General features: G+C 44.2%; 1 protein-coding gene, 1 long non-coding RNA gene and 1 pseudogene across 2 annotated transcripts; 2 read left to right on the forward strand and 1 right to left on the reverse strand.

The window, feature by feature from the left end:
* Window positions 1-18447: 18447 nt before the first annotated feature.
* phb (prohibitin) lies at window positions 18448-32500 on the reverse strand. The gene is made up of 6 exons (XM_078529577.1): window positions 32265-32500; window positions 26109-26270; window positions 25615-25757; window positions 24217-24333; window positions 22051-22146; window positions 18448-19340 (listed from the first exon to the last, which is right to left on the reverse strand). The coding sequence occupies exons 1-6, from the start codon at window positions 32350-32352 to the stop codon at window positions 19125-19127; spliced, it is 822 nt and encodes a 273-aa protein (XP_078385703.1). The 5' UTR covers window positions 32353-32500; the 3' UTR covers window positions 18448-19124.
* A 2134-nt stretch (window positions 32501-34634) lies between these two features.
* LOC144668104 (U6 spliceosomal RNA) lies at window positions 34635-34735 on the forward strand (annotated as a pseudogene).
* A 14329-nt stretch (window positions 34736-49064) lies between these two features.
* LOC144667734 (uncharacterized) lies at window positions 49065-97556 on the forward strand. Its single transcript, XR_013573358.1, has 3 exons — window positions 49065-49203; window positions 95192-95347; window positions 96472-97556. It is a non-coding gene; the product is annotated as an uncharacterized LOC144667734 (long non-coding RNA).
* The last annotated feature ends 46623 nt before the right edge of the window (window positions 97557-144179 follow it).

Here is a 144179-nt window from a genome sequence, read left to right on the forward strand (position 1 = left end):
AGGGCACATATGTAAGAACCAGTTTCCACCTGTAGAGGAGGGAGCTGTGTGGAAGGGAAGAGTAGTCTGCACTTTTGTTATACTGGGTTTTGTGAATAAATCTATGTTGAAGACAGACTGGCTCCAGCTTCTTCCTTTGCCAGATGGATGTTCACCGTATTGACACACAGCGTCTCATGGGTGCCCAGTTTTAAGCCGCTAGATCTGCGCTGAATCTGTTGGTACCAACTTCTCCCTTCATCCACCACGTTCTTCCCCCCTCTCCCACCCACAACCTGCTCCCTGCCCAAGTCATCAGTCTTGACTTCCAAAGTGCCACAATTGGGGCTTCACCCCAATTCCTGACATACATGCGAAGCATCGCTTCCAGCTCCTCACCCTGCCCTCCCCTCTCCCCTCAATACTGCTCCTGCCTGAGACTTGCTGCTACTTAAAGTCATTCTAAATGCTATGTGCTGGAGGCAAATTCTCATGAACACTACAAAAGTAGACAGCAGCAGAAATAGTTTCAAATAGCAGCATCACTTGGATAGATGAGAGGGGCTCAGTCTGCCCTGATTGTCCTCTGGGAAAGTGGGCCAGGCCTCAAATGTCCAGACTGTTGACATGTGTGTTGTCATCCCTGTATCCGACAGTGAAACTTTTCACCGTAATGCGATATTCAAATACAATTGCAAATTCAAATACAAATTAGGAAATTAGGAGTAAGGCAGGAGGTCACATGAAAAATTCTCACCCAATGGATAATTAACCTGTGTAAAAAGTAACCAGGAAATATCTGGAGGGAATCAAGATAGAATGCGAGATCGAGAAGGGATTAAAGATATGGTTCAAAAGCTGATTGAGTGTGGTGTTCTGTCAAAGGAGGGCAGGCTTTTGGATTTAGTGTGCTTTCCTTTTCCATGAATGGTGGTCAACAATTAAACAACTAACTGGAGGAGGAAGCTCCATTATTATCCCTATCCTCAATGATGGGGGAGCCCAGCACCTCAATGCAAAAGGCAAAGCTGAAGCATTGACAACTGGTTTCAGCCAGAAGTGCTGGAGGTCCCCAACACCACAGATGCCAGTCTTCAGCTAATTTGATTCACTTCACATGATATCAAGAAATGGCCGACGGCACTAGATACTGCAAAAGCTATGGGCCCTGCCAACAACCCAGCTGTAGTACTGAAGACTTGTGCTCCAGAACTTGCTGTGCCTCTAGCCAAGCTGTTCCAATACAGCTACAACACTGGCATCTACCCGGCGATGTGGAAAGTTGCCCAAGTATGTCATGTCCACAAAAAGCAGACAAATCCAATCGGGGCAATGACTGCCCCATCAGTCCACTCTTGATCATCAGCATAGTGATGATAGGTGTCATCGACAGTGCTATCAAGCACCACTTACTTAGCAATAACTGGCTTACTGTACCACTGTTTGGGACCCACCAGGGGGCACTTGGTTCCAGTCCTCATTTCAGCCTTAGTTCAAGCATGGACAAAAGAGCTGAATTTCAGAGGTGAGGTGAGAGTCACTGCTCTTGACATCAAGACAGCATTTGACGAAGGGTGGCATTAAGGAGCCCTAGAAAAACTGGTCAATGGGAATGGGGGAAAGGGGTAGTGGGGGGTTGGGGGAAAAGTTCTCCACTGATTTGTTGTTTATGGTACACACTTTTGCCACTGTACGTCGGTGGATGGAGTGAATGCTTAAGGTGGTGGATTGAGTGCCGGTCAAGCAGGGTGCTTTGTCCTGGATCATGTCAAGCTTCTTGAGTGTTGTTGGAGTTCACTCATCCAGGCAAATGGAGAGTATTCCATCACACTCCTGACTTGTGCCTTGTAGGTGGTGGACAGGCTTTGAGGAGTCAGGTGAGTTACTGCTGCAGAATTCCCAGCAGCAGACCTGCCCTTGTATCCACAGTATTTATATGGCTGGTGGGGTGTAAGGAAGGGGTAGCGCCTCTCACAGGCAGGCTTGCTGCACTCTTTGGAGTGGCTCATCCTATATTGGTCCTCACCTCCACCCAGCTATCACCTGTGGCCCCAAGTAGCTGTTAACATGTGACAGTAGCCACACTCCAGCAAACCACTTCAACTGGTGGGCCAAACCAAGTGAAGGTAGCCGTTGGGTCTCCAATCCTCGGCAATTTAGGGATTCGTCCACCATGGCATGCAAAGATTGATTTCAGTGGACTGGGCGGATGAGACCACTCTAAGGTCCAACAACCCTGACGGTGGGTCAGCACTGTGTTGTCAAACGAGTAGAGCTCAACAAGACACGGAAGACGTCTGAGTCACCCACTGCAACCGAATCTATCTCCAGTCATCTAGACTTATCTTGCCATTTGACCAAGACATGTCAGGACGAGAGAGGGAGGCTGGTGATGGCCAATTCCCCCTCACTAATACCCAATTCATGCACAGGTCCTGTTCATCGTCTTTCTATAATCTATCATCCATCATCCAGCTGCCACAAGTCCTGTGGCAATGGGCGAATGACATAGCAGCAGACGTAGATTCACTGGGACCTGTAGCCGTGAACCTGCACACAGGTATCTCACACCACAGGGTTGCTTTTCACTGCAAGGAAGCAGGAGTGAAACTCAGCGCTGCCCTGAGTGATTGAGCAGGCCTTTTCAGGACCACACTGCTCACCCCCCTAGCATGGGGAAGGGGCTAGAAAAGGTGCCCTAAACATTGTTTGCTTCACCTTCCTGGCCTGCAGGCTGCAGCTGACAGGGATCCCATCAACGCGGTCATGAGTCAATCCCAAAAAAGAAATAAAGGTGACACTGGTCACCATTTGCACAGGGAATGTGTGCACCCTCATGGATAATGCCACAGCCGAAAGACCTGAGAGAAGAACTGTTCTTGCCGGTAGAGAGCTGGCTAGGTACAATGTCCAGATCATTGCCCTCAGCAAGGCTCCTCTATTTGAGGAGGGTCAGCTCAAGTAAATTGGTGCAGGATCACATTCTTTTGGAGTTGCCATGGAAAAGAAGAACAGCGTGAAACTGGCATAGGCTTTGCTGTCATGAACCATCTTATCAGACTCGCCTTCAGTGTGTATACCCTATCATGACCAACCCTGATGAAGTCAAGGATAAATGCTATGATGGCCTCCACTCCATTATTGCTACTGTGCCAAAGTCTGACAAACTAATCATTCTTGGTGACTTCAACGCAAGTGTTGGTGCAGATCACCAGGCAAGGGCAGGAGTCATTGGAAAAAAATTGGCTTGGCAGTTGTAACAACAATGCTCTCTTGTTGAAGAAATGTGCTGAGCATGAGCTCTTAATCACCAAAATAGGCTTCTGCCTTCCTATTCGCAACAGACGTCTTGGATGCACTCCCATTCTAATCATTGGTATCTAATCAACTATATCATCACCAGGCAGAGGGACAGGCAGGATGTACATGTAACAAAAGCCATGTGCAGCACTGGCTGCTGGACTGACCAATGTCTTATCATTTCAAAGCTAAACATCAGGGTCTATCCTCCTAGGTGCCCCCAAGGCATGAAGGACAAGAAGCAACTCAATGTCTCAAGACTCAAACAGGTAGCTATGAAGGAATCTCCTTCAGAAGAACTCGAGTCACCTGTGTCCAGTGAAAATGGACATGTACTGCATTGAAAATAACTGGGCAACCTTCAGGGATATAGTGTTCTCCACTGCTCTAGAAGTGTTGATGTAGGGCCAATGAGGTAATCCAGAAACTGCTGGAGGAGAAAAATCGCCTCTACAGGGTTTACCTCAATGACAAGTCATCACTATCCAAGCACGTTGCCAACCAACACATCCACAGGACTGTCCACTGTAAGCTCAGAGAGATGCAAGACACTTGGCTAAAAAAGAAAACAGACAAACTTCAGTCTCATGTAGACCACAAAGACTGGAAGAGATTCTATGAGTAGGCCATTTGGCCCCTTAAGCCTGCTCCACCACTCAATAAGATCATAGCTGATCTGATTGTGGCCTCAACTCCACATTTCACCTATCCTCGATAACCTTTGATTCCTTTGTTAGTCAAGAATCTATTTACCTCAACCTTAAAAATATCAATTGACCCTGCCTCTACTGCTCTCTGGGGAAGAAGATTTCCAAAGATTCACGACCCTCTGAGAGAAAAAATTTCTTCTCATCTCTGTCTTCAATGAGAGACCCCTTATTTTTAAACTGTGTCCCTAAATCCAGTCTCTCCCACAAGGGGAAACGTCTTTTCAGCATACACCCTGTCAAGTCCCCGCAGGATCTTATATGTTTCAATAAGATCACCTAGCTTCAATCTTCTAAACTCCAATAGATACAGGCTGTCCAACCTTTCCTTGTAAGATAACCCCCACCCCTCCCCCGACCTCATCCCAGGTGTCAGTCAAGTGAAGCTTCTTTGAACTGCTTCTAATGCATTAATACCCTTTCTTAAATAAGGAGACCAAATCTGTACATAGTAATCTAGATGTAGTCTCACCAATTCCCTGTTCAACTGTAGCAAAACATCCCTACTTTTATATTCCATTTCCCTTGCAATAAATGACAACATTGCATTTGCTTTCCTAGTCACTTGCTGTATCTGCATGCTAACTTTTCCTGATTCATGTGCCAGGACACCCAGATCCCTCTGTACCTCAGAGTTCTGAAATCTCTCTCTATTTAAATAATATGCTGCTTTTCATTCTTCCTGTCAAAGTGGACAAGTTCACATTTTCCCACACTCCATCTGCCATTTTTTTCCCCACTAATGTAACCTATCTATATCAGTTTGCAGACTCCTTATTTCCTCTTCACAACCTACTTTCCTACCTATCTTTGTGTCATCAGCAAATTTAGCAACCATGCATTAGGTCCCTTCTTCCAAGCCATTAATATAAATTGTAAATAGCTGAGGCCCCTGCACCGATCCATATGGTACTCCACTTGTCATATCTTGCCAACTTGAAAATTACCCATTTATGCCTACTCTCGATTTCCTGTTAGCTAACCACTCCTCTATCTATGCTAATATTTTATCCCCTACACCATGAATTCTTATTTGGCATAGTAATCTTTGATGTGGCACCTTGTGAAATGCCTTCTGGAAATCTAAGCACAGCACATTCACAGGTTCCCCTTTATCCATGTTGCTTGTTACTTCCTCAAAGAACTACAATAAATTAGTCAAACATAATTTCCCTTTCAGAAAGCCATGTTGACTCGGCTTAATTACATTGAGATTTCCTAAGTGCTCTGCTATAACCCCCTGAATAATAGATTCCAGCAATTTCCTTACGATAGATATTAAGTTAACTGGTCTGTAATTTCTTGCTTTCTGTCCTCCTCCTTCCTTGAATAGAGGAATCACATTTGCTATTTTCCAATTTGATGGGATCTTTCCAGAAACTTGGGAATTTTAGAAAATTAAAACCAATGCGTCTACTATCTCAGCAGCCACTTCTTTTAAGACCCTAGGATGAAGTCCATCAGGACCTGGGGAATTGTTAGCTTTTAGTTCTAATAAATTTTTCAGTATCCTTTCCCTGGTGATTGTAATTGTTTTAAGTTTCTCCCTCTCTTTCACCCCCTGATTCACAATTATTTCTGGGATGTTATTTGTATCCTTTACAGTGAAGACAGATGCAAAATACCTGTTCAACTCATACAATTTCCTTATTTTCCATTATTAATTCCTCAGTGTCACTCTCTAGAGGGCCACCACTCACTTTACTTACTCTTTTCCTTTTTAAATACCTGTAGATACTCTTACTATCTGTTTTTATATTTCTAGTTAGCTTTCTCTTCTACTCTAATTTCTCCCTCCTTATTAATCTTGTAGTCATTTTTTGTTGTTCTTTATATTCTGACCAATCCATTCATATTTGTGGAATTATACACTTTTACTTTCAATTTGATACTATCTTTAACTTCTTTAGTTAGCTGTGGATGGTGTGTCCTTTTCTTAGAGTCTTTATTTCGTACTGGAATGTATCTTTTCTGAGTGTTCTGAAATATCACCTTAAATGTCTGCCGCTGCATCTCTACTGACATATCCCTTAACCTAATCTCCTAGTTCACTTTAGCCAGCTCTGTCTCCATCCCCCCATAATTGCCATTATTTAAATTTAAAACACTGGTCTTAGTTCCATTCCTCTCTCCCTCAAACTGAATGCGAAATTCATTCATATTACGATGAATGCCACATGCTTTCAGATACAAAGCCTTTAGTTCTGTCTTTTTACTATTTTTGTAACCTCTAGCCTTATCTGTTGGTGTACTCTTAAGGTTGTACTCTCTGTTCTTCTCTACCATGTTCTGATGATCAGTTCCCTTATTCCTAACTTGCTCTCTTGCCTTGTATCTTCTATTTAATTTATCACATCTCTCCAAACCCGATCCCTTGCCCTCCACTATTTAGTTTAAAGCCCTCTCTACCATCCTAGTTATATGACTCATCAGAACACTTGCCCCAGCACGGTTCAGGTGAAGACTGTCCCAACATTACATCTTCCCACTTTCCCCAGTACTGGTGCCAGTGCCCTGTGAATCAAGGCCTATTTCTCCCACACCAATCTTTCAGCCCTGTATTTAACTCTCTAGTCTGATTTACCCTATGCTAATTTGCTTGTGGCTCAGGTAGTAGTCCAGAGATTATTACCTTTGAACTCCTGCTTTTTAATTTAGCCCCTAGCTGCTCACACTCCCTCAGCAGAACTCCTTTCCTAGTTCTACCTATGTCGTTGGTGCCTAAGTGGACCACAGCCACTGGATCCTCCTCCTCCCGTTGCAAGTTCCTCTCCAGCCCAGAGTAGATTTCCTGAACCCTAGCATCGGGCATCTGGACTCCCACTCCTGGATGGAGAGAACTGTGTCTGTCCCCAACTACCACTATATTCCTATTAATTCTCCCCGCTTGAATGGCTTCCTGTACCATGGTGCCATGGTCAGTTTACTCATCCACTCTGCTTTCATCCATACAAGCTGCAAGAACCTCAAACCTGTTGGACAATTGCAAAGGCTGAGGCTCCTACGCTTTTACATTCTGGGTCCCCATACCTGCCTCACTCACAGTCACACCCTCCCGTCCCTGACCACTGACCAAATCAGAAGTCCCTATCCTAAGGGGTGTGACTGACTCCCGGTATAAAGTGTCCAGGTAATATTCCCCCTCTCTGATGCAGCAGTATCTGCAGCTTGGCTCCAACTCAATGACTTTGAATCAAAGCTCGTCAAGCCACAGACGTGCTTGTCTTGGGTCATCCCGGCATCCAGGAACTACCACACTCCACAGTTGCAACACATCACCTGACCTGCCATCTTAATTATGTGTTAATTAAATTATTTTTAATTAATCTGTAATTAATAAACACTGCTACTCTCAATAACCTTTATTACTCCTAGTTAACATTACTATAACTAATTAAAACCTTACAATTACTAATAAATTACATGAGTTATGAAGATAAATGAGCAAAATATTCACCAGACAATCACGTTTTCCTATAATGTCACACTTTGATTTTCTCTGGATGCGGCTGCTCCACTCTAGAGCCACAGACTGGATTGGATTGGTTGGCTCTTCTAGGTGGTGATTATTGCCTCCAGGTCCCCTTTTCGCCCACTCAAATACATTACATCTACTGGTTCCCCTTTACCTACCCTGTTTGTTACATCCTCAAAGAACTCTAATAAATTTTTCAAATATGATTTCCCTTTTACAAAACCATGTTGACCCTGCCTGATTGTATTATGATTTTCTAAATGTGCTACTACCTCCTTAATAATGGTCCCAATGACAGATGTTAGACAAGCTGGCCTCAATTTTTTGTATTCTGTCTCCCTCCTTTCTTCAATAGTGGTGTTACATATGTGGTTTTCCAATCTGCTGTGATCTTTCCAGGTTGTAGGGAATTTTGGAAGATTACAAGCAATGCGTCCACTATCTGTGCAGGCATTTCCTTTAGAACCCTAGAGTACAGGCCATCAGGTCTAGTGCACTTGTTTCCCTTTAGTGCCATTAGTTTTCCTGGTACTCTTTCTCTCGTGATTGTTTTAAGATCCTTTCTCCCTTTTGCCCCCTGCTTTTCTACTATTCTTGGGATGCTTTCAGTGTCTTCTACTGTGAAGACGGATACAATATACTTCTTTAAAACCTCTGCCATTTCCTTGTTTCCCATTATTAATTCCCCCCTCTCACCCTCTAAGGGACCACCGCTCACTGTTGCTCCAATGTAGCATGGACCTGTTCTCCAATGCATACGACAACTTCAGCCTTACGATCAGCACAAAGAAAACTGAAGTAAGGTACCAGCCTGATCCAGGAAAGCCACATCTCGAGCCCAAGGTTTCAGTCCATGACTAGTACTTGTTAGTAGTGGATAAGTTCACTTATCTCAGCAGCAGACTCTCTCAAGATGTCTATATTGACAACAAGACACATGCAAGAATTGCTAAAACAAGACAAAAACAGAATTACCTGGAAAAACTCAGCAGGTCTGGCAGCATCGGCGGAGAAGAAAAGAGTTGACATTTCGAGTCCTCATGACCCTTCGAAACGTCAACTCTTTTCTTCTCCGCCGATGCTGCCAGACATGCTGAGTTTTTCCAGGTAATTCTGTTTTTGTTTTGGATTTCCAGCATCCGCAGTAGTTTTTTGTTTTTTGCTAAAACAAGTGTAGCCTTCAGCTACGGACTTTGAACATTAGTCTGGGAATGAAGAAGAAAAAGTTTGCCTGCCAAATCTATGGAGCAATACTCCTGCCCACTTTGCTTTACGCAAATGTAACACCAGTATTCAAGAAAGGAGGGAGACAGAATGCAGGAAATTGAGGCCTGTTTGTCTAACATCTGTCATTGGGAAAATGCTAGAGTCCATTATTAAGGAGATAGCAGCAGGACATTTAGAAAATCATAATACAATCAAGCAGAGTCAACATGGTTTTGTGAAAGGGAAATTGTATTTGAAAAGTTTATTAGATTCTTTGAGGATGTAACAAGCAGGGTAGGTAAAACAAAACCAATGTGCGCGTGTACCGATGTCATGCCAAGAAGCTCAACCACTTTCACTTGAGCTGCCTTCAGAAGCTTCTGAAGATCAGATGGCAAGACAAAATACCAGACACTGAGGTGTTCACCTGAGCTGCCATACCAAGCATCCACACCATACTGAGACAGTCACAACTGGGCTGGGTTGGTCAAGAAGCCAGGATGGCTGGCACTTGCTTACCAAAGCAAATCTTCAATGGACAGCTTTCATAGCGATCAAAGGAAGCACTACAAGGACACTCTGAAGGCCTCAGTTAGAAGTTCTGATACTGACTTTGAGTCCTGGGAGAAGCTCGTTCAGGATTGCTGCTCCTGGCGTAACCAAATGAAAAATAGCGCAGGCTCAATCAAAAGCAAGAACATATTAGAGGCAGAGAGAAAGCGCAAGGGAGAGGTGGCGTTAAATCTTTCCTTGCTGTTAAGTCATTCTTTTAAAACAAAGGAAAATCAATTTAACATTTTAATTTCTGCAACAGATTATTTACTGCTACTGGAAGAATGGTTCAAAACGTAAAGGAAAATAATTAATTGACAGGTGGTAAACACAGAATCATTATTCGATAAAATAAAACAAATATCCTCCTTTTAACACAAAGCAGGCAGTGCCCATATTCCTGTAGAATTCAAAGTGCTGTAAAACACACCAAATAAAATGTCTGAAATCAACTTGCTCTAGAGCCATGGCCCAGACCCCACTAGAAAATAAATATTGCGCATTTCCCTTTCAGGTTTTCACGTACTTGTGTTTTTTGTTTCCTCCAGTAGCAACGAAGGAATGTTACGTACACCTACAGCTTGTGGTGCGAAGTCTGTGTAACAACTTACTTATGTGTTTTCATTGACTTGTGGTCAGGGCCTTTCCTGAGTTAGCTTTTTGGAGGCTTTAACAGCTGTTAAAGCTGTTGTCAGCTTTTGCTGGTTTTCTCAGGTGGCATGGTCCTGACATCTCTGATCTGACATCTACTCATCTCTGACCCATGGCGTATCCTCTGCACAACTGTATTGGCTTGATGCACTGTTGTCATTCTGTGTGTGATCAATTAAACTTTATACCTGTTGAATGCCCTAAATAATTGTGGCTGTGTGAACCTGAATGGAGGATAAATAGGGAAGAAAAGCAAAACGGCACAGAAGCTGAAAATCAGAATCAGAAAATGCTGGCAACACTTGGCCAGTCCGGGGATGCTGCGTCTGACTTTGATGACTGGGCTCTGTGTCAAATCGAATTATTGAAAGAAAGGCTGTCAAATAAATGGACGTTGTGGAAACTTTTCTTCATTCCACATTGAGGAAGGACAGAATACTCTGCAGCAACAAAACCATGACTCCCGCGTGGGTCTTATCCATAAAGCGAATTAACTTGGTATTACATTGATCCTCATTCAAATTCACATTGCAAATATACCTGTATAATTTTTCCTTTAGGAATCTCCCAACAGAAATACTGAGAAACTCTAGATGAAGGCCCACTGTACATGACACCACTAAATTTGAATGGAAATAGAGGAGAGGATGAAATCGACCAAGGTGTCAGGAACTAAAGACTGAAGAAATTCCATGGTTTCGAGGCCCTAGGGAAAAATGAGTTGGAGGGTGATGAGCTTCCCAGTATCCGGCTTGAGAGAGGATATTGAACACCCACTCTCTGTAGCATTGACGGTAGATAGAAATTCTATTGAGTATCACATGGTTTAGGTCACAAAATGTCAGTCTGTTGATGAATTTGATGAAGGTATTTTATCACTGGATCAAAAAGAAACATTTTTAAAGGATGGTTGTCTTTGGTCTTGTATTATTGAAGTGATTTGCAACTTGGAGAGATAAGTCCTTAAGATTTGCAAAACATGCACATCTATATCTTCTGTCTTGTGGCAAAGTGCTGCCCTCTCTACCTTGATGAAAAAAAACAAACTTCCTTTCACCAGCTTTCAGCATTTGCTTGTGCAGGAAGTGGCTACACAGAATTGGAAAATTCTGCGTAGGTACTCAGCTTGAGTTACGATAAGGGCTTTTTATTGGTTTCAACACTTACAAACCACAACATTCGAGTGGAAAAGCAAAGTGATACCCAAATACAAACCATATTATAGATCATAAAGGAAATTTAAAGCATTAGAAAATCACCCTGTCTTTCACAGACCTGCATTTTACTGTTAGTGGTTCTCAATGTGGGGTAGAGAATCCTTGATGGGAGCGATGGAAAACAGAGTTCATTACTGAGCAATGATAATGCACAAATAATGGTCAATGCAATATCTAATAGAGGCTGGCTATGTTGATTCACTGGTCTCCCCTTCACAAGCATTCCTGGAACTGTTTCTGAATATCTTATTAAATAAATAATGAAATCAGATGATTTTGTGGAAAAATGTGTTGTGCTCAGTTGTACACAGTTGTACAGATAATGAAGATCCACAGTCTGATCCTCAGACCATGTTGAGTTAATGATACTGGCAAGGGACATCTCTGTGGGGAGCTACAGTTAATCTCAGCACCCCCAGGTTAGGGAAAGGAACTAATCCCGCTCTTTATTGCCATTCAGTGATCTCTGCAGGAACAGGGTTATGTTATGGGTTGTGTGTGGTGTGTGCGTATTGATATTACAATATTGAGCTCAGCTGTAGTTGAATAGTCTCCTGAAGCTTGAGCCTACATTTTCCAATTGGCATTATTTTAAAGCCAGCATTAACACTATTGAAGAAGGGGAGATGAGGAAAGAAACTGGATCCAACGTCATTATTATTATTATTATAATGCAAAGTACTTTGGGTCTGAAACTCTGGGAGTCCTATTGCATTGGCAGATGTTCAGGGAAGCTGCATAGACTCCGACACTATTACAAGTTGCAGGGTAAACAATATGGTAGAGGTGACCTGCTGATGCCTGCAAGGGGACTTCAGCTGTCATTCCACCCAATCCCCTCATTAAGGTGGAGCTGGTTCATCGTTGCTCTGTCTAATATTGTCTTGAGGCCCTTCTAGATTAAAGAGAAAAAGGGCAGTTAGAAGTCATGGGTTTCAAAAGTAATCACTCTGCTTCTCCAGGTTAAGATTTTGAGTTTTGCTGGGGCTCCAGCTCTCATCTAGAGTGAGTGTCATTGAAGTCTAATGAGAATTCCTGAGGTAGCTTGGGGTCAATCTCCAACAAGCCCCTTGATTTAAAGGATTAAGTGGAAAATTTGCACATATCTGACCCCACTACCTCACACCTGACCATGTTGCACATCATTTTTTTGTCCGCTTGCAGATCTGTCTCACTTACACCTTGATCCAGGTATTTGGGCTCATTGTAGTCCATTATGTCAGATATAATGCCCTGGATTTTGTGGTCAGCAGTGAAGCAACAGCATTTGTCACTGACCTCGAAGAAAGCTGCTTACAAAGGTCTAGCGAAGTCTGCAGCATAGGTTTCACCTTTTCCTACGTTAATTTAAATCTAGTGTGAAGTTAAGGAAATCAGGATTAGGTTTCCAGCGAAATTGAGTCAACTAGCCAGGTAAGTGGCCAATCACATGGAAGAATTCTCACAGGCAACAAACCAAGAAGTAAAATACACTGATCATTCTTCACTTTTTGTAAATTTTACTGAGAGCAAAATGAATGCTGGGGCATCGGTATAGGAGTTTTGGGAGACAATGGCATAGTGGTATTGTTGCTGGACTAATAATCCAGAGGCCCAAGGTAATGCTCTGGGGACCCGGCCATGGCAAATAGTGGAATTTGAATTCAATAAAAATCTGTAATTAAAAGTCTAATGACCAGGTGGACCACCCGGCATCAACCTAGGCACCGGAAATGACATTGGCAAACTCAGCCCTGTCGACCTTGCAAAGTCCTCCTTACTAACATCTGGGGGCTAGTGCCAAAATTGGGAGAGCTGTCTCTCAGTTCCTTCAATAGCACCTTCCAAACCTACGACCGCTACCATCTAGAAGGGCAAGGGCAGAACACCACCATCTGGAAGTTCCCCTCCAAGTCACTCACCATCCTGACTTGGAAATATATCGCCGTTCCTTCACTGTCGCTGGATCAAAATCCTGGAACTCCCTTCCTAACAGCACTGTTGGTGTACCAACACCACACAGACTGCAGTGTTTCAAGAAGGCAGCTCACCACCACCTTCTCAAGGGCAACCAGGGATGGGCAATAAATGAAGCCCAAATCCCGTGAATGAATAAAAAAAAAATAATGTACACATATATACATAAAGTATAAAAAAAGTGATTCAGAACAACACACAAGGCATGCAAGTAAACTCACTTGCACAATTGAGGCATTCTTGTATAATAAAAACAGAAAATGCCGGAAAAGCTCAGCAGGTGGAGAGAGAAAGAGTTAACGTTTTGAGTCTGTATGACTCTTCTTCAGAGCTAAGGGAAGTAGAACTGTTTAAGGGGGATGGAGCAGGTGAAGCTGGATAGAAGGGAGCTAAGGAGAGATTGACAAAGATGAAACAAGATGAAGGGATTGTAGATGGTAGAGGTAAGGGTGAAAGAAGGTGCTGAGAGTGGGATAAAGGTAAGAAAGCAGAATGTGTGAATAGCAGAACAAGGGTCAGCACCCTGTGAAAGAACAGTGAACAAGTAACAGATGGCCCTTTTGGGGTGGGAGGAGGGGGCGGTGGTTGGGGATAAAAAATAGAAAAATGGATAAAAAAGGGGATAAAACACTGAGTAAAAATAAAAATAAGTAAATAAAAAAAATAAATTTTAAAAAAGGGATTAAAAAGGGGTGAAGATAGAGGAGAGAGTTCATGGTCTGAAGTTGTTGAACTCAATGTTAAGTCCAAAAGGCTGTAAAGTGCCTAATCAGAAGATGAGGTGCTATTCCTCCAGTTTGCATTGAGCTTCACTGGAACATTGCAGCAGGCCAAGGACGGACATGTGGGCATGAGAGCAGGGTGGTGTGTTGAAATGGCAAGTGACAGGAAGGTCTGGGTCATGTTCCTCAAAACGGTCACCCAGTCTGCGTTTGGTCTTTCCAATGTAGAACAGACTGCATTGGGGGCAGCAAATGCAATAGACCAAATTGAAAGAGGTGCAAGTGAAGTATTACTTCACCTAAAAGGAATGCTTAGGCCCTTGGAAGGTGACATGGAGGTGGTAAAGGGGCAGGTGTTGCACCTTTTGTGATTGCATGGGAAGGTGCCATGGGAAGGTGATGAGGTGTTTGGGGTGATGGAAGAGTGGACCAGGGTATCCCAGATGGAACAGTCCCTAGGGAATGCTGACAGTGGTTGTGAGGGGAAGATGTGTTTGGTGGTGGCATCATGCTGGAGTTGGCGGAATTGGCAGAGGATGATGGAGAGGACAGGGAAGACCCTATCATGGTACTGGGAGGGAGGGGAAGGTGTGAGGGCAGAGGTGTGGGAGATGGGTTGGACACGGCTGAGGGCCCTATCACAGTGGGTGGGAAACCCCAGTTAAGGAAGAGGGAAGACATGTCAGAAGCGTTGTTTTGGAAGGTGGCATCATCAGGACAGATATGACAAAGGCGAAGGAACTGAGAGAATGCGATGGAGCCCTTACAAGAAGCAGGGTGTGAGGAGCTGTAGTCGAAATAGCTGTGGGAGTCGGTGGGCTTGTAATGAATATTGGTGGACAGTCTATCACCAGAAATGGAGACAGAAGTCAAGGAAGGGAAGGGAAGTATCAGAGATGAACCATGTGAAGGTGATAGAGGGGTGGAAATTGGAAGCCAGATTGATAAAGTTTTCCAGGTCCAGACGAGAGCATGCAACTGCACCGATAGTCATCGATGTACCGAGAAAGAGAGTTGTGGGAGGCAGCCTGAGTAGGACTGGAACAAGGAATGTTCCACATAGCCTACAAAGAGACAGGCATAACTGGAGCCCGTGCATGTACCCATAGCCACACCTTTTATTTGGAGGAAGTGAGACAAGTTTAAGGGGAAATTGTTCAGTGAGAGAGCAAGTTCAGCCAGATGGAGAGTGGTGGTACATGGGGATTTTTCGGGCCCCTGTTCAAGGAAGAAGCGGAGGTCCCTCAGGCCATCCTGGTAGGGGATGGAGGTGTAGAGGGATTGGACGTCCATGGTGAAGAGGCAGCGGTTAGGGCCAGGGAAGTGGAAATTTTTGATATGACGTAGGGCATCAGAGGAATCGTGGATGTAGGGGGAAGAAACTAGACAAGGGGAGAGAGAATTGGAGTCAGGATAGGAAGAAATAGAGTTCCATGGGGCAGGAACAGGCTGACACGATCAGTCTACCAGGATACTCCTGTCTGTGAATTTTGGAAACGAGGTAGAAGCGGGCTGTCCAGGTTTGGGAGTCTATGAGGTTGTGAGCTGTCGAGGGAAGATCTCCAGAGATGAGGTCAGTGACAGTCCTGGAAACAATGGCTTGCGGTGGGTTATGGTCCAGGGGGAGGTAGGGGGTATTCTTGTCTTTGGATTGGCATGTACTTGGGACTGCAATTCAATGGCAATGCTGGTGTTATTATTCAAGATGGATGGCAATTGAGTCCAGTACTTCACCTCAAAAGTGCCATTGAGGCTTATAGAAATGAACAGGAGTGTTTCCCACAATCTTGTCATCTTCTCCTCTTACTAAATGTTGAAAAATCTATTTGCTCTTCTGTTTGTTATTTGGAGTTCATGAAGTTTCAGGTGATTCTCAAAATACCCAAGTATCATTTGGTACCTGCACGAGTACAATGTCCAAAATGACAGGAGGAGCATTAAACACTGGGACACACTTCTGATGGTTGACGTCCCTGCACTGTATAGCCATTTTTGGGTGATCCTTCAAAGTGGGGGGGGGCACTCTACTGTTGATACTTTTGCTTTTAAGTCGATGGAAGGTGTTGGCATCAGCTGGCTGGAGTTACAGTCACCTAGGAGTCAGTTTCAGAGTATTGCTGATCAACACCTCTTTTGAAGTAAAGGGGCCCCACTTCAGAAGTGGAGCTAATGCAGTCACTTAAGCAACAGTCAAGATCTGGGACACTCTGGTCACCTGGCCAGTGCCAATGCTAAGCCAGGCATCAAAGGTAAAAGGTTGGGCCAAAATTTGTCACTGATTCAGGCAGCCCCTATGAAATATGGCTCAACTGCTTCATATGTAAAAGGAATGGATTTACAAATATTCTCCACTATCTCTGTCTAACTTATGATTGTCTCTGTTTGAGCAAGTTCAAGATGCATCTGCGCTTAAATGGATCCTGCTTCAGCATCTTAATAGTTAGGAGTTACCTTCCAGCAGATGAGTCGGTCATTTGATCCCCTTGTGCTTCGTCCGGTGGACAAGTTATACAACGATAGATGGTGAAGAGTTACTGCCAAAGATCCAGGGTATTGGATGGCACAGCAATCAGACAGAGAGGTAAGCCACAAATCAAAACAACAGAGCAAACCATTGTCTGCTAAAAATTCTCTTAAAACCGTTAAAATACTGTAGATCATCATTCACTGTTTGGTAATCAAACGAATGAGGAATGTACATTTTCAGGTTCGGATATAAAGATTAATTCCCCGCAGTGGAACTAAAAGCAAGCATCCAGGGGAAGATCACATCATGGGTGCAAATAGGAATCCCAATGGAATGACATTCCTCATCAAAAATTGTGATTTTTCTTTGTTGTTATTGATCTAGAATTTGAAATCTGGCAAGCCATCAAAACTGTTTCTTTCAAAAGTACAATTAAGTAGTTCTGCCCAATTAGAGCAATGGTCTTAAAAAAAAAAGGCACCAATCGTGCTCCAGGCCAAAGTCTCCGCACAAGCAACACACGAGGTGCGCTGAACTGACTTCCACTCCTTTGCTTATTTTCATCTGGTCAGAAGTCTAAAGTCAAAGCTAAGCGGTGGGGGGTGAGGGAAATGGCTCTTCAGACTCTCTTCTGGCATAACTATAACAGTGAGCATTCAAATAATACATTCAAGTACCACAGAATGACAGTTGAGCTATTTTTCAGCTAAGAACCTTTAGTGCCACTGTGTGGCTAGACAAAAGTACTGCGCCGAATAGTTTTGACATAATTCAGTGGACTCCCAGAACTTGTAACTTATCCCATGCCTTCTTTTTCTACACAAATTACTAATATTCTTCAAGCAATTCCAGCACACTTTTTGGCGATGGTTGATGCAGTCAGTGCTCAGTTCTCGACTCTACATTTAAACACATTCTGCATCCATTCCAGGCCCCCTCACAATTAGAGAGAGCAGGGCAGACAACATTTTTTTCACTATCTGGGGCCATCATCGTCCAATTATTTGAAATATTGATTAAGTTTAAATCCAACTGGATATGCTTTTATGAAACCATTAGGTTTATAAGTGGTTAATAAAGCATACTGGATCCTGGGTTTTGTAAACAGGAGCATAGAGTACAAAAAGAAATGAAGTTATGATAAACTTTACAAAACACTGGTTTGGCCCCAATTGGAGTTACATCCAGTTCTGGGCACCAGAATTTAGAAATGACGTGAGGGCATTAGAGAGGTTGCAGTAAAGATTCATGAAATGGTTCCAGGGATAAGGAACTTCAGTTACGTGGATACATTGGAGAAACTGGGTCTGTTCTCTTGGGAGGAGAAGAGAAGATAAGAGATTTGATAGTGTTTAAAATCATGAGGGTTCTGGATTGAGTATACAGAGAGAAACTGTTCCTGTTGGCGGAAGGATAGAGAACCAGAGGGCACCGATTTAAGGTGATTGGTAAAAGCAATGGCGATGAGGAAAAACTTTTTTTTTAAATGCACCAAGTGGTTAGGATCTGGAAAGCACTGAAAATGTGGCAGAGGCAGATTCAATTGTGGCTTTCAAAGGGGAATTTGATAGTTACTTGAAGAAAATATTTTGCAGGGCAAAAGGGGAGTGGGACTCGGTGGGTTGCACATGCAGAGGGCCAGCAAGGGCACAACGGGCTGAATGGCCTCCTTCCGTGCTGTAAAAATTCTATTAGGATACACAAATAAAACTTAATTGTCTAAGGTACCACTGATTAAAAGAAACAGCAGCGAATAAAAACACAGCCTTGCAGAGCATGAAACAAGCAATTCCTGGAATAAAACTGATCTTCTGCTCAGACTATTTCAGACTACGTCTTCCCTAAACATTTTGCGGTGGTTATGGGTGGGGGGGTGACGGGGGACAACAATATATTTTGATGTTTCAGCACACACACTAGCCAATCCCCTTGGACAATAAGGCTTTCAGGACTTCAATAATGCTATCTCAAACCAGCTACTAGGATGCACAAGAGTATACTGGGGACGTTGTCCGATTCCTTCCTGCTGGGGAATAACGCTGTGTCTGCTCGACAATCCCACCCCTCCCTGGCAGTAATGCAAGCAGAATTAAACTCATCTCATCACAGTGACATTACACATTTTACAACATCATAGAAATGCTAACTTGCATAGCTGGCACCAACAGAAACATCGGCTGCAGCTCAAATTGAATGACTACAACATAAAATCATGTCAATGGCATCAGTGCATTTATTTTGAGTTAAAAAGAAATCAACTTTCTTGTGCATCCATTACAAGTCATTAAATACACCTTTATACACTGGCTATGCAAAATACAGAATAGATACAGAAACATAATAAGGTTCTGGAGCATTCTGCAATTTTGTATTGAAGGAGCAGTCATTACAATACTGTTGCACTTGCACTGATTTTAATCCCAGATCTCTAGCACTACACTATGCTTTAATCACAAAATGCATATCTTAATACTGCATACTGTAAATTATATTACTCAAATTCAGCAATCTGTTCCACATTTTGTTGGAATGCAGAAGCTTTCGGTAATTAAAAAAAAAAATGAATTATCATCATCGATAGTTGGTTGTTTGTAAGCCATTTATTTTCAGATTTTTTTATATCAAGGATGATTACTGCAGCAGAGACAGTATAAACTACATCAATCACAAATGGCTTGAAAAGCCAACCCCAGCACACAGAAAAGACAATGCAAAGAAAATCAAATGTAGAACCAATTATTGACTGACTTTTTTTTTAAACATCATTATTTCTAATCCTTATCGGCCAATGCGATTTTCAGTGTCAAAGGTTGTAATGAGAGAACGGACATGTGTATATAAAAAACGATTTAGCCAATCTGGACAGACGACACATCGTGACAAAGTTCTTTGTTAATGTGGGGGCAGCTGGAGTAGTGTCGACTGACCAGATGGCAAATAGGTTACATTGCGGGATCTTGCGAGTTGGAAAGCAATGTCTTCTGCTGCTTCTAGTTTTCTCAGTTCAATCAGGCCATCCCCAACCTTTGACAGAGAGTTAGCAATCAGCTCTGCAGCTTTGGAGTCTCCTTCGGCAGTAATGACCGCTGCTTTTTTCTGTTGCTCGGCCTATTGAATAAATGTTGCAAGTAATTACAGAGAATTTACAGTATGGACAGGCATTCGGATCAACTGGTCCACGCACATGTTCATGCTCCGCACAAGCCTTTACCCACCTTGCTTCATCTCATTATTAGTGTACCCTTCCAGTCCTTTCTCCCATATGTATTTTTCTAGCTTCCCCTTAAAGGCATCCACCCTATTTATTTCAACTAGTCCACGCGTTAGAGAATTTCACATTCAAACCACTCTCTGGGTAAAGAGCTTTCTCCTGAATTATTTTATTAAAACTCAATAGCAAATAAATTACTTAATTTAAAACCTTACTTCCTAACAAGCTCTTAGCTTAAAAAATAACTTGCATTTAGACTTCTCCATTTACTATTAGTGGAATTCACTATTTCAGCTATGTTGTTTAGTGGACTTTAATAATCACTGAATAAAGATATCCCAAAACGGCGTACTAATGGTTCTGCTGGTGAGTGCATGATACTGAATTTTCAAGCCAGGAAGATACTCATGTTCAATCCCTAGTTGCTCTGAACTACACATGGGCTGAGGAACAGGAGGAAAGCTTCAGCTTGGGAGGAGTAAGGCAACAAGAGGGCTAGGATGCCCACTCCTGAACTGTGAATATGAACAGTGAGCACAGTGAACTTGCATCCACTTCCCCACTGCTATCACTCACCACCAAAGCACACCCGGAACTATACTGCAGCACAAGTTACTGCTTTCAGGAAAGAGAGGGATAAGATTGGGAATACAAGAAAAAAAAAGATTGAAGGGCCTGAAATGCCACTGTACTTTTAAGTGTAAATAATTTCAGGGTATATTCGCTTGTGCATTTGCATAGAAATATTAATTTTCAAAGCAATTCCAAATCCAAAATAATAGGAACTTGGCTTTTAGAAGTAAACTGGGTTGGCACTCATTCAATGGACTGGAGTTTTATGAATGACTTCTTTCCATGTAGCAATGGCAAAACCAAAGACATCTGTTCGGCTCCTCAAAAAAAATCTTGAGCTTAGCCCTCGATTCATCTTTCTGGTCACTTGCTGAAACTTGAGCCAGTACAAAATCAGTGTTTTCCCTGACCTCTATCTTAGTTTTAAAGCCCTATAACTGCCCATTATCAATTCAATTTTGGCTCTTTCCCACCTCCTGCACTGATAAAAACTTCAGGTTAACTACTGCAATCATCTAACAGTCTCCTCCAAGCCCTACTATATAGCTTGTATCCTATAATAATTCTCAATCACCATCTTGAAAGGCCTCTACTGTGACCAGTTACACCCATTTTAAAAATTCTCATTGCTCATTTACAAACCCTTACATGGTATTTTTCGTTCTACCTCCTGCAAACTCTACTCTACTATATGGCCCTCTTCCCTTTACCAGTGGTGGCTGAAGTTTCAGTAATTAGAGCCCTGCAGTATGGAATGTTCCATTTCTTTCTCACATCTCTACTGTAAAGCTCATACCCTGGCGAGGCCTTAAAGGCCTCTCCTAACTGCTCTCTACTCTGCTCAGAGTCTTTCCTCAACTTCACATGTAGAAACAGTGCTGAGAACCTTCCATAAAGATGACTTAATACATGCTATTTCCATTGGTGTACTATTAACAAGAGGATTTTCAGTCTGATCTTTCGCTCCTGGCTTTGGGAAGAGATTTTAAACATCAAAGCATGGTCTCAGCCATTTGTACAGATGGCTGTTTTAAAAACATCACCATGACATTACCTGAAGAGGAGCAGGGCTATCTGAGCTCTTGGTTAACATTCATTCCTTAACCAACACCAGCAAAATAGGTTAACTGATCTTTTAGCACACTTGCTGTTTGAGGTCATGCTTTGCAAAGGTTAGCCCCCAAATTTTTCTAACAACAGTGGACTTGCTCTGGGCTGTCCTCAGGACCAGGAAAGGTACTAAATAAGTGCAGGTTTGTTTGTTCTTTCAAATTTCTTATAATTACAGTAACTTATTCCTGGGATGAAGGGCTTATCTTATGGTGGAAGGCTGAACCCATTGTGGAGTTTAGAAGAGCGAGAGGTGATCTTATTCAAACATAAAAGATCCTGAGGGGACTTGATGGGGTGGATACCGGGAAGATGTTTCCTCTTGTGTGAGGGGCTAGAACTAGGGGACACAGTTTAAGAATAAGAGGTCTCCCTCCTAGGATGGAGATGAGAATTTTTTCTCTCAAGAGGGGCGTTGGGATGCGGAATTCTCTTCCGCAGAAAGCTGTGGAGGATAGAACACGGAATTTATTCAAAGCCAAGTTAGACAGGTTTTTTATAGAAAAATGAGTCAAGGGTTATGGGGGGCAGACAGGAATGTGAGGTTGAGGTTACAATCAGATCAGCCATGATCTTATTGAAAGGCGGAGCAAGTTTGATGGGCCAAAAGGTCTACTTCTGCTCCTAAGTTCTACGTTCCTAATTTAAAAGTGATCAACTCATTTCTATCCAACGTAAATGGCGAAACATTACTTTAAATGCAATAGAGTTAGCCGATGGTCTAGACAAACTACTATAAGTGGGGTACAGTGAATTAGTATAACAAATTCACCAACTGATTTGAGGGAGTGACGGCATATGTTGCGTGCTGATATGAATACTAAACAGTGTAAAATTCTAGAAAAATTCAGGCCACTTGTTACTTTTTCTGCCTGGCATTCAAGTATATAACTTACTGCAATTAATAAGATGGGGAGTACATACCTTTTCTACAATAAATCTGGCCCGCTCAGCTTCCTGTTGTGCAACCTGCTTGAGCTCTACAGCTTCTGTGAACTCTTTGCCAAAGGTCAAATGAGTCTGGAAAGAAAAAGATACATTTCTTAAGTGAATAATGCAGCTACTCAAATATATATCAATGGGCTGGGACATTAAGTTCCATGTTTAAAATACATGGTTGCTGTAATTTAAGAAGTTGATCAATGAGCAGGGAGGCAGGATTTGTTTTCTCCATACTGCAATTTCAAGTCGATAAGTTCTTGCAAGTTCACTGTCTCAACTGCTAACTAGATGCTCATTTCGTTAAATTCACTGGAGCACAAACTCACTGGAGCAGAGTCTAGAGAGACATATAGACTAGACAAAACCCAACTTACTATCAGATTCGTGTCCTTTGGCAGATAGGATCTCTGTACTTGAGGAGCTCGAGGGAAATGGAAAGGCACGAGGGAAACATTGAAAATAAATTACTTTCCAACTCTCAGACAATTAGATCCCATAGTCTGTAAATGCACAATCAGTACACTGTCCAGGACCATCTCTTACAGCTTTCTCCCCATAGCTCTCAATAAGACAAATTACAACGTTTAAATCAGAATCTACATAGCATTTCAATCAACCAAATTCAACTCCCACCAGTTCTCCCAGGCAAGTCTACAGTGTTGTTCTCAATCATATCATACTGATTTTCAGAGAACCATTGCATTTATAAGTCCAAGGTAGAACTGTGCATCACCATACATATCCCAACATTGAATGTAGATGATTCAACCAATACATCCATGTTCTTTTTGAATGCTGTTAATTTTCAAAATAAAATCACTGCTGCGGTGCTTTTAAATATAACTTGCCAATCATTAGTTACTGTACATGGTTAAAGGACGATGGCGATATAAACTGGCAAGTCTCATTGGTCAGTTATTCCATGATCATCATATACTTTTTAAAAACTTTACAGCAATCTCACTGGCTGGTTGAATATGCTGTGTTTGATTGTGCTGTGTTTGACGAGATTCTGTAGCCAACTGTAACAGAAGCCAGCTAAATGTGTGATCTATGGATTTCAGTTCACAGGGGAACAACCTGCACAAATGCTTACACTGAAAACTCAATAGCTATTGCCTATACTGCTCAATTATCTTTAATTAATTTGTGACTCTTATTGCTCATTGCTTTGCCAGGCTGTATCTTTTGAAGTAATTCATAGCCTATAATCCATTTTGTTCTCCATCTCAACTAATGAAATTCTAGTAGCTATTTTCTCAGCATGTATTTTCTATATGCATATGGCTAGATTCAGGATTATACTATTGTAAAGTAAGCTACACGTAAGAACTCAGATGAAGAGTCACTGCCAGATTACTGATTTCTGATGGACGAAGTAAGAGCACTCACCTTTGTGTATCAGCTTGGTTCGGCTGCTAGCACTTTCATCCCAAGTTAGAAAATTGAGAGTTCAAATCTTGTTCTAGGGTTTGGGTACAATTAAGCTGAAAGTGAACTGGGAAAATCCTCTCCTGGTTGGGGATTTAGGAACAATGGGTTGGCAATGTAAAAATTTAACAACAGAGCAAGGAGAGAGGTTAGAAAAAATGTCTTTTTAAAAAGGCTGTAGGATTACGGAATACATTCTCACAGGGAATGGTTGAGGGAACAGCCATTTTTTAAGTGATCTTTTAAGGGAAAATTGGATAAATATACGAAGTACAGGAAGATACAGGGCTGTGAGGAGAGCATGGAGTAGGATTAACATTGGGCTGCTTTAGTAAAAGAGCAGCAAGCCACAATAGGGCAAATAGCCTCCTGCATTGTAAACTTCTATTGTTCTACAACACTCTACTGCAGCAGTGTTGGAACTGACATCTTTCAGAAGACATTAAATAGAAGCTGTTTCTGACTGTTCAGATGGAAGTAAAAGATCTATTAGCACCAGAGTTCTTCCAGTACCGTAAGCAACATTTCTTCTTCTGCTAATGCCACCAAAACCTGATTCAGCGGGGAAAATCATAAGTTTTCTTTATTTTGCCAACAACTCTGAATAAAATTATGTCAAAGAATATTGATTTTTCTAGTCGAACTACAGGAGAACAGCAGATAACCCTAAACATAAAAGGCAGGGAAAAAAGAAAATAGAAATTTGAACATCATTACCAGTGACACATCATCCAGGATGAGTCCGAAAGTGGAAGCTCTCTCAGTCAGATCCTCGCTAACCTGTCTGGACACCAGCTCTCTCTGCGTGATCAGTTCACCAGCATCAAATCGGGCCTAGAAAGTTTCCAATTTTGAATTAATTTGACAATTCAATTCTTTCAATATAAGAAAAAGAATCAGAGGCAATCATCATAATTTGTACTTCAAATTAACACTCGTGTTTGCGAAAATGTGAAATCCACTGACATTGAATAGGGGCAATTTAAGTCACATTTGTAGAAATCCAGGCATAAACAATGCAAGAGGGTGGCCTGAAGATAAATTATAATAATTCAATTTTGAAATATTGCAATTCAAAGTCATCAGCACACCCAAGACACACAGATGTAAAACTTTATTAGCTGATCAAGAATCATCTCTGCACTTCAAGAAACTGCCTACACGTAGATATAAAGTATGGATAACATAACCTTGTATTTTGCAGTAAGTTGGAGTGTCAAGTACCCATTGTACTGCTAGGATTTTTGTATCTAAAAAAACAATTAACAGATTTAAAAATTTACAGTGAGAAGAAAACCAAGGGTAGATGCTAATGTTCCAGGTGACACCATTACTGAACAAAATAAAACTCTAGACTTGGGCGGTGCACAATTATGAAACTGTGCCTGATCCTCCTCTACAAATCAGTGAGTCTCAAGTCGCAACCCTTGTTCATCCACTTGAAAAAAACAACGAACCTCCTAAGTCATTTATCATACAAGTTTATTGGGTGTTAACTTTTCTAAATGTTATATCTACTTTGGGCACAAAATTGCCTGAACTCCCAGCTTATAAAGTGGTCCACAAATTCACCATATTAACCACTGGCCCCCCTCTTCTCTGCAGAACCTTCTCAAAAGTCTTATCCTCACTGATTCTGTACCATTAAAGGTTTGTAGCAATCTTACCAACTCTTGCTATTTAAACAAATATGATGAGCTTCATTTGGAGTCTAATGTCCTTTAGGGAAGGAAATCTGCTCTCCTTACCTGGTCTGGCCTACACGTGACTCCAGACCCACAGCAATGTGGTTGACACTTAAATGCCCTCTGAACAAGCGCAATTAGGGAATGGTAATAAATGCTGGGCTAGCCAGCGATGTCCACATCCCAGGAACGAATAAAAAAAAAGAAAATCCTATGTTTGAACCTTGTGCAGGTAGGCGAGGTAAGTAGAAAACCTGCTGCATGGCCGGATAAATAGCTAAGAAGGGGTAGGCTCACTTGGTTAATGGTGAAAAATTCACATCATATGCAGATTAGACTGGAGAGCGCTGGCCAATGTAGTAAACATTTAAATGCACTTAGTTCTAGTATTTATCCCTATTACTCTCCTGCAAAACTGGATGACACTTACAACGACAGACTTCAGGACTTCTGTGGTGATGGATGGCAGTACTCTCTCGTCATAATCTTCACCAATGGTGGTATAAATCCTAGGTAGCTGGTCTGACACTGGCCTGAAGAGGATACGCAGTGTAATGTTTACATTCTGTAAATCTGGAACATGGAAAAACGATGAAGTCAAGTATCTCAGATTCTTAGACAAAGTTTCAGTGGGCACTCTATCAAAAGGCATTAACTTAAGTAGCTTCTCTTGGTGGATAGCGTTTACAAGTTTATTCATTTTTGTGCACCACTGCCAGCATCCATTATTTCCCATTAGATATGGAGAGCTGTGATTACCCATCATGGTAAGGAAATTATATTGGACCTATGATCCAGCAAAATCAACAGATTGACCACATCCTACTAATTCAATTGCAGATCTTCAGAGAATATCACTATTTAGAAAACTTTTGAGTATCAGTGGACAGTTTTTATTACAACCAAATCAGTTTTTTAACTCACCTTTACTACCTGTGATAACTGGAACGTTGCGTGGCCGCGATCGGCAGTCAAAAATAATTGGTCTCTGTACCCATGGAATAAGAAAGTGTGTGCCTTCTCCACTAACTGCAGTTTGAACACCGCGAAATCGATCAAAAATCACTGCTCTGTGTCCAGCATCAACTAGGGAAATAAAGTTAGATGTCAACAAATCAGCATTATATATGGAACGAAGGTTAACCAGTTTGGACATTATACGGCACTTAATGATGAGGCAATGAAATGCTTCTTAAACAGAAAGTTTACGCACAAAAGAATGGAAAACAAGTGACCATTTGAGATTACTTTGAAAGCAACTTTCCAATCTCTGTCAAGGGCAATTCCATACCTCATCACTTTCCACTAATCACCCTCGCTTCCCCTGTTCCTTAAAGGAGGCCAATGTTTTACTTTCTTTTGTTCATGGGTTGTGGGCATTTCCTGAAAGGTCAGCATTTATTGCCCATCCCTGGATGCCTCAGAGGATGGTGAGCCACTTTCTTCAAACGATACAGTCCGTGTGGTGTAGCTACACCTGCTTATGTAGGCAAGGAGTTCCAGGATTTAGATCCTGTGACAATGAAGGAACAGCATTATGGTTCCAAGTCAGGATTGTGTGTGATTGGAGGGGGAACTTTCAGGCCATGGTGTTCCAATATATCTGCTGGCCCTTGTCTTTCTAGCTGGCAGAGGTTGGGAGTTTGAAAGGTGCTGTCAAAAGCAGCTTTGGTGAGTTGCTGCAGTGCGTCTTGTAGATGGCAAACACTGCAACCATGGTATGCCAGTGATGGAGGGAGCGAATGTTTAAGGTGCCAAACAAGTGGGCTGCTTTAGCCTGGATGGCATCAAGCTCAAGTGCTGTTGGAGCTGCAGACATCCAGGCAAGTGGGCAGTATTCTATTACATTCCCAATGTGTGCCTTATGGATGGTGGAAAGGCTTTGAGAAGTTAGAATACCCAGCCTCTGACCTACTCTTGTAGCCACAATATTTATGTACATAAGATAAGTGTAAATTTTTGGTGCAGAAATAAATATAGAAATTATAGAGTGCCATTTTCAAAGCGACAGCTATTTTTAAACGTTGCAGATTATAAAAAATTAAACGCTCACCATCACACCAGTTATTTATTCGAAAAACCCTTGAAACCATGTGCAGTTTTAATTCAGCATTAATGAATCTTTCAGTGGATTGGAGTTCACTTTGTTGCCTCAGCCAAGGTAACAGGCATATACCCCTTTCCCTACAATTATGCAAGTCAGTCCTCCCCACTGGCATTCCAGTAATAGCATTACCATATTAGAATAGATAGTAGCATGAGCTGCATTTTGAAGGGGGTCAACTTGTTGAGAACAGAAAGGTATTTTGTGCTTCCAGCATAGAGCACCACAGCATGGGAGCACATACTGCAACACTGGAGGCAAAAGAACATGCCCAGTATGCATCCTGCCCAATTTTCCATCTATTTAAATAAATGGGCAGAAGAACAATCCAGTGGGCTACCCCTCCTTCCAGATCCTACGTTGTAGTATGTACTCCCCACTAGAAGCACAAAACCAGAAAACTGCCTGTAGAATTCGCAGAGCTGACAGCAGTCTGAGGGTCAAGAGGTCATTTTAAAGAAATAAATACTCTAAATATACGTGAAAATAAAATGACTTTTTAATCTTGGAAAGCAAACACACATTTTATTTTACTCTCTGACAATCCCTCCATGCCATTAGCACCTATGGCAGAGAAGGCAAGTGGCTAGCCACTAGGCCTCTAGTTCAGATGGTTTCTAAGAAATGCAGTGTCCCAGCAATGATTTTTCTTATTTTTATTTTGTGGGGATTCCCTTGGCCTCAGTTACCTCCCTAACACTGTGTATCAGGGGTTAGGACCTCAATGGCAGGGTGAAGGAAAAACAAAATCTGCATCTTGTTTGTGACAAAACTCCACTACGTTGCACAACTGCACCCCTATAAATGGACAAGTACTATTAAAAATAAACTTGGAACGAGTTTAGCTCCAGTTCAAGAGTTGGTCATTAACCAATCTTTAGGTTTACACTAGGAGAAAACTGACCTTTTCAGCTCTAAAGCCTGAGTCAACAGCAGGTTATGCATCATTGGAAAACTGCAACACTGGCTGAAAAAGACATGTGCATTGCTGCAGCTTTAGCATGAGAACGCAACACACACCTACTAGTGAACAAATACAAGACAGTTTTGCATCAGGAAGCACAGCTTAAGTTGATCCTGTAAAAAACTGGGCGAAGAACACAAGCAAGTAGCTGTCATGTATTTTACAATAGCTTTTCCTGGGCATGAAGTTATAATGACACAATGTGTCCTTGAATTCACCCATATGTATCCAGTTCACTGGAGATGCTAGAGTTAATGATGTTTACATGCTTAAAGGGGAAAGAAAAATTGGGGAGAGTATTCTGTTGTTCAACTGAGATAACATTTCTTCTTATATTTTTTCCAAATTTTTGCAGACAGTTGTGGATTCAAGTCTCGCTCCAGGATTGGCGCACAAAAATCTAGGCTTTAGGAGGTGCTGTCTTTTGGTTATGGCAATGTTAAACTAAGGCCCCATCTGCCCTCTTCAGTGGACGTAAAAGATCTCATGGCACTACTTCCAAGAAAAGGAGAGTTATCCCCAGTATCTTGGCCAATATCGATCCCTCAATCAACATCACTAAAATAGATTAGCTGGTCATTATCACAATGCTGTAGACAAATTGGCTGCTGCATTTCCTACATTACAAAAGTGACTATACTTCCAACTGTTTTACTCAGAACTCGGTGGCGACTCCCAGGAAGACAGCGGAAATGCTTTAGCGACGTCCTTAAAGTATCTCTGAAGCAATCAAACATCCCCCGTTGACCCACGGGAATCTTTGGGCTTGTGACTGACCAAAATGGAGAAGGTTCATTTAGGGAGACCCTGAACACATTTGTCGGCAGCATGCTGAGGTGGAGTCGAGGCATCGGAGAGAGCGCACAAACCTCCAAACACCTCATCTCCTTGGCTCTCCTGCATGTGGAGGAGTCTGCAGGTCGCCCATTGGGTGTATCCGCCAACTCAGAACCCACTGAGCCAGAGTGAAACCAAGTCATCCTTGATCCTGAAATAAGTTGGAGTTGGCCAATGATCAGAGGCGGGTTTTCCTTGGGGAGTACAGCCACCATATTAAAAAGCACATCATGCAGTACAAAAGCAGCATGAAGTAAGTACACAGTTGCTCTCCTTATAGCAGAGAAAGTTAAGAATAGATCCAATAGAGTTTTTCAAAACCAAGAAGGGTATTGATTAGGTAAATAAGAAGAAAATGTTTCTGGTGGCAGAAGATCAGTAACCTGTGAACATAGATATAGGGTTCTTGACAAAAGAATCAGAGCATTGTAGATTTGTCAACCCAGCAGATCTACAATTCTGCTCGTGGACAAGGGGTTGAAACATCAAAGCATAAATGCTGCCACCTGCAGTGATTGCCAATATATGTAATACTAAAAACAAAACAAAAACAGAATTACCTGGAAAAACTCAGCAGGTCTGGCAGCATCGGTGGAGAAGAAAAGAGTCGACGTTTCGGGTCCACATGATCCTTCAACAGAACTGAAGTATAGTTAGGAGAGGGGTGAAATATAAGCTGGTTTAAGGTGGGGGGCGGGGGGAGAGAAGTTGAGGGTGGGGTGGTTGTAGGGACAAGCAAGCAGTGATAGGAGCAGATAATCAAAAGGTGTCACAGACAAAAGGATCAAAGAGGTGTTGAAGGTGGTGATATTATCTAAGAAAAGTGCTAATTAAGAATGGATGGCAGGACACTCAAGGTACAGCTCTAGTGGGGGTGGGGTGGAAAGACTGACAAGGTAATACTAAAGTTCACCACAAGCAATCGGTTTAACATTTTGAGGTGTGCATTTATGCACTTCCAAAAATATGAGCTGAAAAAGCATTTGCTGTTCCTGCCAGAGGTGCAGATTTTTAGAAGGACGATGATGAATGTAATAGAAAGTGAAGAGTGCGTGGTTTTAGGTTGCGGTTTTGTGTTTTGGGAAAATTGAAATTAGGAACTTGTTCCCTAACAGGTGTGGAACAATTTACAGAAACACTTGGTAGAATCTCTTAAAATGTGCAGTCAGGGTATTAAATTCCAGTTCTGGAACTGAGAGTACAGAGAGGATATGGATCAATGTACTCCCCACAAGGTGTGGTGACTGCCTCTGAAGGTGCCTTTTGGTTTCTCCACATTTTCTCTCTCTTCTTCTCCTGTTTTTCCCTTGGTGGATCTTGCAACTTCATACTGTAAATCACAGTAAAACAGCAAATGCTGTAAATACTCAACAGGAGACAGAAAAAGAGCAACACCGGACTTTGATGCCATTGCAAACATGGATGACCAACTGCATTGTTCACATTAAGCCAGGACAGCGTGAAAAAGGTACATTTGGTTTCGTTATTGTATGTAATGCATCATTATGATGCTATAGTTGTCATAATAAAGGTTCATTTGCACAAAAATTTATTTTTATTATAATTGTTCATTCCTTGACCCCAATACAATTTCCATCCTCAGATCTAGTCGAAAGGTTGCCTCCCCCTGTACTACATAAATTCAAGCTGCTGCTGTTTCTGTGTCATCCCTGAGACATCAATAACAGGAGCATTCTGGAGCAGTTCCAAGAATTGCCCAATTCCTGCAGGCTATGCAGCAGGTTGAGAATGTAAATGTCCCTAGCTGTGCTATAATTTTCCCAAAGTCAAGCAGTTTTTTCGTGCTCGAGGCAACTTGTGAAATACAAAATAAGCTTGATAAATCAAATAATGGCTAATGGAATTAATACAGATAAAAGCGCTGTGGAAGGGAAGAAAAAAAATGAATGGCCTCAAAATAGCTGCAGCTAAAAAAAGGGTCTTGTAAGCTCGATCCTCAACATTTCCAAACAATACAGAGCAACATTCAAGAAACCATCACCAGATTTGTATTCTACGACAATCTTTAGACTCATAGCCTGACATATCCCTCATTCCTCCATTATCACTATGCCCTATGCCAGATGACCAATTCTGGTTCAATGTAGAATGTATTAGTTTATGCTGGAAGCAACACCAGGACGACATGAATGCTAAACATGCTGCAGACAGAGCTATGTGATCCCACAATCAACAGATTAGGTCAAAGCTCCGAAGCCCTGCCACATCCAATGGTGGTGGACAATTCGGCAACCAAAAGGAAAACGAGTCTCCATGAACACCCCCATCCTCAATGATGGCAGAGCTGAACATGAGTGCAACCATTTTCAGCCAGAAATGTTTGAGTGGATGATCCTGGACTTCTTCAGACAATCTTCACCATCACAAATGCCAGTCTCCTGTCACATGGACTGCAGTGGTTCCAGAGAACGATCTACCCCCCACGTTCTCAAGAGCAATTAGAGATGGGCAACAAAATGCTGGCCTTTGCCAGCAACACCCACATCCCATGAAAGAATAGAAAGTAGTGTGTCGCATTTACTTTACCTATAACAGCTCTTCCATGGCCTCTCAAATCTCTTACCATGTGTGACTTCAGCTAAATTCAGAAGCAGCTGTGTTACAGGTAACAATGCCCTAAAGATCATTACCTGACATCTGCTGAATTTGCAGCTACCTTTTGCAATCTGCATTGAACTTTTGGCACCGTGTGCTCTCCACACAGTGCAGTGCAGCAGTTCAGAGCATTAGTATGCTTGCTTCAGGTCAAAAGATAGTCAACACAAGCACATTAGTGCAATGAACTTGCAAAAAGGGAAAGTGTTAAATCGCCCTTTGTCTTCATTGCAGGCCCAGTAAAGGACAGGCTTGCAATGTTTGAATCAACCTGCAAACAGCATAATTGTAGAATGGTAACAATGAACGGGGGCGAGGGTTGGGCTCACTCTCCAGAGAGCCTCCAAATTACTTGTCGTGAGTCGGGGAGCAGTTTTGTGCTGTGGGTCCAGGCTTAGGGCCTGGGTTAAAGCTGGACCCGTCCACCCAGAGGCCAGAATCCAGGCCCTCGGCATGAGATAACTGCAGCTTTAGCAATCGGGCCCCCGGCCGGCCGGCTGGCTCTAAGCGCCTTTCCTCCCGGGTCTGCCCTGGTGCCGGGTGAACCCCCGCCGCTCACCGTTAAAAAGCGCCGAGTTGACGACTCCTCCAACGATGGCCAGCCCGAGGCCAACCTTGCCGACGGTTTCCAAGACCTTAGCGGCCATTTCCAACTCCGCGGAGACTCAAGCGATGGGGCTGAGGGGCAAGGACAGGCGGCAGCGGTCACCGGGCGCTCAGGGACACACCGACAGACAAACGCTCAGCCTCCACCTTCAGTCAGGCCGCACGGTCACCTCCAGACCGCTACTGCGCACGCTCACACGCACCAGTAAAACCACATCCCATTGGCTGGCGAGACAGCGATGATGCATCATGGGAGATGAAGTCCTTTGGCCCGGAAGTGGTTGGAACTACAACTCCCAGTCTACCGTGCGCTCCTTGACCAGATCCACGTGGAGTGAGTCTTAGCTCAATGGGGTTTTGTTCCCATTGGGTCATTTTTTGCAGCACTGCATGATTTCTGTTACCCTTTTTAATTTTTGCGTAAAATTATGTGTGCACATTCATATTCTTCTCTCGCCAGGACTCCCGGCTTGCCCACCAACCCTAACGTTGGACAGTCAGGTCCATTAATGGGGTTAAAAGCAAAAAAACTGCGGATGCTGGAAATCCAAAACAAAAACAAAAATACCTGGAAAAACTCAGCAGGTCTGGCAGCATCTGTGGAGAGGAACACAGTTAACGTTTCGAGTCCACATGACTCTTCAACAGAACTAAGGAAAAATAGAAAAGGGGTGAAATATAAGCTGGTTTAAGGGGTGGGGGGGGGTGGGGGGTGGTTGGGACAAGAAAAGCCGGATAGAGGGCCAGTGATGTCCACCTATCACTGGCCCTCTATCCAGCTCTTCTTGTCCCAACCCCCCCCTCCCCCTTAAACCAGCTTATATTTCACCCCTTTTCTATTTTTCCTTAGTTCTGTTGAAGAGTCATACGGACTCGAAATGTTAACTGTGTTCCTCTCCACAGATGCTGCCAGACCTGCTGAGTTTTTCCAGGTATTTTTGTTTTTGCCATTAATGAGGTTAATGACTTTGTCAATGGCCTCAGTAGGCCGTTGACAGATCGGTGGGCGCACAGCTGATTCGGCTGCGCCCCCACTGACCTGAAAATTGAAATGACGCAGGGTGACGGAAGTTCCGCCCGACATCATCCAGCGTCATTTTATGCGTCGGCAAGCGGGCCCCGCCCTCTGTGCTCGCCGACCTAAAGGTCCTGGCCCTGGCTACATTCAGGTTTCTGATTCTGAGGAAAAGTCTCCTGAAACGTTAACTCTGTTTCTTTCTCCTCAGATGCTGCCTGCCCTCCTGGATATTTCCAGCATTTTCTGGTTTTTATTTCAGATTTATGGCATCTGCAGTATTTTTATTTTGTTTTAGTCTCTGAACTACATCCTGTACCGGTATCATTGGAAAGACTTTGGGATGTTTCCCACTTGTCTTTTTTCTGTCTGGTCCCATTAGTCTAATGGATAAGGCATTGGCTTGTGAAGGCAGTGATTGTAGGTTAAATAAACTTCATTCTGTGAAAACCAACTCTTTTTCCTCTTTGCTGAAATACACAGAGAACAAGTTGCCTGGATGAGTGCAGCTCCAACAACACTCAAGAAGCTCCAAAGCATCCAGGACAAAGCAGCCCGCTTAATTGGCACCACATCCACCACTGCAGTGTTGTTTTTGCCATTAATGAGGTTAATGACTTTGTCAATGGCCTCAATAGGCCGTTGACAGATCGGTGGGTGCACTGTGTTTACCTGTGGTGAGTTGCTGCAGTGCATCTTGTAGATGGTATGCACAGTTGCAGCAGAGCATACCATCTACAAGATGCACTGCAGCAACTCACCAAAACTCTTTCAACTGCACCTTCCAAACCCATATTCTCTATCACCTAGAAGTGCAAGGGCAGCAGATGCATGGGAACACCACCACATGCAAGTTCCCCTCCAAGCCACACACCATCATGATCTGGAACTCTATCACTGTTTCTTCACTGTCACTGGGTCAAATTCCTGGAACTCCCTAACAGCACAGTGAGTGTATCTACACACGGACTGCACTGGTTCAAGAAACTGGCTCACCACCACTTTCTCAAGGGAAATTAGAGATGGGCAGTAAATGCTGGCCTAGCCAGCGACGTCCACATCCTGTGAATGAATAAATAAAAAAAGTAGCTCCTGCCCATCCATGCCATGCTGTCATGCAAATCATTGAAAGTTACTGCAAATGCATGTGAGAAACCATGTGTAAAGCAGCTTGCTTTTAGGATATTCCTGCAGTAAGCTTAGCTGTTCAAAGTGCCCATTTAATAATGCAGGGAATTCTGGATTCAGATCACCATCAGTACAACTCAATTGAAGGAGTTAACTTGCGTCCCTGAAATAGATTTTATAATTGCTTTGGCGATACATATACTAAAATTGGAGTGATGTAGAGAAGATTGACATAGCCCTTGCTCAAAGATGAGCAAATTCAGGAAGCAGTCGACATCTTTGCTGAAAGCTACACTGCTCTGAAAATGTCTGATCTCAGAAGCTAAGCAGAGTCAGAGTTGGTTAGTGCTTGGTTGACAGACTGCTTAGGAGTACCAGGAATGGTAGACAGAAGTGTGGATCAGTGGCAGAACATTTGATTGCAGATTGGGAAGATTCTGATTCTATCCAGCTGTTCCCTAACCTGTCAGACAAGCTGATTGAAAGGTGATGAACCACTTGTCCATTGTGGTCTGCATGTGAACAGGTAAAATAAAAAAAAATCCTAAGATGTTTTACCAGTACATTAAGAGCAAGAGAATAACTAAGGAAAAATTAGGGCCAATCAGAGATTTATGGGTTTTGTGGGTTGATGCGGAAGATGTGGGTAGGATTCTCAATGAGTACTTTGTCTTTGTCTTCCCTAAGGAGAGGGATGATGCAGACATTCTAGTTAAAGAGGAGGAGTGTTAAATATTAGATACAATAAGCATAGTGAAAGAGGAAGTACTGGAGGGACTGGCATTCTTGATGGTCAATAAATCACCAGGACCAGATGGATTGAATCCCAGACTGTTGAAGGAAGCCAGGGAGGAAATAGCGGATGCTCTGAGGATCATTTTCCAATCCTCACTAGATACCTGTGAGGTCCCAGAGGATCGGAGGTCTGTGAATGTTGTGCCATTATTTAAAAAGGGTGAAAGGGATAGGCCAGAAAATTATAGGCCGGTCAGTCTGACTTCGGTGGTGGAATGGAATGGAAAATGGTTTCCAGTGGTGTTCCACAGCACTTAGTGTTGCGGCCCTCACTGTTTGTTGTATACATTAATGATTTAGACTTAAATGCGGGAGGCATGATTGGGAAATTTACAGATGACACAAAAAATGTCCGTGTAGTTGATTGTGAAGAGGATAGCTGTCAACCTCAGAATGATATCATTGGTTTGGTTGAGTGGGCGGAGAAGTGGCAAAAGGAATTCAAGCTAGATAAGTGCGAGGTAATGCACTTGGGGAGGGCAAGTGAATACTCAATAAGCGGGAAGTTATTGAGATGGCTAAGGAAGTGAGAGGCCTTGAATTACATGTTCACAGGACATTGAAGGTGGCCGGACAGGTGGCCAAGATGATCAAGAAAGCATATGGAATGATTTCTTTGTTGGGTGAGGTATTGAGTATAAAAGCAGGGATGTAATGACGGAACTGTATAAAATGCTGGTTAGGCCGCAGCTGGAATTTTGTGCACAGTTCTGGTCGCCACATTACAGGAAGGACATAATTGCTCTGGAGAGAGTACAGAGGAGATTTACAAGAATGTTGCCAGGGTGTGAAAATTGCAGCTATGAGGAGAGATTGAATAGGCTGGGGTTGTTTCCCCTAGATCTAAGGAGGCTAAGGGGTGACCTAAAATTGAGGTGTACAAACTTATGAGGGGCTTAGATAGGGTAGGTAGAAAATACTTTTTCCCCTAGCTGAGGGGTCAATTACCAGGGGGCATAGATTTAAGTTGATTGGTAGAAGGATTAGAGGAACATGAGGAAAAGCTTTTTCACCCAGTGGGCGTCTGGAATTCACGGCCTAAGTTGGTGGTTGAGGCTGAAATGCTCAACTCATTTAAAAGGTACCTGGACCTGCACCTGAGCTGCTGTAACCTGAAGGGCTATGGACCAGGTGCTGGAAAGCGGGATTAAAATGACCGACTAGTTTCTTTTTCTCTTTTTGGCCGGCGCAGACACGATGGGCTGAATGGCCTCTTTCTGCACCATAACTTTTCTATGGTTCTATAGTTCCATCCAAATATGTTAATATGAAGTTTGAATGTCTAGTGGTTACAGAACTGGATCAGAAGCCTGCAGACTGTGGCAAGTTGTGAAATTGAAGACAATATATTTGGTACCATAAAAGCTGTACTGACATCTTAACAAACTTGTTCTATATAATGCTGTCAGTGTTCGGAAAACATTAGATTTAGGATGACAAATGATATTTAAATGCACCCTTACAAAGTGGTGTTCAATTTTCAGTGTAAGATTCATAAAAATGTTACATTCCTATATAAAAACTAGCAGATCTTCAGTTGCATTGTTGGCAGGGAATCAAAGGATACACTGTATCAATGGATTATATACAGCCAGAAGCACTGATAAAAGTGAATGATTTATTTGCGTAGAGGGGAAAAGGCCAGCTTGGAGTTTAAGAGAGATGGAGAAAGTAATGAAGTGGATCATGGATTAATGAGCCCTATTTTACTAGGATTGAGGCTATAATGCCACCTACCTTGCAGGTGAAACTATGAGAAAACTCATATGAGGAACATATGAATTAGGAGCAGGAGTAGGCCGTTCGGCCCCTCGAGCCTGCTCCACTATTCAATAAGATCATGGCTGATCTGATTGTGGCCTCAACTCCACATTCCACCTATCCCTGGTTTGACTCCCTTGTTAGTTAAGAATCTACCTACCTCTGCTTTAAAAATATTCAATGACCCCGCCTCCGCCGCTCTCCAGGGAAGAGAGTTCTAAAGACTCACCAGTCTCTGAGAGAAAAAAACCCTTCTTGTCTCCGTCTTGAATGGGAGACCCCTTATTTTTAGACTGTGTCCCCTAGTTCAAGACTCTGCCACAGGGGGAAACATCCCTTCAGCTCCCACCCTGTCAAGTTCCCTCAGGAACTTCTATGTTTCAATAAGATCACCTCTCATTCTTATAAACTCCAATGGACACAGGCCCAGTCTGTCCAACCTTTCCTCATAAGATAACCCCCAATCCCAGGTATCAGTCAAGTGAACCTTCTCTGAACTTCTCCTAATGCATTTATATCCTTTCTTAATTAAGGAGACCAAAACTGTGCACAGTACCCCAGAGGTGGCCTCACCAAAGTCCTGTACAACTGTAGCAAAACAACCCTACTCTTACATTCAATTCCCCTCATAATAAATGACAATATTCCATTCAAATAATACTTCCCTCTTTATAAAATCATGCTGTGCACTCCTGATGCCAGTACAACCACCTTCAATAAAATGGTGCACGGTGCAGGAAATGTGCACGTGCTTCCTATCCACTGTATTATCACTAGCATTGATAAAGCTGACTCCTCTCTCACCCCATGATCCTAATAAATATTAATATGAATGCAAATATTTACAATTGCCGCAAGGTTTCAGTAGATTTATTTGAGACTTGAATTGCTTAAATTGAGAAAAATAGGGTTAATTCTTACCTACAAAATTATAAATGAACAGGCAAGGGGATGATTATGTTTAGGATTAGCAGAAGCATAAAGAACGGAATTTATGAAAAATAAATATTAGCATATGATTCGTCCTTTTATACTTGAAACTTGCTGGGTGCAAAGTGGGTGTAGCATCACTGAAGGCAGCGCTATGGGAGCTGAATGCCCCCATGGGGTATGTACTGAGCCAGCCCAGGCATCCTCTGCATATGCCAGAAGCAGCTGAAGTGTTGCTATTATGATGTCACTCAGCCAGTTGATGCATATTTTGAAAATTTGGACCACGCTGGCCCATTGGACCAATTCGCTTGTCACTCTTCAAAGATCAAGCCTTAAGCTGCATGAGAGGTCCAGCACTAGTGTTACTTAAAGACCCAGGTATCCAAATGGCCAGCAATTTTGAATAGCTTCTGCTGTTGCACACTGTCTGGAAATATTCTGAAGTTTTTTTTGGAGGTGTTGTCGTGAGTTCCTGGATCTGGTAGAGACGGTTGCCGCGTCCTTAGAGGGAGGGCATTTGGTGAGGATTTGATGAACAGTCCATGCAGAGGCTGCAACAGTAGTTGAAGTGTCTTTGGGTCTGCAGACCAACAGGGAGATGGAGCAGAGGCTGCAGAGAGAGCAGGCTCGGCGCGATGCCCTCTGCCAACTTGGAGCTGGACTCCTCCATACACCTTGAAAGTGGCAGGAGACTCTAATGGGCATGCACCCAATATCTCGGTGTGCAGAATCTTCTGTATGCTGCCCCATCGAAGTCCTTACCTGAGTCCTCCGTATTAGAACCTATCTGAGACCTCACCCTCTGATGAGCCGGAAAATATTCTTTACCCTCGCCTGTATTCAGCCCACTTGTGGTTGGTGAATCATCACATGCTGATCCCACCTCTGTACCAGCCTCCAAGGTATTTGCAGTGCAAATATCTGAGCTGCTGGCTGCAAGTGTCTGATCAATTAGATGGGACTTCTTCATTGGTGCTGTGCTGTTACTCTCCTAGGGCTGCTGTGACTTGGCAGGCAGAAGTTCCTTGGTGTCTGAAATCAGAAAATCAAAAGCAGAAGGCTAGGATGATGGAAGAGGGGTGGGGTGGTGAGCAAGAAGTTTATGATCACACCATCTCCAGCTTGCTCATCATGCCAGATCGCAAGATAGCAAGTGAGTTGTGAGTTAAGAAGGGACATAAGGCAGGAATATACCGTTATCCCCAATGTTCCCTTGATGAGCTCTTTGCAGCTGTCTGTATGATGGGGAGAGCCATCTCCTCTGTAGGGATCAAGAGATGCAGGAGCCCATGTTCCCCCGCCAGTTCTGCTCTTCTCCCTTCTAGTGTGTGTCACCATGTCCAGTAAGAGAGAGGGAGAGAGAGGAATGTCAATGATTATGTAGCACTGTGTTTGATGATGTACCTGTCATGGTTGAATAGCCAGGAGTGTGTGGAGGCAGCAAGGCGTTCGTCTGAGGCTGTAAGCATTGGTAGGTGTGTAAGAGGGAAGTGGAGTATCTGGATATTAGATTTGAGTTCCGTGTGCCAGGAAATGTTGATGGGTGAATGAAGGGGATGTGTTGCATTGAGCAGTGTGAGAGGCTGGTGAAGTGATGGCTAGGAGATGTCACATGAAGGTGCATTCATTGATGTTGATTGTCTGCATGAGGCCATTAGAATTCTTGTGACATGCACTTGGGGCCAGACTCCAGTAATTGACCACACTTGCTCCCACTGCCTGCCGCCCCATCTCCACCACCACCCCCCCCCCCCCACCCCCCCACCCCCAACTTTCTGTGGAACCCCCGTGCATCTCTCCTCTTGTCCACCTCCAGCACTAAGGCCGTCAACACTGTATTTGTCACTCTGGAATCCTCTTTCTACCTTGGTGTTCCATTTGCCTTGTTTACAATTGTAGCCAAGCCTCCTGTAATTCAGCGCAGCTTTCCTTTAAGAGGGACAGACTGCCTTTAAGAACAGCGCATTGGCTGCAATACATACTCTTAGCACACACTGCTTGGCTCCCTGCTGGGCATTGAGGCAGCCAGCAGAATGGGTGACACTTAGCCCTATGCAACAATCAGGTAAATAAGATGGCAGCATAAAATTTGGGTGCTGCCTTCTTCCACCTGAATGGGCACAGGTGGGTTGTGAATTGCCATCCCCGCACCCAAAATGTGGAGCTGACCCATTTTTAGCCTGGTATGTTTAAATAGATTGTTAGAATCTTAACCTTATTTTGCAGCCAGCTACCTTGTGTAATTTGAGCTGTAAGCTTTATACAATATGTAATGTGGACAAAACAATTTATTCATTTACTGTTAATGACATATAGCATCCAACCAGAACAAGTGAATACAGTGGGTGTATTTGGAAAAGGTTTTAACATTTTGAAATTCCACTTCATTGCCAGGAGTATATTCTTATCCAGTCTTAGTTTCAGTGGAGTTATTCCTCTGCTGGAATTCTAAGGTGCTGCATCATGGAGCAGGATGGCCTGGATTTGGGCTACTTTTAGCTGGGCAATTATTTGATGATCTTAACAGTGCCACCATTCAGAGGTGCTGAGTGGAAGCCAAGTGATTCTCCATAAGGAGAGCAAATAAATCAGAATGCCACTCACTTGGGATTGCACTTGTACACTTCCTAGTAACCAGCTGTTGGTGGAGCTATAAGAATGGATCTCTGATCTTTTATTTTCACTGAGGAAGGTTTGTGGCAAGAGAAACTTTAGAATGAAAAAAGAGAAGTAAGTCAGGAAAATAAATTACTGAATTAAAACAAATACTTTTTGGACACGTCTGCTTCAATGCACACATATGATGGTTTATTGGTCTCTTTCATAACATCTTCTTGTTTTAGTATTGACAATTCATAGTTAACAACATGTCAATGTTACCCTATTCTTTCTATTAGCCTGTTGTGTAAAATGGAAGACTTGTTGAAAGTAAGACTTCGTATTTAACTGCTTTCCTCCCTTCTTTCCTCAAGTGATTGACCAATGCAGTGGTGTGGTTCATAGGCATGAGCTGCCCAATGGCATCTCAGCCAAGTTCCCATTCTTCATCTGTGATGCTAGACATTGTCAGTGGGTTGTTCAGTGATGAAAGACATCACAATCAGAAATAGAGGGTATCCAAGAGGCTAATAAGAATAATGAACTTAAGATAATTAATATCAACAGCGAAAAAGTATTGGACCGGCTTGAGAGACTAAAATCCACCAAATCCCCAGGACCTGATGGCCTACATCCTAGGGTTCTAAAAGAGATAACTGCAGAGATAGTGGATGCACTGGTGAGAATTTTCCAAAATTCCCTCAATTCTGGAATGGTCCCAGCAGATTGGAAATTAGCAAATGTAACACCACTATTCAAGAAAGAGGGGATAGAGAAAATAGGGAACTTCAGATTAGTTAGCCAGACATCAGTCATCGGGAAAGTGTTTGAATCTATAATTAAGGAAGCCTTAACAATGCATTTAGAAAATCAGAGTTTGATCAGACAAAGTCAACATGGTTTTACAAAAGGGAATTCATGTTTGACAAACTTATTAGAGTTTTTTGAGGATGTAACTAGTAGGGTAGATTAAGGGCAACCAGTAGATGTACACTTGGATTTCCAAAAGGCATTCAATAAGGCATCACACAAAAAGTTAATACACAAGATAAACAATCATGGAGTTAGGGGTAACGTATTAGCATGAATAGAGAATTAGGTAACAGACAGGAAGCAAAGAGTAGGGGTAAATGGGGCATTTTCAAGTTGGTAGGCTTACGACTAGTGGAGTGCTGCAAGGAGCAGTGCTGGGGCCTCAGCTATTTACAATCTTTATTAATGACTTAGATGAAGAGACTGAGAGTAATGTATCTAAATTTGCTGATGGTACAAAGCTAGGTGTGAATGTAAGCTGTGGGGAGAACACAAAGAGGCTGGAAAGGGATATAGACAGGTTAAGTGAGTGGGCAACAAGGTGGCAGATGGAGTATAATGTGGGGAAGTGTAAAGTTATTCACTTTGGTCATTAGAATAGAAAAGCAGAATAGGATGGAAAATAGCATGTTGGCCTTTATTGCAAGGGGATTGGAGTACAGGAATAAAGAAGTCTTGCTACAATTGTACAGGACTTTGGTGAGACCACACTTGGAATGCTGTGTGCAATTTTGGTTCCTATAATTAGGGAAGGAGACTCTTGCATTGGAGACAGTTCAGTGAAGGTTCATTGGATTGGTCCTTGGGATGACAGGGTTTTCCTATGATGAGAGGCTGGGTAATTTGGTCCATATTCTCTGGGGTTTAGAAGAATGTGAGGTCATCTCATTGAAACATACAATATTCTGAAGGGGATTGATAGAGTGGGTACTGGTTGTTTTCCATGGCTGTGGAATCTAAAACACAGGGTCAGAGTCTCAGGATAAGGCGGGTGGAGGTGGTGGGAGTTGGGGGGGTGAGGGGTGTGGGGGTGATCATATAGGACAGAGATGAGGAGAAATTTCTTCACTCAAAGGGCTGTGAGTCTTTGAATATGTCTGCCCCAGAGGGGTTGTGAATGTTCTATTATTGAATATATTTAAGGCTGAGACACAGACTTTTCATCCCTCAGGGAATCAAGGGATGCGGGGAACAGGTGGGAAAATGGAGTTGAAGCTGAAGATCAGCCATGATCGTATTGAACGGGAGAGTAGTTTCAACATGCCATCTGCCTACTCCTGCTCCTCTCTCTTATGTCCTTATGTATGCTCTTATATCCTTACAGCCTAGCCTGAACTTGTCCACAACCAATGTCCACATGTACAGTTCCCACAGCAAGGCTAACTGGCTTATTTGTATTCAGTCCCTGACCAGGGGTGCTGAGGCCAATTGTAGCATCTCTATCATTTCAAGGTCTATGACTTGGATAGCCAGTTTCCAAGTTCTTAAATACATTGAATGGTTAATGCTACATTAGTCAATAGAAGCTACATATTTTAAGACCTTTGATCAACTTAAAGCACTATTCTTCCTTTATTTAGAAATGTATTTTGACTCTAACTAAACCAATAACTGGTGGATGGCCAGATGCCCGTGGCAAATGCCTTTAATGTATTGGGAAAAGTAATGTGAGGATCTCATCTACCAGTCGCTCTCAATATAGAATCAAGCCACAGAAGTCATGTGGTGAACAGTGCCATTGACTGTTGCTTCTGAAACAATGAACTTATGAAAAGACTTGCTACAAGAAGAAGGTCTTGTTCGGGCAAATTCAAAAGGAGTTGTGGTATAAGCATCTTGTTAGATACCCCCAGGGGCAGTCTTTCTCTGATGCCAAATATGTAGACTGCATTTAGAAGTTCTGAAATACCACTTAACCATAGAAATTAACCTGCTGACCTGCCTACAATGGATTTATAACTGAGTGTGTTTGTCTCTTAAAACAGTTCCAGTGTTTTTATACGGTTAGAGACTGAGTCATCTTCCATGGCATTTTCTTGCTTTTTTGTCTGGGTAACAATGCAATTTAATTAACAGTCCAAGGAAGCTATAATAAAAAATGGAAATATTTAAAATATGCTTAGTTTGTGAAATGTGAGGTGCAACTTTGACATGGTTCAGTTTCTAACATATTTGCAGCGATTGTTTTGCAAAAGAGAGCTTCTGAAGACTTCCTTTGCAATAAAAGCATGGACATTGTTAAATTACAATGGAAAATTATATATAGGAATGACAGCACAAAAAAATCTCTGTTAAATGCTACAATTTCTGGAATAAACACATTTCATATATTGTCATCAAATAATGCAATATTGAGCTATGTGGTGATGAGCTGCCTGAGGGCACTCTAAATAGCTATTGGTGGTTGCTGTTTAACCATAGAACCATAGAAAAGATTCAGTGCAGAAAGAGGCCATTCAGCCCATCATGTCTGTGCTGGCCAAAAAGAGAGAAAAGAAGAAACTAGAAACTTTTTAATCACACTTTACAGCATCTGGTCCATAGCCTTGCAGGTTACAGCACTTCCGAAGCAGATCCAAGTAACTTTTAATTGAGTTGAGCATTTCAGCCTCAACCACTAATTTCAGCAGTGAATTCCAGATGCCCACCACCCTCTGGGTGAAAAAGTTTTTCCTCATGTTCCCTTTACTCTTTCTGCCAATCACCTTAAATCTATGCCCCCTGGTAATTGACCCCTCAACTGTCTACCTTATCTAGGCCCCTCATAATTTTCAAATTCAATTAGGTCACTCCCTCAGCCTCCACTGTTCTAAGGAAAACAACCTTAGCCTATTCAATCTTTCTTTATTGTTGAAATTTTCAAGCCTTGGTAACATTCTTGTAAATTTCCTTTGTTTTCTCTCCAGAGCAATGTGGTGAATAGAACTGTACACAAAATTCCAGCTGTGGCCTAACCAGCGTTTTATACAGTTCCATCATTACATCCCTGCTTTTGTATTTTATACCTCGTTCAATAAAGGGAAGCATTCAATATGCTTTCTTTATCACCTGTCCTGCCACTGTCAGGGACTTGTGGACATGCACTGCAAAGCCTCTCACTTCCTCAACCTCTCCCATTTATTGGGCAGAATTTTGCCCTTGATGGGCGGGCGGGCCCGACCGACTTGGCGGCGGGTGGGCAGCCGATCGCTGCCGCAGAAATGGGCCCCGCCGCCATTTTACATAGGCTATGCGCGCCCTGTGCGGGCGGGGGGGGGGATTTCCCCAACTGCGAGAGTGTGCTCATTCGCGCACATCTCCCTGAGGCTAGGTGCTGCCTCAGGGAGATCGCTGAAAGGCAGTGAAAGATTAAAAATAGAAAAATAAAAAAATCATTAAGATGTCCCCCTCATGTGAAAATGTCACACGAGATGGGACATGTTAATGAAATACACAAAAACTTTATTACACATTTTAAATTCCGATATCAAAACTCATCCCGCCACTGGATGAGGTTTGTAAAAAAATCACTTACCCGCCTGCCCGTTGGGCCCGTGCACCGAGCCGAAGTTCGTACGGGCCCCTCAAAATCCTGGTCGATTGGGCCCTTAATGGCCTTAACAAGGCCTTTAATTAATGGCGGGCGCGCGTCCCGCTGCATAGCGCGCCCACTGACCTAATCATCGCGATGCCGCACGCTGATGTTGGGACGCTTGCACGACGTCAGCGCGCGACATTTTAAGTGCTGACGTACGGGCTCCGCCATCCGCACGTCAGCCAGAAGATTCAGCCCATTGAGTATTCCCTGGCTTTGTTTGTCCTCCCTAAATCCATTACCTCATAGTTTTCCAGATTGAGTTCTATTGGTCACTTTTCTGTCCACTCAACCAAACCATTGATAACTTTCTGGAGACAACAGCTATCCTGTTCACTACCAACTACACGGCCAATTTTTGTGTCATCTGCAAATTTCCCAATCATGCCTCCCACATTTAAGTCCAAATCATTAATATATACAAGAAATAGCAAGGGTCCCAACACTGAGCCCTGTGGAACGTCACTGTAAACTGCTTTCCTTTTGCAAAAACATCAATCGTCCCAGATTTGCAGTAAGTGTGATAGCAGGTGGGGAAAAGGATGGTTTACCCACCGGTCGCAATGGTGGCTTTTCACGCTGTATTGTCCCAATCCTGCCACATTAATCATGCATTCTAAGGAAACACACTGTTTTGATGGCGGGCAGGCTCTCAATTGCCCGCCATGCTGTCACTTTGCTGCTTCATCACACCGGGTGCCACAGTTAAAGTGCAGATGCACGGACACCTCTCAGTGCTTCCAGCTCAGGACTGCTTCAGAGAAGATATAGCCTCAAAAGGCAAGAAGACTCCAGCCCCCCAGTTAAATGATGTGCCCTTCGAGCACCTTTTGGACACCGTGGAGGCCCGCCGTGATGTCCTCTACCCTCGCTCTGGCCAGGGGATGGATAGCAACATTACCACTCGGGGGAGGCGGTGGCATAGTGGCATTGTCACTGGGCTGGTTTTCCAGAGACCCGGGGTAGTGTTCTGGGGACCCGGGTTCAAATCCCGCCATGGCAGATGGTGAAATTTGAATTCAATAAAAAAAAAATCATGATGACCATGAAACCATTGCCAATTGTTGTAAAAACCAATCTGGTTCACTAATGTCCTTTAGAGAAGGAAATCTGCTGTCCTTACTTGGCCTACAAGTGACTCCAGACCCACAGCAATGGGCTAGGGCAATTAGGGATGGGCAATAAATGCTGGTCTAGCCAGCGATGCCCACACCCCATGAACAAATAAAGAAAATATAAACTCTGGCTTGGTAGGCAATGGCAGTTGTGGTCAGTGCCAATGCTGCACAGAAGAGGTTGGCCATCTAATGCAGAAAGAGGATGAAGGATCTTATCTGTGCCACCAGGGTAAAGCAACCATCTCATCACTCTAAGCTCAAGCCCATCACGCATTCCCTGGCATCTCACTCACTGCCAGCTCAAGGGACATCACCACTCACTCTCTCATACACCCTCACACCTCCATCTGGCCTCACCTCCCCTTGAGATTGCCTCACTGCCTTGAGGCCACTTGAATGGATCAACTTGCACCCCACACACCCTGGGATACCCCCCTTCCTCAGTACAGCCCTCGCCCTGCACCCTCTTTCCTTGCCTGAGGCCACTTCTGCCCCTTCCCCAAGCAAGCCATAGCCCTGCAGCCATTGAAAAGCCACCCCTGCCTTCTGGCTGGTCTGGTAGGTAGAGAGCAGCCCGTGAGTGCCCCCCCCCCAAACGTGATGTGGCGCTGTCTGTGAAGGCTGGCACTGATGACTGTGAGTGCTGACTGAAGAAAGGTAGGCAAAAAAACCTCAAAGTCCCAAGTGAAGTGCAACTCACCAGGCGCATGTCGCTTGTGTACAGATGTGAAACACGTTGTCACACTGATGTGCTCAGATGGTCCACCGTGGGGAGATGATTCTGGAGATCTGGGCTTATTATAATAATATGCAGACATATTACAATGAGGTTTCCGACGTCCGATGGTGGGAAACGTGGCCCGCTATTGACAGGCAGAGTGGACAATTGCAAACTTGCTTCACGACGTTGTGAAACTGATTTTTGGCCTTCTCGCCATATTGTCTGCTCACGCCTCTGAATATGCCCGGCGCCAACGGGCATGGAAAATTTCACCCTCAGTTTTCTGTTGCTGAGCCAATTTTGGATCCAACTCGCCCCCTTCCCCTGTATTCCATGGGATCTCACTCTCCCGACCAGTCTGCCATGTTGGACCTTGTCAAATGCCTTGCTAAGACCTGGGTAGACAAAGTCCACTGCACTACGCTCATCAATCCTCCTTGTTACTTCCTCAAAAAATTATATTAAGTTAGTAAGCCTGAATTTTTCCCTTGTTGGGCCCGGAAGCAGATGTGTAACGCGCTTCTGCCAGCGATCAGCGTCCAACTGCAATCTTACACTGGCTGGCCAATTAACAGCCAGCCAGCGGGAAACGCGCCCGGAGAAAGGCTCAGCACTGGCGGTGGGGGCAGGAAGAGGGCAGGCGCCGACATCACCACGGGTGCCAGTGAGCGCTTCCCACTGAGCTCCCTGAAGGCAGACAGCTTCCTCAGGGAGCTTCCGAACTCCAAATAGTAAAAGAAAGCACAAAAATGCTGTGAAAAGATGTCCATAGAGCACAATCAAGCACCTGAAAGCGTACCTCACAAGAAAAAGACAGTCCCCAGATATTTCTTTTTATTTTCAGACCCGCCCTTGCATCCAAAGGTTTCATCAAAATGTAAAGCCCACCTGGCTGATTGGCCCATCCACCAGCCGTAAGATTGGAAAAGTCGCCGACGATTGGGCCGTTAATGAGCTTAATTGCCCGCTGAATTGACGGCGGGCGCTCTTCTGACTTTTGCGCGCGCCCGCTGAGTGAAATATCGTGCAAGTGTGGGGTGAGGTCGGGACGCTCGCCTGACGTCTTCTCACGCGATTTCACACCTGTTCGATTTGGGCGTGCACCCGCCCCCGGGACGTAAAATTCTGGCCATGATCTTCCCCTTACACAACTATGCTGACTATCCCCGATCAACCTGGGCCTTTCTCGGTGACAGTTTATCCTGCCTCTCAGAGAATTGATTCCAATAATTTGCCCACAACCGAAGACAGACTTTCTGGCAGCCCTGACAACGACCTCAGTTAGGTAATTAACAGGCCTTATTAGGCCTTTGACAGTTTGGCGGAGCCCGTCGAACTGAAAACCTAAATGACGCGGGGTAACATCGGGATGCCTGCCCAACGTCACCCCGCGTCGTTTTATGGGTTGGCATATGGGTCCCACCCCACACGCCGACCAGGAAATTCTGCCCCATTGAGAACTCTGCCACACCTTCAGCATCAACACACAAGTTACCATGTACATCTCTGATAGGCCCTACCCTTTCCTTAGTTATTCTCTTGCCCTTAATGTACTCGTAAAACGTCTTTGGGGTTTCTTTCTTACTTTCTTGCCCAAAGCAATGAATATAAACAGTAATAAATAAAGTGGGAGTCATGCAACTTATAGGGCTACTTTTTCCTTTGCTTCAAGATACTGATATAAATGCTGAAACATGTTATAAATGTTAATACAAATATTGTGATCCCTTTCTAACATCTAGCATCAACCTCTGTTGCATTCTTTCTGTCCCCAATAATTGTTAGCCCTGTTAAATCATAACTGATCTTACAACTTCCAACTCATTCATTCTCCCAACCTGCGAAACTGCTTTTATCCTGTCATCGTCCCTTCTTCTCAAGAACTACAGGCTTTTAAAACCATGACTTTATTTTGATTCATTGTGTTTTTTTTTTGGTTCTTTTTCCATGTTGCTTTACACTGTGGGCTGTGAACGTTCACCATCATTTCTCAACTAAAAATGCTGTTGCTTTTTTTTGTACTCTTTAACGGGTGATTTAACAAAGGCTGTTCAAACATTTGTTTTATCCAGTGACAGGAAAACATGGCTTTTAAATATTATTAAAGCAAGCTAGTGCAGATACTGGAAAGCCGAAATCAGGACTGAAAATGCTGGAAACACTCAGCAGCTCATGGGCAGCATGTAGTGAGAGGGAGAAACAGAGTTAATGGGCTGAATAATATGGGGGGGGTGGTGGGTTAGGGGTGTGGGGGCTGTAGGGTTAGGGGGGAGGGTGGGGAAGGGGTGATGCGGACAGCTGCCCCATCCCCAAGATCAAAGTCCAATCCAATTGGCCGGCAGCTCTGTCCGTCCTGGCAGTGCCAAGAGTGCATTAGTGGCCACAGCTGGGACTGCAAGAAGATGACAAAGAAGACCCAATGGATTCCTGAAGCTGGTAAGTCCGAGCTTTTGGGAAGAAAGGGTTTCAGCTGGTCAGGGAAGGGGATGGGGGTGGATAGGGAGGTTGGGTTTAAGGCTGCGGGGGTAGGAAGAAAGGGGAGCTCCATCTTAGGAGGGGGCACCCCTCCCCCGATTCAGAAAGGGCAGCCCGTGAAGATCGAGCCCTGCCCCTTCTTCCTGCCCTTTGAAAGTTGTTTTTTAGAAATCGGGCTGCCCACTCCCACACGGCTGCCAACGCCAAACATTTTATGCCGTAGGCAGCATATTATCAGGATCAATTCGCTTAGTAACAAGTCTAACTGACCCATGATTACCTATTTAACTATGGTGGGCGGGCTGCCAATTTCGGCGCCCACCGATGCCCCCCATATTATAGGGGTGAGAGTTTGTGGGTGGGTGGGAATGTGGTGGGGTGGGGACTCGCCCTATTCTACATGTCCCCCCGCCCCCCAAAGTGGAAACACGCCCAGTGGGGGCACATAAAATACACAGCCCAATGTTTTGATCTTTTGTCAGAACTGTTCATAAAGTGACTGTTCTTCTTCAAACATGAGCCTACGTAGTGAATCTTGGCAGGCAGTCCAACCATATCAACATTTGACTGAGAACCTATCAAGCCAAATGTTTTCACATGGATTGTTCCAGTGGCAATCATGTGTGATCAATGTCTCACGAACTCCGAGGTTTTCACAGATATTTTAATTCCAGTGACTGATAAAAGATCACATGGCAAGCTTTCAAGTTTTAAAAATTTTACTATAATAAACAAACTAAAATCAACATTGACTAGCACTATTTTTGTAGGCAACTCATGCTTTAAACTACAGGAAAGATTCCATATGTGACTTTTAATATGGCTGACAATCCCACACCACGGCTATACTTCACTCTGTCCCTAAAGTGGACACTTTATTCTCCCAGAACCAGTCCAAAGCCATTCTCTGCTCCCAATGTCCTATTTACTTTTTCTTTCCCAGTTGGATAACTTCCTAGAAATGACTTACACTGTATGGGTTATCCTGGCGATTCCTCCCTCTAGCCAAAGCTAGGTGAATCTTCCAGCCTTGTTTAAATCCTCACAAACTAAGTCTCTCCAATCTGAGCATGAACTCCCACCCACATTTTGCATGGTGAACAATAGAATCAGTATTTTCTCTGCTTCAGGTGCAGGTTTGACTGTCTCTATCTTTCCACTCTCTCTCTCAGATTTTTTCAAACTGACTTTCGTTTGCAAGTTTTAGGGATATCTTAAGATCATGTAGTCCAATATTACAAGGCTTGCTATGGACGTTTCCCCCCTCAAAAGCCATCTCAATGGCAATGTGCATCACATGGGCTTTGTATCCAGGTAGAAATGTTAATTAGCTATCTTCTAGGCCCCTGGAGACTAACAGTCTACTCAGAATCATCACAGATGCCTTTGCCATTGTCCATGGGTGTGAACATCTTGCATCTCCTGTGCAAGTCTTTTGACTTGCTTTCCTCTTGAACCCATAGCAACCAAGTCACCCAGGCTTGATGTCGAGCAGAATTCAGAGTAGGTCACATGACCCACTTCCACTACTCTATTTTACCTTAAGTTAAAGAGACCGTTACAAAACATAACAATCTTATAATCTTCGTATTTGTAACAAGTGTAAGGATATGGATATGTTCTTACATTATTTTAATACAGAACAAAGACAGAACAGCTAATGTTGCCAGAATTGATTTAAACTGTGTACTTTCAATTTTATTTGCTAATCACAATTACACCAATAATATTGAAAAAAGATGGAGCTTTAAACAATGTAAACAGGATATTGGCCAGGATATGCCCCTACTATAAGCATGTGCAGCAGTCTGTTGGGTGACCTAAGTCATAAAACATCCAACAAAGCTGAATAATGTGTGATTGTTTTAACATGGTATATAGAGCTATTAAAAGCCTTAACTCAGTACAAATGTCGGCTATCTTCAAGATGACATATTGTGAATGGCTTGGACAGGTATTGTTCATGATAACCAGGAAGTTCTTTAGGTGTGAGTGTCTAGATGTAGGATTGTGTGTGCTGCTTTATAGTCCTGTGAATCTGTCACTGAAAAGAAAAAGGATTATCCGGCAATCAGGAATGGGAAAGCTGGCTGATTTTTCTTATCCTTTGCAATGGACTCTTTGGTCAGTTGTAGCTTTCTCGCTAGTATCCAACTGAGATCAAATAACAGCATTGACCAGGGCCTGAATTCGGAACTCAATTAATTATATCATCAAGCCCTGCACTTAATCAACAAGCCTCTTTTAAAAGGTTTTTTTTTGCAGTTACTTTTTTTTTAATGAAAGAAAGATCATGTTAAATATTATTTCCTCCCTAGGTTCTAACCCTGTGCATCACACATTTTTTTTTACCAGTATGGCTAGGTGACCCCACACCAGGCCTCTGTGAATGGCACCTTGTAATTCATGTCCCTGAATGCAACTCTAAAATTAGCTACCAAGAGGGACGCAAGAGCAAGCTGTGATTCCTTTGCTTCTAGGCTGCTGCCATTACTGATCCAATATTACTACTGCTTAACCACTGAAGCAAGCTGCAAAGCATGCCTGAGGAACCATCTGCTGCATTCCCCAGCCACCAGTTTTACATTAACTTAAAAGGACAAAAATTGCAAGCTGGCAAGAAGAAAAAGATGGGCACAGTTTGGGTATCTGCTCGTTTTTTTTGCTATTCTCAAATCAGGCTGGTATTTTTGGCTGTTATAGTAAACTGTGCTATGTGTCTTATATTTATAGCAGTACATCCACTCCTTAGGCTGAATGACGAGCAACAGATAAAATGGGTAGATAGATTAGAAACATCCTCTCAAAATAGTTTTTAGAAGATCTGACTGAAGAAGGAACTACTTCATTTCCACAAAGTTGAAGATTACAAATACCTTTGCGTTTGAAAGAAGTCTTTAGTTACTTGTAGTGGACAAGAACAAATAGTGCCAGAGTGTCAGGGTATGACTGCATTGAGTAATTACGGTTAAATCTGGTGGTAGGCTTTCAAGCTATAATATATAATCTGGGTGTAATGCTACCAGATAAATCTAATTTAAAATAGATTGAGAGACAGTATGTGCAGGGAAACAAGTGCCGCTCGCCGATGTGTAAAATGATGTGCGATGACATTGGGCGGGTGATCTGACGTCACCGCGCGTCACTTAGACTGTTAGTTTGGCGGGCGCGCAGCTGCATCTGTCAAAGGCCTATTAAGGCCATTAACAAAGTAATTAAAGTCGTTAAGAATGCTGCCCGCCCAACCATAATTTTGGCGGGCAGGCGAAGAACCCAGGCGACCTTCACATTTTTCATGAAACCTCAACCACGGGCGGGATGAGGTTTCATGAAGGGCTTATTAATTAAATAAAAATTTTTGGAAAAATTAAGGGACATGTCCCAGCTCATTTGACAGTTTCACATGAGGGTACATGTCCTTAAAAATTTTTTTTCACCTTTATTAAATTTTCCAGAACTTAAACTAATCTCCCTGAGGCACTTCCATGCCTGAGGGAGATTTCTGCATTCTTTCGTACATATGCGTGAAAAAGCGCAGGCCCCAACTCAGAGAATCCCGCCCCCCCCACCAACACAAGCTCCACATAAAATGGCGGCGTGCACCTGATCGGGGGCACCAATCGGGTTCGTGCTCACTCCCACCCGCCCCGCACTACCCCCGTGACAGGGGGGAGGGAAAATTCAGCCCAAGGTTAATTTAAAAAAGATCCCTTCCCTCGTGGATACCTTTTTGCAGTTCAAATGTAATAATGTTTTGAAAAGGAGCCAATTTAACCAGGCTGTCTTAAGTCACAGAAAGAGTGAGTTTATTAGTTATTAAACATGAGGACAATTAATAAAATTGCAACCGACACACACAGATGAGAAATGAGAAATTGAGTCCAAAAATAAAAGCTAAAAAGATATATGAATCAATCCCTTGGCTTGTCTGTGAGGAGTAGATGGTGAAATGTTGCAGCCGTTAAGTTGAGGTGATTCCAGTAGCGCTGACTTTGGCAGTTGAGCAGTTGGTTTTGAGATTCTTGGCTCTTCAGGTTAGCTGAAAGGAGTCGTCCTGTTTTCTTTTCGACTGTAACTTTGCTGACTAGTGACTTGTTTCCAGCAATCAGGGAGAGAAGATTGTTAGCGCAGGGATGCCCAGTTGGTGTTCTTCAGCTGTGACCTTCACAGCACACAGACCCAGGACAGAATACCAGACTAGAACATAGCACTAGGGTTGCAGTTGGCTTTTTAAGACCCCTTTCCTGTGTATTCCTGGAAGGGAAAAACAAACATGTCTTTCACCCAGATCTGTTTTCCTTTCAACTCAGTTCATGTTCGCAGCCTGGGATATAACTCAACAGAAGTTGGTTTTGGCTGAAATGGTAAACATTTTCCAATATCTCCGCAACCACAGGAGATTACAGTTCAGTTTGCATTTAATCTTTTCCTTTGAAGTGCCTCTGTCTGAGTTAAACTGTGTCACACCTTTTAGACGCGACATTCTGTTCTCTCTAAACTAGTTGGACAAGTATTTCACATAGGAGTTTTACAGCAAGCGGTTACCTTACAATCTCAGCCAGCTTTTGCTTGTATGTCCTTTTTTAAAGAAAAACACACGTCTTACTTAAAAGCTCAATATGTCCATAAGTAATTTGGGCATAGGATCCATGGTCATGACAGTCATGCTGAAACAGGCATGGGCCTTGAGGAAGGACAGATGTTAGCAAGGTGCAGTGCAACTGGATTTCATTGCTCACAGGAATGCATGCAGAAAGTTACCGGGCACAATTTGCAGCAGTGTGTTCGGGTGACAAAGATCCTCCAAAGTTGGCAAGTTGGAGGTCTTGAGCTGAAACATCTGTTTGATCCATATTTAGCACAAAACACCAGCCTGGTGAAGGAGTTGTGAAGTGGAGGCTAGGAACTGCTGCCCTGGGATGGCCAAGGGTCTGAGTGCCACTTAAAATGCCTGTTAGAAATCATTAAGGAGGTTGCATGTATTTTGGTGATTAGCGCTTGTGTTAATGCCTTCTCTTGACAGTGATCAGCTCTTTAGGCATAAACAAGGCATTGATGTGGGTTTCAAGTGCTACATTTTTATTTATTTGTGGGATACTGGCATTGCTGGCAAGGCCAGCATTTATTGCCTTTTGCAAATGGTCCTTTAGAAGTTAGTGGTGAAGGGATACTCACTATTTCATGTTCACTTGCTGCTGGAATAGTGAAGAGGGCCTCTGAAACACATCAGGAGACTTTCTGAGACACTTTGAAAAGGCTTCATCAATACTCTAGCAACGGTTATTCCAAAAATTCTCTAAGGACTTCAGCTAAAAAGAGCAACTGCTGTGGTACTAAATGGATGCCCTGTAAGATTCACCAGGAGAAAGGGAATGCTTGGTCATGGGCATCTTGCTAGGGGTCCCCTCTAATTTGGATGAGGAATGGAAGGAAGAGATGAGGCTGGAAGGGGCAACATCAACTGCTGCAGGAGAGAGGGAAAGGAGGGACAGGAGAGTGAGCTGAACTGCTTCCTCCCTGTGAGTACAGGATATCATTCCTCCTCTGGATCTCTTCCACCAGGACCTCCAATACCACACCCGAGAAGCTGTGTGCTCTCTCGCTCAGCCCCTGAGCCATCCTGCAACACGCTGCTGTGTGCCAGTCAGGGAATTCCACACATTCAGTGAGACTGATTGTGAGGAGCCCACCTAAACTGCTCCACGAAAATTGTGTCTAATCAACTCTTGAGTGTTAAACCTGCAGATGTCTGATGCAGTTCCTCCAGCCAAGTTCAAACGATGGTAATAATAGATTAGGGCCAAAATTGTGTGCTAAAACCAGACTTTCAAACAATCTTGTCTTATTAATGCAGGACCCATTTAGCACTTGTTTTCACCCAAGGTCTGGAAAATCTTGCTCTTTGAATGCCACGCCCATCTCTGGTCATTGAGAAAACAAGTAGTGCACTGGAGACAGCCACTGTAGCTCCATGGGGCTGATTCCTCACGTCAGACGTCTGAGACATGAGACATTGGAGAAACTTCGTATTTTCAGATTTAAAAGAATGAGACTGCAAGACGATCTAATCGAAACAGCAACTTGCATTTATATCGCACCTTTGACATAGCAAAACATTCCAAGGTGCTTACCATGAACCTTACAATAAAAACATTTTTGACAATGAGCCACAGAAGGAGATATTAAGCTTGCTCCTTGATACCACGGGCAGAATTTTCCGCTTGTCGGGCGGGCAGGCCTAACCCAATTGCAGGCGGGCGAAGAGCTGATCGCCACCAACGATCAGGGCCACACCGCCATTTTACGTGGGCGGGCCTTAATTGGTGTGACCTCTGCCGGGAAGCGTTTTGTGCTTCCTGTGCGGTCGGGGGGGATTCCCTAAAAGTGAGAGTGCGCTCTTTCGCGCATACGCACGAAAAAATGCACATCTCCCTGAGGCTAAGTGCAGCCTCAGGGAGATCGCCTCGACTTTTAAAAATATTTAACATAGGGAAAAGAAAAATCCCTTACATGTCCCCTCATGTGACAATGTCATATGAGTTGGGACATGTTCATAATTTACAGAACAACTTTATTACAATTTTTAAATCCCTACATGAAACCTCATCCTGCCGGTGGATGAGGTTTCATGTTTTTTCTATTTGCCGCTGGGGCTCCTGGCCTGCTCGGCAACCTTAAGGTTGGACGGGCAGGTTCTTTAATTGGTTAATTGATCCTGTCAATGGCCTCAATTGGCCATTGACAGGTTGGTGGGCCCACAGCTGATTTTGCTGCGCCCCTGCCTTCCTGAAAGTTGAAATGGGGCTGGGTGACCTTGGGGGTTCCGCCCAATGTTATCCCGCCTCATTTTGCGCATTGGCGAGCGAGCCCCCCCCCCCCCACCCCCCCCCCCGCTCGCTGACGGTAAAATTCTGCCCCACACGTCAATCAAATGCTGCCTTGATGTCAAGGACAGTTACTCTCGGCTCACCTCTTATGTTCAGCTCTTTTGACCATGTTTGGACTAAGGCTAAGGCTGTGATGAGGTTAGGAGCTGAGGGGCTGTGGCAGAACCCAAACTGAGCATTGGTCAGCAGGTTATTGCTGAGTAAATGCCATTTCATAGCGCTGTCGACAACCTCTTCCATGACTTTGCTGATGATCGAGAGATGATTGTTGGGGCGGCAATTGGTCAGGTGGGATTATTCCTGGTTTTTGTGGACAGAACATACCTGGGTGATTTTCCACATTGTCAGGTAGATGTCAGTGTTGTAGCTGGACTTGGTTAGGGGCAGAGCTCGTTCTGGAGCACAAATCTTCCATACTGTTGCCGGAATGTTGTCAGCATTCAGATAATAATTAAAAGCAAACATAAAACATAACACAGTGGAAATAACATTCTGTTAAATTTTCTTAACACTAGCAGAAACAACAGATCAAAAATGAACACCATTTCTTTGCTGAATTGTTTTCCAGTATTTTGACCAGAGGTTATTTATTCAAATCACTCACTGATGAGAAGATACTTATCATGGATAATAATGACTTATTTTACAACTGAATGCCAACAACACTTGCAATGGAACCTCCAGGCTTACACACGTGGGGGAGTTGTTGCTATAGAATTGTAGAGCATTGTGTGATTAGCTGAACTGCTAATACAGAAATCAAGTTTAAAAAAAAGCATAGAGAGTAACATGTTAGAACGGCTTTTACAAGGTCCCTGGAAAAGATCAGAAGTTCAAATTGTTTAAACAAGCATGACGTATGAATAAAAATCTCAAGAGTTTTTGAGATTATATCATCAACCACCAATATCAGTGATTTCTAATTAATGTTAGCACGTCCAGTTTTCCTGATAGTAAATCTTTTTTGTTTTAGTTCTAATTTTGGAATCATCTTTTTTGTTTCCGGCCTGTCAACCAATTCTCAACCCATGCCAGTATATACTTTTGGCTATTTTCTCCTTTCCTCTTCTAAATGCCTTAACAGTAGCTGTGGTCGCTTTTACATGTATCTGTTGAGTTTTGTACCTCACCCATCGAGCCATAGCTTTGGCGGTGAATGTTGGCTGGCTGTTCCGCTGTGGCTATGATCCTGATCCCAAGCTTTGCTGGACACCAACGCGTGCAAACTCTTCAGCAGGGGTCACCAACCTTGCAAAAAAAGGACGAGGAAAATACTAAAATTATGGAGATTTCATCAATTCTATTAAAATTAGACTGAAATTCCTTATCAACACAAAATTTTAAATGACGAGTCAAGGCTTAAACTAAAATTAAAATGATTTATGTCACTGAAACGATAAAAATACTTGTGGAACTCACCAGAAATTGAAAAGGCTGAATAAAATGTTAGTTGTCTTCACAGCTTAAGTTTATTATTATTTCCTAACATTTTTTGTATCGTGTGCCATAGGGCAGAACCTCCTGCCTGTCGGGCAGGCCGGTCGGGAGCGGGCGCGGGTGGGTGCAGAGCCAATCGCTGCCCACAACCGGCTGCGCGCCGCCATTTTATATGGGTGGGCCAATTAAGGCTCGCCCAGTGTTGACGCCTGCCCGGTAGCGCTCACGCTACCTGTGTGGGCGAGGGGGAGGAGGGAGAGTCGGGGCCTGCGCTCTTTTGCACATGTGTGAAAGAGCACAGAAATCTCCCTGAGGCACACAGCTGCAGTTTTAGAGTTTAAAATAAAGAAATTTAAAAGTCATTTACACACGCCCCCTCATGTGACAGTGTCACATGAGCTGGGACATGTTTATGAAATGTTTAAAAAATATTTATTAATTTTACTAAAACCTTCATGGCGCCTCATCCCGCACGTGGATGAGGTTACATGAAAAACGTGAAGGCCGCTGGGCTCTTCGCCTGCCCGGTAACCTTAAGGTTGGACGGGCAGCCCTGATGATCACTTTAATGAGCTTATTAATGGCCTTAACAGGCCTTTGACCGTTTGGCGGGTGCGCAGCTGCCTCTGGTGTGCGCCCGCTGAACGAAAGATCGGAAGGACGCGTGGTGATGCCCGACGGCACCGCGTGTCATTTTACGCGTTGGCCCGCCCCCGCACGCCGACGGGGAAATTCTCCCCATAGTAATTGACATTTCTGGAGTACAAATTTTTAGAAAAAAAATTACTAGAATGAAAATGTGACAAAGCTAAATATTAGATATTTTTTCTCTAAGTTTGAAATTTGACTAAAATTTGGGAACAAAAGACTAGTCTAAAATTAAGACTAAATTTCTCCCAACAACTTTAAATAAGATGAGACAAAGTGAAGCTTCAGAAAGGAAACTAAAGAACTGATTTCCCAATCAAGTGCTGCAGACATGGGATGTTTGAAGGGATTGCTGCAAGTCACTCCTCAAAGTGGGTGAGGGGCCTAATATGGGCCATTCCACCCCATCTCTCCCTGCTGATGTGAGCAGCTTCTCCTGCACGAAAACAAATGGAGAGAGTGTGAGCAGGACACATGGCACTGCATGGAATGTTCGTATGGTGAGTGGAGCCATAGACAGGATGAGGGAGTGAGCTGGAGAGGATATGAGCCTGATGGAGATGTGAGGGAGTGTTTGAGAGTTTGTGGTGTTGTCCCTTGAGGTGTGAGATCCCTGTGGATGTGTGATGGGTTTGTGAATGTATGAGTTGAGAGTGGCGGAATGGGTGAGACCATCATCCTGTAGCGGCACTGGGTGGCTGTCGTCTTTTGCAGGGCATTGGCACTGACCACCGCCACCACCGCCTCCCAAGCCAGGTTAGTGAGGTTGCTGCCCATCCTGCGGCTAGAGCAGGGATAGAGGACATCACGGCGAGCTTCCACTGTGTCCAAAAGGTGCTCGAGCGACGTGTCATTGAACCTGGGGGCTGCAGTCTTTTCGCCTTTCAGGGTCATGTCTTCTTTGCAGCAGTCATGGGCTGGAAGCACTGAGAGGTGTGCGCGTGTCTGGACTTTAAACATGGCGCCCGGCGTGATGAAACGGTGAAGTGATGGCGTCACGGGCGAATGAGAGCCTGCTTGCCATGGAAATGGCGTGTTTCCCAGGAATGCATAATTAATGCGGCAGGTTTGGGACAATACGGCGTGAAAAGCCGTCATTGTGGCTGGAGGGTAAAATGTTGTTTTACCCACTCGCTACTGCACTTAGATTCTGTCCATATTATTCAATTGGTAATCAACATTAGAGTGTATCTGGCAAGTCATGTCATTTTCTTCTCAGCACACACAGGTTGGAAATTCAGCTTTAATCTTTCATTCATACCTAAGTATTGTAGCTTTACAAATTAATTCTCTTATAGAACCCAGGTTTATTTATATTAATTTTGACAAGAATAAACGAGCAGAGTGCAGTACAACGCTGAGTGAAATGGAATTAATTCCTACTCACAGAGTCACCACAGATGAAGTCCGCTACAAAGATGCATTAACAAGATCCATGCTAACAAAACTAACATCATCAGAAGAATAAGGTTTGAGAATTACACCAAGCACTTGGTCACTTTTCATTAATCAGAGTTTATATATTACTTAAATGTGTAACTTAAATGAGCCCAAATGTTTTACTACATTAACTAGGTTTTACTTGGCAGTTTTACAGAGCTATGATCAATGTCCATCATTACAGTATGTCTTAACAAGATTAAGTTTACAGATTGCCTTCAAAGGTATCACAGACAGGTTTCCAGCAGTCAGTTATAGTTTAATGCATCCACAGTTCTGTAATGTGAACGTTGGATGAATCACTTCTTCCATAGCTCACGTCTCACTGGGCAGTTCTGTTTTCCAATGGGTTACTTGGCTGTTGCTCTGGGAAATGAGGGTCATAGAATAGCAGGAACCTAAGAATACACCAATAGTCAAGACTAGATGTTACAAAGATAACAAAAAGACAAAACGAAAGGCTCTGTATTTGAATGTGTGTAGCATTCATAACAAAATAAATGAATTGATAACTTACATTGAAGTAAATAAATACGATCTGATAGCCATTATGGAGATGTGGCTGCAGGATGACAAGGATTGGGTCCTGAATATTGAGGGGTATATGATATTCAAGAAGAATAGGAAACTAAGTAAAGGTGGAGGGATAGCACTGCTGATCAAGGATGGCATCGGTGCAATTGTTAGAGATGACCTTGGTTCAGAAGATAGGATGTAGGACGGTTTGGGTGCAGACGAGAAATAGTAGGGGAAAGAAATCACTAGTGAGAGTGGCCTACAGGCCCCTAACAGTAACCACAAAGTATACAAGAAAGGGTGGAGAGGGGCAAAAGTTCCTAGATTGTGTTCAGGAGAATTTTCTACAGCAGTATGTGTCCAATCCAACAAGAAAAGGCCTGATTCTTGGAAATGAGGTGGGCCAAGTAGATCAAGTGTCAATGTAGGACCATTTAGGAGGCAGTGATCATTATATTGTACGTTTTAGGAAGATGATAAAACAGGACGATAGACAATCCAGAGTGCTAATAATTAACTGGATGAGAGCCGACTTCAATGGGGCAAGAACGGAGCTACGCCAGATAGACTGGAATGAAAGATTGGCAGGATAAACTGTAGCTGAACAATGGGCTACCTTCAAAAAAGAATTGGTTCGGGCACAGTCAAGGTATATTCCATTGAAAGGGCAACAAATCCAGTGCTCCTTGGGTGGAAAAGGTGATAGAAATTAAAATATAGAAGAAAAAGTGCACTTATGACACGTGTCAGGTAGAAAATACAATTGAGAACAAAGAGGAATACAAAAGGTTCAGAGGGGAGGTGAAAAAGCATATTAGAGAAGCAAAGGGGAATTACGAGAAAAGACTGGCAGCCAACATAATGGGGAATCCCAAAGTCTTCGATAGGCATATAAATAGTAAAAGGGTGGTAAGAGGAGGGGTGGGGCTGATTAGGGACCTAAAAGGGAATTTACACATGGATGAAGGGACCATGGCTGAGGTATTAAATGAATACTTGCATCCGTCTTTACCAAGGAGGTAGATGCTATCCAGGCCATGGTGATAGACAAGGAAACTCTGTCACTAGAAGGGTTCAAAATTGATAAGGAAGAAGTGTTTAATAGACTATCGGTTCTTAAAGTTGACAAGGCACCGGGACCGGATGAGACGCATCCAAACATAATGAAGGAACTGAGAGTAGAAATTGCAGGGGCACTGGCCATAATCTTTCAGTCTTCCCTAGACTCTGGGGTGGAGCCAGAGGACTGGGGAATTGCAAACATTACACCCTTGTTCAAAAAAGGTTGTAAGGATAAGCCCAGCAATTACAGGCCAGTCAGGGGACAGGAACGTTGGAACAGGCATAGGCCATTTAGCTTCTTGAGCCTTTTCTGCTATTTGATGAGATCATGGCTGATCTGAGACCTAACTCCATATATCTATCTTTGCCTCATATCCCATAATACTTTTAGCTAACAAAAATCTATCGCTCTTACATTCAAAATTAGCAATTGATCTAACATTGATTACAATTTGCAAAAAAAATTACAAACTTCTACCACCTGATTTACTCTTGAGAAACATCTGACTCTAATTTTTAGATTATGCCTCAGCCTTAGATTTCCCAAACTATGGAAATAATTTACCTCCGTTTATCCTATCTGTTCCTCTTAATATCTTGAAAATTTTGATCAAACTACTCTGTAAATGTATAAATTCCAGGAAATACAATTTAACTCCTGGAGTTCAGCTATCATCCTGGTGGATCTACGATGCATTGCCTCAAAGGCTAATATATCCTTCTTAAGTTATGGTGCCCAGAACTGCTCATATTATTCCAGGTCTGGTCTAGCCGGGGCTGAGTGTAGCTGAAATCAAAGCAGAAAATGCTGGAAAAGCTCAGCAGGTCTAGCAGAGAGAAACAGAGTTAATGTTTCAAGCCTGTAAGACTTCTTCAGAGCTGTATAACTCTGACTTTTACCCCCTTGTATCCTATTCCTTTAGGCATAATGGCCAACATTCCATTAGCCTTTATGAATTTCTTTGTACAAGCTCTTGACATGTTACTGATCAGTGCACCTGGACCCCCAAGTCTCTTTGGATCTCCACTGTTTCTAGCTTTCCATTATTCAGACACAATCCAAAATGGATGGCCTCACATTTGCCTACCTTGAAATCTATTTCCCATAGTTTTGCCCGTTCACTTAATCAATATCTCTTTGTAATTTTATGCTTCTATATCCACTGCTTACTCATCCACCCATCTTTGTGTCATTGGCAAATTTGGATATGTGGCTTGCTATCCTATCAATAAGTTGTCAATAAAAATGGTGAATGGTCCAGGCCCCAACATAAATCCTTGTGGTTCACCACTTGTCACATTCTTCTAATTAGAGTACCTACCTGCCCATTAACCCTCCACTCCTTTCCCTGCTGTTCATCCAATTTCCTAATTAGGTAAAACATGGTGGCTGGGCTCACTGAATTGTGGGAGAGGCCCCGCATCAGTCTCCCAGTGGCAGCAAAACCTCCCCCCGCCCCAATTAAGTCAGGCAGGGGCTGACACAGGATTGCCAGCCACTGCTGGAGGGATGTCACTTAGGCTCATTAATGAGCCAATTGACACCCATTATCCCTGAGCCCACCACAATTTAGTGGTGGCTCAGGGATTAAATGAGAGCCGCACAGCTTTCCAGTACCCTTGGAAGGCCACCCAGTAAACTTGTTGGATTTGCCGATGGCCTCTAAGGGGTTCCTTCATAGTCAGGTCAGGGATCCAGCATTGGAAAGAGGCGGCTGTTAAAAGCAACCCCCCTATCCTTGCCCCCTCTGCTCCCCCACTCCCGTGACCCCCACCCCATGATCCTCATCCCACTCTCCTTCACCTTTGGTCTGGTGTCCCATGATGATCCTGGAGTCCTGTTGAGAGCATTGCTGCCAGTTGACACTGTTCCCATTGGCACTGATAGCAATGGACAGCTGTGGGCCTCTGATTGGCTGGCAGCTCTCAGCGGGCAGGATTTAGGGACCTCACTCACTGGGAAGGCCCAAAGGTGGCCACTTAAGTGCCTGAAAGGTTCTTGAATTTCCCCCACACAACTAACGAGGGTTCCCTGCTGGTTCTCTGACCAGTGGCCAAGACCCCTGTTGGGACAGAATCCCGACGACCATAGTTAAAAGGTAACGTTTCAGGATTCTACTCGTCGTGTACATGGCGGCTTATAGGAGACTAAGTTGGATTATTGGAAACTCGTGAGTCGCTATGAGAAATTGGCAAAAGTGTTGGGAGAAAGTTTGAGTAATGTCAAGGAATAACTGGGCTCAATGACAGTCTAAATATAGTTAGACTCATCACTGGAGTTCAGAGAAAGACAATGCAATGACCTCTCACTACCTATTCACATCTTCACGGTCTATTTCTCATGAATGCCAACAATTTGCACTTTTGTGCCTACATTGATTCGCTTGCAACGTGTTTTCTTCATGATCAAAGCCTAAATTATAATTGCTGTGATAATCATCTGGATGTGACTCACTAAATCCTGCATTATTCTAGTAATTGTAGTTTAGACGGTCTAAAGCCAGAAAAATAATTATAATGATTATGATAATGATTATGTGAGTTACAAAGTATGTCACAAATTTCCGTACAGATCCTTTAGGGCTGCCATCTTTAAAGGGGCACTGTGCTCATAAATGTAGGTTTGGAAAGCTATTTCTTGTTATCTTATAGATGATGCAGTGACACAAATTACATTGACGTCCATCAATTAAACCGTTTAACTATTTGGTTAAAACAGTGGTCAAAGACATTTCACAGAAATTAATTATCACGGCTGTTTCCAATTTTGAAATTTCTTGAACATTGCTGAAAAAAGAGACATGTTTATCAAAGCTTTTCGTCTTGCACTCAGCAGGACTTTGGGGTGGTGGGGGGAGGTTGGTGGGGGAGGGTGAGGGGGGGTTCGGACCCTGGAGTGAGGGGTAGTGAGGGTGGGTTGGGTCGATTTGGGTGAGGGGGTTGGGCCTATGGTGGGGGTGGGGGTTCGGGTTGGGTCGGGTCAGAGGGGGGTTGGGTCGGGTAGGGGGGGTGCCGGGCCTGCAGGGGTGTGTTGGGATTGGGTCGGATTGGGGTGGGGTGGTGGTCGAGTCGAGTGAGGGGGGGGTGGTGTCGGGCCTACGGAGGTTGCGGTCGGGTTGGGTTGGGCCTGGGGTGGGGGTGAGGGGGGTTCATGGGGGGGGAGCAGTGGGGGAATCTCATGGGGGGGCAGTCAGGGGGGTGGGGAATACCATGGGGGGTGGTTAATCAGGGTCGGGGGGCGTAGTCCCCTGGGGTGGGTCGGTCTGGATCTTTGCAATAGTTACCCAGAAGTTAGAAGAGGCTTTAATTCTTCTAAATATTTCTGGGTAGCTGTTGATGTAACCCAGTTGGAACCATCTGAAATTTGCAATTTAAATTGTATTTTCCGATGGTTCCAATTGCAGCGCAATTGCTAGAGGAAGTTTAGTTGTGATTCCCCAGCACATCTTTGGGGCAACCCCATTCCCCCCCTCCCCGATCCAACGCTTGGGAGCTCAGAAGCTACAGCCTATTATTATCCTTTGCGGGCAACTTATACTTTAAACTACAGAGAGGAACACCCCTTTTTTATATTTATCACACATCACACTTCCCAGGGAATTGCAGTCATTATGACGAGCAGTCAGCAGTTGCTCCCAGCTTCCAATGGGTTCACATACCCCTGTCTTGCTGAGCAGCAACATTGAAAACTGAGGAAAGCACCTGGAGGTGGTCACTTACAGTGTTCCTTAAACCAGCAGTAAAGACTGTTTTGATGATTCCTCTTCCCCCGGCCATGTCAGAGCAAATCTCCTGGAATCCGTAGAAGGCAGCAGGGTGAGCCTCTTTGATTAGAGACCATCCCCCTCCCGTACCTGACTGTGATAGCTCACAAAGTCAAGCAGCCTCTTCTCTCTGCTGACCACACAGGATCTCTGCTGTCTGCCTGTGAGATCCATTGATTTCTAGGGAAGCCTGTAGCCTGATCTTAAAAATGGCTTCCCCTGCCCTCTTCCCCATGACAAAATGAAACACATTAACATTGTATTTAGGTAGAAACGTTAATTAGTTATCCTTGACCTCAATTCCTTAGAAATAAATGGATAACTTACAGCACAACTGTTTACAACTCAATATGGACAACAACTTTCTGGGACTTTGGGAAACTCAGGATCCACATATGGTAAACTCAAAGACTGCTGCCACTGTTTCCAAGTGTAAATATCTTGCACTTTCTTCTCAGTAAAACAATCTAAGCTTTCCTTTGATCTCAGACAATCAAACCATTCAGGCTTGTCAGGCAGACTGCAGAACAGGTTACCTAAATGACCCTCTACATTTACTTGAAATTTAAAGCTACAGTCTCAAAATCCAATAATCTTATGAAGCTCATAATTGTAACAAGATGGGCTCCTCCATTCTCTTTCAAAGTGCTTGCACCACCATGAGAAATGCTGAAAGAAGCCCCCACATTTCCCAAGAGTTCCTGCTGCCATTCAGAGGCCTGCCAGGATCCCTTAAAATAGAGAGCTTTCATTGTCAGGTCCGGCGTATGAGCCTTCCCTCTCTCTTTGATTGGTCATGAAGCCCGGAAACAGGATGTTAATGTTATGGCTCAGTTAAAGAACCATGGCAGTGCCAGCTGAAGATTTCAACAGGTTCCACCTAATGATCTTGAAAATTCCGCCCAACATGTAGCTTCTATCGTGTTCTGAGAAAATGATCAACGTGGCACTCATGCCTATCCCTTACCCTCTACAAAGACAAAAGCTTTGTTGATTACAAATACTAAATGAGTAACCTAATACTCCCTCTCCAGCTGCTGTGGCAATGGCATTGTACTATACATGACCCTGTGTACAAGAGCAACATTCATAAGATAATACTTTGTCTTCCCATACATAATAAATACAATCAAGATACATACTAGTGTCTAATTATTGATAATGTTATGGCACTATACAGCCTTTGTAACTATTCCTTATGTAAAACGTCTCTATCTTTGGTAAACCTTCATGGTGCCACGTATTGATTGAGTTATTCACTGGTCATGTCGGACATTCCTTCCAATTTCTGCGCTTATGTAAGCACTGACTCACTCTGCTCATTAAATGTCACAATTTACTCTTTCTGGACGTGCCTTCTTTGTATACATTGTCCTTATTATTGTCGTCACTACCCCTCTTCCAAATGGTTTATTGGTACATCCCCGCAATTAGAATTCTAATATTTTCTCCATCATCATCAATCCATAAAGCACATTTGAAATCCTCCATTAAAATCCCTGATGGAATTCAGTAAATTCCGTTGTATTGTCTGCGGAACCCTGACATAAACCAGTCTTCTCAAAGCAGTTGCTGAATGCAATTCTTTTTTACATCAAATCCAGTAACTGGTCATCGGATCAATGACATTAAGCACAGTATTACACATAAAGAAAAAAAATCAATGGCAGACTGTTCACATTGCAACAGTGAGATCCAAGCACATGATTACTACTCTATAATATAGAGCTGCATTAATTCTCAGCCCACTCATTGACTCGCAGAATAGTCAGATTGAACTGGCCAGCAAAAATCCTGCTTAATGTGCTGGGGAGTTAATCATTGGCATGTAAATTTCCTTGCCCTTTCAAGTCACATTTTCATAATATTTTAATCTAGTTAGCAAATAGCTCACCAGTTAGTGATGAATTGGAATTTGTCATACTGTGCACTAGTGGTCATCCAAGGTCCAAATTCAAACTTGGAGCTTTTGAATGTTATACGTACAGTGTCACCTCAAGGAATGTCACCATTCAGCCCAACTGATGCATGTGATTTTTTTTTATTCATTCACAGGATGTGGGCTTCGGTGGCTAGGCCAGCATTTATTGCCCATCCCTAGTTGCTCTTGAGAAGGTGGCGGTGAGCTGCCTTCTTGAACCGCTGCGGTCCATGTGGTGTAAGTACACCCACAGTGCTGTTAGAAAGGGAGTTCTGGGATTTTGACCCAGCAACAGTGAAGGAATGGTGATATATTTCCAAGTCAGGGTGCTGAGTGACTTGGAGGGGAACTTCCAGTTGGTAGTGTTCCCATCTATCTGCTGTCATTGTCCTTCTGGATGGTAGTGGTCATGGGTTTGGAAGGTGCTTTCTAAGGCGCCTTCGTGAATTCCTGCAGTGCATCTTGTAGATGGTACACTCTGCTGCTGCTGTGTGTCAGTGGTGGAGAGGGTGAATGTTTGTGGATGTGGTGCCAATCAAGTGGGCTGCTTTGTCCTGGACAGTGTCAAGCTTCTTGAGTGTTGTGGGAGTCCAAGCAAGTGGGGAGTATTCCATCACACTCCTGACTTGTGCCTTGTAGATGAGGGACAGGCTTTGGGGAGTCAGGAGATGAGTTACTCGTTGCACGATTCCTAACCTCTGACCTGCTCTTTAGCCAAGTATTTATATGGCTAGTCCAGTTCAGTTCCTGATCAATGGTAACCCCCAGGATGTTGATAGTGGGGGATTTAGAGATGGTAATGCCACTGAACATCAAGGGTGGATGGTTAGATTTTCTCTTGTTGGAGATGGTCATTGCCTGACACTTGTGTGGCGCGAATGCTACTTGCCACTTCTCAGCCCAAGCCTGGATATTGTCCAGGTGTTGCTGCATTTGGACATGGACTACTTCAGTATCTGAGGAGTTGTGAACGGTGCTGAACATTGTACAATGATGTTACTGCTCCACATGAGTCTTCTCCCACCCACTTTCAGTTAACCCTTTTAGCAACACCTTCTTTTACTTTCTCTCTTATCTACTTATCTGTCTGTATCTAATTACCTAAATGTATCTATGGCATTCACCTCATCTATTTGTTGTGCTTGTGAGCACTCTGGGTAAAGAAGCTTCTGCTGAATTCACTATTGAATTTATTAGTCACTTTCTTACATTTCTACCCCCTAGTTTTGGCCTCCCCCATGTTGTCTACTCAGCAGGTACTGTAGATGCCAACTCTTTTTGGATTTCTGGAAGTTTCTTTATGGGAACCTTTGATGGGCATGGCATTCACATAGGCCACAGATGTTGAGAAACAATTCATGACCTTTTCACTGTAGGCAAACATTAAATCATATTTAAGATTTTTTTTAAGACACTGGGAGAACTTCCCTGTTCTTTGAATGATGCCAGGGGATCTTTTGCATCAAGTTTGGAGGGCAAATGGAGCCTCTGACTAACATCTCATCCAACAGTGCAGCACTCCCTCTGTACTGTACTGTAAGTGTTAGCCTGGATTTTCTGCTCGAGTCTCTGGAGTGGAACCCACAAACTTAAGGCTCATAGATAAGAGTGCAACTTAAAGTGGATAAAATCATTGAGAAAATCATGAATGATAGATCTTCCACTTTGTTTACTCACTTGCATATAATATTATTACATTATCTGTATGCAAATTTATGGGGGCTCACTTCATTTTTAACTAGTGACCTCTCATGACATTGCTGACAGGAAGTCAAGGCAATGGGGTACAAGAGTGATAAAATAGGGTTTGAATCAAAATTTCAAGCTAAACATTAATTAGTAACCCTTTATTGATTTAATAGAACACCTAGACTACGCTAATCAAAAGCAGAATATTGTGGATGCTGGAAATCTGCAATTAAAACAGAAAATGCTGGGAATATTCAGCAGGTCAGGCAGCATCTGTAGAGAGGGAAACAGAGCTAATGGTTCGGGTCTGTGACCTTTCATCTAAACTGAGGAAAGCTAGACTACGTTTATTGTCAGCCAATAACAAGTTGTTCAGTATGCACATTTGGCATAAACTGTGCGGTGTAATTTGGGAATTAAGCCATTTATCCATAAAGTCCATAAAGGAGGTAATCTCATACCACATTTGCTTGACACCTGTTGCAGTTTACTTACAGCTGAATGGTGTAGTAACAGAACATCTGTCATTTTTCAAAACTTTGGCAGGAATATAATGCTTGTCGGGCGGGCGCCTGGCCTGAATGAACATGAAATGACAAGCGATAACGTTGGCGAGCGTCCTGACGTCATCGCGCACTTAAGCGCTACTTCGGTCGGCGGGAGCGGGTGGGAGTAGGTAGCGCGCCTGCCAATAATTAAAAGGCCTATTAAGGCCATTAAAGTTATAAGTGAAAGAAATTTTTCGCTGTCCGTCCAACCTTACGGTTGGCGGGCAGGTGAAAAGGCCAAGCGGCCTTTGCACTTTTTTAGGAAACCTCATCCACGGGCGGGATAAGGGTTCCAACAGCAAATAAAAATCAAATAAAAATTTTAACATTTCATTAATAACATGTCCCTGCTCATGTGACAGTGTCACATGAGAAGACATGTTTTATAACATTTTAAATATCTTTATTTTTAATTCTTCATATCTGCAGCTCTGTGCCTCAAGGAGCTTTTCCAGCACACATGTGCGCACATGCGCAAACTTGCGCTCTCACCCCCCGCCCCCCCCCCCCCCCCCCTAATACACAGGCAGTGCTGAGCACTGAAGCACGCGTTTCATGCTGGGCAGGCCTTAATTGGCCCACCAGCTTGAAATTGTGGTCCAGCTCCGATGGCAGGCGGTGGTCGGCTTCCCGGCCGCTCTCGTTTGCCCCCGCCGAGCCCGCCCAACGAGGGCAAAATTCTGCCCTTTGCCCTTTGTTGATTGTCACTCATTTTCAGCAAAGACTTGATGTTTCGATTGGCTCTTATTTCATGTCAAAATTTAATGGTGATTCAGGAACTGGCAGGCAGTATTGCATGAGTCTGCCAGTCCTACATCACTGTATAGAATAATCGTGTCCTACCAGTATTGTAGGAAAAAGAACGGGCTGCATTTTACAATGCATAGAGATGTAAACGTGAAATCAGTCGCTGCTGGGCACATTGTAATTGCCAGAAAGAATAAAAATGAGAAACACAATTCAGTGGTTGATAGAAAGCTTTTGAGGTAGAAATTCATCTGAATTGATTGCAATGGAACTAGGATTAGGAAGGATATAGGAACATAGGATTTAGGAGCAGGAGTAGGCCCTTCATCTGTTTGGGCCTGCTCTGCCATTCAATAAGATCATGGCTGATCTGGTTGTGGTCTCAGCTCCACTTTCCCATTTGCACCCCCATAACCCTTGACTCCCTTGTCTGTCAAAAATCTGTCTAACTCTGCGTTCAGTAAATTCAATAACCCAGCCTCTACTGCTCCCTGGGGAAGTGAATTCCACAGATTAATGACCCTCTGAGAGAAACGATTTCTCCTCATCTCCATCTTAAACCCAGGCAGCAGATCCAAAATCACCCGTTTTGTACCATGACCGGAGATGAATTTCTCCTCCTTTATTCCTTGAAATACATTATTTGGGCTTTAAAAGGTCCGACTGATTGAAAATTGCTCAGTAAAACAGCAGCCAGCACTGCCAGTTTTTGAAATTTAAAGAATAAATCAAGCTTTTGTAACAAGGAATGGACGGCTGACTGGAAAGCTGTTAGGAATACAGACATAAAGGTTTTCGACCCAGAACTCGGGCACAGCATTCATCAACAAGCTCCAGCAGTGCAGTAGCGTCAAGTGACTTTCAGTAAATTCATAAGCAGCTAACTGTCAGCCATCATTCGGAGTTTCACAATGTAATTGTGCCCTTTTAACTTGCAGATCAATGAACCTGAGTCAAACTACAGTCGCTGATTCTTTGACTCTTTTCTGGCATGAATGGTTCAGTTAAGAATGGGATAAAATCGAGACAGCTTTGACCATACAAGTAACCCGATGCTGCTGGGATTTGCCCACAAGTGACTCAAATGTCCCAATAAATCATCCCTGCCACCGCCCCCCACTCCCCCATTCCAAATAATTTAATCAACGGAAACAAAACAAGCAACAGTAGAAAGAAGAATGTATTGGCTAAACTTCATCAGGCTCCTCTCAAGATTCTCACCTGATGGAGCATGGATCAAAGAATTGGGTTGGAGGAAGCTAATGCAGCTGATCCAAAATCTTAAATCCAGGCAGCAGATCCAAAATCACCCGTTTTGTACCATGACCGGAGATGAATTTCTCCCCCTCTATTCCTTGAAATGCATTATTTGGGCTTTAAAAGGTTTGACTGATTGAAAATCAGAAGAGCACTTCTAGTTTTCCAGTTATTGACCCTCTTGCCAGATTCTCCGATTGAGATTGCAATTCCAATTGTAATTTAAAATTTTCTGCATGAGTGTTAGTGAATAATAGGATAACATCAATTCAAAGCATTTCCTGTCATTAATGCCCAAGCAACACTGGGTGCCAGGGGCATTGTGTTCCTGGTGCCCAGTGTTGCTAAAGTAGCAGAGGCAGGCCTTAAATATCGATTGCTGTGGACAATAGGTTGCAGAGTGATAAAGTCCACTGGGGGGGGCTTACCCTTTGTAATGGTTTATAAAGAAGTGACTTCCTGCAGGTCACATTATGTCACAGCAGGTGCCACTGTGATTTTCTTCTTACCTTCTCCAGGGCAGGTGACCTGACAACAGCACAAAAATACCATCAGCAAAAATTTAAATGAGCCAGGCACTGGAATTATTTATTTATTCTTTCATGGGATGTGGGTGTCACCGGCAAGGCCAGCTTTTGTGCCCATCCCTAATTGCCCTTGAATCTAGTGGCTTGATAGGTCATTTCAGGGGTCATTTAAGAGTCAACTACATTGCTGTGGGTCTGGAATCATGTAGGCCGGACCAGCCAAGGATGATAGATTTCCTCCCCTAAAGGACATACCACGTGGATTTTTACAACAATCAATGATAGTTTCATAATCAACATTACTGAGACTAGTTTTCATTTCCAGATTTACTAATTGAATTCAAATTCCACCAGCTGCCGTGGTGGGATTTGAACCCTTTTCCCCTGAGAATTAGCCACGGCCTCTGGATGACTAGTCCAGTGACGTTATCACCTACACCACCATCTCCACACTAACAAATAGATACGAATGCTCCCGCCAGCAGCAAACGCTGCCTAAACCTGTCTGCCTCTCTATACCTCTCTCTCCTCATTTAACAAGTTCCTTAAAATCTACCTCTTTGAGTTTTGATCATTTATCCTAATATCTCTTTATGTGGCTAGGAGTCAAATTTTGTTTAAAAATGCTCCTATGAAGCACCTTGAGATGTTTTGTTACATTAAAGGGGTAAACAAATGGAAATTTTTGATATAAGCGTGCTGCCTTACGCCTGTGGAGGTTGTGAGTTATGAATGTTTTGCTGTTGTGAAAGAATTGGAGTATTCAGTAAATTCAGGGGTGTTACAGCTATTCGTTCCAACTGTAGATAACTTTACAGATCCCTTCAATGCATTAAGACCCTAGTCAAGAAAGACCTTCATATTACCTCTTGCAATATGATTGATGCTGAATCCCAAATATAGTAGATAGCAGATCCTCAGTATAAATTAAGAAATGTTTCTCCCTTGTGGGAATGATCAGATCAGTGTTGTACTGAAGCATCAGAGTTTTTGTGCAAACGCATTGATGCTTAATAAAGTGCCTGAAATAGACTGTTGTTAGCCTGATGTATCCCACACATTGATGTGCTGCAGAGCTCTATAATAAAGTCATTACCAGGAACCACTTTCACAAATCTTGCCAGACATTTCACTTTTCACTTTGTTGCTAGGATCCACAAGAGTGGAGAGAGACAAAAAGCTCCTTAGTGTAGGTTTCCATTCCCATTATGATTTTGCTGGATTTGTGCTGCATTTTTTTATGCTATTAATTGCAGCCACATCCTGACCTCTGGCGATAAAGCAGGTTGGACATTGCAACCTATTCTCACACCGCACATTGTCATTTTACGCTGATTTATCGAATCTGATCTCAGTAATAAACACATTAACAGAACATCTGTCTACATTCATATTGTGCCTTTGATGTTGAAAATCTCCCATGATGATTTACAGAAGGCTCCACCAAAAATAAATGCTGGGTGAGGATGGTTAAAGCCTTACTATACACCAGGAAAAAATGTAAATAAAAACATTATAAAAGATATGGGGGAGAATTTTTCCTATGACAGGCTGGGTGGGAGCGGGCAGGGGTGGGCGCAGAGCCGATCGCTGCCCACAATTAGCTGCGCGCCGCCATTTTACGCCAATTAAGGCCCGCCCAGCGTAATGTGCGCCTATGGAAGGCCGCTTGGGCTCTTTGACTGCCCGCCAACCTTAAGGTTGGACGGGCAGCGTTCTTAACAAGGTTAATTGCTTTTTTAACGGCCTTAATAGGCTGTTGACAGTTTGGGGGGCGCACAGCCACCTCCGGCGGGTGCCTGCTAAACGAAATATCGAAATTACGCACACCCAACGTCATCGTTCGTCATTTTACACGTCGGTGTGTCGGGCCCGCTCCCGCTCGCCGATGGCAATATTCTGCCCGTGTGTTGTGAGCCATAGAAGAGAGATTAGGGAGGGTGGCCAAAAAGCGTTTGAAAGCGTGTTTAAACTTCTTAAAAATGCATCGTGCTTCCTCAAGAAATGCATCTCTTTTCATGAACTGGCCCTGTTATGCTTTTGGTTTTCCATCATGGGGTCAGAATTTTATATTAAAGCAGAAGCTAAATACTGCGGATGCTGGAAATCTGAAATAAAAACAGAGAATGCTGGAAAGCCTCAGCAGGCCTGGCTGCATCTGTGGAGAGAGAAACAGAGTTAACGTTTCGAGTCCAATATGACTCTTTTCCAGAACTCTGAAGAAGATGCGAAATGTTGGGCTGAATTTGATGTGCCCCTGGCGGGCATTTTTCCCGTGGGGGGGGGCACGTAAAATGGGGTGGGCACCCAACCCACCACCTCCCCACCCATCCCTGAGCTCACTCCCATGATAATGTGGGGGCGGGGGTGCGGGGTTGGGTGGATGCCAAAATCGGCAGCCCGCCTGCCATATTAAAATGACTAATTCAGGGTTAATTAGGCTTGTTCTCAAGCCTATTGACTCAAATAATACACTGCCCACACCATAATATGTTTGGCATGGGCAGCAGGGTGGGAGCGGGCAGCCTGATTTTTAACCTCAAGTGGATAAAGGGCAGGCAGGAAGGGGTCATGTTGCTCTTTGGGGGCTGCCCTTTGCCAATTGCGGGGCATCCCCCCCTTAGGCTGAACACCTTCTTCCTTCCTATCTGCCCCCTCTCTTAAACCCACCCTCTCGTCCCACTAATGCTGAGAGGTTGTTTCCCCTTGTGGGAGAGTCTAGGACCAGAGGGCACAATCTCAGAGTAAGGGGTCGACACTTAAGACAGAGATGAGGAGGAATTTCTTCTCTCAGAGGGTAGTGAATCTGTGGAATTCTTTACCTCAGAGGGCTGTAGAGGCTGGATCGCTAAAAATATTCAAGGCTGAGATAGGCAGATGTTTAATCAGTAATGGAATCAAGGGCTATGGGGAATGGGAAGGAAAGTGGAATTGAGGATTATCAGATCAGCCATGATCTCATTGAATGGTGGAGTAGACTTGATGGGCTGAATGGCCTAATTTTGCTCCTATGGTCTTATAGTCTTATGATCACTGACCCTCTCCCTAACGCTCCCAAACTGTAGGCCTACAGCCAAGCTGTTAGGGAGGGAGTTCCAGAGTTTTGACCCAGTGACAGTGAAGGAATGGCGATATATTTCCAAGTCAGGATGGTGAGAGGCTTGGAGGGGAACTTCCAGGTGGTGGTGTTCCCACTTATCTGCTGTCCTTGTCCTTCTAGATGATAGTGGTTGTGGGTTTGGAAGGTACTGCCTAAGGAGCCTTGGTGAGTTTCTGCAGTGCATCTTGTAGATGGTACGCACTGCTGCTACTGTGTGTCAATGGGGAGGGAGTGAATGCTTGTGGGCTGCTTTGTCCGGGATGTTGTCAAGCTTCCTGAGTGTTATTGGAACTGCACTCATCTAGGCAAGTGGAGAGTATTCATCACATTCTTGACTTGTGTCTTGTGGATGGTGGACAGGCTTTGGGAAGTCAGGAGGTGAGTTACTCGCTGCTGATATATATAAGGTGCTTTCTCTTTTCACTAAATTTACCTTTCTTTCTTTCCTTTTACTTCTGTATATTATCAATTTATACTTTTTATATTATCAATTATAATTGTTATATCACTATTATTAATAATTCTAACTATAATTATCATTATTCAATATTATTGCTTTAACACATTACTTGGCATTGTCTCTCATTCCTGTTATGTCCAGAGTACAGCTCTGAACCTAAGTGAAACTCTAGAAGGGACTCTCACACCCTTATAGATTTTTGGCAAGCTGCCAGGAGCCCGAAAATGAACATGGATGAGGCTATAGAAAAGTATCTTAGAGCTAAATTACCCCTGAAGGAGGGATGGATTCGACTCACTGAGCAGTCAGATGATCCAGTCTTTGAGGCAGAACTCTCGATGGGAGGATCCACGTGTAAACCAGGGCTGTTAAGAGCAATCTGGTTGCTGGTACGAAAGGAGAAATAATGAGATTAGAGAGTCAGATGATGGAAATAAAAGTAAGGTCAGGAGCAAGAGTTGGAAGAGTATAAAACTAAACTAGCCAATGAAGAAGCTAAACTGATATAGAGAAGAAGAGTTGGCAAACCTTTTCAGAGAAAAGGAAGGTCAGCGTGCAGTTGCAGAACATATTCTAGGTCAGCTCCAAGAGGAGAGGGAAGGGAGAAATAAGGACTGGGAAAGATATGCCGTGGAAATTGACCATTGGGCAGGAGAGGTGGAATATATTAAAAGCCAGTATGTGGAGGCAAATGAAAGGTGAAGAGCTGCCACTGATGCCTTCCTGGCACTGCTGGGACTGCTGGAGGTGCTGTCAGCTCCAGCGGGTGGGATTTCCACCCCAATGAGGGGCAGAAGTTCCACTCGGACCTTGTTAATCAGCCTGGCAGTGCTTTGTTGCTGCGGTGCTGATTGATGTGGAGCCTGTTGGCTTCACACCAATGTGGCTTCGGGGGGTGGAGGGGTGGGGGTGGGCCTCCTTCTCCCCTGTATTATTCTGCCCGTTAACCCTGTTTCTCTCTCTACAGATGCTACCACACCTGCTGAGATTTTCCAGCATTTTCTGTTTATATTTCATAATTTTCTACGTGGGTTAATTTTTACACCCAATTATTTATGAGGACAGGTGCATATGTTGGGTTTGTATCCCCTAGTATAGAAAATGAAGGGATATTTGAGATGTTTAAGATGATTAAAGGACCTGATAGCCAAGCTCCCTTGTTCTAGACTTCTCCATCATAAGAAATAGTTTCTCTCTATCAACCCTATCAAATACCCAAGCAGCCATTGTTGATTATTACATCGTTCAGCTTGAGGAGAGAATGATTCTGAAGCACAGAGGTCATAGGAGGCAACTTCCTTTTACTAAGGTAGATTGTAAAGCTTCTTTAGCTATGTGAAAAGGAAAAGATTAGCTAGGACAAATGTGGGCCCGTTACAGGTGAATTTATAATTGAGAACAGGGAAATGGCACAGAAACAAAACAGTTACCTTGTGTCTGTCTTCATGGAAGAAGATACAGAAAATCTCCCAGAAATACTAGGTGACCAAGGGACTAAAATAAATTGGTATTTGTACAGAGGTAGCGTTTGAAATGTTAACTGGGTTGAAGGTTGATAAATCCCCTGGAACAGATGAGCTTCATCCCAGAGTGTCGAAGGAGGTGGCAAGATAGCAGATACATTGGGCATTATCTTTTTAACTTCTAAAGATTTTGGAATGATCCCTGTGGACTGGAAAACACCAAATGTAACCTCACTATTTAAGAAGAGAGGAAGAGGGAGAATGGAGAACTACAGACCTGTTAGTTTGACATCAGTAGTCGGGAAAATGTTAGAATCTATTATAAAGGATGGGATAACTTGGACATTTAGAAAAGAATGGTAAAATTGGGCAGAGTCAACATGGATTTATGAAAGAAGAACCATGTTTGACAACGTTGTCGGAGTTTTTTGAGGACATTACTTGTGGCGCTGATAAAGGAAAACCAGTGGATGTGGTGTATCTGGATTTTTCAGGAGGCTTTTGATGAGGTCCCACACAGGAGGTTAGTGAATAAAATTATAGCACATGGGATTTGGGGAAATATACTAGTATGGATTGAGAATTGGTTAACATACAAAGAGCAGACAGTAGGAATAAACAGATCATTCTCAGGGTGGCAGGCTGTTACTAATGGGGTATCACAAGGATCAGTGCTAGGTCCACAGTTGCTCACAATCTATATAAATGATTTGGATTTGGGGACCAAATGTAATATTTCCAAATTTGCTGATGACACCAAACTGGATGGGAATGTAAGTTGTGAGGAGGATGTAAGGACACTTCAAACAGTCTTGGACAGGCTAGGTGAATGGGCTAGAACATGGCAGCTGGAATATAATGCGAATAAGTGTGAAGTTATTCACTATGGTAGAAAAAACAGAAAGACAGAATATTTCTTAAATAGTGTGAGGTTAGGAAGTACGGTAGGGGGTTTGAGTGCGGGAGTAAAGATGTCCTGCTGCAGTTGTACAGAGCTTTGATGAGACCTCACCTCGTGTATTGTGTACACTCTTGGTCCCCTTATATCTAAGAAGGGGTATACTTGCCATAGAGGGAGTGCAATGGAGGTCACATTAATCCCTGGGATGGTGGAATTGTTATATGAGGAGAGATTGGGGAGATTGGATCTGTATTCCCTAGAATTTCAAAGATTGAGAGGTGACCTCATTGAAACTTATAAAGTTCTTACAGGGCATGACAGGGTGGATGTAGATAAGATGCATCCCCTGGTTGATGAATCTAAAATCATAATCTCCGGATACGGAGTAGGCCATTTAAGACTGAGATGAGGAGAAACTTCTTCACACAGAGGGTGGTGAATCCTTGGAATTCTCTACCTCAGAGGGCTGTGGAAGCTCAATCATTGAGCATGTTCAAAACAGAAATTGATAGATTTCTGGAGACTAATGACATCAAGGGATATGGGGATAGCATGGGAAAGCGGTATTGTAGTAGATGATCAGACATGATCTAATTGAATGGCGGAGCAGGCTCGACAAGCTAAATGCCCCATTCCTATTCCTTTATTCCTATGTTCCTAATAGTAGGAGTATGTGAGATGGCTGGATGCTGTAGGGATGAATGGCCTTCTATGTCCTTGAGTGGGGCACTGACATTAATGTGTCTGAAGAGGCTTAGTCTTGTAACTGGAGAGTATAGTTTGAGAATTCAAATTGGAAATTGGAAATATAACGTGGCTCCCTTCACCTGCAACTGTCTCTCTGCTGACCAAGCTATACGATTGCCAGGTGGATATAACAGGGCCTGTAGAAAGGATTGGTGGCAACTTGCCGCGTGCAGTCAACCTATTTGCCATGCCTTCTTTCATGCATTACCATTTATAGCATGACATGCTGTGATTGATGTGTTTCTGAAGGACCACTCAACATAATGGTTATTGATGCATTCACATGTTTTACTGAAGCCATCGTGGGGTTTGCTGTCACAATTTTCTTCAGGAAGAGGAGCCTGCACCTGTGTTACCTGCCTCTGTCCTTGGGTGCATGGGTGTGGAAGGTGGGGCCTGTTCAACAGAGCCTGTTGAATGCCACTTGATTCACCTGGCATCCCTCTGAATGCCCTGTTCTTCTTCCACGCGATTCCGATTTGGGATTAGTGAAAGCCATTGCTGCCTGTGATGTTGTTGGGGGAAATAAACAAATTAGAAAAACTGGTACAAAGGCTCATAAGACCCTAAGGATGGAAAAGTTGGCTGCATAGCAACTATCACTTAGTCCCCAAATGTCTGGCAGGAAATGCATGCACATTACTGGCCACAAGTACATATATTGGGAAAGGACAAAAGCATCATTGGGCAGTGCCCACACCTGGAACAGGTGTTAGTCCCTTTGCATATGAAAATAAGGGGCCTAACCCCTATTTGAGGCTTTCACTGTAAGATTGGTTTTGCCCTGAGGAAGCTGGCATTGAACACACTCAGGAAAGCCAGGCTTTGGGATGGCCTGTTAGGCCACAATGAAGAAGGTAAGTTATTGAAATTAATTTGCCTGAATGTGGAGCAGCCCTACTCCTCCCCACCCCTCATTTAAATAACATTGGGCCCTTGCTGTACCCTGCTGTTTGCCCCTCCCAATTGTAGCCTTGCCACCCTGGCATGCCTAAATATGGAGCTATACCCAAATTTCCAGCTGTAAGTACCAACAGGGATGAACAAAAAAACAGGACAGAAATGGTTTTAAAACCTTACGCCCCTGCATCACTGTACCCGTTAAATTAATTGCTGCACATGTCTCAATCCCTAACAACTCTGGACGCCTAGTTTCTTTGAAGTTCTGTATACCCCCACATAAATTAAAACATTGTACACAGGACGATCTCACCGTCCCTTTGCCTTCGTAGATGAAGCTCCCTCCTGCTGTAGGCAGGAACTCCCATGGCCATCCCTAACCCTAACCAGAAACATGTATCAGGGGATTTATAGGTGGTGATCAGTCAGGGACTGATCCTTGATAAATTCTCTGCTCTGGCCCATCGGCGCTGGTTTTCATACTGCCAGCAGGTCTCTCTACTCTAACACAGCCCAAGGTGAGAAAAGTAGTCTACGCGTTAGAATATGTCCACTTATAAACATGGCGACAACAACAAATGGCAGCACCAGCTGTGGGCAGGAATTCGCCATCATGTTGACATGTGGTTTTAGAAGCTCCAAAGCAGATGCCAGCCTTGCAAACAAGCATTTTACTGAGGCCATTGTTGGGTTTGCTCTTGGAAGTTTTTTCAGGGAGAGGAACCTCCAATTTTGTTACCTGCCTCTGTCCATGGGTATGGAAAGTATGATTGCAAGTTCTTTCTTTCTAATTGATAGAGCTTGATTGCTGTGATTAGTCAGTGCTTCACGTGACTACCAGGATGGTAGAAAAAAAATTCTTTCGAGTTATGAATAGTCACAGATTGCAACTCTTTCGAGTACAATCACAGTTCTTGGTATCCGGGAGTGGGACATGAACCCACAACCTTCTGATTCAAAGGCGAGGGTGCTATGAACTGAGCCACAGCTGACACCTCCCAGGATGGTAGAAGATGAACTAGACAGACGTTGGTCTCAATTTGTCTAACATTCCCCATATTTCTATTAGCTGTGACTGGAACAGCATATGCACATTGGTGTAGTTCTGATTATTAACACATGGAGGAACTTATGAGTAATGACCACCTCCTTAGTCAGGCTAATGTGTGACATCCAGGTCTAGGAGAGGGGAAAGGGTAGAAAATAAAAATAATGGTTTAATTACCTTGCCTTGTGAAATACTGACAACGTCTTCAGGTTGGCAGGACGTGAATGTGTGTTAGTGATTCATCCTTACTCTGGGCGGAATTCTCAATCTTTGTCAGAAAACACTTGGTTCAGAATCAATTTCATGTTTTCATTTGCGATTTTTGTGTTGGAACATTAATTACAAAGCAAAATAATCCTTTTAGGAAGATTAATTCAGAAGTATTAGTAGGTCATTCGTTCATAAAAGAAGCTTTGGGAGGAAGTTGCACATAGTAAAAGAATGCCTTTAAATAATTTATTTAATACATAATTCAGATTTGATGTCATTTAATGAAAATTGTACCTGTGATTATTTAATAGAATCATAGAATGATTATAACCCATTCGGAGGCATGTTGTGTCCATGCTCTGTCTGCAAGAGAAACTGAACTCATCACACTCTCCTGTCCTTTCCCCATATCCCTGCTAATTTTTTCTCCAGATGCTTATCCGATTTATTTTTGAAAGCCACAATGGACTCTACCTCCACCACACTGTTAGGCAGTACATTCCAGATTCTAACTACTTGCTGTGTAAACAGGTTTTTCCTCGCTTTGGTTCTTTTGCCCTTCACCTTATATCGGTGTCATTTGGTTCTTGACCCTCCCATCACAGTATCTCTCTGCCTTCTCTGCCTAGACCCCTCATAATATTGAACACTTCTATCAAATCCCTCTCACTCTTCTCTTCTCCAAGCAGAACAATCCAGCTTCTCCAATCCATGTACGTAGCTCAGGTCCCACATTCTTATAAATCTGTTCAGCAGCCTCTCTAAAGCCTTCACATCCTTCCTAAAGTGCAGTGCCCAGAATTGAACACAACCAAGTTGAGGCCGAACCAATGTTTTATCAAGGTTCATCATAATCTCCTTGCTTTTGTGCTCTATTCGTCTATTTATGAAGCTCAGGATACCTTTTTAACCATTTTCTTAACCTTCTGTACCATTTTTGAATTCATAGCATTGAGATTGACCACCAAGTATTGGGAATACATTGCATGGTGTTTCAGTTCAGGCAAGACTGAAGCTTACTTCATAGCATACCTTCAGATAACGGCCAATTAGTGCAGTGTCAAAGACTGCTTTTCCTTAAATAATCTCAGTATTTTAATGTTTCAATCAAACTTCTGGTTCATTTCAAGAATAAATTTTAGGATGTGGGCGTTGAACGAACAAAACCCAACCTTGGAATTGCTGAAGAACCCTTTGGATGCGATTTTTTGATAACTGTCATTAAAAGATCTGTTGCTGAATTGAATATCTGATTAAAAGTGTTTTCAAGCAGTCACAACAATGGGCCACATTATATTAAGCTCAGTACTGGAGGTAGAGGATGGTGGGAAGTGGGGGCAGCTGGGGAGGTGGGTAACATGCTGAAGATGTGATCTCATAATTGAAGTTCTGAAGGGCAATTTTTCACCACAATAAGAATACAGGATGTCATTGGCTTGTGAAAAGCCTGATGCTGAAAGGGGAACAAAGGCATGTGTTGTGGGAAACATCTAAGTCAGATGCAGATTTACTGATACTGAATTTGGCAAAGAAAACATCTCTGCTTTTTTGGCTTGTAACCAGCGATTCCACTGGGTGCACCTTGAATGCCCAGAGGGGCGATTCCAATTATTTCAGCTGATGGGCATTTTTATGCCTGTCCTTTGCTTGCCTGTGAGACGTAGATGGTGGTACGTTGCGGCCATTAAGCTGGGTGATTCCAGTAGAGTTGACCTTGGCAGATTCGCAGTTAGTTGGAGACATTTAGTTCTGCAGAGTAGCTGAAGAGGCTGTTTTATTTCCTTTTTGATTGTGGCTTCTGCTGAGCCTTGCCTCCAGCAACAGAGACTTCAACTGCAACTGTAGGGGTGACTGCTTTTCCTTCTTGCTGAGACACACAGCACACTGGTCTGCAGTTAACTTTTTAACTCATTTTTTTCCTGTGTATTCCAGGAGGGGAAATATTCATGCCTTGCATCCATCTCAGAACTATTTACACACTCTGAGATCAACAGGAGATGGATTTTTGGGTGACTGCTGAGACGTGCAAATCAGTCTTTTGTCTCTGCAATCACGGGAGATTAAAGTTCAGAATTTTGCATCTTTCCTATCTCCCTTTCAAGTATCTCTGCTTGAAGAAGGCCATGACACCTTTTCAGGTGTGACATTCTATGATCTCTCAGGACAGGTCTGTCAGTATAATCCATATAGAAACTTTCCAGATTTACCTTATCAGCCATCTTTTGCTCAGTGTTCTTGCTTGTATTTCTTTAAGAACACACAAGCACATAATTCTTCCTGAAAAAGTTCAATTTGCCCATTAGTAATTTGTGGCTGTAATCAACTTTTCATGACAATTTGGCATTCTTGTATTTATTTTAATGAAAGCAAGATGGAAAGCTAAGCAAAGTTCGAGACTAGAATTGCTGATATTAGTGGACAAACGTTATACAAGTTCTCATGATATTCCTTTGTGCATTATTTTAGTGGAGACATTAGCCCACTTGGAGACTTTAATTAGTAGGTCAGAAATGAGCAATGGGCATTTTTAATAGTACAGAAGAAATTAAAGGGAGTTCTGATAGACTGTCCAAATTATGGGTTTTTGATAAGATACATAATGAAAACCTACTTCTCCTGGTTGGTGAGTCAAGGCATACGTTTAAAATCATCATCAAAAGATCAAAATGAGGAGATTTTATTTTACACAGAACGTTGTTTGGGTGTCGAATATCCACCAGAAACAGTGGGCTGATTTTACATAGGGGTGGGGATGGGGTTGGGGGCAGGGTCCATGCTTCCTGGCCATCAGACTATTAAATGGCTTGAAGCGGCTCATCGGGGAGGAAGCCCTGCCTTTGAGAGCTGTTGTTCAATCAAATGGCTGGCAGCCCCCGGTACCAGCAGTGCCACTGGGAATGGTGGCCTTTGCTGGCATTGCAGCTGTCCAGGGGCATGCTCCGTTGAAGTCAGACTTTAAGGCAAGTCTGGGGTCTCGCTGGGGCCAGGCTCATAGGCCCCAACATGGAGAGTGGGAGGCCTGGGTGGGCAGGGCACTGGGGGAGGGGAAACATTGGTGTTGGGGAGGGTGGGGTGGGGGGAATGATCTTGGAGGATGGCCTCCAATGGCACTGGGAGCCTGTAATGGAAGCACCCCCATCGCTGACTGGCCACCCAGCAAAATGTGGCAGTCTGAACACTTTGCTCTGGCTTCCTGTCTCTGGGGCTAAAAATTTTATGGAAGCGGGAGGAGGCCCTTAGTTGGCCACTAATTGGCCACTTAAGTGCTTCAATTGACCCACAGGAAGGTGGGCCACGTGATGCCTCTCCTACCGCTGGTAAAATTGAGGCAGGGATAGGCGAATAGGCATGGAATGGCACCCAATTTTGTGTCCCCCACCACCCACCCCCCCAGCCTCCACCAATCTGCCAACCCTGTAAAATTCAGTGTAGCGATGGAAACAGAATCTATAATGATTCCTGCAAAGGAAAATGGATAAATGAAAAAATGTTAAAAGAACCTGGACAAGTGTAGGGCAACAGTACTAAGTGAATAGTTCTATGTGATAACCCAGGCACAGTGGGCTTAATAGCCTTCTTCTGCTGCTATTTATTGTGAATAGGTTAAATGTCTCCATTAAAATGGTGGCAGGAGGAACTTCGGATCTACCTATTTAGAGCTGATATATTAGTAGCCCACAGTGCCGATTCAGGGCTTAAAAGAAATGGAAAAAATCCAAATGTGCAGTTTGGAGATCTCCTCGCTGATCAGTGTTAGAAAATTTATAGTGGATAGTTATTAATTTTCTTCTGTTAGTTCTGTGGAGATTTCATTGACATGGATAATGGACTGACGGAGGATTCTTTAAGGGCATTGACAAGACAGGCTTCTTAAAAGAAAGCCATCAACCATTTTGACCAAGGGGCGGAATTTTGCGTCCCCTCCTGCTGGCGGGATTTTCTGGTCCTGCCGAAGTCGTTGGGCTTTTGAACAGCTCGCCGCCTTTTTCAGCCCCACCCCTGCCGTGATGGGGGCTGTAGAATTCCATCCCATGTCTTTGATGATTCTAGTTGAAAATAATCAAAATTTTAAGAGCCTCCCTCGCATTTGCGTTTCTATAGTTGCTTTGTCTTTTAAACAGAAAGGAGATGGAGAGGTGCCAGAGCTGTAGCGATTAAACTGATACAGGAAATGAAAGTGAAATTCACAACCATTGAGACAATTGGTCCAGCCCTAAACAACACGGTTAACTCTTCATGACCTAAGGACACGAGGGATGGGCAATAAGTCAAATGTTGCCAGTGTTACATTCCGAAAAAAAAATGTAGCTAAACAAAATTCAAATATAATCCTTTGTTTTCAGTGAAAACTGGCTCCCTAAGAAAGGGGAACTGAAGGAGATACTAATCAGGGGTATTTTATTAAAGACTTAGGCTGGAATCAATTGCTCCTGTTGGCGGTGGGTGTTATGACGGGCACGAGCAGACACTATGGCGAGAAGGCCAAATATCGGTTTTATGCCGTGGTGAAGCCAGTTTGCCGATGTCCGCTCTACATGTCGATGGCGGGCCACATTTCTCGCCGTCCAATGTTGGGAGCTTAATTTTAATGCATTTGCATCTTATCGCTATGGCGACAAGCCGGAATCATCCCCCCACGGTCAAATTTACCTCCCACATCGGCGTGACTTCAGAATGGCGCGATTTACAACTGCCTTTAAAAGGCGTGCACCTGGTGAGCTGAACTTCAGGGTGGGGGGAAACACAGAGGTGAGTGCGCACAACCTTATGCAGCGCTCGTGAGGGTCACCCGGAGGACATCGAGGAAGAGGTGCCGCGCATTCGGTGGGGGGCACGAGCAAGTTGGTTTTTCCTGGCTGGCTTTCAGCGCGGTGCCGGGACGAGGGCTCCAGTGTGGGCAGGGCTGGGATGGAGACAAGGCAGTGCCGAGTGAAGGAAGTGCACAAGCACATGCCGGGAGGGCAGTGGGAGGGGGCAGGGTGAGGGTGAGGGAATCGACCACACACTTGGGGAAAAATTCTCCCCCCCCCACCCCCAAGTCAGGGAGGAAGTGCGGAAGTGGGCGCGGGCGGGTGTGCCGCCAATCAGCGCCCCCGCATGTGCGCGAAAGAGCACACAGATCTCCCTGAGGCTAAGTGCTGCCTCAGGGAGATGAGCTCTGATTTAAAACTTTTAATAAACATGTTAAAAAATTTTCCCTGCCATGTCCCTTCATGTGACCCTGTCACATGAGTGGGGACATGTCCAGAAGTTTTATTGAAACCTTTCTAAAAAATTTAAGTACCCTCATGAAACCTCCTCCCGCCCGTGGATGGGGTTTCATGCTTTTTCTGAAGCCCGCCAGGGCTCCCAGCCTGCCCGCCAACCTTAAGGTTGGACAGGCAGGTCCATTAACGACCTTAATTAGTTATTCAATGGCCTCAATAGGCCGTTGACAGGTCGGCGGGCGCACAGCTGGCTCAGACGTGCCACCGCCGACCTGAAAATGGAAATGACGCGGGGGCACGTTGGGAGTTCCACCTGACGTCATCCCGCGTCATTTTATGTGTCGGCGAGCGGGCCCCGCCCCCATTCGCCGACCGGAGGTTCCTGCCCTTGGAAAAGCTTGTCAAAAGTGAGCATTTTTCTGCAGCTGAGACAGTTCAGCAGCAACTCCATTGACAGGCTTGGAGCCGGGCCTCTGAAGCATTTCTGCCCACTCAAGCAACGCAAAAGCATAAACGTGCCACCAAATGCTCCAGAACTTTTCACCTCTTGGGTGCAGCCTGCAAAATGATATGCGTTTTAGGGGGTTGCACAACATGAATGAATAAAAAATAATTGGCTGACTGGGCAAGTTGTACAATGCCCTTGCGAAAGGTGGTTATGGCGCAGTCACTGGTGGAGGCACTCAGAGCCCCTTGCAATGTCTTTATTAAGGTTTGGACCAGTATCCATTACGGTTCAAGCTAACAGTGCAGCCTTGCAGTGCGGGCTAGGAGAATGCCTGCTCCTGAGCTGAGAGCACAGCATGCAGTCCAGTGGGCGAAGCTGCCACCAATCGGTCAAGTGGAGTGGAGTGGACGTGGGTGGGGTTTTGGACAGCCAATGAGTGCACTGCACACTGGCCATCCAAATGGCGGCCAACACTCTCCGGCATGCGAGAAGGGGCCTTGAAACTTAACCAAGAGAGGTTCTTAGGGCACATATGCTAACCCACGTCTCTCTCTCTAATCCTGCAGGAGGAGAACATTAGGATCATGGAGCCTGGTGATTTAGTGGTATGCCTCATGACTTGTAGGGAAGAAGGAGAAGAGAGTGGCGGAGGTGCCTGGTTTGCCAATGGGAGGAGCACCGCCCTCAAGATGAAGGGGCGACAGGGCCTGCTGTGCATGCAGCTGAAGATCCACAGAGAGCCGTCGCTCGTAGACACCTCGCTAGACCCAGGGTCTATAGATGGCACCTGTCATTCCTGCAGGTGACTGAGAACCAGTGTTGCTGAAGACTGCACATGTCTAGGGAACTGGTTGGTCACATATGCCACCTGCTGCAGGATTTGGCGCCACGGGGACAAGGAGAGCATTCACTGCCAGTGGCCGTGAAAGTGACTGCGGTGCTTAATTTTTATGCCAGGGCTCCACAGGTAACCTGTGTGGATCTCGCAAGCTCCCAGCTACAAGTGCATCCAAGAGGTCACGAACGCCATCTTCATAAAGACACAGAACTTTGTGCATTTCAACCAGGATCAGGAAAGCCAGAAAGCAAGCGCACTGAGATTGGCGGCAATCTCTGATTTTCCCCAGGTGCAGGATTGCCATCGACTGCACTCACATGGTGCTTCGATCTCCGTGTCAACTACATCAATCACAAGGGCTTCCACTCGCTGACTGATCAGCTGATGTGTGACCACCACAAACACATCCTACAGGTCTGCGCAGGATTCCCAGGGAGCGTCAACAACTCCTACATCCTTATATAAAAACAAAAAACTGCGGATGCTGGAAATCCAAAACAAAAACAGAAATACCTGGAAAAACTCAACAGGTCTGGCAGCATCGGCGGAGAAGAACAAAGTTGACGTTTCGAGTCCTCATGACCCTTCAACAGAACTAAGTAAAAATAGGAGAGGGGTGAAATATAAGCTGGTTTAAGGTGGGGGGGTGGGGGGAGACAAGTGGGGGGGGGCTGGTTGTAGGGACAAGCAAGCAGTGATAGGAGCAGATAATCAAAAGATGTCACAGACAAAAGAACAAAGAGGTGTTGAAGGTGGTGATATTATCTAAACGAATGTGCTAATTAAGAATGGATGGCAGGGCAGGCAAGGTACAGATAGCTCTAGTGGGGGTGGGGTGAAATAAGACTAAAAGGGCATAAAAGGTATAGATTTAAAAATAATGGAAATAGGTGGGGAAAGAAAAATCTATATAAATTATTGGAAAAAACAAAGGGGAGGGGGAAGAAATGGAAAGGGGGTGGGGGTGGAGGGGGGAGTTCAAGATCTAAAGTTGTTGAACTCAATACTCCGTCCGGAAGGCTGTAAAGTGCCTAGTCGGAAGATGAGGTGCTGTTCCTCCAGTTTGTGTTGAGCTTCACTGGAACAATGCAGCAAGCCAAGGACAGACATGTGGGCAAGAGAGCAGGGTGGAGTGTTAAAATGGCAAGCGACAGGGAGGTCTGGGTCATTCTTGCGGACAGACCGAAGGTGTTCTGCAAAGCGGTCGCCCAGTATTATATTATTATATTTCACCTCTCTCCTATTTTTACTTAGTTCTGTTGAAGGGTCATGAGGACTTGAAACGTCGACTCCTACATCCTTAGCAGGTCTCAGATCCCTGACATCTTCCAGGGTTCACAGAGGCTGCAGGGATGGCTCCTCAGAGACAAGGGCTACCCACAGAGAATATGGCTGACGACACCCGTGTGGTGGCCTCAGACTGCAGCAGAGCGACGGTATAACGAGGCTCAAGCCGCGACCCAGACTTTGGTGGACCAAGTGATAAGCATATTGAAAATGAAGCTCTGGTGCCTTGACAGGTCTGGTGGAGCACTGCAATACTGTCCTCAGAGGGTGTCACGCATTATTGTAGTCTGCTGCGTGCTCCTCAACCTGGTGCTGATACGGGGGGAGGACTTGGCTGAGGAGGAGATGGAGGAGCTGCACGACTCCTCCTATGAGGACCTCAAAGGGGATGAGGGTGATGAGGTCCCCGAAAGCGAGGATGCTGGCAATGAGGCCATCACACTGGCCAGACAAGATTCATGGAGGATGATGATGAGCTGCAGTAAGGACAGTCCTGACATCCTCCCCTTGCATTTGAGAATGTTTGACTCCTGTGTGGCTGATGGTGGCTCACATACCCTCAGTGCTCAGGTTCAGGTCATGGAGATGCAGTGGAGGTCCTAATAGTCACAAGATTCCAGGAGGATGATGCAGTGAGGACACTCCATAGATCTTCACATAGCCTCTGTAAATGTCTGACTCTAGTCTGAAGCCAGACGGACTCCTCCATTCTCTCTTGCAATCTGAGGAGTGCACTGGACATCCCTTCCTAATGTTCCTGTGATAGTCTTTGCAGCTCCACCAACTGATTGAAGGCCGAGTCCAGAGGCTCATCATCTGACTCAACTCATCAGGTTCTTTGCCTCCAGCAGTCCTCCAAGGGCTGGCAACCTCAGGTGTCCCTGCCTCTGCCTGCTGTGGAACAGATTGTGTGTGCTCACCAGATAGTGAACCTGAGGCTGCTGTACAGCTAGGTTCCACCAGGGTGTGTGTTGTTGTGCTGGTGGAGGGTGTGGGTGAGCACCTTGACAGGTCTTCAATGGTGCTGCCTTTCAGCGTCCTCATCTGAGGTGCTCTCGGTGCTGGAGTCAGGGTCAAGGTTGCCTGAGGGCGACATGGCAGATGTGCCTCAGAGAGGAAGTAGAGATTATTAGTGCTTGGCAGCCGTGTTACACACAGAACAGTGGACTCAGGGTAGCATTGACAGAGAGATGATGTGGTGCCGGTTTCTCACTAGGTTGCTTGACGCCAACCTCATCATTGCCGCACGTCCTCTCCAGCCAGCTCCAATGCGCGACTCTCGAATGGAGTGAGGACCTTGATGTACACCCTGCATGTGAACACTCGCATTGCTTGTGCGTCATCTTGTCCTGCATAAAGACAAATGGAGAGAGTGTGAGCAAAGTGCATGCCAGGCCAAATGAGAAGGATGCCAGGCATGCCGGTGTGCTGGGTGGATCCATGGACGGGACAAGGAGGTGAACTCCAAGGGAGATAAGGCCAGATGGGGATGTGAGGGTGTGCGAGAGGGAGATGTCCCTTGAGCTGGCAGTGAGTGAGGTGCCAGTGAATGTCTGATGGTCTTGTGAGTGTGTGAGTTGAGAGTGATCAGATGGTTGACTTACCCTGGCGGCACGGGTGAGATCATTCATCCGTTTTCTGCACTGGATGGCCGACCGCTTGTGTGCAGTGTTGGCACTGACCATCTCTGCCACCGCCTCCCAAGCCAGAGTGGTGAGACCGATAGGCCTCCTGTGGCCAGAGCACAGGTAGAGAACATTGTGGCGGGACTCCACGGCATCCAAAAGGCATCCCAGGGATGTATCACTGAATCGGGGGGCTGCACTCTTCTTGGCTTTTGGGGCCATGTCTTCACTGGAGCAGACCTGGGCTGTAATCACTGAGAACTGTCCGCGTGGCTGCAATTTAAATATGGTGCCTGGAGTGAGGAAGCAGCGAGGTAACAACGTGGTGGGCAAATCGGAGGCTGGCCGCCAGCAATCCGGTGTGTTTCCTGTGACTGCACAGAAGGGTATGATGCACTGCAAAAATCTGCCATTGTAGCCAGCAGGTAAAGTGTCTTTTTTCACACCCACTACTGCACTTAGTGCAAATCTGGGACGATTCTGCCCATACCGTGTCACAAGCATTCCAGAAGTGTTAAGTATTTTAATATTGGGGTAGAACAGGATTAATGAGGTGTTAGGGCGTGTGGTTATGATGTTACAGATTTTTCAAAACTTGTATTCCCTTCTAAAAATGGACACTGTGGGCCTTAAAATGGCTGTCAAGAGTCACCTGACTTCTTTTTGAACCTATAATGTTTTTCAAGCTTCTGGAATGTTCTAAATGGATTACAAACAGATATTCCTAGACATGAAAGGACATTTGAAATTTAATGAGTATTCCAAAAGAGTAAATAGAAACTCATTGACTTGGTAGCTTTAACACAATCAAGATATAAACTGATAAGAACTGATAAGGAGTTAAAAGCCTTGGCCCCTTTGAGGCCAAAAGGTGGTTAAAAAAAAATTCAAAACTATAATGGAATTACCACTTGCCTTGTATGGAATAGTGACTTGGCATGATGACTGCCATTTTTGCTTCATGCTGTACTGAAAAAGGCAGGAAGTTGCCTAGAGACAGAACCATCTTGAAACAACATGAGAAAGGCACCTTGAAGAGGAACTGCTTGCAGCAGGGAGAGACAAAAAGAGGCAACCAGAAAAATAGCTACCGGTCTACTGTAAAGTAACTAGGCAGTTAAAAGTGCTAGGCCTACAGAACCAGAATCTCTCCTCCCAATAAACCTGATTTCACCTACTAAGCTTACCTGTGAAAGCAGCCTCTGGCCATTCGACAGTGACAGGCACCACAGCTGCTGAGACAATCCTATAACCTCACAATTCAGACAATGTAACACCTCAACTTAAAATATCAGGCCTGCACTGAACAATAGAGACCAAACTTGATTCACGTTTATAAATATATCATTTTTATCTTCATCTCTAACTAACCTTAGTGTGTGTGTTGTGTATGTTAGTAACTTTACCTTTTCTTAAGTAACTTCCAGAGCAATAGTGTGAAATAAACTAACCTTTTCTTTTTAAGTAAAAAAGTTTTGTTGTCAGGTTATTTTTAAATTGAAGTACTCACTCCAAGCATAAAATATACACACTCACATACAAATGCATTTCTAATGGGTGACTTGCGGAAGCACCTTTTAAATTGTCCACAACAGAAGAAACAACAGAAGACAACAAATTCCTAGAACAGAGTTGACACCAAGCCACGATGTTAAAGGTTGTTGTTCATGTAGGCCAAAAGAACTTTGATTTCTTAATAATAGTCAAAGGATTAATGTTACTTAAGGACAAATCAGTATATTAATACTGTCATGATGATGTGACTTGTATATGAGTGATATTAATCTGTAATTTCATTGGCTGAAACATATATTGAACTGTTTAAAAAGGACTTTTAAAAAAAGCAAACAAACACACTGACTTAAGATGGCTGTCAGAAATCACCTGACATCTGGTATTGCAAGTTGACCAGTTTCTGGAAAGTTCTAGTGTGAATTGCAATTCAGACATGCCGCAACATCCTTCTATGGAATTTCACACTTGCTAATGTCAAGCACTACCTCAAAAGATTTACTGAAGCTGTACTGGACCTCACATTTGTACATGCATAAGGCTACCTCTCAAGTGGAGATAGTAAGTCTACCAGGACAATAGCTATATGGAAAGGTGTTTTTCCATCTCATCGAGGTGGGCAATGAATCTTTTAGAAGCTAATGGATGGGACATTATACGCTATGGGACAATAGCCACAGTCTGTTCAGACATCAGCTAAGCAAATACTTCCGAAAGCATTATGGGGAAGGAAGTAATTTGACTGGAGTAGCCATTTTCTGAAATCTCTTTTAATACAGCATGCAAGTTGCTAAAAGAGTAGACTGGAAAAGTTGCCAAATGAAGCAGCAACAATCTCCCTTCTCTCCTCTCCCAAGATCAGGACCCTATCTCTTTACAGGTCAAAATCCAGCACAGAGATAGAGAATTTTCATTGAAAGCAACCTCAGGTGCAAAATTCATCAACTTCTGGAAAAGACAGATTATGTTTTGAAAAGAAATGGTCTCTGGCAATTGCAGTTTTACATGGGTGTCAACTCCTGGAATTTTAAGATCACTGTGGAGAAAAATCTGCCGTAGCCACAGATACCAGGAAAGGACTCATAAGCAGTGAACTCTTTTTTTGGACCTTTTAGCATTGAACTTTAATTTGGCTAAGAAAGCAATTTCCTACTTTATAACTTGTCATTTTGCATGTTTGTGTATGTGTGTGTTGTGAAGGTCAGGCATGGATTTACGTTTTGAAATATTTTTATATCTTTATCTGGGTGGGTTTTTAACTCAATAAAAACGAATGTCTTTTGGTTTTAAACTCAAGAAAGCCAGTCAGATGAGTTTCTTTACAATCAGCATGTGAATGGTTAAGCACAGACATTGAGTAAATACCTTCATCCTTACAAATTCACAAAAAACCCTGTTACACGTCAGACTTGGAGTGGTATAATAGGGGCGTCTTTTTTACCCCTCCTCATGGCATGGTTGTAATAATATAAACAAAGTATTTCCATCCATGATAAAATAAATATAACAGGCTTAGTAAACATAATGTAAGAGCTGGATAATGACCTAATTAGGCTGTTCCAAAATGCCTGCTGATGTAGGAATTGTGCTGCAGCAGAGCACATGCTTTAAGTTGGTATCAAGAACAGCCATCCCCAATTAGGCACATACTAGGGCTTCATTACAAAAGTATTAAAAGGTGTTCACACTGGGTGTTGGGGCAATTGGAGGAGTCTGCATCTTTACCCTGCAGGCTTGGAAATAAAGCTGTCTTAAGGTACAGGCTGGCTTCAGACTCATTCTTTCTTCAACATACAAATATTGGATTTCACAATTCAGAAAGCACATTAATGCCCTGTATGGCAGCTATCTTGATATGAACATAGTTGCAATCATGAGATTATAGAGTTGTGTACTTTGGTAATTGAGCCTATTTTATTCCATTAACTGAACACGATAATCAAAATGTGACATTGATTGATCTTTAGATAAACACCCTTAAGGCTGAGTCTTTTGTGCAAAGACTGCCATCCATGATCAATTTGACATTGGGTCAGGGAGCACTCAATATGCAGAGGTCAATATTACTTCTGAAACCATTAACATTTCTGATTCTTGGAATAATCATTTTAAACATTTCATCTATACCTGGAAATATGGGGCTGAATTTCCCCCCTGTCGTTGGGGGGGGGGGGGGGGGGGGGGGCGGGGCAGGAGCAGGCGTGAACCCAATTGGCGCCCCCCAATCGGGTACGCGCCACCATTTTAGGCCAATTAAGGCCCGCCCAGCGTGACGTGGGCCCGGAATGGCTGAGTGGGCGGGGAGTATTCCCTGAGTCGGGGCCTGCGGAGAGGTGCCTCAGGGAGATCAGTTTAAGGTTTAAAGATTTAAATAAAGGAAAAAAAACTTTTAAAACATGTCCCCTCATGTGACAGTGTCACTTGAGCTGGGACATGTCAATGAATTTTTAAAATAGTTTTTATTGAACTTTAAAACACTTCATGAAACCTCATACCGCCCGTGGATGAGGTTTCATGAAAAGTGTGAAGGCCGCCTGGGCTCTTCGCCTGCCCCCCGCCAACCTTAATTGTTTTAATTAGTTTTTAACAGCCCTTAACAGGCCTTTGACAGTTCAGCGGGCGCGCAGCCAAGTTGGCTGCTCACCCGCTGAACTGAAAATCTAAATGACACGCGATGACGTAGGGACACCCGCCCGATGTCACCATGCGTCATTTTACGCATTGGCGAGCAGGCCCTGCCCTTGCTCGCCAACCGGAAAATTCTTCCCATGAGTCTAAAAGTGATTTTATTTTCACTTACTGAGAGCTGCTATTGATTGCAGTGCGGAGATTGATCACAAGATTACGGCCTGAATGCTACACTCGGTGTGCATGCTGGGTCAGCAGGCCCAGAAGTGGATATGAATGTCCGCTCCCACTCAACACTGGCAGCCAACAGCAATCACATGCTGGCTGGCCAATTAATGGCCGGCCAGCAGGAAAGTCGCTTGCTGAGTGGGCCAGTGTTTTTTGTGGTGGGGGTGGGGAGGAGTAGGACAGGCTCTTCCATTAAGGTTGCTGTGGGCGGGGGGAGTTTCAAAGGACAGCCAATAGTGAGCAAGGACACTGAGGACACCGAAGGAAAGATTTTGGAGTTGTGTGCGGTTGCAGGACCCTCTTCAGTGGCAGCCCATCTCTGCTGTCCCGCAGCACAGGCAGGGCCAACCTCTGGAGAGATTTGAGGCATGGTAGCCAGAGTACAAAGCCAAGCTAGTGGCAATGGAAGTGTGCGAATGCACCCCTCATTTCTCAGATGACTACTTGCGGGCCCTCCTGCAGGCAGTCAGTGATTGATGAGGGATATTGTTGCCAAGTGATAGCAAGAGGAAGCCTCCACATCTAACCAAGAAAGCCTGGACAGAAGTGGCGGAGATAGTGAATAGTTCTGGGGGTTGTGCATAGGACCTGGGTACAGTGTTGAAAGAGGGTGAATGACTGTCTCTGCTCTGTAAGGGTCAGTAAAGAAGCCACTTTGCATTTTTAATGAATGTATATGGGTAGGCATGCATTTGGTGGGGCTGGGTGGTGGTACATGATTGGCTCTAGAGGCAAAGGAGACCTGTGCCCAGCAAGACTGTTTGGGACTAGGTAGGATGGTAGGCTTGCCTAGAAGGGAGAAGCCCTGCAATGAGTTGGGCACATAGACTAGCAATGTTGGGGGGAGCCTGTATATCTCAGCCAAATAGAATAGGGACTCATGAATGTGCTATTGTCCTCACAGGAGAAGAGGAAGCACAATGTGCTGGAATGCAACTGTACAAATGGTGGAGTTCCAAATTTGGCATTGCTGATGCCAATGGAGGAGGACATTTTAGAGTTGGCATGTGAACAGGCATGAGACCTGATGGTCAAGGAGAGGGTGGAATTTTTGATGAGGGTGAGAGTGAAGGGGATACATTCAGTTGCAAATGGACAATTCTGTTCAGAAAAAGCCTAGGAAATTGGGGCAGTAGCTAGATCCACCAGGTTTCAGCCGTATGCAACAATTTCAATGGGGTGAGGGGTGAGTTGGGTTGTGGGCAATCCTGTGCCCATTCCCTCTACATCCCAAGAGCAGTTTTGGAAGTACCTTAGCAATTCCCAAATACACCACTCTTAGGCTTAACAGATCTGCTGAGAACAGGCTTAGATTATGCACTGGAACTCCTGAAATCACCAAGGACATTGCAGAGCTCAGGTAACCAAATTGTTCTGACGTGAATTTTTAATTAACAGGTGAGAAAAAGTGCAAATAGCCCTGGCAATTGAAAATTTAGGTAAAAAGCAAAAGACTTGCCTAGCAACCAACAACGCACCTTAGAAACATCTTCAAGTAATTGCAATATGCCGAATTACTTTGTAGTGTAGTTAGGGTTGCCAACCCTCCGGGATTGGCCTGGAGCCTCCAGGAATTGAAGATCAATCCCCAGGACACTGCTGTGTGCAACCCTGGAGAAAAATCATTGGGCCATTAAAAAAGATAGTTTTAAAAAAACATTTTCTTTGAACATTCCTCTTTACCAGGTATAAAAATATTGAAAATAGGGGGGAAAAAAGGCTGTTTGGCTGACAGTCAAACATCATTCAGTTGGGTAATGTGTCCTTTTCTTCCAATTGGCATAGAAGGCAATGTGTTACTAGGATCGATGTGTTGGCCGACAAATAGCTGGAGCGTGGGGGCAAATCATGCGATAAGACCTCCATAAATACATTTAATCACAGTTGGCAGCCCTAAGTGTAGTTAGCTATATAGGCAAATATTTGCACACAAGAAGATGCCACAAACAACAACGGTATGAATAACTATTCTACCCATCATTGGTGGTGTTGGTTAAGAGTGGAATGCTGGCTGGAATGCCAGGAAAGCTCCCTACTATTCTTTGAAATGTCATAGGCTATTTGAAGCATGCTTGAGCCTCAGAAACAGTCGCATAGATCTTACCGGCAGCAGTTTTATTGGGGAGGATGAGTTTGAGAATTTTTACATTCACAATTGTTAATTTTGTGTTTAATTGTGTGCAGGTGGTAGACATTGGCTGAGGATTCGCTTCTATCAGCCAAGGCTCGGTTGGTAGCAGACTTACCTTTGAGTCAGTAAATTTTGGATTCAAGCCCCACCATCCCAGGACTTGAGCATAAAAATTAACGCTGACACTCCAGTGCAGTTCTGGAAGAATGCTGCACTGCCAGAGGTGCTGTCTTTTGGATGACATGTTAAACTGAGACCCTGTCTGCTCTCCCAGGCAGATGTAAATGATCCCATTGCATTATTTTGAAGGAAAGCAGGCAGATTACCCTCAGTATCCTGATATATTTATACTTATACAATATTTATCCCTCAAACAACATCATAAAAAGAGTTTGTCCGGTTAATGTTACATTATTGTCTGTGTGAGCTTGCTGTGTCCAAACTGGCTGCTGTGTTTCCCAGATTTTAACAGTGACTACACTTCAAATAGTACTTCATTGGCTGTAAAGTGCTTTGAGTCTCCCGGTGGTTATGAAATATATAAGTATATTGATGGTCTAACAGCTCTGGCCATTGAGAAGTTTTAATTTTTTGCAAAGCTGCAGAGAGCAACTCCACCTTGAGGCATTCTCCTGCCTGCCTCACCTCTCACGGTATAAGTATGTAAATGCAAACATTTCTTCTACAGGAGGTGCATGCTTGTACTCTATCTCTGGAAATAAAAGCTTATAAACGTATGTAAAGAATAGGCTGCAGTTCTATCCTTCACTGTTTGGTTTCATGGAATAGAACACAAATGAACCAACTGCTGGGATATAGACTGCTTCAGGACAAAGGAAAGATACATTATTAGTTACCTGTAAGAACTTTAATCTCAATGTCTACCCTTTAGCAACAATTCTTTTATGTTGTAATGAGAGCTAACCCTGAAGTCCCTCTATCTGTGCAATCTAGAACTGATTAATTAAGATAGTAATCCTTCTATTCTGTCCACAGTAATTCTATCTAGACATAAGGTTGGCTGGATATTTGACCATCAATCATTGGAGATATCAGTCTGTGTTTGCAAGTTTTTCAAACAAATAAGGTATAGCATCAAATGTTGCTAAAGGAGATGACGATATTCCCAATGGTTACTTACCACCAGATAAAGGCAAGGAACTGCCTTGATCTAGTGACCTGAGAGCAATTCAAGCAATTCCTAAAATATGCTTTGTCAAATGGATAATTTGATCCTTCATCCATGGTCAGGATGAATTTAACCCTGTTCATTGGGTGAGGAGTGTGTGTATTCCTGATAGATTAATAATGATTTTGCTGAGGGTGTTATTGCATTTGTCAATAATTAGCTGTTAATTTCAAGCCTGTTTTATTTAAACACAGGCGTCAGCATGGCAGAGAAACAGTTTTTGCTTCAATGAGATGCTAACTTTGGTATGTAAAACTGGAATCAGGTGGTGATTTGAGTTCTCACACTTGAACAGTTGGCCAAACTGTTTAAAAGCCAAAACTCAGATCCCTTAATGGAAATGGGGGGCTGAATTTTTCCAGTTGGGTCATGATCCTGTTGTTGGCCTAAATTCCAGGTTGGGAACCAGGAAGTGGCTTTGGTGGGATGTCGCTCAAAATCTTCTCGCAGGGGGACACAAAGAAGCCGCCTCTGGGAGCCCTATTCAATTGAGGAGAGCAGGTGAACCAGGGAAGTGGGTCAGAGGGTTTACTGCTGTGTCTGGCTGGCAGCCCCACCGGGAGAGGTGGGCAAATCTGAGGCAAGCAGGAAAGGCGCCTCAAGTTGGAGTTGCTCTCTGCAGCTTTGCAAAAAATTAAAACTTATCAATGGCCAGAGCTGTTAGGCCATCAATGTGAAGGGGAAGCCCCTCCACATGCTGGTTTGCAGCATTTGCAGCTGTGGCTGTTACATCACAGTGGGTCCATGCTGGAGTGATGAAGAGGAGTCATCAATGGCCACCCGCGTGGCGGCCTCTAGTTCAGTTCTTGGTTCCAGCCTTAGCAGGGGCCTCATCTGCTGTTGGTAAGATCCTGATCACTTCTTCCCCAATTCTGGAATTCCCATTAATAGGCCTAATCGGCCATCTGCAGCTGCCAGGCAGGTAGCTCCTGCAATGCTGACCCCACCTCTGGCAAGATTTCTCGGAGGTAGGAACATGTCAGGTAGCTGACCTGATGCACAATATTCCGATTTTGCTCCCAGCTCCACCTCCTAACCTGCGGACCAGGAAAATTCAGACATACAGCAGACATAGGCAAGATTTGCTCTCATTGCCTTACACAGTGAAAATACTGCTTAAAATCAACCAGTGACTGCTAAGTACTTAAGCTGTTTTATATGCTGAAACATCTCTAACTATATTGTTATAACATTACATATTAAATAAAAGGCGTTAAAAGGAAATAGTTGTAGAAATCCTTGCAAGAACAGTACATTTTCTCTGTGTCTTAATTTCAGTCAACCTTGGATCAGCAAGCTGGAAGTAACAAATAGGAGGTCAAAGATTCAAGTCCCACTCAGAGATTTTGAGCACAAGTCTAACCTAACAATCCAGTGCAGTACTGAGCCCCTTAACCAACATCACTAAAAAAAACAAATGATCTATCTTACATGCTACCTGCGGTCACTAATATTCCAGTAACAGTGGGTAAAATGCAATACCAGCATACAGCAGGTGTCTTGACCATGGATCATAGCCCCAAATTACTTATGGTCATATTGAACTTTTAAGTAAGACGTGTTTTTTTTAAAAAAGGACATACAAACAAAAGCTGGCTGAGACTGTAACGTAACCACTTGCTGGAAAATTCCTATGTGGAATACACTTGATCAACTAGTCCAGAGAACAGAATGTCGCACCCTAAAAGGTGTCAAAGCCTACTTCAGACAGAGACACTTCAAAAGAAAAGATGCAATGCAAACACTGAACTGTAATTCCTTGTGGTTGCGGAGATAATGAAGGCTAATTACCATCTTAACAGAAACCATCCCCTGTGATTTATATCCCAGACTGTGAACATGATGTGTGTTGAAAAGAAAGCTGATTTGGGTGAAAGTCATGTTTGTTTTTCCTCTTCCAGGAATACATAAGAAAAGGGGCTAAAAGCCATCTGCGACTCTGGTCTCTGTATGCTAGTTTTGGTGTTCCAGGCCTGGTGTGTGAGGGTGTGCTGTGAAAGTCACAACTGAACAACATCAACTAGGCATCCCTTTTACTGCAGGTAAAAAAAAGTTTCTCCCTGATTGCTGGAAGCAAGCCACAAGTCAGCAAAGCCTCTGTCGATAAGGAAGAAGGACAACTCCTTTCAGCTAACACAGAAGAACCTCCAAATCAACTGCTCAGCAGCCCAAAGTCAGCTCTACTGGAATCATCCCACTTAACAGCTGCAACGTTTCATCATCTATGCTTCACGGACCAGCCAAAGACTGGGTCGTATGTCTTTTTAACTTATATTTCTGGACTCACTTCTCATTTCTAGTCTGTGTGTATGTGTGTTGCATTTTAATTTATTTTTCTCACTCAAGAACTCAAGGGAGCCTGGTTGAATTTTCTCCTTTTCAAACATTTGGACTGGGAAAAGGTATCCACGAGGGAAGGGATCCTTTAAAAATTAACCTTGTTGCGACCAACCGAGGGAGTTGAATAAAGAAAGGGATCCAGTTCATTCCCCCCTCACCCGGGAGCATAACAAATTGGGGGAACCTCACCTGGGGACCAGCCGTAACAAAGCGAGGGCTCAGTGCCAGAATTGTTCCCACAAACGGAACGAAAGAATTAGAGTGGGAAAGGTAAATTGTTCCTTTAAAAATGATGCTAAAAATTGCAAAAAAGCCTTTCTTGAGTCTGTACTACTAACATGTAGAAATGTCCACATTTGAGGCCAATGCTTTTCTAGGAGAATTAGAGAAATTACTTTTGAGGATTTAAAAGTTCTGTCCCTCAACCAGTTAAAAAATTTAGTGAGGCACTTAGGATTAGAATTTCGTCCGAAAGCCAGAAAACCTGAAATTTTAAAAGGGGTGGCTAAAGGTCCACGGGTGGAAATTGAGGATGATGAAACGGATGGAGCAGCGGTAGAGAGATTACAATTGGAGCAGCGGAAATAAGAATTTGAGTAAAGGGAAAAGGAGAGGGAAAGGGAAAGAGGAAAGGCAGGAAAGGGCGCAGGGAGAAGAGAGAGAATTTCAGGACAGAGGGGAAGGGAGTTTAAACTAAAACAGCTCGAGCTGAGGGGCAGGAATCCTACTGTGTCCCTTGAATTCACCACTAGCTCAGACTTAAGGGCTGAGGCAACCCAGCTTGCTCACTTAATCCCTAAATTTGATGAAGCTGGGATGAAAGCCTTCTTTATCTCTTTTGAGCGGTTAGCACAGCAGTTACAGTGGCCAGTCCAACACTGGTCCCTATTACTGCAGAGTAAACCTTCAGGGAAAGCTCACAAGGTTTACTCCCTCCTGCCTGAGGAAAGTGCCACTGACTATGAGGCAGCAAAAAGGGCTATTTTAAGTGTGTACCAGTTGGTGCAGGAGGAAAACTACCTGAAATTCCGTGCCCTCAGGAAACAGCCTGGTCAGACATACCTGGAATTTGAAAGGCTTAAGCAACTTGCTTTTGACCAGTGGGTGCGGGCACTTAAAACAGACGCCACTTACAAAAACCTCCATGAAATAATTCTCCTTGAGGAGTTTATAACCTCCATACCCTTCCCAATAAAAACACACCTAGGGGAACAGAGAGTAACAGGGTCCAGGCGGGCAGCCACACTGGCTGATGATTATGAGCTGATCCACACAAACCCTTGTTCCAGAAGAGACCCTCCCTTAGCCACCCCCAACCAACTGGAAAGGATGGAGGCGGAGGGAGTGATAGAAAATTGAGCACCCATAGGAGAGAGGGAAATGCTCGGGATCCTCCTCAGGACAAAAAGGGTGGTGCTGAGATGAAAAGTGAGGTCAAGAAGCCCGTGTGTTTTAACTGCCAAAAGGTAGAGCGCCTCGGGGCCAAAGGGAAAAAACAATGGCATTTATAGGGGCCCACACCCCACCGTACAGAGAATGGGAGTCAGTCAGAGACCATCGTAGACTAGGCTATGGCTTTGACTGCAGCTGCAAATCCCTGTAGAAGCACTCCTGAGAGTGTGGATGAGGTTAAACAAACTCCTGAGAGGAACAGGATTTTGTGTCCAAAGGAAGGGTGGCCATATTTCCCCAGGGTGAGGTGAGTAAGCCTGTAGTGATGCTGAGGAATACAGGGGTGAGCCAAACTCTACTGCTGGGGAAAGGCATGACCCTCCCACCAGATAGCGCAGTAAGTGCCAAGGTGTTGGTAAAGGGGATTGAAGGAGAGTACATGCCCATTTCTTTATACCAGGTGCATCTGGAGTGTGACCTTGTATCAGGGCCAGTGACTGCGGGAGTTTTCCCCAGTTTGCCTGTGGACGGGATCTGCTCATCGGCAATGACTTGGCAGGGTCAAAGGTAATAGCATCCCCAGTGGTCTCAGAGAAACCCACTGAGGTCAGGGAGACAGAACAGCTGCAGGAGGAAATGCCTGGTAACGTGGTCTGTGGCCAGACAAGCTCCATCAGTGGAGGCTGAAGTGGCATTGCAGACAGAAGATCCTGCAGCCTGGTTAACTCAAGAAAGCCTAGTTAAAAAGGCTCCTTTTAAACATAAATAGATTTGAACTGGGAAAAGGTATCCACGAGGGAAGGGACCCTTTTAAAATTAACCTTGCTGCGCCCAACCCAGGGGGTTGAATAAAGAATGGGAGCCAGTTCACTCTTCCTCACCTGGGGGTATAACAAATTGGGGGAATCTCGTCCGGAGAACCATAACACATGTGAGGGAGCTTGTGCTTTAAAAGTTTGTCACTTTTCAGACAGACCCTAACTGAAAACACAAACTGAAAAGAGGAACAGAAAAAGGAAACTGACCCTTCCACTTCCTAAGGAAACAGAAACAAACTGAGATTTGGAGCGCAAAACTTCTGGGCAGACTGAACTTGGTTGAAAGATATAAAAGGACACAGATTAATCCAAGCTGGTTAGTAGCAGTTGATGAGTCCAATGATTCGGTACAGGCAAACTGAAGCAGGAAGAGTCCAAAAAGGAGATCATCACACTCCAGATTCCCCTAACATTCCTGAGTTTTGGAGGTGGGGAGGGTATTGAAATCTTACGGTTGCTAGCATTTTTTTCCAAGGGAATATATAGAAAATATCACAAAGTAAAATGACTGATTTGGAACAAAATACCTGCATAATAAGGTGATATGTGTAGAAAACAAAATTTGATCCTGTCAATAACAATACTTAGGGAGTTTTTAAAGCACAGGTTTGGTGCAACTTGCTTTATAGAGAGCTTCAACATCTAAAACAATGAGATAAAGAAACTTAAACATTTTTTTATTGTCTTGGTTTTCTAAACCTTTATGGTAACAGATCCAGTTCTACTAAACTGAATTGTTCTCATTTTGCAGTTTTTTTATGTTATCAGTTTTCTTCTCTCTAAGGCAATAGCTCTTTGCAGGGGTATAATTTCTAATGTTGCTTTCTTTTAGCAAACCTAGTACTGAACAGGTTCAGGTGGGATCACAGCTTAAGCTCAGACCCTATTACTTGGTTGATGATTAAATTAATTGAAATCCAAACAAAGCTACAACAATGTGTCATATTAACACATCACAAAGTATAAAAAACACTTCTGCTTCGAAAACTGGACTCCTGGGGCTGAATTTTCATGCCTCCATCCGAACAGAGGTGGGCAGGATTTAAAAATGGCTGGTGGGACTTGATTCCAAGATTCCCGCCCCCATTCCCGTTGTGCGGTACTTTTATGGGCACCGGATAAGGGTGCCGTAGCAAACCCGCACGCAGCAACCCCACCTTGCCAACTTCACCATGGGGGGGCTGTGCATTTCAGATCCCCCACTATTTCCATGGAGGGAGGCCTGTTTCAGTAGAGGATGTGGTTCACATCAGAGTAGCTGTGAGCCATGAGAGAATAGTCTAGCCTGCAATCGGAAGTCTTTTGACAGGTAAGTTCATGAGGTGGTGATTACTTCACACATCACAGTGTAATAGTGTACGATAAGTTAAATATGCTTTTAACACGGTGATTGATGATGGGACTTTCTTTAGAAAAGGTAAGTGACCATTAAATTGTGATAGTGTTCAGATACATTCAACAGTATTGAGATTCAGTTTTTAATGTGTCAATTGATTTAATCTTCTCTTTGATTGACAGTCCAGCCTGGGAAGCAGTGGAACATCTGTTCAGCCTGCTTCAAAGGCTTTAATGTATTCAGCCAAGCTATCTGTTGAGCTTTTGTTAGCGCAGCAATGCCTCAGTATTGCACTGAAGTGTCAACCTGGATTCTGGGCTCAAGTTTTTTTTAAATTTATTCATGGGACTTGGGGTCACTGGCTGGGCCAACATTTATTGCCCATCCCTAATTGCCCTTGAGAAGATGGTGGTGACCTGCCTTCTTGAACCACTGCAGTCCATGTGGTGTAAGTACATCCACAGTGTTGTTAGGGAGTCTCTTTATACACCCATCACTATGATCCTCATCACTGGCTTCCTGTGCCCCAGCCTGTTCATTTGAAAATTCTGCTCTTTTTTTCAAGCCTTCTCAGTCTCTAGTCCCACTCCACCCTTGCAATCACCTCATGCCTTACACCTCCATCGTACACATTACCTCTCTGCCACTGGCTTCTCCTCACAAGCTCTGCTCCATCTTTTACTAGCTGCTTATTCAACGATTATGTTCCTACCCTCTGAAACTCACTTCCCAATTTGCCTCACCTTACCACCTACCTTTCTGATCCAAGAATCCACAGGGCCTTCCTCTCTGACTGTGTCTTCAATTGCCCACACCAATGTCTCCTTGTGATTCCATTTACTCATGTTTGGTGTCCACAGTATCTTTATCTTTTTTTATTGGTTCTTGGGATTTGTGTGTCATTGGTGAGGTCAGATCAATTGCCCATCCCTAAACGTCCTTAAGCAGGCGGTGGGGAGCCACCTTCATGAACTGCTTAGTGCATGCAGTGTAGGTACACACACAGTGTTGATAGGGAGGGAGTTCCAGAATTTTGACCCATCAACAGCGAAGGAACGGTGATATAGTTCCAAGTCAGGATGGTGTGAGGCTTGGAGGGAAACTTTTAGGTTGTGGTGTTCCCAAGCATCTGCTATCCTTGTCCCTTTAGGTGGTAGAGGTCATGGGTTTGGAAGGTGATGTCGAAGGGGCCTGTAGTAGCTGCAGTGCTTCTTGTAGACGGTACTCGCTGATGCCCTGTGTGTCAGGGTTGGGAGGAAATTAATGTTCAAGGTTGCAGATGGGATGCTGATTAAGCAGATAGCTTTATCTTGGATGTGTCAAGCTTTTTGAGTGTTATTGGAACTGCACTCATCCAGGCAAGTGGAGAGTATTCCATCACACTCCTGACTTGTGCCTTGTAGATGGTGGACAGGCTTTGGGGAATGAGGAGTGAGTGACTTGCAGCAGGATTCCTAGCTTCTGACCTGCTCTTGTAGCCACAGTATTTATATGGCTAGTCCAGTTCAGTTTCTGGTCAATAGTAACCCCCAGGATGTTAATTGTTGGGGGCGGGGGGGTGGTATTCAGCAGTGGTAATGCCATTGAATGTCAAGGAGAAATGGCTAGATTCTGTCTTGTTGGAGATGGTCATTGCCTGGAACTTGTGTGGTGTGAATGTTACTTGTCATTTATCAGTCCAATCCTGATTGTTGTCCAGGACATGTGAGCACAGCCTGCTTCCGTATCTGAGGAGTTGCGAATGGTACTGAACATTGTGCAACTGATGAAGCAGCTGAAGATGGTTGGGCCTAGAACACTACCCCGAGGAATTCCTGCAGTGATGTCCTGGGGATGAGATAATTCACCTCCAACAACCACAACCGTCTTCCTTTGTGCTAGGTATGACTCCGGCCAGTGGAAAGTTTCTCCCTTGATTCCCATTCTGAAATGCTCCGAGACATCTTCCTGAGAGGAGCACTAGGTAATAAAAGCTGTTATAACAGTAAATATAAAAAATGCTGGAATGCAGACCAATACCTACCTTTCAGCCAATATCACTGAAACAAATGATCTGGGCAGTATCTCATTGTTGTTTGTGGCCTTGCTGTGCCCAAATTGATTGCAACATTTCCCTACATAACACCAGCGACTACCCTTAAAAACAATATTTCCTGAGGTCATGGCAGGCTCTATATAATTGTGAGTCTTTTTTCTTTAGGTCAATCAGCCTCTGAAGGGGAGAGAAACAGTTTTGAATATGACTTCTCATTAAATCCAAAGCATTAATATGGGCAGGAATTTCCTCGTAGTCCCTTCTGCTCTGCTATCGTAATTTGAGTGAGAATATGGTGGAAACCTCCATTTTCATGCACAAATAGGGCTTCTGCTGCAGTTCCAGCAGAGTTACACCGGTGGTGTGGAGCAGCTCCCAGCAAATTCCCGAGACTGTGTGTCTCGCGTAGGCACCTCCTGAGCATTTCCAAGACTTTCTGCTTTAATTTCAAATCCTAGCTTTGCCGTATGTCATTTTAACCATGGGCATCCTTTTAACTTAATTTCTCACGCATTTTTTTAAACGAGCGTTCTTGCTGAACAATGATAGCTGATTTAATACTTGGACTTTCAGAAACTTTGTACACGTTTATAGCTACCGCAATTTTATACGTCTTGGAATAATAAAAAATGAATCATGTGGCATCCCGTGCCAGTGACTGTACAAATGACCTTTTCAGAATTATAAACGACTTCAAGATATCAGCATTATTTGAAACGTGGATTAACTCATATGATTTCTGTCCTTACTCCTACGTGGTGAGCACTGCAGGACTGCTCAATGGTAACTAAATTAACATTTTAATGCAAGTTCCATAATTGTCCTACAGTAAAAATAGTAATGATATGACACATTTCTCCTGGTATGCAGCTTATTGTGTGTAGCAGCAGGAAATTGGGTCAGAGTTGCTGAGTTTCTATCTGCCAACTGTTGATTTATGGTCTCTTTTAAGCTGTACAGACTCCCTTACATCAAGAAGTTGAAGATATAATGCATTTCTAATCTGCAGTTTCACTGACAGAGGGTGGGGAAGGGATGGGGAGGTGGGGGCACACATTGATAGAAGGGAGGCTGTGCAGCCCATTGATAGAGTGTGAGGGATCAGAGGGGAGGGATGGGGGCTGTGCAGTTTCACTGATGGGAGTGGGGGCTATGCAGTTTCACTGAGGGGAGTGGGGGAGGGGTGGGAAAGGATGGGGGTGGGGAAGGATGGGGGTGTGCAATTTCACTGCTGGGGTGGGGGCTATGCAGTTTCACAGGAATGGTAAGGTGCTTCAGGAGCTTTTTCTGACTCCTATGCCCATCGGTATGAAAATGGGTCAGCACGAAAATGTAGTTTTTATTTTAAAAATGGTTACAGTATTTCAACGTTCAACATGTTTGCAGAGTGGTTTATGAATGATTGATGGGTTGAAGGGATTTTTTGAGGTGAAATTTTCACATTTGTCCAGATGAGTGCTCTAGCCTCTCCCATCCTGCAACCAAAGCAGAGAAATAATCTATCCATTGAGAAAGTGAAGGGGACTCTTTTAACAAAAAGAATTGGCATGTGGGCAACACTGGCAATGCTTATTGCCCATTCCTAATTGTCCTGATAAAGTGATAGTGAACCTCCTCCTTAACCTGCTGCACTCCTTGTGGTAATCGTCCTCATACAACAGTGCTGGACAAGGAATTCAAGGGTACTGACTTGGTGACAATGAACATGTCCAAGTCAGGAGGATGTGTTACTTAGGCAGGAACTGCGGTATTCCCACAGTTTTGCTGCTCTTGTCCTTCTTGGTGGTAAAGGCCATGTGGGAGCAAGTTGCTGTTGAAGTATCCTCGATGATTCGTTGCATCACCCTGTAGCTTATACACATTGCAGTCACGCTGCTGTGATGAATGAACTTGCTGTTGACTGCTTATGGAGGAAACCCAAACTGAGTATTGATGAGCAAGTTATTGATTAATTTTGTAAAAATTATTTGACGGATGTTGGCGTTGGCAAGGCCACCACCTGTTGCCCATCCCTAAATGCCCCTCTAGAAGGTGGTGGTGAGCTGCCTTCTTGAGCTGCTGCAGTCCATTTCGTGTGGAAACACCCACCGGGCTGTTAGGAAAGGAGTTCCAGGACTTTGATCCAGTGACAGTGAAGGAATGGCGATATAGCTCTAAGTCAGGCTGGTGTGTGGCTTAGAGGGGAACTTGCAGATGGAGTTCTCATGCAGGTGCTGCCCTTGTCCTTCTAGGTGGTCGAGGTTGTGGGTTTGGATGGTGCTGTCAAAGGAGCCACGGTGAGTTGCTGCAATGCACCTTGTAGATAGTACATACTGGTGCCACTGTGCGTTGGTGGTGGAGGGAATGAATGTTTAAGTTGGTGGTTGGGTGTTGATCAAGCAGGCTGCTTTGTCCTGGATGGTGTCAAACCTCTGGAGCATCATAGCTGCACTCATCCAGGTAAGTGGAGAATATTCCACCACATTCCTGACTTGAGTCTTGTAGATGGTGGGCAGGCTTTGGGGAGTCAGGAGGTGAGTTGCCACAGAATTTCCAGCCTCTGACTTGCTCTTATAGCTACAGTATTTATATTGCTTGTCCAGTTCAGTTTCTGATCAATGGTAATTGTTGACAGTGGGGGATTTAGAGATGGTAATGCCATTGAATGTCAAGGGGAGATGATTAGATTCTCTCATGTTGGAGATGATCATTGCCTGGCACTTGTTAATGTTACTTGCTACTTATTAGTCCAAACCTGAATGTTGTCCAAGTCTTGCTGCATATGGACACAGACTGCTTCAATATCACTTGGCTGTATAACTGTGTCATGCCCCTGTATATCATGAACTTGCAGTCAATACTCTTACAAACTGGAAATGAATAGACTTAAAGTGGCAGCCACAAATCACATGAGCTTTGGATTTTTAAGGCTCAGATCGTCCTGTCTCAGGCAAATACCTAATTAAATATGGACATTCACAGCCATCTGGGAATTCACACATCATTTTGCTTAAGGGTGGATTAACACAAATGAACGATACAATTCCAGCCAACCTGCCTTTCCATTTCTTGCTGGACAAAAGGGAACATTGAAACTCAACGTGAATGGATCTTATCAGCCTGCCATTGGACTATACCGGTTTCCCTCATCCAAACTATACTGGGTGAATCTCAAGGTGCTGAACAACAACAAAGGATGATTAGAATCAACATACACACCACCCTTTGTTTGTAAAAAAAAACAAATTGAACTTGTGGAAGTCACGTGGGGGAGGATTTTCCCCTCGTTGGGCAGGCGCAGCGGGCAGGCCTGGGAGTGGCCGGACAACAGTCCATCGCCCATGATTGGGCCGCGACTGTGATTCACATTGGGGCTGGCCAATTATCGGCGCTGCCTGGGTGGGGGTGGGAGGAGGGTGTGCGGGGAACTTTGCGCACGTGCGCGCGAGTGCACTCACGGAAATCTCCCTGAAGGCACAGAGCTGCCTCAGGGAGCTGAAGATTTTTCACATGAAAAATAATGTTTTTTTTAAAAAAAGGGAAACATGTCCCCTCATGAGGCTCTGTCACACGAGCAGGGACGTGTTAAAAATCAGATTTAAAAATTTCAATTTTATTTTTAATAACTTCACCCTGCCCGTTGATGAGGTTTCCTCAAAAATCCAAAGGCTGCTGGCCTTTTCACCCGCCCGCCAGCTGTAAGGTTGTACAGGCAGGGAAAAAAATTCAGTTTAATTAATTTATTAATGGGCTTAACAGACCTTTTAATTGTCGACAGGCATGCTGCCGACTCCCGCGCGCTCTCACCGACCAAAATATCGTTCGAGTGCGTGATGATGTCGGGATGTTCATGACCTCATTGTGCGTCATTTCACGCTCGTGTGTGTTGGGTGTGCGCCCGCACGCCGCGCTGAAAATCCAGCCCCTGGTGAGGGAAACATTTTTGTTGTTTGCTTTTAAATCAATTAGGAGCTGCTTGCAGGCAAACGGAGTTCCACCAAAAGCCGTAAAACTAGCTGTAAGTCATCCATGCAGCCAAGGTAATAAACAGAAATAGCTTGAAAATGGGAGATCCTAACAGAGAGAGACGACTGCTCTCCACCCTGTTCCAATTTCAACTTCACTTGAGCACCAACCTCCTGGAAATTTGACTACAAGAAACCTTACTGCTTACTGAAAACCCTTTGTTTTACAAAACATTCACCTCAACTTTAAAGCATCAATCCTCATCTGAAAAACTACAGGCCTGCAACGAAATTTACTGAGATAATTATAAGTTGTAACAATATATTACGTTAATCTGTATCTAGTTTTTGTGTGTGTGAGATGAGTGAGTGAAATGTGTGTGACAGTAAATAACCTTCTTTATTTTTAAATTCACAAATAACTTGCTGCTTGAATTATTTGACTGAGGGTAAAAAACGCACACCTCTTACATACAAACATTCTGATCACAGGCAGTAAAAAAAGGACAGATAAGTTCGGTCTGTGATACTTGATAGCACTGTACTTACAATACTTTGCTTGATTTGGAGCAGGCTGATGTAGTGGGAATTTGTTAGCTTTGATTTTTCTTTATTTTTGAGGAAAGGACATATCAGTGTTTTAATAGGGTTAAAACTGTCATAACCTGGTTATTATACACTGCCTGGGTTGTTGTCAATGGGTCTAATCAATTGTTTTGTTATTGAACCTTGTAGTGATTGTTTGCAGTTGTATAGTTTGCTGGACTTCTTCAGAATGTATTAAAAGAGTCAACAGTTTAAGAGCAGGATCCCCAGGTGAAAAGTTCCAGTGAGGAATAGCAATCACAGGGAACATTGATGGGAAATTGAGAGCCTGCAGTCTCTGATTTGAATAATTTAAATAGGTTGACAATCAGGCCTTAAGGGGCTGTAATTTTCCAGCCAAAGTTCCCCACAAGTTTTATTGGATCACCCAAGCAGCCAATTCGTCTTTTAAACAGTCCTTTTACCAGCAAAATAACTATGGAGAAATGTAACAATGTGAAGTTTTTGCAAAATGAAACCCAACAGATTTCTGATTCAACATGCCAGTTTCGATGTCTTGTTACACAGAAGAAAAGGATGTTAGGTGCCTCAGATCGGTTGAATTAAATTCAGTATAAGTCTTACTAAAGCCATATTGCACAGTTTGACCTCTTACTCTCCCTCTTCCCTTTGACTTTCTAACTGGGTGTTGGCAGAACTGATGTCCACTTGTGAACAAAGCAAGACTTGAGGGAGCAGGATTCACAGTCGTTGGTGCAATAGAGTTCAGCAGTCAGAATGGAAATGAACTAAACTGCTTACAATGTAGAAACTGCTGAATTCAACACATAATGATATAACATCTCACACTGCAAATACAGTACATGCTGTAGAAAATGACAGAGGTGCAAGTACGACAAAGGAGATGTGTAGAAAGCAAACTGTGGCTGTTCAGAGGGTAGATGCCACTGTCACTAGGTAGATGAATAGTGACTCTTCCATAATGGTTTGTGCTACTGTCAAGAACTTTTAGTCACTTCCTTGAATTTCTCATTGTCATACGTTCCATGGACACACAGCACATTTACAATTACAGACTGAACAACGTTAATCACTATGTTTAGCTCCTTTTACAGACAGATGGTAATTATAGAGAAGCTCTCAGTATGGCACTTCTTGTTTGGATATTTCATTTCCTGAATGTTGTTTTTTCACTGTTACATTAATGGTAATTATTTTATGTTTTGCTAAAATCACTGCCGCATAAGACTTATTTATATGCAAATTATATACAGAAAGCAGAACAAAGGTACCTTTTAAATATAGGCCATGGTTTCAAGCAGAGATATACCACAATGCAATATATTTTGCATTGTAAGACATTGGGACTTCAGCGATTTCCACAATTAACATCTTTTATCCTGCGCAATGGTCTTTAATTATGGTTTGGAGAAAGGAAGATTTGCATTGTCAGATCAAAGAAGTCAAGGGTTATGGGGGGGTAGACAGGAAAGTGGAGTTGAGACCACAACCAGATCAGCCATGATCTGATTAAATGGTGGAGCAGGATTAAAGGTCTGAATGATCTACCTCTGCTCTTAAGTCCTATGTTCCTATAAGGAGGCTGGGGCCAAATTTCTTTGGCAATCAAGTGGGTGTCTGATAGAAGTGCTCAGAAGAAAGTCAGGATTGGATACGCTGGGTCCTGACCTTACCTGGGGAATTCCTGAAGGTTCTCTAAGAGGCTCAGCCTCCATCTGACCCTTACAATGGCAGTCATATCAGAGAGAGTGGCATAAAGCTGGGCAGCAGAGACTTCCTATGTAGGGGGCTGATATGACAAGTGACTGAAGACATATCAGCCCCTAGAAGGATGAAAATGGAATTGCAGGACTGGGATGACATCTTAATACCCTTGCAAAGAATCACAGAATTGTTAAAGTGCAGAAGGAGGCCATTTGGCCCATTGTGTCTGCACCAGCTCTCCAAATGAGCATTATGACTTAGTGCCATTCTCCTGCCTTTTCCCCGTCCCCTTGCACATCATTTCTATTCAAATAATCATCTAATGCTCTCTTGAATGCCTCGATTGAACCTGCCTCCACCACACTTCCAGGCAATGAATTCCAGACTTGAAACACTTGCTATGTGAAAAAGTTTTTTCTTACATCACATTTGCTTCTTTTGCAAATCACCTTAAATCTGTGCCCTCTCATTCTTGATCCCTTGATGAGTGGGAACAGCTTCTCCCGATCCACTCTATCCAGCCCCCTCATGATTTTGAACACCTCTATCAAATCTCCTCTTAGCCTTCTCCTCTCCATGGAAAACAGTCCCAACCTCTCCAATCTATCTTCATAACTGAAGCTTCTCAACCCTGGAACCATTCTTGTAAACCTCTTCTGCACTCTCCAATTCGTTCACATCCTTCCTATAGTGTGGTGCCCAGAACTGTACACAATGCTCCATCTGAGGTCTAACTAATGTCTTATATAAACTCAGCATAATCTCCCTGCTCTTGTACTCTATGTCCCTAATAATAAAGCCCAGGATACTGTATTCTTTATTAACTGCTCTATCCACCTGTCCTGCCATCTTCAATGATCTATACACATATACATCCAGGTGTCTCTGCTCCTGCACACCCTAAAGAATTGTACTCCTTATTTTACATTGTCTCTCCTTGTTCCTCCTGCCAAAATGAATCACCTCACACTTCTCCGTATTGAACTTCATCTGCCATCTATCTGCCCACTCCACCAACTTTTGTCCTTTTGAAGTTCTATATTGTCCTGCTCACATTTTACAATGCTTCCAAGCTTTGTATCATCCGCAAACTTTGAAATTGTTCCCTGCACACCAAGATCTAGATCATTAGTTTATCTCAGGAAAATCAAGGGTCCCGAAACTGATCCCTCAGGAACTCCACTACAAACCTTTGTCCAGCCCGAAAAATATCCATTGACCAATACCCTCCGCTAGCTATTTTTCAGTCCATGTTGTATCCACATTGCCACTGTCCCCTTTATTCCATGAGAAATAGCTTTTCTCATAAGCCTGTTATGTGGCACTGTATCAAATACCTTTTGTAAATCTACGCACACTGCAGCAATGGCATTAACCTCATTGACCTTTTCTGTTACGTCTTCAAAAAACTCCAGCAAGTTAGTTAAACACCATTTCCCCTTTAGAAATCCATGCTGGCTCTTCCTAATCAACCCACATTTTTCCATGTGACTACTAATCTTATTCCGAATAACTTCCTCTAGCAGCTTCCTCACCACTGGATTTAACTGACTGGTCTATATTTGCTGGGCTTATCCTTACAACCTTTTTGAACAAGGGTGTAATGTTTGCAATTCTCCAGTCCCCTGGCACCTCCCTTAAGTCTAGGGAAGACTAAAAGATTATGACCAGTGCCCCTGCAATTTCCACTTTTACTTCCTTCAATATCCTTGGATGCATCTCATCTGGTCCCAGTGCCCTGTCAGCCTTAAGTGCTGACAGTTTATCCAACAATTTTTCCTCATCAATTTTGAACCCTTCTAGTGACAGAGTTTCCTCCTCTGTCACCGTGGCTTCGGTCGCATCTGCTTCCTTGGTAAAGGCAGATGCAAAGTGTTCATTTAACACTTCAGTCATGCCCCCTGCCTCCTAATCGGCCCTGCTCCTCCTTTTACCACCTTCTTACTATTTCTGTGCCAACAGAAGACTTTGGAATTCTTTATATTGGCTGCCAGTCTTTTCTTTTTGCTTCTCTTATTTGCTTTTTCACCTCCCCTGTGAACCTCCTGTATTCCACTTGGTTCTCAGTTGAATTTTCTACTTGACACCTGTTATAAGCACACTTTTTCTTCTTTATCTTAATTTGTATCTCCTCTTTCATCCAGGGAGCTCTGGATTTGTTTGTCCTACTTTTCCCTTTTGAGGGAATATATCTTGACTGTGCCCGAACCAATTCTTCTTTGAAGGTAGCCCATTGTTCAGCTACAGTTTTTCCTGCCAACCTTTGGGTCCAGTCTATCCAGCCCAGGTCCATTCCTGCCCCATTGAAGTCAGCTCTCCCCCAGTTAATGATTCTTACCCTGGATTGCACATTATCCTTTCCTACTATCATCTTAAACCTTATGATACAATGATCACTATCTCCTAAATGTTCCCCCACTGACACTTGAATCATTGGCCAGGATATTTAGGATGCTGGGATTTCCCTTCCCGCCATCAGAAGAGTTGGCAGGGAACACATCCCCACCAATGCTCCCTGTCCCACAGCCGTTTAACGCTCCAACGAACATTAATTGGCTGGAGGCAGGACTTCTGCACCTCACTAAGAAGGAAGTCCCACCTCAGAGGGCTGCCGGCCAACAGCTCTCTAGTCCCTGCAGCGCCAGAAGCTGCAGTGGCGAGGACTGGGACTGCAAGCAGTCCCCGGAGTCTAAGTCCCAGGATTCCAGGACCAGGTAAGTTTTGGGGGTCTTAGGGTGGGGTCGAGAGGTGAGGACTCGGGGGCTGGATTGGGGTGTCAGTAGAGAGGCCCGGGGTGCGCTGGGGGTGGGGGGGGGTGGGGGTTGTGGTGGGGAAGGACATGCGGTGACTGGACCTTATGGTGGGGTGCCCGATGGTAAAAGGGGACTGCTGATGGAGGCACCACCACCCACCCCCCCTCCGCCTTCCAGCCCAAGGCCTGAACCCAGCTTATTTTTGGGCTTCCCCCCCACCCTGGAACTCCCCCTGCCAGCCTGAAAATTGAAGTTGTGCAGGAAACGGCTTTTAACTGTCAATAATTGGGCGCTTAAGGCTCTCAGTTGGGACGAGGGCAGGCCGGCCATCCTCGGCCTTCCCATCCCAGCGTCAAATTGCGGCGAGGTGGGGGTGGGCAGGAACCCAGTGGGAAGCCCATCCGAGGAATTTGACCCCCCCACGCCCCCCCACATCCCCGCCTACAAACCCGTCAGTAGGGGAAAGCAAAATTCTGTCCATCGAATCATTGAATGGCTACAATGCAGAAAGAGGTCATTCAGCCCATTGTGTCTATGCCGGCTCTCTGCAAGAGCAACTCAGCTAGTTTCACTCCCCTGCTTTTATCCTGTAGCCCTGGAAATGTTTTCTCTTCTGAAAACGACAATTGAATCTGCCTCCGCCACACTCTGAGACACTCCTAAACACTTGCTACATAAAAAAAACCTCATATTGCCTTTGACTTTTCAACTTAAATCAGGGTCCTCTGCATCTTGACATTTCTGCCCCATTATTGACTGCTTAAGAGCCGTTTCCTGCCCAACCTCAATTTTAAGGCTGGCGGGCGGAGTTCCAGGGCAGGTGGAGGCCCGAAAATTAAGTAGGTTCAGGCCTCGTGCGGGAAGAGGTCGGGGGGGCATTGGGCCTCCATCAGCAGCCCCCTTTTAACCTCGGGCACCCCACCATGAGGCCCAGTCACTGCATGTCATGCAGTTTCTCTCCATCTACTCTGTGCGGACCCCCTCAGGATTTTGAAAAGAGTAAGCGCCCTCTTCAAAAAAAATTAGGATCAGCCCTTATACACAGTTTGTCAAATTGAGGCACTACATAGTGGGCAGAATTTTACGGTAGCGGGATTTTACATTCCCGCTGCAGTCAATGGGATTTATAACGTCTCGCCGCATTTTACGGCCTCGTCCCCACCAAAATGGGGCCGTAAAATTCTGCCCAGTGTCTCTGGAGAGGGGGGCCAGTGGTAGGACTTTCTAGTTGCATGGGCTGGACCAGACTCATTATTGTGTGGGAACCTTTGGTCCCATACAAATGAAGTGGCTTCTCTGCAATCCCTAAAAATCTCAGTAGGGTAACTGCTGGTATTACAATTTGTGTGGCCACGGTGAATAATGAACATTTACTCCCATCGGAGTAAAATTGGACAAGGACCGAGATGCAACGCACGTGGTATTGCAATTGTATTGCAGTAACTGCCAAGGTGAATTCCTACCCTGCTACATATTACTATAGGTTAGTGTCACCTGAGGTTCCTGCTTGAGAAATCCTCGCCCCGCATCATCACCCGGAGTTTTATGCACAGTTTAAACACAGAGTACATCTTCCCTATTTGCAATGACTTTTTCACCCGACCAATATACTTAAAATAGCAACTGTCATATCAAATGAGCAGCAAAACACTAGTGTAAATGCTGAAAAATTCCCTAATGTTGTGTACTAAAAACAGAATTGGATTTATTGCCATAAATCAGTGAGCCTATGGAGAAATGAATGGAATGCAATCCCCACAGCATCAATAAAAGCCTTGGCATCCAAAAACAGAATTTGACTCATTCAATCACCATAAAGCAGTAGTGTTGGATAAAGGTTCAAATCCACAGATCATTCTCTTTAGGATCAGTGATATTCCCAGGACAAGCAAATGTGCACAGTCCTTATCCGTTTCTCATTCAAGGACAACACAATCTCAAAGTGGTGTTGGCTTTATGAAACTACAGTTCAAAAAAATTGTGCCGGGAACCCATAAGGACATAGAATTTATTGGCTAGACATGTCATTCTGCCGCACCCAGAGTAATAAAGGTTGAGGAAGGAGCTCCAACTTTGACATGTCATGAGGCAACATAAACTAAGTGGTATAATTTTAATACGGGATCTGTGGGCATATGTACTCAAATCTTTGAAGGCGGCAAGACAAATTCAGAAGGCTGTTAAAAAGGCAGACAGGATAGAGGCAATAGAGGCAAATAATACAAAAGCAAGGAAGTTACATAACGTTTATAAATTGATGGTTAGACCTTAGCTGGAGTATCGTTGCCAATTCTTGGCTGTATCATTAAGAAGTCTTAATGTCAACGTCTTGGAAAAGGTGCAGAAGAGATTCACTGGAATTGTACCTGGGATGTGGAGAGAGAGGCTGAGATTCCTCTCCTTGGAGTAGAGGAGGTGAATGAGAGATTTGATCGAGGCGTTCTAAATCATAAAGGATTTCTTCGCGGGAATAAGAAGAGACTATGTCCAATGACAGAAGGGTCATTAACCAAAGGTCACAGATTCAAGGTAAAGGAACCTTGATGAAAAAGTATTTTACTGCAACTTATTATTTGGAATGCACTGCTTGTGAGGCCAGCAGAAACAGATTCAATAGTAGCTTTCAAAAGGGAATTAGGAATACAGGAACAGGAGTAAACTATTCAGTATCTTGGGCATGTCCTGCTATTTAGTTAGATCGCGATTGACCTAAAATCCTAATCCTTTCCACCAGCCTTGGTTCCATATCCCTTAATACCTTTGACTAGTAAAACTCCATTAGACTCAGATTTAAAGTTATTCATTGAGCTAACATCTGCTTTTTGTGGGAGGGGTTCCACACTTCCATTGCTTTTTGCATGAAGAAAGAAACATTAACTTCTCCCCTGAAAGACCTGGCTCTGATTTTAAGGTTATGTCTCCTTGCCCTAGACTCCCCCATTAGTGGAGAAGTTTCTCTCTATCTACCCTATCAAATCCTTTCAAGATCCTAAAATCCGCAATCAAATCCCCCCTTAAATTTCTACATTCCAGTGAATACAAGCCTATTTTATGTAGAATCTGCCCATATATTGACATTTAGCACCATGGTAACATAGAAACATAGAAACTAGGAGCAGGAGTAGGCCATTCGGCCCTTCGAGCCTGCTCCGCCATTCATAATGATCATGGCTGATCATCCAACTCAATAGCCTGCTCCCGCTTTCTCCCCATATCCTTTGATCCCTTTTGCCCCAAGAGCTATATGTAACTCCTTCTTGAAAACATTCATGTGAATATGTGCTGCATACTTTCCTAGGTCAATATATCAGGCAGAATTTTCTCATTTGCAGGAGGTGGCTTTGGAGGTCTGGGGTGTCTGGGAAATGTAGATTAGAAAGCTCCAGGGTGGCTCCCTGATGTAGTCCTGTCTGTTTGCAATTTTTCTGGAGGTGGCTTCAGGGAGATGATGGCTGCTTGCCAAGCACTAGGAGGAATCCAGTGAAGGTATTCATTGAGCCAATTGACAGCCATGTTTAGAAGAAAGTGTCATTTTTCTGGTGGCGCCTAGGACCCCTGCTTTGTCTGCCAACTCACAAGAGGTGAAAGCATAGCAGGAGTCAGAGATCTATGAGATACACATGCACTGTTCCCTTCAAATGGCCAAATTGGCAATCCTCAGACCATCCACCCAAAAAAGCTTATAAATCCCTGTGTTTCACTTGCCGCTGGATCCAGCGCTGGCTGTGAGAGATTGGCTGCCTGTTCCATCATCAATAACAAGCTTCCATCTTGTCTTGCCCTCTCCCGCTCCATTCAACTCATCAGCATGCTGCCTTCACAGTGGTGCAGTCAGCCATCCTTTACTCCAGGCGCTCTGATTGGCCCACCCCATATCCATAGGCTGCCTTTATTGGTGAAGGTGGAGGTGGCCTACTAATTGGCTTGTAAAATCAAAACCAAGGGTCGGACTGGGAAATGTCCTACCTCCTGATTATTTTCTAAGTTGGCAAAATTCAGCCACCCTTTCTGAAGTGTGGTGCCCAGAACTGTATAATATACTCCAACTGTGGTCCAACTAGGGCTTTGTGTAGCTGTGCTAAAACTTTCCCCCCTTCATATTCTAGCTCTCCAGTTAAAAGCACTAACATCGATTTTTTTCTTTTGTAGCTGATTACCGATGTTCCCTTTAAAATTTAGTTATTATGCATAGCCAATTCTTCCAGTGCTTGGCACCTATAAGTTATTTTGTGTGGCTGCGCACCCGCATCATTTCTCATAAAACAAAAGCCTGTGAGGGACCTTCCAGGCTGCTGTGTGGCCATACACCCACACAACATTGCTGACCACTACATTTTAGTGATTTGTGTGCATGGATCCTTAAATGCCTTTGGAGCTGCATGTCCCTTGCTTTTCATCATTTACATAATAATTGGACCAATCCTTTTTCGGTCCAAAATGGACGACCTCACGCTTATCTGCATTGAAATCCTTCTGCCTCTGTTTTTTCCACTCAATCTATCAGTGCCTATTTATAATTCTATGCTCCCATTTATACTACGTTCCATGCCATCAACCTCTGTGTCACCGACAAACTTGGATATATAGCTTTCTATTGTGTTATTTAAGCCATTAATTGAGGCCCAGTGCAATACTGTGGACTCAATGAGCCACTTCCTTCCAATTTGAACACTTTACCATTCTCCCTACTCTCTATCTTCTACTGCCGAATCAATCTCCGAACCAGGTCAGTCATTTATCTTCAACTCGATGAGCTTTATTTTATCTAACAGTCACTTATGTGGAACCTTATCAAATGCCTTCTGGGAGTTCACATAAATGACATCCACAGACATCCCCTGTCTATTACTTTAGTTACTTCCTCAAAAAATTCAGTCAGGTTCATTAGACATGGTCTTCCTGTAACAAACCCATGTTGGCTCAATCTAATCAACTCAAATTTGTCTAAGTGCTCAGTCACTCTGTCCTGATTAAAGATTCCGATAACCTTCCCACAACAGATATTAGACTAACAGGTCTTTCAATTTGTAGTTTCCATCTCTCATCTCTCTTAAAAAAAAAAATAAAGTTACAATTGCAATTTTCAATTCTAAAGGGATAATTTCTTAATTGACAGAGCTTTGGACGATTATAGCTGTGGGGATTTGGCATTCTTTTTTTTGAAAACCGTTGTCTTGCTTATGTTAAACTTAGTGATTTCCAGTCCTTGATTTATTAAGTGTCCCTGAAATATCAGGTATATTATCCTGTTCCCCTACCATGAAGACTGACACAAATTAATTATTCAACAAGTCTTCCATTCCCTTATTTTCATTTGGAATATTACTCTTAGTGGTTTTTTAATGGTCCTCATTATCTTTGACTTCTCTTGTTCTTCTAAGGTAAACTTTGATATCCCCTCGAAAGTTTCTTTTCCTGTTTCCTGTTTGAAGCTCTTGCTAAGTTTTTGCCTTCCTTTGTTCTTCGTATTGATTATTTTCTCAGCTGACAAGCTGCCCATGGAGGCATGACCCGTTGTATAAAAAGGGGACCCACTTGATCAATCCAGATGCCTCTTGATTCGGCCACTTGGTGTTGGAGCAGCCCTGAAAATGTACCCAAGACTCCTTCCCACTTCATTATATGTGACATTTCCTGTTGGCTATTTTCCAAAGAATCATAATGATGATTATGATATAACATAAATAGCTTACCAACAACATTCAGTACTGCGTCGAGAAATATGGCAGGAACGTCTCCCAGTTATAATAAGGTAACTTTACGTCCTTTTCACAAATAGGGTAAAAGGATTTAAATAGAAGTTAAAAAATTGGCACTCATCAAAAGGGCGTTTAGGTGGGCAGTTTATTCTAGGGTGTGGTGGAACTTATGTGCACCCCATGGATACACTCCGAACCTTCCCTAAATCTCAAGGTCAGGAGTATTAGCATTCTAGAGGCAGACACTAGGCGATATTCAGTGCAGCCTAAGTGGACTGGCTTTACCGAAGATTTTTTTAAAATAATTTAAAGTTGTCCTGGAGATGTCCTCAATTCGCTTGAGCCTGCTGCCCTATTAGGCAAATATGATCCCATCTGAATCCCATAATTAGGTTGGATTCCTGCATGTTTCTGATACCATTATTTATTCTATTTGCATCTAGAATCAAATATTCACATGAAATCAATGAGTCAACCAATTTTCCCCAGCGAATTGACTTTGTAATTACCAATTGTCTCTGAAGGTGTGGTTTGGATCTTTTTTCCTTTTGTAATATATTTGTCACCACCGGGGAGGTTCTATGTTCATTCATGTGGTACAAGTCTAGGACATTCTCTCAATGAATGAAATCCTGGTAAACCCATAAACAGAATGTTTTGACTGAGCTACCCATGCATGGGATAAGCTTTATATCTTGCTGTAAGATGTGCTCCTACCACAAAGACCACAATATTTCTAGTTTGTTTTGTTTTTAAAATATCTGTATTCGGGGGAGTTTGTTTGGGAATAATTAAAAGGCCACTTGATGACAATTATTCCAAACTGACGCTGTTTCGTTGAACTGTCAGCAAACAAAGCCTTCTAGTGGTTTGCTTTTTGTGTTAGCATCTTAAGTTTGCAAATTTGCAACTAAATGGTGGTATTTTGGTAAACATACTCTGAGCCTGGGTTGACAGGAAACTCTTGGAGACATTTGGAAAGGAACAAAATGTACAGTAAAAGTGTCTTAGAGGTCTGCTAAGTGTAAACCATTTTTCTCTGACGCTTGCATTTTGGTGTCATTGGGTCACTACCACATTATGGCACTGATATTACATTCTGCACTTATCACTATTTACCCAAACTTGGTCACACTACACATGCAATTCCACCACACCTTACTAAAGCAGGGAACAATTTCAGGCAAATGCTAGGAATTAGGTTTTGTCCGTAAGGTTTTGACCCTAGAGATTTCTTGGGAGATTGGCTACATGTAAAAGTTTCTAGCTCTTTGCTACAAGATAGCTGAGAAGGTTCAAAGCCTTTTTATCCTTTTAGCTACTTCCAACAAATGATTTTTAAAACAAAAACAAAAATACCTGGAAAAACTCAGCAGGTCTGACAGCATCTGCAGAGAGGAACACAGCTAACGTTTCAAGTCCGTATGACTCTTCTACAGAAATGATTTTTAAAACCAGTTAGTTGGATAGTTATGAAAATCCAACAGTTTGCAGGTCACTTTTACTGATACCAGCTTTCAATTAATTTCCAAGTTTCTTAAGCTTAAATCCTCAAACTGCCATTGAGAGACTTAAACTCACATTTTACAGTTTACCAGCCCAGTAGCATGCCACTGTGCTATCACACCTGCATAATAACAATCACTGAGCAAGGTAGTATGTCAACAATATCACATTTAAAGATCCAGCTCGGTTGTTCTATTGTCTGTGCCTTTTATACTAACAAGTGATGTCCAGAAAAGACGATTCCATTAAACAGCTTTAGATGTGTCAAGATTCTTGCAAACTCTCAGACAGGAAGTGGGCGAATGTCACTGGAAGAAAATCTACAGAACCAGGAGAATTGTATGAAACATTATGATATAACTTCTCAAAGGGTGAATCAAGCAACTGGACTTTCAACTTGGAAGAGTTAAGCCTTCATGGACCTTTCACTTGGGTTTTCCCTAAAGGTCAATTTTGCTCTTGGATGGGTCTGCAAGAAAAAGGAAGGCAACAGATAAAAGAAAAGATCCCCTTCTGCGCCACACATGCGTCACCATTAAGTTGCAAAAGGAATGATTTCTGTAGAGCCTGTTGTCTCTCCATGCTTATTCCAATCCTGCCTCTCTTATCAGATCATACTATTTTTGCAAATAAGTTAGAGGGTAATTTTACAAAACTGCTTCTAGTGTGGAGCCTCACCTTCCTGAAGTATGTAACAGGAACTTGGATAACTAAGGACAGAAAATCCTGGGGATTGCACAACTGAGCTCCCAATATACACGCTCAGTGGGGTTGGGCTCCTTTATCTGCTCGAGATTGTTTCGATCAGCCAGAAGAGGGGGCTGTTGTTTTCTTCTCTGCATTAATCTGGGGTAGGGACTGTTCTGATATTTTTCTTCCTATTTCCTCACTTGTGCCACTCTTGCGCTGCATCCAGAGATTTTGCAAGAGAGCGGGCAAACCTTTGCTGTTAAGGATAGCTGGGGACCTGAGTCCAGAGTATGCTGATATCTTAATGTTGATGCAAAGCCAAAATTGCTGCACACTGAAGCGAAAACAACAGGACAACTGATCTCCAATCCTCGTCCGCCGCAGCTCGCGGGCTTCCCATTCCCGTGTTACTGCTTCTGGTATAAGAGCATAAGAGAATAAGAAATAGGAGCAGGAGTAAGCCATTCAGCCCCTCAACCCTGTTCCTTCTTTCCATAAGATAATGGCTGATCTGATCTTTGCCTCTACTCTGCTTTCCTGCTTGTTCCCTGTAACACTTGAGTCCCGTATAGTTCATGAATTTGTCCATCTCAACCTCGACTATATTCAGTGACTCAGCCTCCACAGTCCTCTGGAGTAAATATAATGCAATAAAAAAAAGCACTTGGAATGCACGAAAGTTCCAGCTCAGTGCTCTTTTATTTCACTGGCATCAAACCTATAAGCTGCCATGGACAGAATGTATTTGCTCTCTTACTGCCCAGAATTAGTATGTTTTGTATGGAAACAGGTGTGTCTTTTCTTACGCTCGGAGTGCGTATTCCAATTAAATAATTCAGCAGCATGCTTTCATGAGTTTAAAATAAAGAAGGTTATTTTTCTCACACACTTACCGCAAATTAATGCAACATCACACACTTGGGGCAGGACTTTTAGTCCGGCAGGCGGGCACAATCGACAGGCCCAGGAGCAGCCAGGGAATGGACCGCCACCCATGATCGGCCCCCAACCGTGATTTCACACTGGCTGGCTAATGAATGAAATGCTCAGCGCTGCCGGGGTGAGGGTGGCAGGAGGGTGGGCACTGATGTAAGCGCGGGCGAGGGCGTGGGCGAGCTCTGAACGAAAGTTCCCTGAAGATAGAGAGCTGCCTCAGGCAGCTGAAGACTTTAAAACCAATAAATAAAGTTTTTAAAATCTGGAAAAAAATATCCATGCATCACAATAGATCACCTGAACAAATATATGATGAAAATTCTGCCCATACATTGTTATTTAATAACAGAAACCTCATCCTGCCCTTGAATGAGGTTTCATCAAAAGTGCAAAGTCCACTTGGCAGATTCGCCCGTCCACCAACTGGAAGGTTGGATGGACCACGAATAATTGGAGACAATTGGAACTTCAACAACTTTAATTGTCTTCTTAATTGTCGGTGGGCGCACTTCCGACACTCGCGCGCGCCCGCCGATCTAAATATCACATGAGCGCGGGATGATGTCGGGACACTCGCCCGATGTCATCTCACGTGATTTCGTGTCCAATCAGATCGGGTGCGTGCCTGTACGTCAACCTAAAAATTCTGCCCTTGGTCTCTCGCACACATTTTCACACCCACACACACACACACATGAAGATTGGATACAAGTAGAGATAGTGCACTTTTACAGATTACAATTAATCCTGTCTCTGAGTTATGGCTTCCGGTCTCTCACGTGGCAGGCCATTAGTTTCTTGAATGGATTTGATGATTTAGAGTTGAAGTGAGGGTCTTGTGAAGTGAAGGATTCAAAGCAGGTTGTGAGGTTTCTTGCAGTCAAATATCTAGGAGGTTGCTTCTCAGGTGAACTTTGAAACTGGAACAGTTTATGTACTTAGGCTGCTTGATGACTTGCAGCTAGTTTCAGAATGGTTCTCAGAATGGCTGAAGACTGATGGTTCTGATGGATCTGCTGGGTCCTGGGGTGATAAGGTTGCAGTTCCTTATCACATGATTGCTGGGCTAATGCACTTCTGAGGCCCACCCAGTCGAAGTTTGGATGGGGAAGCCATTGTGATACAATGGGAAGTTGATAGTGGTTGTTGAGTTTTCAATCTCCCCTTTTGTCCTGGATGAAACATGGAGACGGGCAGGCTGGAAACTCCATAGTCTTTAGGTGTTGACCCTTCCTTAAACAATAAAAAGTGTGAATTCCACAAAGGGCTGTGAGGTACCCTCACCTATGTCAATATTTTATTAGGTATTTACCGGAGACTTGCTACTGTCTGTAGTCCAAATGCCAAAAGTCACATGATTTTCAGCAGCCATCTTGTCAGCTTGTTTGTGTCCAATTTTTAAAGTTATTGACTGAAAGTTCACAACATGACATGGCCGTACCAGGTATGACAAAGTGCGTTCATGAAAGTGCTTATCCTAAAGAAAAAAGCTCCTTACAATGGAGGACCATTGCCCAACAAGCCAAACACAAAAAACAAAATGTCGAGAGCGGAACTCCTGGCTTTGAATCAGCCTTGTTGCAGACTTGTTTATCAAACAATAGAGGCAGGGATGCCTTGTATTCAGCAGCAGTGAAGTGTAGTGATCCAGAACCTCGCTCTTTTATTTCCTACCCCACTCTGCAAAATGGGCTTGGGGTTAAAACTGGGCTTGAAGCGCAGCAAAGAAACAAAGTTGAGACCAGCACTCCTGTTGCTAATTCCCCTTGGACATGGGAGCTAGGTTACCTTGCCATCCAGACCATGAGAAGGTGCTTTCCTCACCTCAGGGCTTCTTTGACTCAGAGGGGCTCCATGCTGTTCAGATTGATCTCCTTGGTCTCTAACAGCTGGATGCATGTACTAGTCCTTTGTACCAGTCTTCCAGGCACTGATAGACACCTCGGGTTGATCTCTCTGGCTCCTGCCCACACTGCAGCCCACTTCCCGCGGCTTCTGGCTCCGCCACATGAGCCCGCCGAGGACACCGCTTTCTTCCCCTGCAGGTGCTGACAAATTCACCTCCCAGGTGCTCTCCCCTGACATCACCACCTGCTGGCGGAGATCCGGCCGACAGCCTCTGCATCAATGGCAAGGCCCGAGGCAAGTCGGGGAGACAGCGTGAACCCACCACTACAGAAAGAATTCCAAAGATTCACGACCCTCTGAGAGAAGGAATCCCCCTTTCACTTCATCTTAAAGGGGCGACCCCTTATTTTGAAACTACGCTCGCTAGCTCTAGATTCCCCCACGAGGGTGGGGGGAATAATTAATCAGAAACTTACCAAAAACTTTTGAAGGAATAGTTCCATTAAAATGTAACTTTCTGAAGAATCAAACTGTTTTTCCAATTATGTTTTCCAATTATTTTCCAATTTCAATTATTTTTTCCAATTATGATGAACTATCACATCTGTTTGTTTGCCTCTGTCAACGTTTAAAAGTTATCATGTTTAAATGGTGAGTGCGGATGAAAGCAGGGGTGAAATAGTTTTGTAGAGCTGCTGAGTCAATGAAAGGAATTTAATGTCCTCTCTTGAGGCGTGTTTGGAGTTTGGTGGGGGGCATTTAATTGGGTGGGAGCTTACTGGTTGGGGACCCAGCCATCTTCCTGTCTCTGCCTTGATTAAGTCCAGGGTGGGAAGGCTCCTGGACGGCCTTCCCGCTATGCCGCCAATTGAGACTCTTAAGTGAGCGGTAAATGCCCATTTAAGAGCCTCATCCTCTCAGGCTCCCATGGAGGGAGGGTGGGGTGGGGTGTCCCTTGTCATCAGGCATTCAGTGCCTGATTGAGGGACCCAATATCCGGAAGGGGGTAAACTAACGAACATTGATCAGAAAATGTACTGTAGGAAATTGTACTCTTCGAAATCATACCACTTAATCCAGTTTAACCTTGATCATGCAATGGTAGCAGGAATCACCAATATAAACTGGCATTTTTTCCAATTCGTCTAAATGTTCCAAAGGGCCTGGGTGACAAATTCAGTTTGTAACAGTCCCTACTGCTTTTGGAGGGTTAATGTTAACAAACAGCCTGAAATATTGTGGTAAATTATGGGGTTAGGTCCTCCAGTAATGCTTTCACTGACTGGGTGAGCCAAGCATATTAGGCTTATTTTTCACCCAATATTTGGAGTGCCACTCTGCAATTAAGCTGTGATTTAAGAGCAGAGGGCACTTACGATCCCCTCATTAAATCATTAAGAGTTATACAAATTGGTTTTAAGCGCCAGTTGAAGGTTTATAGAGGATACCCAGTGTCTTCACAGAGCCAGCCTGACATCCATTGGTCTGGGTTTACGATTGGGGGGTGGGGGGGGGAGGGTTTAAGGGGTTTGGCAATATGGGGTCCTTGTGGTCACTCACCAGCTGAACATTCAAGGACTGGAACCCTTCCTGTTATTAAATATGGCTGGTTCTTAATGGGGACAATGCAGGGTAAGGTGCATACAAGTCATTGAGATCTCGCAGTTATGGAAAGGTAGCAGTTTGGGCAAATCCTAGCAACCTCTCCTCCTGATCTGCAGCCTGCATTAGAAATATGATGTGTTGCTCTCTCTCTGCAAAGAGGGCAACTTGATGGCCGTATGGATAGTAAACTGACCGTGTTGCTGTAGTGATCTGTTGTGGCCTGCAACGATCCTGCAGTGTAGAAGCTGAGAATCATTGTTACCTTCACAGCAACGTGCTCTGGTGTCTATCTGCAATTCCATAGGTAATTGAAGCTTCTGCATGCATTGCTTCTCTGTTATGATGCGCTACCATATCATGTGCAGAATGCCTGCATGCTGCAAGGGCTCTTTTGCCATTTTATCTGACTCTACGTGGGCCTGTTATGGAACAATGGGCAGAATTTTCTGCCTGTCGGGCGGGCGGGCCTGACCCAATCCCTGGCAGGCGGGGAGCTGATCCCCGCCGGAGAAGCGGGCCCCACTGCCATTTTAGGTGGGCGGGTCAATTAAGTCCCGCTCAGTGTGACACCCGGTGGGAAGCTGTGCTTCCTGTGCAGGCGGGGGGGGGGATTCCCCAAAAGCGAGAGTGCGCTCTCTCGCGCATGCACACGAAAGAGCGCACATCTCCCTGAGGCTCAGTACTGCCTCAGGGAGATCGCTTCCACTTCTAAAAATATGAAAATTAGAAAAAAAAAATTCCCTAACATGTGACAATGTCACATGAGATGGGACATGTTCATAATTTACATTATAAGTTTATTAAACTGTCCTTTAATTGTTTCAATGATCCTGTCAATGGCCTCAATTGGTGATTGACAGGTCGGCGGGTCCACAGCTGATTTGGCTGTGTCCCCACCTTCCTGAAAATTTAATGGGGCAGGGTGACGTCGGAGTCCCCTGACGATATCCCGCGTCATTTTACGCGTCGGCGAGCGGGCACCGCCCCCTGCTCGTCAACAGCAAAATTCTGTCCAATGGGTTAATAGTTACGGTAATGAGATAGTGATGTGTATCATGCTGCAACAACAGCAGTCATGTGCAATGAGAAAGTTGCACTTACCTAGAAGCTTAATGTATTACAGTGTAAATAAAGTATTTTTTGAAGAAAGCTACTGGAATTGGACCTAAGTCACTTGTAAGTAGAGGGAAACCTTCCTAATACAGCTTAGTCCACAAGTTACCCGAAGAGAGATTCAATTACTATTCACTTTGGAAACCAAACCACAAAATGTCTGTGTGACTGTGCTTGTTGCTGCCGGTTCCCCCTGATATGGAGCCTCAATGGTAATCTCAGCAACACTCCTCTCTTTTCCAATAGTCCTTTAGCCAGTGACAGAGTTCAGCTGGAGCCAAAAGTCAGTTCTCCAACAGATATTTAGGAGGAAAGGTTTTCCAAATTCAATGAAAGCAGCTACAATGTGGTCCCAAAACTCCCAGTAGCCAAAACGTTGTCCTTCGTAATGGCGGCGCCATACTTTCTGGGTGGGCTTAAAGGTGGGTGAATCAAAGCTCCCGGGCACCAATTTCCAAAAGGGTCCCAAAACAAGTGCAGGACCCCTATTTAAATATTTTAAATTCAGGCAGCCACCAGAGGTGCCTAACGTGTCCCTTAAGGTGGCCACTGCATTCCCTGCGCACTTATGGGTGTCCCAGAAGCAGCACACTGAAGCTTGCAAACTGGGCGAAATGCAAAGGAATATCCACCCCCGACATCACCTGAACACTCCTCTGTGATTTCGTTCACCTTCTCTTCCTCCTTGGAGGTGTCCTGTGCAATGGACTGTGGTCCTTCACATCAGTAAGAAAAGTAAGCAGCTGCTAAACACGAACTGAGTATTGAAAATAAATGTGAACTTTGGACATGTAAAAACACAGGCACCAGGGAACATGTATGGGTGAGTCATATAGAAAAACAGCTTAACTGTAATTTATGTTTTGAAAGCTTATGCAATGCCTGCAGACATATCGAATTTTTGCTTGAATATTGCGGTGAAAAGTAAACACTGCAAGTACATTCAGACAAAATATGGTGAAATACCTACATATTTCTATTCTTTCACCAAATGGAATCGTAATATAATGGGAGTTATTCCAGATAATTAAGAATTTCATAAGGCATTGGTGAGGTAGGTGCTGGAAAGTGGGGTTAAAATGAACAACTAGTTTCTTTTTTCTCTTTTTGGCCGGTGCAGACATGATGGGCTGAATGGCCTCTTTCTGCACTGTAACTTTTTTATGGTTCTATTTATGGGATGTGCACTTCGCTGGCTAGGCCAGCATTTATTGCCCATCCCTAATTGCCCTCGATAAGGTGGTGGTGAGCTGCCTTCTTGCACCACTGCAGTCCCTGTGGTGTAGGTACGCCCACAGTGCTGTTAGGGAGGGATTTCCAAGATTTTGACCCAGCGACAGTATAGGAACGGAGATATATTTCCAAGTCAGGATGGTGAGTGGGTTGGATGGGAGCTACCAGGTGGGTATGTTTCCAGGTGTCTGCTGCCCTTGTCCTTCTGGATGGTAGTGGTCATAGGTTTGGAAGGTACTGCCTAAGGTGAGTTTTTGCAGTGCGTGTTGTAGACGGTACACACTGCTGCCACTGCTCATTGGTGGTGGAGGAAGTGAATATTTGTGGATGTGGTGCCAATCAAATGGGCTGCTTTGTCCTGGAAGGTGTCAAGCTTCTTGAGTGTTGTTGGAGCTGCATTCATCCAGGCAAGTGGAGAGTATTCCATCATGCTCCTGATTTGTGCCTTTATAGATGGTGGACAGGCTTTGAGGAGTAATGAGGTAAGTTACCAGCCGCAGGATTCCTAGCCTGTGACCTGCTCTTGTAGCCACAGTATTTATATGGCTAATCCAGTTCAGTTTTTGGTCAATGGTAACCCCCAGGATGTTGATAGTGGGGGATTCAGTGATGGTAATGTCATTGAATGTCAAAGGCGATGGTTAGATTCTCTCTTGTTGGATATTGTCATTGCCTGGCACTTATGTGGCGCAAATGTCACTTGCCACTTGCCAGCCCAAGCCTGGATATTATCCAGGTCTTCCTGCATTTGGACATAGACTGCTTCAGTATCTGAGGAGACACGGATGGTGCTGAACATTGTGCAATCACCAGCGAACATCCCCACTTCTGACCTTATGATGGAAGGAGGGACATTGATGAAGCAGCTGAAGATGGTTGGGCCTAGGACACTACCCTGAGGAACTCCTGCACTGATGTCCTGGAACTGAGATGACTGACCTCCAACAACCACAATCATTGTCTTTCGTGCTAGGTATGACTCCAACCGATGAAGAGCTTTCCCCCTGATAATAATAACGCCCTTGACAATCTGCACAGCCTACAAAGATATCTAATCAACTGGAAGGCCAAGCAGCCAGGCAATTAACGAATGTAGAAAACATGGAAGGAGGCAATTTATATTCATATACAAAACTTGGATTACATGAGGGTAGAATGGACTGTTCCTGTCAGTAGCACATCAATAATGTGGATAGATCACGGATAGGTTCTGGCTACATTACCATTTTTGTAATTTATTTATTTTTAATTAGATCCAGGAATGTTTGTTGTGTCTGATCTGAATCATAGAGTCAATGCTTACAGCTCAGAAGGAAGCCATTCAGCCCATGATGTCTGTGCAGGTTGTCTGCAAGAGGAATCACCTTGTCCCACTCCCTCGCCCTTTCCCTGTGTTCCTGCTATTTTTTCTCTTCTATCGCCAGATTGGAGAATGAATATTTCATTCCCCCATTATTGTATCAAGATAAAAGGCGGCTTGATTAGAAAAGATTTAAAATCAGTTTTGAAATATATTTTGTGAGGACGTAATTTTTTCTCTGGTTGATAAAGCCGCAGTTGTGAAGAACTGGGAAAGAATGAAATAGGTGAAGTGACGAATTTTAATTTTTGCATTTAAAGGATGCAGAGAGGAGGAAGAGCTGGTAGGATGGCACATTTAGTAATTGGGATGGATCTCGCGGAAGTCCTCCAAGGTTGCTAAATTATCAAGCTGATTATTTGACATCCAGTACTGGATGAGCAGAAATTTCCTCCAATTAAATCCCGGGAACATTGAAATTTTTGCCTTTGGGCCTCGCTCCAAACTTTGTTCCCTAGCTACCAGCTCCACCCCTCTCCCTGGCAACTGAGACTAAACAAGAGATTGTTTGCAACATTGGTGTCATATTTGATCCTGAGGTGAGCTTCTAACCACATATCCACATATCAATAAGACCACCTAATTCCATCACTGTAACATTGCCGGACTTTGCCTCTGCCACAGTTCATCTGCAGCTGAAACCCTCATTTATGCAGTTGTCACCTCTAGACTTCACTCTTCCAACACCCTTGGTTGGCTTCCCACATTCCGCCCTTCGTAAATTTGAGGTCGTCCAAAACTCTGCTGCCCACGGCTTAACTTGTACCAGGTCCTGTTAACACATCACCCCTGTGTTAGTTGACCTACATTGGCTTCTGGTCAAGCAACACCTCAATTTTAAAATTCTCATCCTTCAATTCCTTCCATGGCCTTGCCCCTTCCTATTTCTGCAACCTCTTCCAGCCGCACATCTCTCTGAGATATCTTTGCTCATCTAATTCTGGCATCTTGAGTATCCTCGATTGTAAATGCTAATCGCTCCACTATTAGTTGCTGTGCCAGTTGCCTTGGCCCAAAGCTCTGGAATTCTTTCCCTAAAGTTCTCTGCCTCGCTATCCTTCTTCAAAAAGCATCTCAAAACTTACCTCTTTAATCAAACTTTTGACTATCTGCCCTAATATTGCCTTTTGAGGCTTGGTATCTAATTATGCTTTTAACACTCCTGCGAAGTTCCTTGGCTTTATTACATTAAAGGCACCATAAAATATGGTATACCTACACCGCATGGGCTGCAGCAGTTCAAGAACACAGCTCACCACCAGCTTCGCAAGGGCAATTAGGGATTGGCAATAAATGCCAGCGATGCTCACATCCTGTAAATTGATTAAAAAAATATAAGCTGTTGCCCAAGTCTGTCTATCAAGAACTCCAAGAGCAAGTAGCCCACTGTTACTTAACGACTCCTGCTCAGCCCGAAGCTCAAAAGAACATTCACCAATGTGACAACTTTGCATTTCTCACACCAACCATCATGTGATTTGTTTAGATAGACTAGCAATTTAATGCCAAATTACTGCACAATCTTGCACTGTGGGACAATTAAAAAAAAATAATTTATGGGATGTGGGCGTCACTGGCTAGACCAGCGTTTGTTGCCCATCCCTAATTGCCCTTGCTCAGAGGATATTTAAGAGTGGGTCTGGAGTCACATGTAAGTCAGACCAGGTAAGGTCAGATTTCCTTCCCATTAGTGAACCAGATGGGTTTCATGGTCAGCTATTCATGGACTTTTAATTCCAGATTTTTATCAGATTCAAATTTCACCATCTGCTATGGTGGGATTCAAACCCTGATGCCCAGAACGTTTCCCTGGGTCTCTGGAATACTAGTCCAAGGCCAATAGCGCTTTGCCACCAACCCACATATCCATTCGGAACTAAGCTGAGGTGGCCCAATGAATTTCATATCGGACAATTATAACCAACAAATAGAGAAAATCTGCCCTGCACCAAGGGCTGCACTTGTATCCAGTGGCCACTGTTGCAAAATCAGACACTAAACCACTGTGCTATTCAGTTCCACTCTAGAATACCTGGTAAACACCAAAACCCAAAGAGAACTGACCTTAATACAGAATACATGAAACCGCTCAATGCTGTATGTATAACTTGCTACATCATCATTTTTGAGGTTGAGTTCCCTTTCCTACGCTATATCCACAACACCTCAAAAACATGCTGCTGTGATTTGTTGTTATTGCGTGTCTGTGAAGTGTAGACTGGAATGAAAAGTAGGAGTAATATTTACTGATGCTGATATTTCAATTCATTATCTGATCTAATTATGTTCTTCAGGGACTGGTAGGGGTCTGGTTCTTATTTAGGAAACGCTGAGTGGAATTTTACGTTCCCTCCGGCCGGCGGGATTTTCCAGTCTCGCCGAAGTCAATGGACTTATGAGTGGCTCGCTGCATTTTCCGGCCCTGCCCCCCGCAACCCCCACCTCCCCACCCCCCCAGCCATAACGGGGCCGTAAAATTGCACCCACTGTTTGCTGAAGTTCGGTGGATGTTATAGTTGAAAGTGAAAATAGTTTGAATATTGAATCCCTAAAACTTGCACAGATGGCCTGAAGTGAAATTTGTAGCGTCCAAATAGATAAACACATGAGAGGAGTCCATGTAGAGAGTCACCCTTAAGCTGCCAGAGAATGAAGTATATGTTTAACTTTAGATCAATGCACTCCATTTGACTTTCATCTTCTTCAAGAGAGGATCTGACTGAATCAAATATTAATTTGAACAAAAACTAATTGGCTGCAAAGACTGAAGAAAAACCAGCAAATGTTTTAATTCCACAATAATTAAATTAATCTAATTTAAATACATTTCTAGCCTGTAAGTGTGGGCATTTTAGTTTGCATCATTATTTCGCTGCTGTTTCCCTAACTCCCGCTTATTCAGCATTGATCCAGGCATTAGTGCATTTTACATCTTGGTTACCCTTGTGTAATGTTAAATCTCTAATCTCCATTCAGTATTTGTAGCAGTCAATTAGTGATATGATTGCCAACTGTTTCAAATTTTAATCTACTGTACAAGACAGTAATTGATACGTGCACTGAATACATATGATCCTGATGCCTATTAGTGCAGTTTGATTCTTTTGCTGGGAACCAGTTAGCAGTTTTGACATCAGTGTCAAAAGGCTGGAAAAAGGAGGAAAGAGTGTTTGAGATTTGGAAAGATTTACAGAAGGAATTGCAGGAGCTTGGGGCCTTGGCAGCTGACAGCATGACTGCTAATAGTGGAATGATTAAAATATTCAACCGACTGGAATGAAGAAACTGAAAAAAAAAGGCAACTAACAGCTAAAATAAGAAATTATGTTTCGATAATCATGTTCTAAAAATAGACAGAGTTTTTCATAGGAACATAGGAACAGGAGTAGGCCATTTGGCCCTTCGAACCTGCTCCGCCATTCAATAAGATCATGGCTGATCTGGTTGTGGCCTCAACTCCACTTTGCTGTCTGCCCCAAGACTTCCTTGTCTATCAAAAATCTGTCCAAATCTGTCTTGAATAAATTCAATGACCCAGCCTACACTGCTTTCTGGGGAAGAGAATTCCCCATAGTAACACCCTCGGAGAGAAAGATTTCTCCTCATCTCCATTTTAAACTGTGTCCCCTCGTTCTAGTCCCCCCTACAAATAGAAACATCCTCCTGGTATCTGCCCTATCAAGTCCCCTCAGGATCTTAAAAGTTTCAATAAGGTCACGGGCTGCATTCTAACAGGGTGGGGGGGATGGGGTGGGGGCATCAGCTGGCCCACCCCCCACTCCGGAAGGAAAGTGGGCTGGAAGCCGACTTGCTCCATGCTGACCCGCCCTGCAGCCATAATGCGCTGCCGACGGACTAAATAGCCTGACAGTGGGACTTCCGCCTCTCCCACTCGGGAGGAAGTCCCGCTCTCGGGATCGGCCAGCCAATCAGATCGGCCGGCAGCTCCTGCAGTCCAGGCAGTGCCACAAGTTCCTTAGTGGGCGCTGCCAGGGCTGCAACCAGTCCCAAGATGAAGGCCCAATGGGTCCCGGAGTGAGGTAAGTCCAGGGTATTGGGTGGGGTGGGTTCGGCCAGCTTAAGGAGGAGGGGGGTGGGGTAGTGCGTTTTGGAGAACCCGCAGGTGGGGAGAATGGCGGAGGGGCGGAGGGACCAGCAGCCAGGGGGCTCCCAGAAGAAGAAAAAAACCAATTCGGACCAGTACCCTTACTTCCCAGTTTTTACCGTTTTTTGCCTTCTGAGCTGTGCCTCGATTTGCAAAGGGCACCGCTCCAAAGATCGTACCCTCTTCCTTTCTGCCCTTTAAAAAACTTTTTAACCAAAATGGCCTGCTCAATCCCGCCCGACTGCCCGTGCCAACCATATTATGGCGTGGGCAGCATATTACTGGGGTCAATTGGCTTGTTAACGAGTTGAATTGACCCTTAATTATTTACTGACACATAGCAGATGGGTTGCTGATTTCGTGTTATGGAGTGAGCTCAGGGTAAGTGGGAAGGTGGTGGACTGGGCACCCGCCTTGTTTTACTTGCATTCCCCGCCAAAAACACACCCGGGGAGGACACGTAAAATCCAGCCCCACCTCTTATTCTTCCAAACTCCACTGGATATAGGCCCAACCTGTCCAGCCTTTCTTCATAGGATAAGCCCTTCATCGCTTTTACATATTCTACAAAAGGTAGGTTGCCAAGCTTAAGGAAGGCCACCAGGACCCTGCTTTTGGTATGATGGTACCTCAAACCACAGGGGTACTGGCTCCACACATTGGCTGAATGTGAATGACACTGCCTGACCCTGAGCTGTGAGGAGAAGGGCTGCCGGTCCCTCTGGTGAGCTGATTAACTATACAGTCAACCTGCTCCACTGGCTTTTCCAGTCTTATTGCACATGATACAACGCTGAAATAAATATTATTCTGCGGAGTTTATTATTAAAATTAAAGCTGTTAACGAGCGAGTGTGAAGCTTTAATATGATCTCAGGGTTTACCCTGGATTTGTTCTCTTTGTGCATTTGACACTATTAAATCATAATTTCTTTACTCTCTCCCTGGGGAGGTGGTGGTATAGTGGTATTGTAATCCAGAGACCCAGGGTAGTCCGGGGACCTGGGTTTGAATCCAGCCACAGTAAATGGTGGAATTTGAATTCAATAAAAATCTGGAATTAATAGTCTAATGATGGCCATGAATTCATTGTTGATTGTCGTTAAAACCCATCTAGTTCACTAATGTCCTTTAGGAAAGGAAATCTGCCATCCTTACCTGGTCTGGTCTAGATGTGACTCCAGACCTGCAGTAATGTGGTTGACTCTTAAATGGCCTAGCAAGTCCCTCAGTTGTATCAAACTGCTAAAAAGCCAATAAAAAGGAATGAAACTGAATGGGCCACCTGACATCGACCCAGACACCGAAAATGACATCGGGTCAACAGGCCCAGCCCTGCAAAGTCCTCCTTACTAACATCTGGGAGCTTGTGCCAAAATTGGGAGAGCTGTCTCACAGACGAGTCAAGCAACTGCCTGGCATAATTATACTCACGGAATCACACTGTTGTGAGGGTGGACAAGATGCTACTATTGATAGAGTTGATCTGCAGACACTTTTTGGGTGGAAACATTTAAGTTTATTTACGATGTACTCAGCAGCAACTATAGGGGCTGAATGTTCCCCCTGTCGGAGGGGGATGTTGATGGGCGGGCGCATCCGGGCATGCTTCCGATCGGCGCCCCCGATCGGAGGTGCGCCGCCATTTAACGTGGGCGGGCCAATTAAGGCCCGCCCAGCGTGACGTCCGCAGGAAGCGCTATGCACTCCCTGTGCGGGCGGGAGAGAATGCCTAAAATTGAGAGTGCGCTCCTTCGTGTACGAAAGAGCGCACTCATCACCCTGAGGCTAAGTGCAGCCTCAGGGAGATTGCCTCTACTTTCAAAAATATTAAAAATAGAAAAAAATATTTCCCTTACATGTCCCCTCATGTGACAATGTCACATGAGTTGGGACATGTTCATAATTTCCAAAAAAACGTTATTAAAATTTTTAAAACTCTACATGAAACCTCATCCCGCCCGTGGATGAGGTTTCATGTTTTTTCGACTTCCCCGGGGCTCCTGGCCTGCCCGTCAACCTTAAGGTTGGACGGGCAGGTCCACTAGTTACTTTAACTGCTTGGTCAATGGCCTCAAAATTGATTTTGCTGCGCCCCCGCCTTCCTGAAAATTTAAATGGGGCGCTGTGACGTTGGGAGTTCCGACGTCATCCCGCGTCATTTTACACGTTGGTGAGCGGGCCTCGTCCCCCCGCTCGCCGATGGTAAAATCCAGCCCTTTGTGTGCTTTCAACTCCAAGGCCAGGATTTTGCCCTCGTTGGGCGGGCTCAGCGGGGGCGAGGGGTGTGGGAGCGGTCAGGAAGCTGACCGCTAGCCGTGACTGGGGCCTGACCGTGATTTCACGCTGGTGGGCCAATTAAGGCCCTCCCAGCGTGAAATGTGCGCTGCGGCACTGAGCTGCCTCAGGGAGATGAAAATTTTGAAAAATATAAAAGAAAAGTTTTAAAAATGTTAACAACATGTTCCCACATGTCTGTCACATGAGCAGGGACATGTTAAGAATTAGTTTGAAAATGTAAATTTTTTTTTAATGACGAATCGAAACCTCACCCCACCCGTGGATGAGGCTTCGCAAAAAACCCAAAGGCTTTGTGGCCTTTTCACTTGCCTGTCGACCGTAAGGTTGGACGGGCAGCGAAATGTTTAATTCAATTGGATTTTTAATGGCCTTAATAGGCCTGTTCATTGTCAGTGGGCACACTGTCAACTCCCACGCGCACCCGCTGACTGAAATATCGCGCGAGTGCGCGTTGACGTCGGGACGCTCGCCCGACGACATCGCGCATCATTTTACTCTTGTTCGGGTCGGTCTCCCGCCCACCCGACGAGCAGAAAACTCTGTCCCAACTCTATATCTACACATTAACTCCTGAGGCAGCCTGCGCTACTCTCCTATTGTTTACTACAGATCATGTGATTTTCCTTAACAAGCATTATTCTTAAAGGTACATTATACACTAAGTAAAACCATAATTACTACATTCCTCCCCCTTTAACTCGGCTATACATATTTTATTTACAAGTACATATATTTCAAGACAACAAAATATTTACACTGGGTGAGGAATTTACAAGTTCAGTCTTTCAGATGGTTTCCTGGTACGTGTGGAATGTCGCAGCTCCACAACTTCAGATTCTTTGTCAGGAACCTCCTTTTCCAGAGTTGCCTGAGCATCAGGTGCTTTGGTGGGCAATTTGCAGTTCTGTATCCTCAACTCTTACAGGAATATTGGACATGTCTATCCTGGGTTGAGAACCCTCAAGCGGAAATGCAGACCTGGTCATGATCCCTGGCGGTACTAAATCTTGGTGATTTGTCTCTCTCTTCCTTAAATGTTCCACAAGTTTACAGGTGATCCGGCTTTCCACCTCCACATGGTAAGACAGAGGCCCAGTCACTGCACTTATTTCACCCGGTAACCACTTTGGTCCTTCACCGAAGTTCTTCATGCATACCGTCTCTCTCCCACGGTAAATTTCCTCTCATGACTATGCCAGTCGTGTCTAGTTTTCTGGCTTCCCTGACTCCTTTCCACCTTCCCCTCTAAATTCAGCATTTTTAAGCTCAATCTCGTCCTGAGACGGCGTTTCAACAATAGCCCCCTGTGGGTGTGACACCTGGGCCGGGGTTTTTTATCTTGTTGGGTGGGCCTGAGGGCAGTTGTGAAGCCGATTTCCGCCTGCGCTGCTGGGGTGGGGGCGGGAGGAGGTTCAGCACGGAAGCTCCCGCAGGCGCACGAGTGCTGGCAAGGAAGTCTCCCCGAGGCACAGAGCTGCCCCAGGGAGCTGGAGATTTAAAAATACCAAAACAAAAAATTTACCACTGTTAAAAACATGTCCCCTTGTCTGACTCTGTCACATGAGCAGGGACATGTTATGAATGAAATTTAAAAATTTTTGTTTAATTTTTATTTGCTGTTGGAAACCCCGTCCCGCCCGAGGATGAGGTTTCCTAAAAAATCCAAAAGCCGCTTGGCCTTTTCGCCTGCCCGCCAACCGCACTGCAATACTCACCAGAGCGGGCGTCACTGATAGTGGTCGCATGCTGCGCTCTCCACAATCTGGCACTGGCAAGTGGGGGACCCACTGGAGGAAGAGGATGTTGATGCAGCTGCACCGGCCACAGAGGATGAATCCTGTAGCGAGTCTGAAGAGCAGCACGGTGAGGAGAATGCTGAAGGCGCCGAGCTGGACCTCGGTAACCTGCAGAGAGGCAGGAACACAAGGGACACCTTGATCCAACACTCCTTTGGCTAGACTACCAGAGATCAGCTTCAAGTGCATGCCAGGGATCCCCATCCTGGATGTCTGAAAGGACCTTTTCATTTGAACCCAAAGAACACTCAGTGCCCTGTGCAGGAAAGTTCAGGGCCACCTACATCCAGCATTACATACTGGCATGCCCCGCATCAATGAAATAAAAAGGTGAACCATACTCAGGCCATTATGACAAAAACACAATTCAATAATCTTAACAGAAATGTTTCTGGTATTCAACATCAGACCTGTATACATAAAGTAAAAGAAAGTGAACATAAAATCACCTGTGAACTGTCCCTCTTGTACTCATGGTGCCTTTAACTTACATTTGTGAGTGCAGTGTCTAGGTGCTTCCTCCTTGCTGATACCGGCCTTGTTGGCCTTGATGACCTTGGCAGTCATCCTCTGGCCAGTGGAGCCTGTGCTGGCCCCGCCTGGGAGGGAGCGGCCAGTGTCACGGCTGGCATCTCTCCAGTCACTGCAGGCTCATCAGATGCCATGGTCACTGGTGGAGGGATGGAGGAGCTGCTGCCATCATCCAGAGCACACTGAGAGGAACCCGCAGAGATGACAGGCAGCTCGTGTGCCAACCTGAGGTCGCTGTGGGCCTCCCTGCTCACGAACACCTGCTGGTGAACCTAAAAGGGAGAAGAAGGGCATGTCATTAGTTAAAGTCAACACACTGTCAGTGTGCATGCCAGGCACCCTGATGAGACAGAGATTTGCATCATGGTGCCCTCGTCTTTCCATTATCAATGGGGACTCCAGGTTCGAGGCTCAAAACAATGAAGAGACTACACTAGACTGGTTGCACAAGACATCACACCACACCCTCAATGTGTCTCTTCCCCCCCCCCCCCCACCCACCTTAAACCAATTTATATTTCTCCCTTGTTGAAACTATGCTGCAGTTCTGCCGAAGGGCCATGAAGGCTCGAAACGTTGACTGATTTCTTCTCCGCCGATGCTGCCAGACTTGCTGAGTTTTTCCAGGTAATTCTGTTTTTGTTTTGTTTTGGATTTCCAGCATCCGCAGTAGCTTTTAGCTTTTTGTTTTTAACAAAATTCTCTGTGCTCTGCACTCTTACCTTCATCTGGCACCCCCGCCTCTCCACGCCCGGTTGCACATGGGGCATGCCAGCTCTCGACCTCCAGGGCATCTTGCCCATATCTTGAGAGGATTAGGAGGCTAGCAGGGCCTCTGCCGGTCCGCAACCTCTATATATTATTGTGGGCTGTCTTCTCCTGAATCAACAGGGGAGCATTGATTAGTCCACTCTTACCTGCAGTGGCATTGCAGCCTGGCCAACCCCAGAGGGGCATCAGGCAGGGCACATCCGAGTCGTGGCCCTCGAGTCGCAAGACACTCAGTCCAAGCAGGCAGGGCTCACCCCCTTTGCCAACTCCAGCATGATTGACAGTTGGCACTGACTCTAGCACCCCTGAGGTCCACGGGGGACAGCCAGATCTTAACAAATCTGCACACTGATCCATGCCAACATGGTACTTGCCCTTCCTGAGCACAGCAGGTCATTGAAGCACTTCTGGCACTGCACCCAGGAGCATTGCACCACCTCAAGGCTGCTGACCAGCGCTGCCACCACCTTCCATGCCCTCTTGGCGAGGTGCGGTGGCTTCCTCCTCCCATTCCTGGGGACAAGGGTGTCCCTCTTGGCAGCCACCTCCTCCAGGAGAACCATGAGACACTCATCAGAGAAGCTGGGGTGCCAAGTGCCCACCCGACCTGCCACCCTGCCTACTGTGTCCAGCCGCACTTTGGTCTATAGTGTTGGTTCAGGGAACGTCCACCATGGGAGCCTTCCAAGGACTCCCTGGGCCGCTTTTAAACTGGCTGCCGGGTCATCATTGGACTTGGCACCCGTCAGACCTGCGGCCCTGCTCAGCGCTTCCCGTCCAATGCAGAGCCGCATTTCATGCTGGACGAGCCTTAATTGGCCCACCAGCGTGAAATCGCGGTCGAGGCCCAATCGTGGGTGGCGGTCCCTTTCCCGGCTGCTCCCAGGCGCGTCCACCTGACTACCGGAAAATCCTGCCCCTGCAGTCCTACCACATCCAGTCATGAATGGTGGTGGACAATGAAACAACTCACTGGAGGAGGAACATCCACAAATGTCCCCATCCTCAATGATGGAGGAGCCCAGCACATCAGTGCAAAACATAAGGCTGAAGCATCTGCAACAACCTTCAGTCAAAAGTGCCGAGTGGATGATCCATCTCAGCCTCCTCCGGAGGTCTCCAGCATCACAGATGCCAGTCTTCGCCAATTCGATTCACTCCACATGATATCAAGAAACGGTTGAAGGTACTGGATACTGCAAAGGCTATGGGCCCGACAATATTCCGGCAATAGTACTGAAGACTTGTGCTCCAGAACTTGCCGCACCCCTAGCCAAGCTGTTCCAATACAGCTACAACATTGGTATCTACCCGGCAATGTGGAAAATTACCCAGGTATATCCTGTACACAAAAGGCACAACAAGTCCAACCCAGCCAATTACCACACCATCAGTCTACTCTCGATCATCAGTAAAGTGATGAAAGGGGTCATCAGCAGTGCTATCAAGCAGCACTTACTTAGCAATAACCTGCTCACTGACGCTCAGTTTGGGTTTCACCAGGGTCACTCAGCTTGTGACCTCATTACAGCTTTTGTTCAAACATGGACAAAAGAGCTGAACTCCAGTGGTGAGGTGAGGGGAGAGTGACTGCCCTTGACATCAAGGCAGCATTCGACTGATTGTGGCATCAAGGAGCCCTAGCTAAACTGGAGTCAGTGGGAATCAGGGGGAAAAATCTCTGCTGGTTGGAGTCATACCGAGCAAAAAGGACGATGGTTGTGGTTGTTGGAGGTCAATCATCTCAGCTCCAGGATATCACTGCAGGAATCCCTCAGGGTAGTGTCCTCGGCTCAACCATCTTCCACTGCTTCATCAATGACCTTCCTTCCACCATAAAGTCAGAAGTGGAGATGTTCACTGATGATTGCACAATGGTCAGCACCATTCACGACTCCTTAAATACTGAAACAGTCCATGTTCAAATGCAGCAAGACTTGGACAATATCCAGCCTTGGGCTGACAAGTGGCAAATAACATTCGTGCCACACAAGTGCCAGGCGATGACAATATCCAACAAGAGAGAATCTAACCATCGCCCCATGACATTCAATGGCATTAGCATCGCTGAATCCCCACTGACAACATCCTGGGGGTTACCATTGACCGGGAACTGAACTGGACTAGCCACATAAATACTGAAACTACAAGGGCAGGTCAGAGGCTAGGAAACCAGCAGCGAGTGATTTACCTCATGACTCCTCAAAGCCTGTCCACCATCTACAAGACATAAGTCAAGAGTGTGATGGAATACTCTCAATTTGCCTGGATGAGTGCAGCTCCCACAACTCTCGAAGCTTAACATCATCCAGGACAAAGCAGCCAGCTTGACTGTCACCACATGCACAAACATTCACTCCCGCCAGCACTGACGAACAGTGACAGCAGTGTGCACCATCTACCAGATGCACCAAGATGCACCAAGACTCCTTAGGCAGCACCTTCCAAACACACAACCACCACCATCTAAAAGGACAAGATCAGCAGATACATGGGAACATTGCCACTTGGAAGTTTGCCTCCAAGCCACTCACCATCCTGACTTGGAAATATATTGCCGTTCCTTTACTGTCCCTGGGTCAAAATCCTGGAGCTCCCACCCTAACAGCACTGTGGGTGCACCTATGCCAGAGGAACTGTAGCAGTTCAAGAAAGAAGCTCACCACCACCTTCTCAGGGGTGATTAAGGATTGGCAATAAATAGCCAGTGACGCCCACATCCTGTAAATGGATAAAAAATCTATCCATAATTCTATAGGAAACCACAGGATACACAAAGGAGCCAATTAAAACTCATCCTTTGATTAAAATTTCCTTAAGTTTTGTGAAGATAAATTTGAGAAAATGAAAATGTATATTTCTTAAAAACATATAGCAGGGGGAACCAAGCTGCACTAGTGATTTAGTTTGTAAGTGCAGCTCTTAATGTGCTGCTGAACCACTTAGATGTCTAAACTTGGATCTCTGGTGTGCAGATCGAGTTAGCTGATTCCAGCACTGCAGTGGAGAAGGGGAATTGAAAATCAGCCTTCAAGCTCCTCCTTGCCATCCAATAAATCCAAATGGAAAGTGCATGCTTGTGGATGTTAAGTCATGGCTTGTGGTCAGCTCTGAAGGTCCACGTGGTAGAATAGCCTGTGGACTGTTTAGAGGCCATTTTAAAAGTCTCCATATTACTCCAGATGCTGATTGAAATTGAATAGGATTATAACCTCTTGATTGAGGTAGTTAAGGACAACTTGGGCACATGAAAGCATACCCAGGCACAGCAGTGCTTTTAAGGGATGAGGGGTGAAAGTCAAGTTGGGGAGGTAGTGGGAGAGGGGAATGTTCACAAGCATAGTGAAAAGAGAGGAGTTGCTCAAACAGTTAATTTTGCGATTTAATAAGCGCATTATATCACAGAATTTCATAACACTCACCTACCCTTGTCTGGTAGACCAGCATATTTTCTGATTCATTCACATGATATACGCACTATTCCTATTAACAGTGCCTCCAGTTAAAACTGACAGCCGCTCCACTGCTGAGAAATTCAGACAAAGCAATTTTAGCGAGATGATTCGTACAGCAGCGTTAAGAAAAGGAAGCCCATTTTGCAGCAGAGTAACTGATCTAAAGACACAAGCTATCTTGCCAAAACAAAGAGAGATATCAATCATTTATTTATAAATGCATTTCAGCATGAGTTGTGGCTAATACTATCCTGCATTTTGGAGGACTGCAGCTCATAACTTTGCAATTATTTTCCAAATAGACAGGAAAATTCTTTCCACTATGCCTGCAAGGCAAGTTTGACTCGCGAATGGACTGATTTCTCATTCAGAAATTATGCAAAATACTGTGCTATAGTTTTTAATTCAGGCAAATCATTTTCAGTGTATCTGTATGCATAATGGGTCTCACCCGAATAACTTTTTTGCAATGAACTTAATAAAATCTGCCATTTCCATTGTTGACCTATAATCTTCTGTAAAAAAGAGTGACAAAAATGTTATAATCTTTCAGTTTATTCGTCCAACTCAATCTTTCAAGTGGAGTGAGGAACAATATACCATTTAATTAACATGCAGTGCATGGTCTGAAGTGCAGCCATGGAAGGTGTGTGCTTCGGGCAGAATGGGATATGTGGATGCTGGTCAGGATGGAGCAGATATGGGTGTATTCATTGATTTAGTATCTTAGTGGCA

This window comes from Cetorhinus maximus, chromosome 25, assembly GCF_964194155.1.
Source record: "Cetorhinus maximus chromosome 25, sCetMax3.hap1.1, whole genome shotgun sequence".
Taxonomy (NCBI): Eukaryota; Metazoa; Chordata; class Chondrichthyes; order Lamniformes; family Cetorhinidae; genus Cetorhinus; species Cetorhinus maximus.

Coding starts and splice junctions, on each gene's coding strand:
- phb (XM_078529577.1), bottom strand. CDS start 32,352: ATGGCCGCTAAGGTCTTGGAAACCGTCGGCAAGGTTGGCCTCGGGCTG. Junction 26,271..32,264: donor CAACTCGGCGCTTTTTAACG/GTGAGCGGCGGG, acceptor TTATTTCCCTAG/TTGATGCTGGACACAGAGCA. Junction 22,147..24,216: donor TCCTGGATGATGTGTCACTG/GTAATGATGTTC, acceptor TTTTCTTTCCAG/ACTCATTTGACCTTTGGCAA.